Here is a 144179-nt window from a genome sequence, read left to right on the forward strand (position 1 = left end):
AATTATGACAAATATGGTAGATTTAGATGTACATCAGACCCCAACAAGTAACCGCAGTGTCTTTGGCTGTCTTGAGGAATGGAGTGGAGGTTTGTGGGAGCCCGTTTCGGCCCAGTTCCCCCTACACAGTTCGCATTCTCCGGGTGAACCCGTGTCCTGGGGCCAGTTGGGCGGCACAGTCTCATGTCTCAAGTCCTCACAGTTCACTGGGCCCTTTAAAGTGAGCACACCCACCAGGGGCCCTCAGGACTACAAAAACTACAAACACTGGGCTGTTCAGGCTCGTATCTGAGACACACAGATGCACACTTGCATGCACACATGCACACACACACACCAACTGTTAACAGCCCATTTATCTTTGATACAATGGAGAGACAATAGCAAAGACAAAGATATTATCTGTGTTGGTTGTTGCTCGCACGGGTCTGTAATTTTTTGACCCTGAAGGTTGCAGCCGGTTCTGGGAAATATTCATCTTTTTTTATGGGATTTCTTTTTTTCAGAGACGAGATACAGACCCCTGAGATGGTTATATGGGAGGGAAATGTCAGAGAGCAGATCAGTTTTCAGACATGGCACACTCCGGTGAACATACGCACAGAGATCAAAGCAACCCCTTTGCCTACCGCAGTGCATCCCCAACAGATCTGACAAAGTGCCCCCATTGTGTGACCCTGACCCATTACTGATAATGGATCGCCTCCAGAACCGCCCCCCTCGGAGGCCGAACTGGTCCTGAACACAGAGCTGCGGTCTGCGCTCCGACGATAACTGCGGCATGTTGATGAACACACATGATATGAGCTGTCAGCTCTCATGCAGTACGACAGCCTCAAACAGATTACCAGCAACGTGAAGGTTTCTCCCTCTCGTCAGCGTCTGTGTTCAAGAATGTGACTGTGAAACCTCCGTGTTATGTATTATGACTTCACAACACGACCCCGCGCCGTTCCAAGCGCTCTTTTTTTTGTGCCACAAGTATGTATTTATTGTAACACAGGAGTGTGTAGTGTGTTAACTTCAAAGAAAAAGAACAATTGTAAAGTTTTTTGGGGAGTTCCTATACCAGATGTTTGATATTTTTTGCTGAAGTAGCAGTGCACAGGATTTGGTTTCCATCAGAGCTATTTCTTTCACTCGCAAGAAAAACTCCACATATCTCTGACCGCTCACTGCTTTAACGTCTGCTTTATTTCATTTACTAACTCAGCCACGCTCTCTCAGAGCCGCAGACTATTCCACAGCTAGATGGAGTGTGACTGCATATGTGCCACTATGTTGTGTTCTAACCTAAGGTGGCCCTGAAGTGCAAATCAGAAAACACAACAGCAAAAGAGAAAACACAACGACAAATTACTAAACACAACAACAAAAAAGTTTAGTAATTTGTCGTTGTGTTCTCTCTTTTTGTGTTGTGTTTTCTCTTTTGCTGTTGTGTTTTCTGATTTGCCGTTGTGTTTTCTCTTTTTGTGTTTTCCCTTTTGCCGCCGTTTTCTCTTTTTGTGTAGTGTTTTCTCTTTTGTCGTTCTGTTTTCTCTTTTGCCGTTATGATTTCTCTTTTTGCTGTTGTGTTTCTCTTTTTTGTGTTGTGTTTTCTGATTTGCTGTTGTGATTTGCACCTCAGGGCCACCGTACCGTACCAGCACCTGGATAAGTCATGATGTTAGACAAGCTGATGTGACGCTGCTATCTCAGTTGTGTCTGTGTCTGTGTGTGTGTGTGGGTGTTGGTTGTGTACTGACTACAAATATGTGCACACACCCCTGCCATACACACACACACACACACACACACACACACACACACACACACACACACACACACACACACACACACACACACACACACACACACATGCTCCTCTGCTCTGCCATGTCCATAGCCTCAGGCGTGTTCTCAGTCCCTCTCTCTCTCTCTCACATAATTACTTTGGTGATCAAGGTTAGAGCAGTAGTAAAGCACACTAACCCTTTAACCCTCCATGAACTCTCCCATTAGTTCACCTTGGAAGCTGATGCACGGTGTCAAACGCTGTCGCCCACAACAAGCCCCTGAATTAGTCTGGGCATGAATCTCAGAGACAGGTCTAAAGGGCTGCGATGCCTCTGCGTGACTCAGACACCGGTCCAGAGACAGCAGGAGCGTGAGGGGGTCAAAAATGCAGCGTTATCAAACCGTTACCACCCAATGCCCCCACCTCCCCCCTTCCTCGGACCCCCTGCCTGGGCTTACAGAAACAGGACAAACTCCCACAATGCTCCCTGCCATTCTGCCAGGCCCCGAGGGCTCCTCCAGACAGCTCAGGAATTCGGGATAGGGATCCTACAAGGTCTACAGCTGGGAGGAGAATCTCTACCATCCTCTGCTTCGCCCCTTTTATTGTCTCGTACTGGCATCCCCAGCGCTCCCTGTCTGGCTCCGCCGCTCTCCCATGCAGCACTCAATGTTTTGATATTGTTGTTGTTGCTCAAGGGCAAGGGTCGTGCGGGTTGTGACATCCGAGTTTGACGGGAAATGAATTGCAAACAGTGGTCAAAATAAAGGTGAAAACTTAAACGAGGGTTGACTCTGACAGAAAAAACAGAGTGGATGAAGAGATCCTTTGTTTTTTAGCAAGCATAATAATACCAGCCTCCTAGTTATTAAAAATAATGCTTACACTGAATCCATGATTAGTTTCTCTGGTTTATGTGTGGTCTAACCACCATCTTAACGTCACTGTGTCCAAGAGGTTAAAATAGGACCACTGCCTGTCCAGAGCTTTAGTGGAATCTAAACTGATCAGTCCAGGGGGCTGCCATCTTTTCACACTCACGTCCACCATCGTTGAATGCAGTGCACAAACTATTTTCCAGGGGGCACTATTGAACTAAGAGAGAAACACACTTCACTTGAAATGCTTCAGCTGAACATGGAACATATGGAAGGTTAAATGCAAATAATCAAACCCTTATTGATAACTGGATCCTCAGGCAGGGATACTGTATAAACATTTAGACTGCATTAGCTGCTGAAATAAGTGTCAAAGTTCACTTGGTCGTGAGATAACTGTCACTGCTGTCATTTGACTGAAACCACTTTGGTGAGATAGGAAGCTAGATTTTTACATACAGCTCCCTCAGTCCGATGACCGGGTTCATTTCTGATGAGAAAAAAAACATAGGTATTCAGTGATGCAACTGTTCTGTCAAGCTTATGGAGATCATTTGTTTTTGACAAGCATGATAAAATCTCTAAGATGACTTTTTTGGAACAGTCAGTAAGTACTTTGACATTTTTACTCTTTGAAGTTTTATCAGGTTAAAAAGAAAAGGGCAGAGCTGGTGCTGAAGATTTTATTCTAAGATATTGTAAAATCGTAAAAAGCAGCAATAAAACAAAATGGCAACAATGGCCTCCAGCACCAAATGCTAATTTGAAGGCATTAGAGTTTGGCACGTGCAAGTAAATAAATAAAAGAAAATGGGTGGTGGAGAGAAAAAAAGAGAGAGAAGAGATTGTACAAATCAGTGTCACTGCTGCGTTTGAAAATCAGCCTGGCAACAGCTCGATGACAGAATGAAGCGGGTGTTCACAGCTGAGGCCATAGTGTTGCCGTCACATAGAGTTTAGGCTGGTTGATGGACAGATGAGATGGACCGGGCAGATATTGGGAGTGGGAGTAGGATATGACTGGGATGCAGATGAGGCTTGTCAGAGGAGAGGAGGGTGGGGTGAGGGGTTGGGGGTGTAGGGGGGGTGTGATGGGACAAGAGGGGGGGGTAGTTGAGGGCGGGTGCTGGGGTTCATATCCAGGGAGACTGGGCCAGCAGCAGTATGCAGGTGGTGGCTGGCTGGTGCTCCTCAGCTGGGCCCGCCGCCAGCTTGGCCCCTGGCTGCCCCGCTATTCAATTCAGCCCTTTGTGCTGCCCCGGGGAGGTCAGACAAATTCACGTCTCATCATACACTGAGATAGCAATGATACAGGGTAATGACTCAGCTGCAGTTTCAACGCTGTCGTCGTCTGTGCTGCAAAAAAATGTTCATCCAAACACCTTATCTCATGTAGCTCTGTCGGCTAAGACAGATTGTGTGTGGATGAAAGACATTTCCATCTCACTTATACGCACCTTTTTAGTATGTAGTGTTCAGTTTGATCATGAACAACATTGTTGTGAATTATAGCTGATCTATTTTTATTATAAAGACATGGTAAGTTTCAGCAGACAAGTGACAAAGGAAAACTAAACCATTCAAATCAAGTCATTGTAGTTCTGCTTTATGTTCCATTCAACTCACTAAATGATATGTTCATATGAAAGCGATAAAATATTAACTCAGTACTATAGTGCTGCCACATGCCAAACTGAAACTACTTAATTAGTGGATTTTCAATTTCAGTCATGCGTGCATACTAATCTGACAGTAAAATGAGATTTCTTTTACATCTGAATTAAACGATGACTTCTTAATCTCCAATAAACTTGTAGTGCAGTGGTTGTGCACACTCACAGGATTTTACGTCTTTTGGACAGAGCAGTGCGTCAGTGGCCTGGGTGGTGGCCCTATGTACTTAGACCCAGTCAGACTAGTGGACAGGCTCTAATGAGAAGCAGGAGCAGTGAGGTGGGAGTGGGACCGGCTCTAGGGAAGGGTCACATGGGGTTAACTATCAAAGATGAGTGCAAACCTATCCCTGTGGAAAAGACGCCGAAGAAAACATCACCCTGCACATGCTAAGCTCCCCAAACTGGGAGTTCCTCTGCTTAATTAATCCAAGACACAAGAGCCCCCCCCCCCTCCAAACGAACATTTTTGCCTCTCCACAGTGGAGTGAATGTTAACACACGTTAATGTCATGGTCATTTAGCTGGTAGACATTTTCCTCTTTTTGCTATGCTGTTATTTTTGATTAACTTTGATAATGTGAGATTGGAAACAGACTGTTTTAAAGCTTTAAAGCTATTTCATTATTAGCTGATCATAAGCTGATCACTGTCTGTTTGTCAAGTGTAATTCATGGGTTTTACAAAGAAAAGAACAACAACAACAAGAACCACATTACACCAGAAGAACTGAAACATATTTGTGTATTTAGATGTTTACCAAAGATATCTGGAAGAAAGTCTAAAGTATACATGGTTAACCACAGAAAAAAAAAGAAAAGAAAATATGAAAGTAAATTTATTATTGGAGTTGGAAGGATTTGTGTGGGTGCACTGAGAAACACCCAGCAAATTTCGAAACCACATTGTGATAGACAGCTGAAACCCAAAAGGAAAATGAAGACAGATGTGCAAGTCTAGAATTAAGCATGTCAGAAACAGTGGCAGCAGTGGGCTGTCTAGACAGCTAATTTTTATGATGAAAAACTGTCTACTGTACATTAATGCGACATTGTGATTAAAACCAAATTTATCCAAACTTGTCAAATCTCTACTGGAAAAAAAAGCAAAGCAACTCAGTATGTATATCAGAATGAAGCTGTGTACAGGATGTATGCCATTTTAACATTTTAAAATCAAGTAGGCTTTATTATAATGATGTAGTTGATAATTCTACTGTTCACTGTCAGACTCTGTCAACTTAACACAGACTGTTTCTCCACCAATCATCAAGCACATCTGAATTTGTTCATGTTGTAAATGATTTTTCAGATTTGTAACAAATCAATCAAAACAATTTTTTTTAATGCTGTCAACATGAGTGTGAGCCGAAAACACAACTTTCTATTTTCCATCGATAAGTGTGATAGCTTGAACTGCACTCACAGCTACAGGCTTAATTTGCAATTGATCCTATCTCCTCCCTTACTCGGCTCTTGCCGCAACCCTCACAATGAGAACCTTTCGTCACAGCAACACATTAGTTTCCCTCCACTTGTCCAGACAAGGATTTCACTGGTAATGGCTGTGTAATGGCCTACAGGTCCTTGGGCATGGGCTGTAAAGGCTATATTATTGAACAGTCACTCCTTGACTGACAATTTGTGTACATCTGGAGAAATTGCCAGGCAGCAGCTCAATCAGCCAAATTGAACACAAGACCGCCAAGAATGAGACTGATGAAAGAGAGAGTGAATGCCTGGCTAGAAGACGGGACATGTCAGAGGTGCAGGAATCAGGATCAGCTCAACATACAGGACTCTGTCAGCTCTCACTACCTGGAGCGCACTGAGGTTTCTGTTGCAGTCGCCTCGGAGCTAACAAAGCTCTCTGTTCAGACATGCAGAATGTTTTTCACACCTCGGTTCATATTCGGGAAATATCACAGGGCGGACGATAACAAGCTCATTTCAATAAGAATAATTTGTTAGGTGAGGACGATCATTGGTACGTCTGTATCTAATTCTCTCATGAAAATGAAGAGCTCTCCTCTCATGTAGCTCACTACAACACACTGTCTCATCCAGAAACCTGAATTGTTTCTACATATCTGTCTCAGATTAGTCTGTTATTTTAGACCAGGGCTCCTCCTGCTGAGATCATTTACTGTTGTAGATTGTTTTAGGCTGAAGTCGTGTTGAAATTCAAGCTCCCAGACATTACGTATTAATCCAGCCTGTGATGACATTTGCTGGAGGATCTTTGCCGTGAACACTAAAGATGGCTGGCACCTGTCTCTGCAGATACGGCACAACAGTGGCACCCCTGTGTATTTTGCATATTTATGTTTTAATTGTATTACAACCCGCATGGTCTATTAATGTTGCTCTGCTCCAATTGCTGGAGTGACACAAATATGCCATGTTCCCTGTCAGCCCTGGTGTGTATCTGTTTGCTGAGGCATGCAGGTGACAAGAAAGGAGCCACTTCAACAAAAAGATAAAAGAAAAAAAGAGAGAAAAAACTTGCCTGCATTTTGCATTATATAATCTATATTTTTCGGTATGAAATCTTAAGACATTGCATCACAGAACTTTGAACCTCACCTCAGACATCAAAGCAATGCACTGGGAATGGTTAATATTGACTTTGAGGATTAATGACTTTGTACCTCCCTTGAATGACATTGAAGTGGTTTATATCTTCTGCATCATCCAAGACAGTTTGAACACAAACTTTGGACCAAGAAGATGGATTCCAATGTTCCCAAGGCAAGTTGACATGAAATGTCAAGAAGAGACACGCACCTTCAAAGGGCAAGCCACAGGCAACGGTTTGTGGGTAGGTTTCTGTTGTGTGCGCTGGCAGCTCTGTCAGGGCTTGCTGCCTCCTCCAGAGCCTCCAGTTCCCAAACACCCGAAAAGAAAATCAGGCCATTCTGTCAATCCGAAGGTTGACACCTCTGCTGCTTCCAGGCTCAAAATCCTCTATTTGTCTCAGGGATTTATGAAATAATGAAACCTCTATATCATCATGTATAGGATTCATTCAAATTAAAGCCGTAGTTTTGACATTTGATAGAGAGCAATAAGGTGACATGATTGATGCAACACTCACATTTGTCCATGTGCAAGGCTACAGGAGGCAGCTGGTTAGATTTGCTTAAAGGTACATTGTGTAGCAATTACTCTAACTAATTGCGGTTGTATGTCACAAGCAACTCAATCGTATTTTTCATGCTGCATTCACCTGAAATTGGGCAGACGGCAGACGGACGACAGCCGCTGCACGTAACGGCATAAACAAGCCTCTATGTAAACAAGTGGTCCGTCAGCACGAGGAAAAACAATACACGTGACAATATGTTGTCATGGTGATGTGGTATTGTTTACCTGGCCCACGTTTTACCGGCTTTCTCTCCACTTCTGTGACTAAAATGACATCTGGTTTGTTAGCGACGGCAGTCTGCCCGACTGCAGGTGAATGCAGCATCAGTGTAACGCTCCATTCCTCCTCACTGCGTTACCGCGGTGACTTTTCACAGACGCCACCTCGACCTGAGCCGACAGCTCCGGTGTCTCCGCTGAGTTTCCGTGGTTACCGAGCTTACCCGCTCGATGTATGATATGAACGGCAAATTCAGAGCTTACCGGAACACTTCAGTTTGTTGGTAGGGGTGATTACTGATTAATGAAAAACATACTTTTGAACGAAATAATCGATTTTCGTAAATAGATAACAGGAGAAGTTACACAATGTCCCACAAAAACAGTGGAAACAGGGACGTTGCCCGGCCACGTCTGAAGTAACTAATTCTGCCCAGCAGAAGCTGAAGTCTCTGCTGGTGGTCAAATTACATGGTAATAACAAAATATTTAGGATGTTTCTGCTTCCGACCATGACACAGTGAGACGTGTGAGCTCCCCTGTCCTTGTCCTCTTCACTTCAGGTTTTGTATGGATTAAACAAAGGTGATATATGGCATTAATAAGTGAGCCTTAGATCTACTGGGAGTTCTTTTTAATCACTGGAAAGAGCCTCCGCTGCGTCCCCCCTCTTGCTAGTCTAAGCTTAACTAAGATAACCAGCTGCTGGTGGAAGCCGTGTGCTACCTTCTCATTTAACTTTCAGAAAACAAACAAGTGTTTATTTCAAAATGACAGACTGTTCCTTTAAAACAGAGTCATTAGGTTATACAGGGATCTTTGTAGCATATTAGCCATACATCACTGTGTGCTCTCAAAAAGAGGCTATTTTATACAGAAAGCCACAGTATATTGGCTATATCATGGATTTGCCAACATAAAGTATTTCATAACAGAGTTCTACTTATTCTATTTCAAGGCGCTGCTCAGTGGTTTGCGCTCAACGCCACGGAGCTGGTCACGTCTCACTTGTCAGCAGAGGAAGTCAACAGAGAGCTCTCTTTGAGGCGGGCAAGGTGAGTCCGATGACATGTATGAAGGCGGGGGCGAAGAACATGTGAACTCAGATGCTGCCGTATAGCGACCGGCCACAGCCAGCCAGCGGCCCCCGAGGTTGCCTGCAGCACACGGGCTTTGAGATTTCAGGAGCCTGTTCGAGATACACCGCCGTGAAGGTCTGACTGCACCAAGCAGGAGCCCTGAGAAACCTGAGCCTGATGCAGAGCCGCACATGCTGATGTGCTCAGCAGAGAGGAGTGCACCGGCTGGGGCGAGGCCAGGGCTGGGGCTGCTGGGATTAGGCCAGATATTACTCCTTTCAAAAAACACCACAGTACATGGCTGTGTTCTGCTCCGGTGGCTCCACTTAGCTGATGATGACGATGCCTGGCACAGTAATGTAGAACAAAAATCTATAGCTGATAGGACATGTTGCTTCACACTGTTTGCTTGAAGCATATTATTTGTCTGTTAAAACTATCAACATGTTTTCCTACCCACGGTAAGGCCTTAAAGGTCACGCTGTTTATTACACCCAACATTTCATCTCTAAATCCATCTTCATTAAACACGGAGGGAGGACAATGGCCTCCCTTGCACTCTCAACACTTAACCTCAGCAGGCACAACAATATTGTAAAAGTGCAAATCTCTCTTCAAAATGGCCCCACAGTTAATAATTAAGCCATGACATTTGGGAGAGACACCAAAAAATCCATATGGTGAAATTTACTAACCTTTTGAAAAGCTAGCAAGAGGAGACTGTTCATCTGTGGTTTATTTGGGCTGTTTTACCCCTCATAATAAAACTGTCAGAAACACACCAAAGGGCCATGCAGCGCCCGATGGACAATTGTCTGCTGTTAACTGGAGGAGAGCATGAGGCTAATCAATGCGCCGAGAGTCAAAGCTCTATTACAAGAATCCACGTCTCTAGGGGAAGAGGAGGAGGGGAGGCTGAGCCTGACGAATGATATTCATATGGAGCAATATGGATTATAATTGTCATGATGAACTGATAATCATGTTGGTTCTCACTACAATCAAAAGGTCACATCAGGGCAGAGTAGCACTGACCCCCGCCTTGTGAAAACACTGATTATCACGTTAGAGCGGCTCATACAGGAGGTCAGATGTGGCCCAGTGGTCATTAGATGATCTCGGTGCAATAGCCAGTGAGGCACTCACCACATACTGATTTACAGTTTTATATTGATCTTTGGAAATTACTTAAAAGTGGGTGTAATCTATATAAACAAACAAAAAGGGATGTAACAGACTTCTTTTAAAACTTTTCATAACACACATTCGGCTATATTTTCAGAGCAAATCTCAGTATTATAAATCGCTGATTGTCTGCAGAAAGCCCCTCATTGGAGTCATTAAGGGTATATAATAAACAGGGCATACATGACAGGAAGTGTGGCAGATACAGAATTCCTAACAGTTTGGTTAAGCTCTCACTGGCTGTTGACTTTCAGATTTACTGTCCACGCTCAACTCTGAGGCTACACTGCCAGTGATTTATCGGCCTCACAGGTGAGTTCTGTCGAAACATCCAGGGCTTAAATATACAGCTCAGGGCTCACCTTGTCCTGCGCTGTATCCTACATCCAGAGGGCTGATGTGTATGAGAGCTGCTGTGAACGGCATTTCTGCCCAAAGTCATGTGTGTCTGCCTCCTCTTCTCTTCAAGTTCACCCAGAGGAGAGAAAAAAAAGAGTTACTGTGAGTTCAAACTAACAAGCTCTCAAGATTGACACTGATAAATTTGAATTCTCTTTTTTTTTATTCAAACATGTTTTGGACAGAGGAGTAACACACGAAAAAAAGGAGATCTTTTTCTGACACAATTTGTAGATTGCATGAGTAACCTGACCTTCATTGCATTCTCTCTTCCAACTCTTGTGGTTAATATGATTGCTCCCTATCTGCCCTATAGTGACAGATTTAATTCTCTGCTCCAGTTTGACAAATACACATCCATGCAATACACTGAGGAACAACAGTTTGCTTGCTCGTGCTCTTTATTTGCCAAAAGGTAACCTAAGTCAAGAAATAATTATAAACACGTACCGTAGGTATCAGGTAGCTGTGCATGCTATGATCTGGAGAGCACATCAGTGATGATTACTACTAATCACTCATGATGAGTAAAATCTGATCGATCTATGATTTGACTCAGTCCTTATTATAGGAAGAATACGAAAATGACATGTCTTTGTGAGTATAAACTAGGCCCTATCCACTGCTAGAGCCAGAGGTAAAGGACAGAATGATGACTCTAATCTTCAGTATTATAATGCATAGCCTGGAGCGGATGCACTGATTATAAAAGCTAAATTCACTTTGTGGACAATTAGACTGTTTGTCTGAACTTTAATTTCTTTGAGGGCCTCATGGTACCTGATATTAGTTTGCTTAAAGTTCTGAACCAAGGACTGCCGTGCTGAAGCATGGCATTGAGGAACGAAGTGTTTGTTGGTCAGCGCACCACTTTAAGACTGCTTAAAAACTATTGGATGGAATTTGGTGCAGACTGTCATTGCTGCCAGATATACCCGAACTTTGAGTTTTTATCAAGATGAATGAAGTTGACGTGTGTGGTTTGGAGTGAAAAGTCTCAGCAGCTATGGGATGGATTGTTATAAAATTTGATACACGCATAGAAGTTCTTACCAAACATTGCAAAATCCTCATATAACTTTCCCATTATGCTATATTCATTAGCTTTGCTTTGTTAGCATGCTAGGTCGAACAGGATGGTGAAAACGATGAACGTATTAGCATGCTGGTGTCAGCATTTAGTTGAAAGCACTACTACTGTACACCTTTGTATGGAGGTGAGTAAAGAGAGTTGGCATGGCTGTAGATTGTTGGTGTCCATATGCTATTGCTTTTGTTGCTGTAAAATTGTTCAGTGTCACATTTTAGTAGCAGAGGGAGATAATGGATGCTGTTACAGTAGCTCAGTATAAAAGTATTCATCTCATGCTTTGGAACGGAAAAATGATGCTTTTTCCTGGCAAGATATTGAAAGACCACAAGTGGCATGTGTGGTATTTTTATTGATTGTGAGGCTAGTTTTTGGTGCGTTGTCATACCAGAAAATCCCATGACTGTGACACGAGTCAAGTGCCAGATGAAATTGCAAATTGCTAAATCCAAGGCGTCTGAGTGAGGAGAGAGAGCAGGACTTTGGATTCCAACATCAAGGGAGAGGCTCCTGGAGGTTAGGAGCGCTGGCTTGTGTTAGACCTTAAGGTCATCATTCCTTCAACTAATGCCCCTGGCATCACCTTCCTCCTTGACTTCAAACACTCTGGCTACATTCCTAGACCATGTACCAATAAGCACTAATAATGCAGAAAAATGAAAACCAAAACAGATGGGCTCCAATAGTGGTGGGAATTACTGAGCCCTATCCAGGGCTCTATCTGCACCCTTGGGCACTGAGAGGTGAATCCCACACCATCTTTTTCTCAGTGCAGCAACAAAGGTAAGAGGTGAAAAAACTGTTGTAGCAATATGTTTGCATGTCCCAGAAACGTCTGTGGAAAGTTTCAAAGGGTCATTTGTTTTTAGACATGCAAGGAATGAATGTAATGGATTGCACCTGAACCTTCCTTTGAATTTTGACTTTCCTGTATTTTTATTTATTACAAAGGTCCAAATGTCTGTGTTGCATCACTTGTGGTATTTCAGTAAAATAGTTCCCCACTGTGAGTCAGTAAAGTAACAGTAAACCACTGTTACTATATCTAATATATCTGGGCCAGTAGCATGCAAACAATGGCACATACAGTGGCAGCAGTGTTTTGTGCTGCTGACTGACACGATAAAGCAGTGCACCGCTGTGAGGGCATGCTTGCATGCTTGGATGTTTGGCTCTGACCCCTCTCTCTATGGTCAAAACCACAGCGTTGGATTATGCACAAGCCCTCAAGGCTCAAAGAATATGTGTCAGACACATGGTTAAAAGTCTCCTTTAACAATTAACCGCACGCCATGGAAAATGCCCAACGAAAACACCCAAAAGGCCCCCTCCCCCTCCCCCCCCCGCTCCTACTGGGGACACGGCGTGAACTCCTGTGAACTCTGTGAAATCATGAGAAGAAATCTAGACTGTACTGAACCCACAAACGAGTGTTTTTGATCCAGCGAGGCAACAATTAATTGGGCTTGGTGTGTTAAAAAAAAGAAAAGAAAATGTAATATTGCTCTGTTGTAAAAGTGATGTTGAGAAATGACATTGGGAATGACAATTACAAGTACAGTTAATTCAAAACAATTGCAGATTCAAAATAAAAGCGTTGCGTGGTTTGAATGAGTCACTGCCTGACCCGAGTCAGTGTGATGAGGTGATGGTGGGATAATGCAGCCTTGTTGCCTGCTCTTCAGCTACTGTCTTCAGTCATGCTGTGCTTTTATGGGGCAGCTGGTGAGAATCTTGTTTTAAATTAGCCCCAATAACAAATCAAGCTCCATATGTTTTTCACAGGTCGGGGGCAAGAGGAGCTAACAGTTAAAGAGAGAAAATGAATCACAAACCTCCAATTGTGTCTCAGGTGGAAAATTTCAGGATTTTGGTTATCTAATGAAAATATTGTCACTAGACTCATTTCCTATGTGGTGCCAGAACGGCAGAAGAGTAAATGTGTGAACAGTTTACTGAAGGCTGACTCTTAACTCTCCATGAGTTTGTGTATGTGTGCGTGTGTGTTTTCAGCTCAGGTTTCAGCGCGGCTGTTTTCATATCGAGGCCACGCTTACCTCAACCTCTGAGAGCCTTCTTTGGCCTATTCACGTCTGCGTGCCAGCGAACAAGCAGTGATATAGGTTATTCACTCATTGCCTTTTACTGTTTTGCAAATTGGGGGCTTGAACTGAAGAAAGTGTCGACAGGAAGTAAGAAAAAATACCGGAAGGGCACGAGGATGGAGAGCGTGGAGATATAAATGACCAATAAAATCCATCCTGAACAAACTGCTTTTTTAGTTTTAATGTGAATGGAGCAGAGCAGAAGCTTGATATTATGTCGAATGGCTACACAGATACACACTTTAATGAAATCAAAGAAACAGTTCAAAGTTTTGGAAAAAATTGATCCAACTTCCGTTACATGAAACTACTACTAGAGAGAGACAGCTGACTCTGTTTACTAACTGGTAGTCTCCTTTTAATATTTAGACACTGTAAGTCCAGCACTTTCCCCTTCCTTTTGTTTTAAAGGCTGGCTCCAGCTACATAGGAGTATCTTCAATCTTCTCATTTAATTCTCGGCAAGAGAGTGAATAATATTTCCAGAAAAGTGATGAAAGAGGACTGCTTTACTTACTTTACTATTGTAGTCTTATCAGAGATGAGTCATGCAACAGAGTTTGTCTTTTTTCTTGCCCTATGTTCAGCCTCTCCCGAATCCCTGCAAGGATAAGCAGCAGAGACAATGGATGGATGGAGAGCTGCTTTTTCCTTTTAGATTTAGAAGTTCCTTTGGCAAATATAGGCCTACTTTTTTTTTTAACAAGTGCTTGAGGATTCTTGAAGCAACTGTGGGCTGATAAATCAGTTGTTGCTGTTGTTGTTTTTTACCAGTTTTTTCTCTTTTGGTTTTAACTGTGCTTTAACCCGTGTTGCTCGATTTTTCCTGAGAAGACTATAATGGAAATAAACTTAAAATTGTGTTTTTACACATGACAATTTCATTGTATGTCAAACCTATAGGTCTTTACATTGTATTATAATAATGACAGTGTAGTTTTGCATAAATAATAATGATATTGCAGCAAAAAAATATAGTGCAGGAGAATTAATGCCTTAGGAAGGTTTATTATCACATTTCCTCTACAATGTCAGTCTTTAGTTCTCCTGTACACCTGAACACCTCTCTGTAAGCTCACCTGGCCTGCCCTGAAAAGGGAGAGGTTCGAACAAATTGTACTGTCTATCCCGGGCAAACACAAAGTGTGCGCAGCAACCTCATCCATGTTTACTGTAACTGGGAGCTTTGTTGCCTCTGTTGACTCAGTCTTTCACATCTTTCACACTTAACCACACATAAACCTGATGCAAACCTGTTCATTGTCCTGAGAAGACCTGCCTATAGAAAGACATTATTTCCTGTTTTCTATTCAACCTTAAGCTTTTTTTTTCTCTCCCCCTTTATTTACTTTTTTTTTTTTTTTTTTTTTTTTAAATCTCTCTTCGCAGGGAACCAGGAAAGGAACCAGAGTCAAAAACTACTTTTTCAGTCAATTGATTTTGATCAAGTTTTTGTTACACAAATCTCCTCCAATCAGATTCCACGCTAAAATGATGTCACTGTGGCGGCGCTTCTAGGATTATTCACCTTCCCGTATGACAAGTGAAGATAAATGGCAGTGTAACCTTGCCAACAAGTCCAACACCTGGCTGTCAGATTGAAGACCTGATATAGACAGATATGCAAGTACACCACACACTGCTCATATTCTTAACCTTCCCACATTTGGCAATTTCATTGAATTGCAGCCAGAATTATTAAACCCTGTCATGAGTTTGTCATTAGAAATCTATTGAGTCATAGTAACATGGCACATCATGAATTCTGATTTGCATACTCACGTTAGTACTACGCAGTGGTGGAAGCTTGCCAGGCCACATTGAGTAGCTGTCAGGGAGATGAAGGAGCACCCAGATGGTACTTTCAAAAAAACCGCCCGACAAGCCCTGAGGTTATAGGTGGGGCTGCGTTCGCTAGCTCGTGCAGTTGTACTGGTATGTCACCTGAACTTTTTTCCACGACCTCTCCCTCACCATATGCACATGTTTTCGTCTCAGCGTTCTCAGTCTCTTTCAGACAAGTCATACACTGGCACCGTGACAACTTAGCCTCTGTTTACTTCACCTGTTGAAATCAAACAGGCCATATATAGGTGAATCAGGATGTGCCCGACCACGCTAACCACGGCCTGTACTCTGGCTAGGCTAAATGCTAACAGGAGCGAGTGTGCCAACGCGCTCATGCGGACATTTCTAGAAAAATGAGGGACCATAGTGACTGAGATTGTGATGAAACCAGTTAAGAAGACTTCTAAAGCAGCTCATATGTGAAATGTCACCATGTGAATGATCACTGAATGGCATTTATTTAATGTTATCAGGAGAAAGACATTGTTTATTCATCAAACCAGTCAACTTTGGTCAATTAGCAACTTTAACATTTTGAGAATGCACATATGACAATGACAACAAAAGGTTTATGGTCTGTACGAAATAAATAGCAACATTGCTCATTTACAGCTTGGCTGAAGAAGAACGAACAAAAAAAAACAAAAGAAAAGAAACAAAAAAGAACAACAACAAAAAAACAAAGGGTTAATCTTCATATTAAAAGGCATACAGATGAGTTGTGATACTCATGAACTCACTAATTGCTCAACAAAAAATGCTCTCCTTTTTAAATAAAGCTTTTTCAGTTTTAATATGTACCTTCAAGAGCCTGTTATAGTTAAATAAATAGAATGCTTTCCATTTTTAACATGCACATCCAATTTGCCTGGGGAAAGTATTTACACTTCACTGATCCTACTTGTCCACCAAAATGCTCCACTTTTTTTTCTCCTCTAAACAATTCTTTCTCACCACAAACTCTCATACATACACAAATGTACAGCCACTCTTGCAGACATGCTGCACCTATTTACTATTAACACAATATCTAAACCTATTGAAAGTGATCAAAATGCTAACGGTGAACATGGAAATCCATGTAGTGTAAAGAAGAAACAGTCCAAACACCACATCTTAACCAGGGGGGAAACTTACAAAAAGTTTTAGTTTACAATTGATCATGCACTGTATAAATTCACTGTTATTTGGTTTTGAGGGTGTGTAATCAGTGGCTTCAATATCTACTTGTTTTTCTTTAAGTGAACAAAGAAAATAGGAATATCTCCTGTGACAGATAAGCAATCAGACCAAATAATCTCTAACAATTTTAAAGTCTTTTTTTCCCCCCCAGGAATCTTCACACTGTCCTACAACAAGTGGTTTTTACTATGTTTCATAAGCTTCCGCACATAACCAGGAGCTACGGCAAAGGGAGGGTGTGTTTCTTCTGTCACGTCCGTGTTAGTGTGGAAACTCCTGGCCATCACGTTTCAGGTTGAGATGGGCAGTTTATTCTGTGCTGATGTTCCTCGCTCCTCTCTCTTTCATGACGCAAAGTAAGAGTTCTGCATGGAGTAGAGGCGGTCGATGGGGTTCCCCACGCGGGCCTGCATGGAGTTGACTTCTGACGACGCCATGAAGCAGTCACTGAGGCTGGTTAAAGACGTGTCACTGTCTATGTCATGGAATGCAGAATCATTACCTGCGGAGAGACAATCATGGAGATAGCCGTCAAGATCGGGTGGCGGAGGCGTCATTTAAAAAAACATTACAACAGCGCAGCGCTCGACTCTGACTATGAAATCAGTGCAATCTCGTATTTGAGATTTATAGCAGCGCTGGGAAATTATAATTACTAATAGTCACTTTGAGAAATTGCTGTTGTGTGTCATCACAATTGTGAGAACTGTTTTGTTAGATATCATCAAAGCTCACTTTTTGCTGCCCTCGCTGGGACAATTGTGGTCTGTGAGGAAGCATGTAAACAAGGGGCATCCTCTGAAAAGATCTGGTTAATAGCAACTGTTTACGCCTTTCATAAAACCTCAACATGTTATTTCTCTAGAGGGAATAGTTAACTTTATTACACTCTGGATCTTAATGATAGTGTTGCACAAAATGGGGACAGTGTTTTGAGACATATCTTTTAATGCCTTGCCAATATTGTTCTTTTCCCCAAACCAAAGGCGAGTGATGAGACTGGGGATTTGGGTTCTTACTAGCGAGAAGAGCTAAATGGAGGCAAATTATAAGGAAGTTATGAACTTCAGGAAATGGTCCCTCTGGGGCTTGTTGAGGACATCACTCTGAAATGTGTTATTCCAGTTACATCCTGTGGACTAACACTTGATTGACTGATTTTTTCTCCCCCTGCGTGTTTGCATTTTAATTCTTCCCTGTATCACACAGAAATCTGAGACTTGTTATTTTCACATTCTGATTCATTAGCTCACACAACCCTCAATCATTGTTGGGATTGCACTTTATCTCAAGCTGTCCACATCAACCACATGTTTTAACCAACACTGGAAAAACATCATTAGTAACGGGGCAGGTCTGAAAACTGGAGGCGGAGAGTTAAAACCATATTAAACAGATCTGAAAATGAACTTCAGAACCCAATAGCTTATGAGAATGCTTGTGTTATCTCATGTGGGAGGAGAAGCTGCTCGTACGTCTCTGTGAGCGGCTTAAATCAGGAGGGCTGTGGCCCCAACACATGTCCCACACTGGGGAGCTATGAGGTTGATCAAGGGACAGGGCATGTGTGTGTTTCCAGAGCAGGAGTGGGTGTATTTTAGGGGGGGAGGGGCTGGAGGGGGGTATGAGCTACTGGATGCTCACCATATGGGTTCATGTGGTCCCCGGGCATCTGTGGGGGGGTGAGCCCCTGTTGGAAGGGGTCTGTGCTGTAGCCATTCTGATCCATGGCGACCAGCTGCTGCTGCGGCGGAGCCAGCGGTGTGAAGGAGTTCATCATCCCCTCCATCCGATTGGACATCACCTCTGCAAAAACCAAGAGAACCAAACGGGGAAAAAACCATTAGAGAAAAAAGTAATAAAGCAAAAAACCTCAGGATGAATCTGCAGAATGTAACTGCAGCCACACGCAGCGGGTACACACAGAGAGAGGGGGGGGGGGGGGCAGGGGGCTGAAACCACTGACGACCAGAGTGTGTTTTCTCCCTTTAACACCCGGGGATTTCACAAGCTCACCTGAATCTGAGTTACAGTTTTGCAGAACCAAAAGAAATGTGATAGTGATAAAAATAAATGCAGTCTGGTGCTTGTGAGATAGCTACAATAACCAGGATTGCTCGCCTGGTAGTATTTCCATGGAAACCCACAGTAGTCTTTCCCTGTGGCTTGTCCCACAATTCCCTGCACAAACACAGCTCTTGGCTAACCGACTGGGTGAGATGGACACAAAGCTCTTGTGGCTTCATCGCTGGAGCCACAAAATCAATGATGTCTGCCATTCATTTTGTTTGGCTGCCAAAGAGAATTCCCACCTTTCCTTTGATGTGAAATATTACTGTTCATACAATGACCCGTTTGTAATCTCTATACACAGCAGAGGAGGCTCATACTTTCTGATTCAGTGTTTACCATGGTATTGCAATCATGTTTACCAGACACCTTATGGACGCTTCCAACCAATTTGGTTTCGACATTTAAAACAATATAATGATATGAAGAAAAAAATTAAAGGGCCCCTGCACACATTAAAAACACATTTGAAAGTTCTCTGCTTTAACAAAAATATGTATATGTTGTGTGTTTTAGTTGCAAAAAATATCTGATTCGCTTGGTAAATCTTTTTAAAACGACATGTACTCATTCTACGTCATAGATAACTCCACAATCTATTAATATGCCTTCATATCATAATTCTCAAGGTTGCACATTGACAATGATTGGCTGATTTGTAGCTGTGATACCAGTATGTCCTGCTTGTACGTACAGTACATGAGCTTTGCTGAGCTTTTAGGTGAACACAGAACCAATTTGGTGTCAACATTTAAAACGATATCATACAATGATATGAAGAAAAAATTAAAGGGCCCCTGCACACATTAAAAACACATTTGAAAGTTCTCTGTTTTAACAAAAATATGTATCTGTTGTATGTTTTAGATGCAAAAAATATCTGATTTGCTTGGTAATTAAAAAAAAAAACGACATCTACTCATTCTACGTCATAGATAACTCCACAATCTATTAATATGCCTTCATATCACAATTCTTAAGGTTGCACATTTGACAATGATTGGCTGATTTGTAGCTGTGATACCAGTATATCCTGCCCGTATGTACATGTCTTCAGCTGAGCTTTTAGGCGAACACCGAGACCCCCCCCACCCCCCCTTCAGCAGATGAATGTGAAAACAGCCTCCTGGTGTCAAAGCCTACTCATACATCATTCTGTACAGTGAAACTTAAGACATCCAGGTGAGGGAGGAATAATCAAAACACATTTTTGAGAGGAGGCGGGGGGAGGGGGCTTTAAAAATTCAGGATAATGTAAATGAGAATTGTGCCAAACGCAGTAAATACGCAGCTAAACACCTCCCAGAGAAAGAGCTGTGAGACAATGAGCCTCCATTGTGTCTGCAGGGTATGTACGACATCGTACCTTGGCCAAGTCTCTGAGAGTTCTGTTGTTCTTGTTGTTGCTGCTGTCTTCTTGCCAACTTCTTCATCTGAAACGAAGGAGTCAAAGTTGTGAGGAACTCCCAAAACTAACATGCACTCTTTAATTTAAAAAGGATGCTCCTCGCTGTTCACCCTCGAATGAACTGTGTAAAATCTGTATCGGAGTGCACTTCGTTGTCAAGTATCAAAGGTTTTCAGGAGATAATGATCAGAAAAGGGGAGGGCACAGACATTTAATGCAAGACTGAGCTAGAGTTGCAACTCCTCGCTGTTTTTTTTTCTTTTTTCTCTTTTGCATTTGTGAAAGGAATGTAGTGATAAATTTAACACACATAGTTGTGGTGATTTATTAGCTGGACTCTTTAGATGGAATACGGCTGTTGTGCGTGGACACGAAATCTAACGTATCCCGCGTTTCGCTGCTCTCACCTTAGCTCTCTGGTTCTGAAACCACACCTGAACCACCCGCACACTCAGTCCCGTCTCGGCGGCCAGCGTCTCCCTCACCTGAACACACACACACAAACACAAAAAAAATCCAGCATTACACAACCAAACAAAAATAAAAACGCCCCTCACCACCCCAAACTGCTTTGTTCTCTTCTTATGAACGTATCTGCCACATTTCCCAACAGGCACATTGCCTCTTTGATTTTCAGTGAATGTTGAATGAATGCAGCGGTCTTTTTGGACGTCTTGGTTATTGCCTCTTCAAAGCTTTGGACCGTGTGCAGCGGCTGTTTTTAGGGCCAGGGCTATGGAGGCAGTCCTCCTATCTCAGTATGACATTTGGTGCAGGCGGACTGCGTTACAACAGCCTGCCTCGGTTAACACAGAACAGAATGCTCCTCGCCACTTCAAAGCTCCGCTCTGAGGTGGGGGAGATTTTTTTAATTTGAGAATTTTATTTGTGAAACTACTGTAGGGCTCGTGGTCGGCATCTAAAACCTCCATGTGTTCCTTACTCCAAATGCAGACCAGAGAATGTTGACCAAAGAATTTGCTACATTTTCTTCACTTTGTCACACATGGTTATTGGAGCTTTGACTTACCTTTCTGCAGGGTTTGGAGGAGACCTCAAAGGAGGCCTTGAAGGCGCGTCTCTGCTGAGTGGTCAGGATGGTTCGTGGCCTTTTGGGCCTCCTGGGATCCTTCGAATCATCCCCCTTCCCCTGGCCTCCGATGCCTTTCTCTGGCTTGATGTCCAACTCCTCATCGTCACTTTTCTCTGCAGAGAGAAAGAGAGAGAGAGAGTCATTTCTCTGTATCATCGGCACAAGCTTGAACTGACTACACCCTTTTAGTCAGTGACAGTCTGCTGATAAATATATTTTCGCTCTTCCCCATTCCAGGAGATTCACACACCACAAGTGCATAATCAAAGGAGACACATGTGTTTTTGATACTTTGTTATCAATTTATTACAAAAGGAAAGGGCCACATGTACGATTAGACTTACAGAAGTCTACGGCTCTTGCTTGGAGAGCACAATGAAATATGCACATTTGTCACTGAACTGGACACTGCGTCACTTGTAATTTATTGCTCTCAGCTTTGTCTGATTTACACTAAATCAATCTCTGATAAGAATACTCCATCAAGTACAACACGGAAAAGCCAACATCAGTACATATGAGAAATGCATCTCCCATGACACAGCACCTTAAAATAATGACAAAATATATATGGATTGCTAGATTTTTACTAGCAGCAGCGGCAGCAGCAGCAGCAGCAGCAGCAGCAGCAGCAGCAGCAGCAGCAGCAGCAGCAGGATATTACAGTTTTGGGTAGTAATATTGGTGCAATGTTTATGCTTCTAGCCTACAATGTGGCATTAAAACAAAATATTAACTTTGTTTTATTAGATTTCTGAGATATGTTTGTAGGTTTATTTCTTAGATTAAAATCAGCTAGCTGTTTGCGGTTATCACAAACAATAACTACACTCAATACTCTCTCAGAGCTATTCATTTCATTTAGAGGAATTCTCTGATTTTTTGTTCATAAATGATCAATGATAAATGAGCGGAAATATTTTTGTATTGAAAAACACATGAAAACAATGTGTAATAGCAGTCAAATACAAACAAATTACAGTAATGGCACATAAGTGAATTATAATTTGCCATTCCTTTATAGTTTTAATTGTTGTCCCTAAAGACACTGGCTAGAAAAAAGTGTCAGATGAAATATAGTGAACTATGCCACTTAATTCAATAAGAACAGTGGTTAAATTCATGCGTTTCACAATGGCTTGCCACAACAGCCTCAAAGCTGTTAGCATAACATAAACAATAAATGAATGAATGAAAAAACATCATTTATCACTTGATGTGAGGATGTCAAGTGTTTTCCAGATCAGAAGCAGCAGTGCTGTTAACGAACACTAATGATTTAGGGGGTCTGGTGGCTGCAGGCAGAGACACACACACACACATGATGACTCAGTGTCTTGTGTCATCTGGTTCTGATATGTATCTACATTTCTCCGGCGAAAAACCTACATTTCAGCTGCCACATGCCGAGGTTAACCTCTGTTCATGTCGACATTTTCTCCATCTTGAAATTTTGGAGAGCCGCACAAAAAGACATGCCTCGCGCGATACACTGGGACACACAACTGAATGAGGGAGACGCAGAGCAAATATTCCCACAAGTTGACAAAAGTTGACACAGGCACAGATGTATTTGACAAATTCCCCGCTTTTGTGCATGTCTAAATGTGAGCCAGATGGTAGTGAACAGTGAGGCTTGGCGAGATGCCTCATTGTGTGAGGAGGCTATAGGCGAGGAACACTAGAGCTGATAAGAGTGGAGGCGCAGGCTTTCTGTAGAAAGGCCCCAAATCCCTCTGTCACTCACCATGATACAGTGATTTAATTCTTTCCAGAACCAGATCCTGCCCACGCATGGAGAGCCATTAATACAGGGTGGCTTGGCTTCGTCCTGTTTCCACTTCCTACTGTATCATAAACCTCCGCTCACTGCTTGAATTAGAATGCTGCAAACTCAGCCATCGAAAAAGCTGCAGATGGAGCCGAGTTTGAACATTTTACTGCCTGAGCTGCATTGCAGGATCTCTGAATAAATCTCTAGCAACTCTTCTAAGGACACGTTATTGCTGCTTGTTTCTTTTAATATTGATAACATAGTGCTACAACCAGCGAGAGTCACTTTAGATCCATCGTGGCGGATGTCTATATTGGCTGCTACCGTGATGGAGCGCAGCCTACAGAATACAACACCCCGGTGCCATACGATGATAGCACCACCGTGCTGTTCGCGCTCCGGTGTGAGAGGGTGCGAGAGGGGCTCACCTGAGTCTGAGTCATCGGGGCTGACCGAGCTGAGTAAGTCCTTCTCCCTCTCGTAGTCGATCTTGCACAGCAGCTGACCCTCCTTCAGGACAAACTCGTCGCCCTTCCTCAGCTGGCGGTCGCACACGCAGCAGCAGAAGCAGTTTAGGTGGTAGACGCACTCCAGGGCGCGCATCACGAACTCTGTGGGGGCGATTTTCTCCAGGCAGCCGCTGCACTTGGTTGCAAACAACCTGCAAAATGAAGAAAGGTGGGAACAGTTAGTTTAAAGGAACACTGTGCAACACATCATTCATGTTAACCCTCCCGTTGTCCCCCTGGGTCAAGGAAGGAAGGAAGGAAGGAAAGATATAAGGAGGGAGGGAACAGATTGGGTCAATCGGTTCAAATTAATTGGGTCAAAAAGGAAGGAAGGAAGGAAGGAAGGCAGGGGAATAGGATTGTGGAAAGATGGAAGGGAAAAAGGAAGGAAAGAAAGATGGAGGGAGGGAGAGAACAGATTCGTTCAAGGAAGGAAGAAGGGAAAGAAGGGAGGAAAGAAGGAAGGGAAAGGGGAAGGAAAGAAAGATGGAGGGATAGGGAACAGATCAGGTCAATTGGATCAAAAGAGGAAGGAAGGAGAAGTTAGGACGAAGGAAGGAAAGAAGGAAGGATGGATGAAGGGAACAGATTGGGTCAATTTGACCCAAAAGGAGGGTTAAAACAGAAAATGTGTGCAGGGTTTTTTACTGATGAGGTCTTACTTGGTCTGGTTTGACCAGAAGCTTGTGGTTGCCAACGCTAATAAAAATATGTTTTAGCATTTTTATTACTCTAATTGCCACTTGTGGTGACAGTTGTCCCGCAAAAAGCTACATATCATATTTCTAAAATGAGACTATAAAAACGTTTTTTCTCCGGAGTTTCAGAGTTTTTTCTTACAGGGCAAAGTTAAACAGTGTCACTTTCAAGTGCTTTTCTCTTGGCGAGGTGTGTGGCTTCGTTTTGCCACGTCGCCTCACTTCAGCTGACCATCAGGGGTTTTTTGACTGAGAGTCAAGTTGGCTGGCTGATCCTGTGGGCAGCCAAGAGGTGACTCCTTTGGCAGCAGCTCATCTGTTAAAATGTCTAGGGTGGGCCCCCGTCCCATGTCATTCCCAGTGAGCTCAGTCATGGGCACCGAAACCCTCTCACAAACGTGAAAAAAAAAGAGAGAGGGCCGGATCACGTGGTGGTGTGGTGACCACTGAACTCCGCTGATCTCAATCAAGCAACCTTTCTGGCAATTTGCACATTTCTTTCATATCCACGGCCGTTCTATATGCATCAGATATCATATCTCAGACCATGATTCATTGGCTGCCCTCCGGTCTGTTCATATCTCATCTTACTGTCTAATATCATGCCTCCATGGTGCAACACTGCCTCTATCACCATTTCCTAGACAACACCTCCATCTTCCTTTATATCCTTTCAGGAAGATGTTTGCATTGTTTTATTGGCGACTGAGAGGCATTTAATTCATCCACTGTTGTTCAGAAGGAGCCACATTAAATAGAGCAAGAAGGCGAAGTGAGTGTGGTTGTTCTTGTCCAGCCGTAAAGCTGGATTTATTAGTGGCCTCTTTGTTTGCCCTGGTCTGGAAGACAGCTGGCAGCCGCCTATCTATTTGTGGTGAACATCTATTTCATTGTGCGAGGCGGGGAGGCAGCGTGAGGAGCAGTTGACATCATCTGCTGGTTCGGGACAGGGATGAACGATAGTGATGAATATAATGTGTAAATATGAGAGGAGGGAAACCAAAGGATGGTTTTGTTATGGTAATGCTGTTATAGGTGCTGATTGAGTAGTGATAGGGCTCGTGTCTCTCTCTGTGTGTGTTTGCGCGCATGAGTCTGTTTCACGCATGTAAGTGGATGCGTGTGAGCAGCTGTATGCGTGCTGGAAACAAGATAGTGTGGGTTTTTTTTGTTGCAGCGCAGCTTTCTAAAATAATTACTGTGATATTGCTCATCGGAGCAGCATCAAAGAAGGCTAAATTTTATGCTATCTTAATTACCTCACTAACAATTAATAGGTTATTTTACTAATTTCATTCATTATAATAAAAAAATCAGGACCTGTATCTGGATCTGAACACGGCAGCTCCAGCATCTTATTTCCAGTTTAACCATCATGAAGCAGCAAAACAACAGAGCTATCAGAACTAGCACTCTGAGGGTTCATAAAATCCTTTAATCTTTCATTTATTACAATAAGTTAAGAAGATTATTATTCAACTATGGAAAAACCTCCAGGATAATCCCTTCTAAAAGAAATTTTGGCATGTATCTCAAACAAGCAGGGCTCTCCTTTAAGTGACCTGCCAACCTGGATCTATCTTCTAAACAAACCTCCAAGTTTGGTCACTGAAAAATAAAAGACAAGAGCAACACTTTAAATTAAAGAAAAAAAAGAATTGAAAAAAGGAAATCTCACACTGATTCAAGTCTGCAGAGATAAACTGAATATTCAGGGACTTGTTTCTAGTTTTTAGAGGGATTAGCATGTTACATGCTGGGATCAGGGAAAGGAGGTGATGAATCTGTCAAGACAAGTTCCCAGCTCTAACTCTAATGTTTAGCTAATGATTGCCGGCTTAAGCTAAGAAAGAGAGCAAAAGAAATTGAGGAAATTACTTGTTAGCACGGTTTTGATACGTCCAGGACTCTGCATTCACCTACGACCGCTCTCTCAAATCTTCTCATCTAGATGAAAACATTCTCATTCAGCCCTCTTTCCTTTCTTCTTTCTCCTGGCCGAGTCTAATCTTGTAAGCCATTATTTTTCTATTTCCCCTCTCTGTCACTTTGCATTATTTTTGCTGCTGTAATTCCTATTCGTCCCTTCTGGAATCTTCCTGTCCTGCTTTGTCCTCAGGTCTAATCCGGACTTTCTGCCTGTTTTCAGTCCCCGGTCCCCATTCTCAGCGGGGTTCAGATGGAATAGCCATGCATGACGCCCCTTCTATGGCAACCACACCTCCACAGGAAGGCAACGGCGACTTTTCGGATGGGCAGAGAAGGCCTTTGAGAAGCTGGCAGCAGAAGTAAATCCCTCTCTAAGGAACAAGGAGAATTAGCAGGGAGCAGTGGACTAGGGATTTAACCCTACCCCTCTCCTTTGAAAGGCACAGTCAGTCCCACTCCTGCGGCTAGCCACAATCAAACAGAGGAGGAGTGGGGAGGTGGCAGTGGGGAGAGGAGAACACAAACTCCCTGAATGACACAAGCAGTGGATTGTGGAGGAGCCTAATCCCACTTTAATACCTTTCCAAGTTCAGCTGCTAAAGAATGCTCTTTAAAACAACACCACTGTGTGAGCAGTGAAGGTTGACCAGGGGGAGGCACGCCATTCAACCTCCCCAACATTACCTGATTAGTGGTTTGAGGACCGGGCCAGCGGGCCAGCATGCCAACGGGAGACAGAGGAGAGGATGTAAATGATGATTTTATATATAGAAAAAAACACGGCCGGACTGGGGGTTCTGCTGATAACATTAGCCGGAAAGGAGATTTCACAGCTTTCTGTCAAGCTCTGCTGGGATATTAAAGATATAAAAGAAGTTGTAGGTGCAACCGGAATCAGACTTAAAGTGATTTGGGTGATCATTTACCACTTTCAGCCTCTACTTGATCCCAGTGACCCATCACACTTAAGACCTGTATCCACCTTTAAAATCCACTTTCTGGGCGTTCAAGCTGCTTCGGTAACATGACTCCCGGTGTCGCGGAGGCAGCACCTTTGAGCCGGTCTGTTTAGAAAAGACACCACAAAGAGGACCACCAGCATGACCAGCCCCAGAGCGTCCCATAGCCCTCGCTCTCCCTCCTCCCACACCTGAGCGCACAGATCAAGCGATGAGACCCCTCCTGTGTGGATCAATGGCCGCATCCCAAACAAGAGAGAACTGTCAATATTTACCCAGGCCTCCCTAGAACTGGACTCATAAATGAAAAAAAAAAGAGTCCATCTCAGCACATACACCTCCCTCCCACAGGATTCATTACGTCCCTCTTTTTAATCCTGTGTCCACATACCTGTAATCCCTTGTCTGTCCTTTCTTGTGTTATCTATGGTCGTCTCTGCCTCCCCGAGACAGATTATCACACTGCTGAGGCTTGTAACACTACGAGCTGTGTTTTTAGCAAATGCAAGACAAAAAAGAAAAGAGCACCACGAAGAGGACAAAAGCCAACAGGGACCGACAGTTATTTGTCTGATGAACACTTCAGCCGGGCCAAGTGCAGCTGAGAGACTTCGCCCTCTTTGCTGCTCTTCTTCTCTCTCTCCCAACCCCCCCCCCCCCCCCCCCCCACCCCTCCACAGCCTCTTCCCAGGCACTTTGCAGAACTGCACTCTCCCTTTGAACAGATTATAGCCAACTTAAAGTGTGACAACATCTTAAGCTCTCACCACATGTTGCCAATGATTTCCCTTCTACAGACATTACATTTAATGCTTCTGCAGCAGTGATAAGCATCAGGAGGACTGGGTGGGATAAAAGAAGCCCGAAGAATAAGAGAGAGAGAGAGAGAAGGGGTGGGGAGGGGGTTGGGGGCGAAGGGGCACGGAGCTGCTTATGGCTCTTGATAATCATGCTACATTTAGCAACACGTGCAACAGTCTCACCTACTCCCCTTTTGCTATTGAACAACGCTTGGAGAAATACCATAACAATTTAGGGAAGAATAGCCGGGGCTATTATGTCACCGCATCCCTTCAAAGACAAGAAGGGATGAGGATTATCCAGGCAGCAGCTGTAAGCTATTACTTTGAAGATAGGCCCTCGTGTTTGGGCAGGAAACGTGTGGCCATGCCAATCATAGCTGAGGTGAGAGATGAGGCCTGGGAGGCAGGTCAGAGGAGGGCCTCCGCTCCGGACAGGATGAAGGCCATGTGGAGCCATCGGTCAGCGGCGCACGCTCTGAGTTTCCTTTTCTTTTCTTTTTTTTTCTTTTTCACTGGCTCCATCTCGGATACGGCTACATCTGGGATCAAACAGGAATTTGGAAGGTTTCTTTGTGATCGGATGCACGTGTTAAACAAACTGTTTGACATTCTGGCAAATAAACCGTCTCGCTGAGAGTTATATGAGAAGATCAATACCACTTCCACATATGTCAGCTAATGCTGCTTAGCTTAGGAACCACATCTCTCTCATTTGTCTCTGGTAAATATTAATATTTTAAACAGGCGCTTGACATTTTTTTTTTTCTACCCTTGTTTTTAATGTTACCTTATGTGTAATAATGTTATGTTATTTTTATTTTTGAGTGCCAACATAATTTCGTTGTAGCAATACAATGACAAATAGCTAAACATCCTATGTCCTATAGCTGGTTATCTTAGGTTATCAAGATAAAAAAAAAAGAAAAAAGAAAACAGATATGTTAAAAACTTCTATCCAATAGCTCCACTTTTTTCACATTTGTGTAGTAAACACAAGAGCAGCTGGTTAGCTTAGCTTCACATAAAGACTGATGATGTGTAGACAGCTAGCCTGGCTCTGTCCTAGCAGCAGCAGCATTAAAACTACCTGCTAAACCAGAAATAGTCTGGCACAATAGTCTGGCTCAATTTGAAACCACAAGTTGTCATTTTTATAGCTTGATTTTTGTACACATAAAAACAAACATGCTGTAACATGTACGTTTTACAGAAGCTGACTGGCTGCTGAATGAGGTTTATCTTGGCCTAATATAATTTTATCATCTAACTCATGGTATAAAATCACAGTTCCTTAAGCGACAGAAAATCCTTCTCCACATATAGCTCAAAGAGCCGTTTTCAACAAAAAGCCTGCATGCATTTAATGAACGGCTCATTTCTTGTCCAAATTTTCAGGTGGAATCTTGTTCTGTTTGTTGTCTGGAATGACAACAAACAGATCTGTCTCACACCAGAGGCACCAGAGGTCTCCTAACTGTTGGGCGCTCTCCTGAGACACGCCTCAGTATGTGAAAATTGGTTCTTACCAACAGTATCAAGAGATTCAGTCAAAGAGGAAAACATTTGATGCCCAGATGTTTTGGATGAACGACGGCAAACCTTTTCAACTTTGTCTCAACATCGGGGAAAATTACTTTGCTATGCACGGTCCTGTTGTCCTCTTCATGCAGCAGACACTACATGTTGACCACAATGGCCTAAAAATAGCAATCTGGATTCAGCCCAGTGTGAGCGTTTGATTGCTTGCAGAGGGGCTGATGAGGAAAGTAGACCCCAAAAGAAAGTTGTGCTTTTAACACGGGAGATTTGCATATTTAAATAACTCCAGCTAAGGCACATCCTCGTCTATCATTCCTCTGTGAGGAGGTTAAAACAAACTTTCAAGCCTGCCTGAATAGTAAAGTGCACAAAAAAGTAGTAGTGATAATACTGTCTTCATAAATGATCTCCGTAGCTGACCTTGTTTCATAGTATCAGCATTTCTCTTTGGAGCATAGATTCATGGAGAGTAATGAAGCCAAATAAAAAGTGCCATCCTTCCGCTCCCAAGGGCCAGCTCCAGTCAGCTCTAAAAGCTGCTTAATCACCATCTCGTGCTTACTACATTAGCATAATAATGGCCTTTAAATTGAGGCTCTTTGTTTTTTAATTAAACTCCCAGCAGGTAAAAGTAAAACACATTAACGGGAGATGTGTACACCGCTAATGGCCCAAAGGTGCCTTCTTCATCACACAGCTCTGGCCACAGGGTTCTGCGTGTTCCCCGCACTCGAGTGCAGCACCGGCTGCCTGCGAGCTCACAGGGGAGGGAGGAGACGAGCTGATTGCACTTGGCACGGTGAAGATAATAGCCAAGACGTTTTCGTATACGCGTTTAGTGCATGTGCACCTGCATCTCAGAGGGAGCACACTTAGTAATAGCTGCTGAACAGAGCTATAGTGAATCTATAAAAAGATGCCGGTTACAGTTAGTCTGCGGGCCGAGCGTCTCCGGGATCATCTATCCCACACGTCCGCTATTGTGAAAATAAATACGGCCACTTCATTTCTACGGCAGCATGAGCTCCTATGTGCTGGAATGTGCAGCTCCTCTGACCAGTCCCCGGCCAGACACACATCCCAGTCATTTTTGTACATAACGCTGTAGTACTGCACAGCTGCACAAAGAAATCCAAACCCCTAAGTCGTTATTCAAATGATCTCATTCCAGGGGTTGTGTGTTTCACAGATTACTTGACACTGGAAATACGGTTCAGAAGGAATGCGGTGTTTATGTGTATTCTGAGTCTAAAACATGCAAATATATACACACACACACACAAATATATATATATATATACACCGTAAAGCAAATGTTTCTGATGGTCAGCACTGTACTGATATGAGAAATAACACATAATGCTAAATACAATCAATACTGCATGATCATACAAAGCTCTAAAAAACAACAGCGGTATGCTGAGAATTATCTTGCAGCATCAAGCGCCCCAATGCTTCTCCTTTGCATGTATCTGCTAATGAGTCACTGGGGAAACAGCATGGAAATAATCCCCCCCGCCCTCCCTCAGCCACACAGGTAGAACAAAGCTCATGGAGTGAAAAGGACAGTGTATTGGGCAGCAGAGGAGGCTAAGTACACATCTAAATACAAGAGTAAGCAGGCAGGCACACATGATGCTGTTTGGACAGCTGGTGTTCCTGAGTATGTAAAATGAGTGCAACATCACATTTAGACTCAGTTTTTAGAGCTCAGAACAAATAGTGGTTGCATTCACTGTGCAATAACACCAGTGAGGAAATTATGATTGTAAAGATGTGTGTTTTAAAAAAAAAAAAAAATTATTTTGGCTTTTTTCCTGCATTTTTTTTTTTTTTTACCTGTTCTTAAAGCCGAGTTGATCCTTGAACAAATAAATTAGGAGGTTGTGAATTACAAGGCTGCTATAAAGTGCTTAGCTCGGCCTTTCGTTTCTCCAGTAAGCTGTTTGCGAGGCCCATCACCGCTGGAGATGTGACATGTTTACAACACGCTCCCTGTAAAAGCAAAGAACCAAAGCCTGGGATAGCTCCCATTAAAAATCTCATGCACCCATTTAATATATTTTAATAATAATTCTATGGGTGTCTGTTTGTCCAACCCTTCCAAGTTAATCTGTGTGAGGTGGAGCAGAGCCCACTATTAAGGGGCTTGGCCCGCTCGACGAGCCACCACAAGTGATTGCCGCTTCTGAAAGAGCTGGGAGAGCAAAAAGAGTGATGGCTACAATAAGTGTAATGGCTATCACATGTTATACAGCCATGGCTGGCTATAACTGCCCACAGATACACAGGTTTATTCTGTGTTTTTATTTTCAGGTTTTTTTTTTCCAAAGGGTTGACTCAAGAGTTCACTACAAATCAGCGCACATGTGTCACTTCTGGAGAAATAAAAACAGCTACGATCGAATCACAATGAGTGGGATTAAAATAAAAAGACTAGATTAAATCGTGACGTGGAAAAATGCGCAAAGCTTTGACCGGCGCTCAGATACTTTACTTTCTTTATTGTAAGAAAATAAATGGACTCATCTTACAGATCCAGCGCTGGAATGGTTAAAAAACAACATTTGGATTGGAGGGCTTTATAATTACTATTGACCCAGAGGTTCTGGGTCTAAGAAATAAAACAAACAGTAATATGAGGTGTTCTAAAGCACAAGTCTGCAAATATGCAAAGACAGGGTCTGGTGGAGAGCATCACGCTTTGGCTTCTTTTCTCCGCTCCTAATCTGTGGGCCTACACAATATTAAGACGGCTTTGGAGCCACTTGTGACCCAGCTGTGCACTAATGAAAAATTCCACAGCTCTGTGCAGAGGCCAATGGAGCTTGACCCCTTTCCACCCTGAACCAAGCAATGTCCATCTTGAGGAGTTTACCAGGCCTGAAAGATACTGGATTAATAGGCAGAAAAAGAGAAAGAGAGACAATCTGGGAAAGACGGAAAAAAAAGGCACTTGTGTGTTTCCCCCCCTTTCTGCCCGTCCTCCAATCTTCAGTATATTGGTGAGAAGTAAAGTGTTTGCCCAGGTTTTAATGGACAGAGATGATCTGGAGGATCATTGTGATGGAGACAGGTTGCATGAGGGGTGAGGTGGGGTGGGGGTGGGGTGGGGGGGCTCTGTTTACTTACCAGAGATTCAGTCTAAGCCCAAAATTAGTTTGGAGGGAGAGAATGTGAGACAACCAGGAATTAGACGTTGTTCACATGATCCGGATTCATGTGTTTGTGATCCTGCTGCCATTGATTCTCTCTGCGCGTCTTCACCAAGACTAAAGTCAGCAGCTATAGGAGCTGGTATCAAAGGAGGAGGACGGTGAAGAGTCTGCACACTGGATGATGAGGATATACAGTTTGCAATTATAGAGTAATGTACACCATGTTCACTACCCTGATATGTCAATAAGCAAGGGTAGTTTTTATTAGGATGTATATGTTTAGGTCTGGCCTGTCTTTCATTATCATTATATACTTTTTTTTTTGGCATTTATTTATCCAAACCTCCCAGATCAGCCACCCACTTATCTCCTGTAGTTCAGCCACACGGATATACAGATACATAGCCACGCAGATAACATCCAGGAAAATAGACAAGGAGTGGAATGAAAATGGGGCGGAGAAAAGTTTTTAAAAATGACTGTATGAATGTATGTATGAATGTGCTCTATTTCCGTTTTCATCACAAATAAACTTCACAATATTCTTCCTGATTTCTTCAACATTTTTTTTTTTTTTTTTTTTTAGAAAATACCAAAACATTGAAAATATAGCACGGCCGAAAATCTGAGGATAGTAGCATCTGAAAGACTGCAGCAGGAGGATACGTCATATACATTTCGCCCTGTGCAACCTTAACTATCAACTTAAATCCTTTATCAGAACAAAACGATAATAGGCTATTGCATCTCTCTAGGATGGCAACGTATCTAAATCATTGATGCTCTCCAATTGCCAGACACTTTAAAGATGGCTCCACCTATATTATCCTTGAGGGAATAGATTACGGATCTAAATAAGGGCGGAAGGGGAAGGGGGTTAGAGAAAATGAAAAAAGGAAAGCAAATGAAAAATAAACATTGTTATTGAAAGACAGGATGCTTTAAGACCCGGGGGCCAGGGATTAACATTCAGATTAGCATTCAAATAATATATTTGAATTTCTGATCAGCAATCCTCTTCAAAGAGCTAAATCCCAAGATTAGCAGGTGTTATGCTAAAAAGCTGTGTTTTTTTGTCGGGAACGTAGCTACACTAGCCAAACAAATATGTCTTTGAGTGTGAAGGGCTGGCATGGATGTATGGCTGTAACCATGGCGACTGGCTGGTAGTTAGGAGCCTTGGAGAGGGGTGCAGTGTTGGAATGTGTCAAACAGACAGAGGGGCGCACATACACCGCAGAGCAAACCAAAAACCTGCTGTTTCACTAAAGACCATCAGCTACATTATTGAGACCACCTACAAATTCCAGGGGGCTGAGGGTCGACAGGGAGAAGGAAAGTCATTTTGAATCGTCATTATTATTATTTTTTAATACACTCTCTCCCAATTGGTTTGATTTAAGAGTGTCTGGCTGAGAGAGTCAAACATAAAAGTGATGAATTTATATTAGAAGAATAAAAAAGTGATCTGCAGCCCCACTGAAGATTCACACTGTGTTCACCAAAATGCCAAATGCTCCATTTTACCCACCACAGGTCTCCCTTTAGTTACCTTGGACACAATGAAATAAGATTGAAATATTTTGTAATATACAACTCTGCCAGGACACGGAGCAGTGTTGGAAGCAGTCATCCAGTCACACACTTCTCTGCAGTCATATCTATTTCTATTTTACATTCAATCTTGGCGCTTGGGGTGTTTTGTTCAGTTCCTGCATAAAAGCACTTTCCGTTTTTATATTCGCACATATTCACAGACGCAGGGCCAATAATTGTTTGTTTGACGTACATTATAAAACCGCATATTGACCCTTAATACTGTCTACAAACAGGGAGTGGTGGAACTACATTTATTTCTTTAAGTCATTTCCATTTGACACCACTTTTGCACCTGTTTTATCCCACTACAACTTTAGTTCATCTTTATTTGATCAGATTTGAAACATTTTTTTCATTATCTGAACTACTCAACAGCATATTATTTAAGTAATTAAACATTTGATATTTTAGTTAAAATATTTATACATTTTCAAATGGCAGTTTCTTTGCAGGAGATTTTTTTTTTCTTCCAAGTATTACCACTCACTTCAGTAATGGTTGTAAATACCAGTTTATAAAAGTTCTAATTTGAAATGATAGTGATATATATATATATATATATATATATATATATATATATATATATATATATATATATATATATATATATATATATAGGGGCTGATATAGATATATATACTATATAGATATATATACTATATAGTATATGGTTCTGTCGGTCGGTCCTATATCTAAAATATGTAGAACAAAATTTATGTTTCACTCTTTAGTTTTTAAAAAACACCTGCGGCACCAAACAGTTCTGTGGACGATTTCATCATTGTTATCTATGATGTACATTCCACACCAGGTACAAATAACTCAAAAAGAACAATAAATGAATTGTCTGGACTTGCTGCAACCTGTGTTGTGTACGTGCATGTTTGTGTCTTTAATCTTGAAAGGGAAATTCTCTCTCCATTGTAGCAGCTAAAGTTACTGTGAAACTATTTTGTTCATGTCTAAGTCTAAGTATTCAAGCATGCATTTTGCCCCAGGAGGTCTGGCAGAGGAGTTTGTCTGATGCCTTCTCTGCTCCTTTTCTCTGCGTTTCCCACACACACACACACACACATACACAAACACACACTGAGCATTTCTCTGTCATGTGTTTGGCGGAGTGTAAAATCTCATCTCTCCAGCTGGAAGAGAACAGGTTCGACAAAATTCCCTTTTCTCCACGTGGAGCCTTAAAGGCAGAATGGAATGGTGAAGCATGGCACGGCACGTCTGGTCTCTCCACACACACACCAACCGACGGTGTATCTGCATGGCCCCGCGGCGCCTACCTGGAGACAGCTCGCTGGTGGTGCCGCAGCCCTTCAGTGACTGCATTATGACCCTTAGAAGAGCACTGACATGGTTTGTTTTCCCTTTGCTTTGAGCTCAGGACTCAATAAATTGACACTGCATTGTAATGGAGTGCAGGGAGATACAGGTGCCTCCACTCCGACCACTCCGACATGCGAGGCCTGCTCAGACGGCCTCATATGTATTCTCCAGGGAGCGTGATGCGGCAGCAGCTGTAGTTATGCATATTTGGCTGTGAACAAGGCCGATGGCACCGGTGCCCCTGCCACTCATTGTACACATGACTGGGCCGATATGGATCCTTATTTGTCTTCAGCTGCAATGACAATGTCTGCCGCCACGGTGACACCCGTGGTCAGCCCTCTCAGCGAGCAAAAAAGGTTTGTATTCACCCACCAATTTTACACTCTCTTTAGGGCCAGGAGAGTCTTTGTGTGGCGGGGAGCAGCCCCATTCTCTCTGGATGTCTGAAAAAAGCAGCTGTTTCTATAATGCTGTGGCAGCACTTTATGCTGCAGAATGATAAATGAAGGGGAAGAGGCAGAGCTGAGGTGCAGCTGAAACACAGCACACACGCAGAAACAATGGCAGAGGAGGGTCCATGCACTACATGGATATGCTCTCTACGCCTCTCTCTTTCAGCTCTGCTGCCCTACAACGGAAGAAAGGGGGAACTCCTCAGACTGCAGTTCTGAGAAAAATGAGTATTTTTCTTGTCCAGTCAACTGTATTGAAAATGTATTCTGAAAATTGGTCAAATCCTTGCTTTTGCGAGTAGTAGTCCAGCTGTGTCAAAATATTTAATTCAAACTTAACATTTTACCCTTATTTCAGAGTTACCTCTGTCTGTTTGTGCATTGAGGCAAAATATAAGCTGGCCATACAGCGGAAGAAAGGGGAAACTCCCATTGGTTCTAAAATGGTGGTAGCCTGTTGTACAGTAGTGTTGAGCATTCTAGACACAGATAGAAAAGGGTAACTCATGTTACGGTGTTCTCGCGTTGTTGAGTAGTTCTATCCACCTTTTTCCGAACGTCAAAAACGTAGCCTGTTTTGCCGGTTTTGCTCTTCTGGTGGAATTTTATGTTTATGTTTCCATGGTTTCGGTAGTCGCGGATGGTAAATGCATGGATTTTTTTTTTTTTTTCAGTGAAAATCTGTAAAACGCATGGATCATCACACCGGCTTTTAACAATGGATATCACACAAATTGACATCCGTGTTAAAAGCCAGCGTTAATAGATCCATGTGTTTACCGCAACTATGACACTATTCCACCGGAAATGCAAAACCGGCTTCTGGTTTTGACCATATATAGATGACGTTCAGAAACTTGTGGATACACAGACAGAATAAGGTAACTCTAGTCACTGTGTTCTCTTGTTGTTTCACCGCAGTTTTTGGGAGTTACTGTGAAAACCACCCACAAATATATCCCAAATAAGATAACGTTGAGTCAAGATATTTATCCACATGATGTAGCAGACCTTTAAAGCAGAAGTAAGCGATCCAGTCGTTTTGGCTAACATTTTGTCAGCCGATTTCTCCTCGGCTTACAGCAGAGCAGAGTGACTGACAGACCCGTGTTTCAGACCAAACACTTTATGTAAGTGATTGCCGTCGGAAGATATAACTATTTAAGACTTATATTAACATAAATATTCCGCTTACTTCTGCTTTAATGTCCCCAAAATGACAACATCTAATTTTTGACAAAAAATGAGTTACCCCCTTCTTGCATTGTAGGGCAGTCTGCCTCCCTGTTGCTTACATACACACACACACACACACACACACACATACATAGACTCTCTCTGTGCAGGTTAGCCTCCTGCAGCTCAGCCATAGCCAGAGGTGATGTGAGCGTGTTGCAGCAGGAGGGGCTAACAGACCGACACGTCCCACCAGTCCCGCTGCAGACCCAGGGGGACTGAGAGGCTGCTGTGTCCCCGTCCCACCGGGACCTGTCGCTCCTCTGTCCTCGGGGCAGTCATCTTCCTTTCCACCACCGACCTAATGACAGAGCCCCGAGGCCTCATCACTCCACCCCCCACCAACCTCCAACCCCCCCCTCCTCTCCTCCCAGCTCCACGCTTTCTCTCTCCCTGTTGTCCTACCCAGGTGCCTGTCAGAGGGGTGTCAGCTCCGCGACTGGTGTAGCTGTCCACATAAAGGCCCCCCCTCGCCCCCTCCTCCCTCCTCCCCCCTCCCCATGGCCCCGGGCTCAGTCTTTCATTTTGAAGTGGCGCAGTCCAGCTCTGCACCAGCCTGGGCCCTCGGCCTGCAGCCTGCTCCATTGTTGTGCCTCAGAGAAAGACTATTATTTCAACTCAATTTACTGTGAGTAAACACTGAGTGATAAGGCCCCCTGTCCTATTCCTCACACACACACAGACACACACACACACACAAACACACGCTCCTCTGATCTCTCCCTCCCTGACCGTGGGCTGTAATATACACTGCCAACAAATCACTGCTCTCAGCCCATTGCTATCACTGGCTTTAGAATGGAGCTTACTAATTCACTTTCCAACACAGATCAGAGGACAGGCCTCATGTGTTTCAGAATATGGCTCCAACACCGAGTGGCATTTAAGGGGCTTGTGGCCCTACGGTGGACTGTTATAAATTTAAAGCAACAGCACTGGAACATCTTTACCACGCTACACGCATGCTAAAACTGCAAATGATCAGATATACATATGCAAAGATCTAAACTGTGAAACACTGCTGCGACACTTTATTAAAACAGAGCATTTTAATCAGTTTCGGCATCAGTAATATCAAAGACGAGTCATATGATGAATGTGCTCGTCGCCTCGGATAGATCAGCTGGAGCTGGGAATAATCAGGATGGTAGCTTTTTTGTGTTTCCCAGACAATGGGCGCTGCTGCAGAGTGACTCACGGTGTCAGGAAGCAGAGCCAGCGTGGCCAAGTGTATAGTTAGAGTACATGACCGAGGTGGAACTTTTCACAGACAAATGTGATGCGTTTCAGCCTGCAGAGCCTCACAAACAAAAGCCGTTCGCTTCTGTTTTTCATTGTTTCACCGCAGAAAAACCCCGCCATCCCTCTTCCGCGTGAGGAACTGTACTATGTCTTAATTACGCAGAATTATCAGCCGGCTTTAAATAGCAGTCGTTTGCACTGTCTCCGCCTTATGTGGCTAATATAATTATTCGGGAGCCTACTTTATCTTAGGCAGAAAGAGGCTGACACAGTAGCACAAACTAATGTGATAAAAGCTTAGCATATCACGGCTTGATTCGAGGATTTTAAAGGTAAGTGTTTATGACAAGGTAATAATGCCTCATGCAAACGGCTGGCCTGTAAATTGGTTAGTTAGGGCATGATGGATGAGGGGGAGCCTAACCTTATTTCCAATAGAGCCTCTTGATTTCTAGAGCTGAGGATAATGAATTTGATTTAATTAGACCATCCCTCATCTAATTAAGAGTGGGAGAAATCTGACCCTGTGTGTAGTCTTAAAACAGACAGCACTTTGAACCATATGGACATATCTAAACAATCACTGCAAATGAAGTGTTTTGGAAGAGAAGAGGGAAGAAAAAAAAAGTTGTCACATTGGCCACAGTCGCTCATTATCGAACCCATCCTTCATGAAATAAGTAACAAAAATGGTGATCAATTAAAAAAAAAAGATTATTGTGTGGAATAAAAACAAACTATCAGCCCATTATGAATGGAGTTGAGAAAATGGGACTAGGGATTAGGTAACAGCCGTAAAGGTCCAATTAAAGTAGTGATTCATCATCAGATTATTAATGAAGCTTGTGAGGGTCCTCTGTAGTATTGGTAATGGGCTGCTTGGTCTATCCCCCCCCCCCCCCCCCAAACCCTCTGGGTAGACCTTCTCCTTACACTGCCAAGGTAATCTCTTTAAAGGCCAAGGAGACCCGGCCCTCCAGCTCCCCAAAGGCATCCTTTACGTTGCTCCCACCACCACCTGCTATACTCGGCGCTTCACCTCACAGGCTTGACAACTCTCATTATGACTCCAACTTTTCTAGGCTTCACCTTAGAGAGAGAGAAGAGAGAGAAAAAAAACAACTCCCTCAACTTGATCATTCTGACAGCCCAGGGTGTTGTATTTGTCATCCTGCGACTAACTGGACGTGCTCGCGAGGTGCCGGGGATCTGAGGAGAAATGATGTAAAGTTGGTCCAGTCCGGAGACGGATCTTTGAAGCCGCTTCTCCGACGATGAGGACGAGGAGGAGCGTGGGTGTGGGTCAGATCGGCCATTATAACTGCATATTATGCTAGAAAGCCCTCACAATACTTATCATTGACAGTCCATCTCCCAATGCCCCTGGTAAGCTCACAATACACATCCCCATAGATGCTTAGGTAGCCAACACACCACAGATCCAATTACCTGTAATACACACTTCAGTTTATCTCACTCCCAGTCATTATCTAAATTGCCGACATATTATTAGGATACCTGCTTGAGAAGTGTGTGTGTTTCTCTTTGTCTCCTAATAGGGCCCGAAGGGAGTGTTGTTTTGTATGTAACCCTCTGTAGGCTGTAAAGGAATGGGCTTTAGAACCATTTTCCAAAACAGAGGCATGCGGGGAAGCACAGAACACTTCACCATTATGCACCAAACACAAACGCATCTGTCATGACACGGTGAGTGGTAGAATCAGGAGATTAATTATGTGATTGTAGAGAGAGAGAGAAGAGCCCGGGCCCTCAGTCAGATCGCTCCCTCATTACATTACCCCCCCCCCCCCCCCCCCCCCCGGCCTCCAGAGGAAGCCAATTGACTTCAGAGGCTCATGGCTCCTCCACAGAAGATCTAGTCTGATTGAGAAGTGTGACAACTATTAACAGTTGAATCCTCTCGGCCCCAGCGGTGGAGTTACTCTTGTGTGACTCAGGCAGGTCACAATTAAAGCGCCAAGCTTAACGGTTTCATGGTGATTTGGGAGTCACTTTCACACTCCTGCATCCCGGCGAATGAAGAAGATGTGTAAATGTAAATGTTGGCTTTTTAATTGACACTTGTCTCCTGAATCCTCTTTCGTCGTAGTCGCTCGGCAGTTATACGGCTCCCTCCCTCCACTCGGAAATCTGGTTCCCCAGTGAAATCTGGAGTCAGGAGTGAACTCAGAGAAAGCAAATTCCTGAAAAACCATGGATAATCATGGAGCATTTTATTTGAAATGAAACTGCTTTTAAAAGCACTTGAGTACATTGCTTTTGACCGCCAAAATTCCTCTTAAGATCATAGATATTAGGAAAAAAAATAATACTTTAAGAGGGAACCTCAAACTGTAGCTGAATGTCTTGCCATTGCATCTACAGTACAGTTTGTGGAAGGGCTCTCCTTCTATCTTTGCTTCAACAGTCACTATGTTTTGTTTGATGTTGGCACTTATTTAATGAGCAGACTGTCACACGAGCCCCACAAAAGGGAGAACTGAACTGGAGGCCAATCACACCTCAGATCATTCAAATCATGTCCATGCAAGTGAGACGTATACTCTTGACACTGGCCGCTCCTCCGAGGGCCGTATACTATGCAATTGCTGAATAGCCGCGGCTGAAAATGTCTCATCCATAGGGACGCTCACAAGCAATAACACGCCATATGAGAGACAGACAGCTAGATTGAATAGAGAGACAGCTAGACAGGCAGAGATCAAGTCCAATCCCGCTCCCATCATCTGGCTGTACATTCGCAGGTCAGGCTTAGCTAATCTAATTCCTTGGGCTTTCCCACAAAAAAGCCAAGTGCCACTCAGGAGAAGTGCCAGAAAGAGAGAGTAGAGAGGGGTTAGGGAGTGGAGTGGATGTGGAGAGGGCTGCTGGTGCTGCTGCTGGTGGAGGAGGAGGAGGAGGAGGAGGAGGTGGTGGGCTTGAATAATTATGAATCAGGGAGCTTAACCTTCTGGGGAGTTAATTTGAAGAGCACTGGGGACAGGGGAGTGGGACTCTTTATTTCCCTGGGGTGCCCCTAATGCCATTGTGAGGGAATGGAGAGATCAGGACACGCAGCAATATCGTGTCTGTTAGCCACCATATGACGAGCTGACCCCGGAGCCGCCGCACAATCACACCTGCCGTCATCAGGGCTAATTTGTTAAACATATCAATAGCGCTCTGCTGGTCCTTTCTCTGCCACGCCGGACCATTGATTCAGCCGCCGCCGCGCTGACTGACAACACCCGACCCCCTTGACTTTGCACCCCCCATCCCCCCACCCCCTCACTCTGCCGACAGACACATCAAATCACTTACAATTTACGAGCTGTACGTGTTTTTTTTTTGTTTTTCAAAGAAATGTACAAGAAAGAAGCTGATATGATGATGATTAAAGAGCAAATAAATCAATCAGTTTAATAACTGTTGGCAGCAATTATCTGTCAATCTGCACTTTTATTACACCTACTAAAAAGACTGTTTACACACATAACAGTGTTTTGCCTCCACCAGCCAGCCCACATGCACACACACACACACACACACACACACACACACACACACATAAAGGACGAGGGAAGACAAAGAGGGGATAGAGACACAAACCGAGGGTTAGATAAATCACAGCATGCAAAGAAATGATACTTTGCAGCCCTTGGCTCTGCGAGGGCCGCAAGCTGGAATTCTTTTATTTGGAGCGAGCGGGGCCCCTGTCCCGGGCTCTCACTATAGGAGACTCTCCTGTCATGTTTGCAACCATGGAGGTTTGAGAGACTGGCTGGCTAGCTGCTGGCTGGCTGGCTGGCAGAAAGAGCCTGTTGTGTGGCTGTGGCAGCGGCGGCGGCGGCGGCGGCAGCAGCAGCAGCAGCAGCAGCCTATGGCAGCACAGACCTCCACATCTGGATCCAGTTTGCTGGGAGCACATTCAGACAGGCCCCGACTCTGCCAAGGGGGAATCTCAGCCCTTTGATTCCTTCTCCCATGGTCTGCTCTAATTGTCATCCCTCATTACTTTAGTCAAAGGTGGAGGGATGAATCATAAACTATTACGGAGAAATGACATTTCCTGCTCCGAGAGAAATCCTCCTCAGCTCTCGCTCCCCCACTCATCTCCGCTGATAAGGACAATGAATTTTATACACGGCCGGACTGCAAACATCTCTCATCTCTTTCTCATGTAATCAAGGTTTAACTGAGAGGGTCTGTGTTCTCCTGAAACCACAGATGATGCAATAGACGAAAGGGGGCGAGAGCTGCAGCTGATTTGATGACAGTCCTCACTTAGAGCGGGGATCTCTGCTGTCAGGAACGTCTTTGCAAAACAATAAGTCCATGCTGAAACCGGGGCTTTACCAGTAGCAATTGAAGGAATTACCGCAAATAGGAGCAACATGTTTTTTTTTTTTGTATAACTAGAGAAAAAGGAGTTATACAGGGAGTTTCCTAAAGAGCTTTTTCTGTGGGACTCATCAGATACAGTTCAAGTCTGAAATAAGAGTCTCATAATTAATTGCTTATCGAGACAGAATTATAGTGGGGTTTAATGAGCACGCAGCATCTTCAGAGGCTTTTTAAACACGTTCTCGTTGTAAATAAATCTGATTTGCATAACGAGACAGCAACGCGTTGCATCTCCAGACCTGAAACTGGACAAACAGTTGTTGTGTCCAACCCTGTCAATCAAAACTGCCACAACCCATTAATCATCGCACCTCATGCGCCAATTATAAAAATTCCTACAGTTTATTTGTACAACATTTGGACAAACATCAAAAGCACATCAAAAGATTGCGTCAAACGACTGAAGAGTAGTCAAGACAAGATTAATTATCGTAAAAAAATACTCTTTTAAAAGATCTCTCTTAAAGATAGCAGTTAACCAGCAGAACAAAGCAGCATTAATGTGTCATAACAAATATATAATAGAGTAATTTGTGGTTGCTCTCCTCACAACAACAGTCGAGTCTAGTTGATAATCAGGCCAGTAATGACAGCTATGTGTCTGTGCACAGCGCGTGGCCCCCAAGTGAGAACAGGTTTCGTTCTTCTTAAGTAGAACGTAGAGGCGGGGCCGCCTTACCTACACTGCCTTTGATATATTCCTTGTTTGTTTTGGAAACTCAGTGATGTGAGAATATGTCCCGTCCCGTTTTAGTGCGTCTGAGTTGTGCGATGTGCCCTGTTCATTACCCCCTGAAAGTGGAATGTAGCCTCCGCTGTGCTCTCTGACACATGACAGCGTCTGTCTGTCATTCAGTCATTGGACGGTAGGGAGGTGAGGTGTCGACAGATCGCTCAATCCTTTTTTAAAGGGGATACTTTTATTCCCCTCTGAAACAGAGAGGAAGTAGTGTTGCGGAATAAAGCGCTTCCCTCAGTCAAAGCTTCTCTCATCCAGGATCAAGTTTCAGCATCGTGTACTACTCACTGTACATTTGCAGGAATACTGAATGGTTCAGAGAGATGTGTATCAGCCCCTTCTCTCTTACGCTGCTTTGTATCTTCTTTTTTATAGCGGTCATCATTCACTCACCACCAGCTAGATGAGCCATTTTTCCAACTGAATGCTAAAGCCTACCATCAGATTATGCAGTCTCTGATTACAGCACTAATTGTGCACGTCCACTTAAGAAGTTGACAGCATGGCGAATGAGGAGGCTTGCAGGCCTCTGCGGCACGACACTCATCCATCACGGCCTAACCGATTGCATCCCTCTGAAGGCTCAACACGCTAACACCATTAGCTCTACTGCTGGGCATCTAACTAGCACATCACTCACGCGGCTACATGCTAACAGCATTACGGCTAATGCTGCCCCCTCTAACTAACACATCCGTCATAGGGCTGGAAATCCTACGGCTCTCTCCGGGAACACAGGGAACCGCACTGTCTCTCGCAGACAATCACCCGCATTATTTTGCCTCTGTTACTTTGGTTGCTCTGCCGCTAATACCCTCATTTGTCTCCGAAGATGCCGAATGCCACTGAAAGAACGTTGTTTTGATTCCGTTTGGCTCTGCCCACCACAACAGATCTTGGGTGTATGGTTGAATATGCATGCCTCTGTGAAGGGAGCCATTCAAATCGGATTATGATTTCATATTTCACAAAGACAGTACACCACTAGGATGATTTTTAATTAGAACCAGAATCAGTAAAAAGAATGGGGCATAGAGACAATAAAATGAGGAATGCATTCATCCATGGGATGATTCTCTAGCTTTATTTAAGATCTGTGCCAATGTGCTAACAGCATTAATGAAGTTATAAAGAATTATGAGGGGAAATCAAATTTGCCTCGCCACTTGAGCGCCACTAAAATGCCAAACAATAAACTACCAGATTGCAAATTAGATCAGTAAAAATATCAAACACATTGCGGTGCAGGAAAATCCATAATTGCATTTAGTGCCTGGCCTCTCCTGGGGGAAGAGACACTAAAGATCATCAGCAGGCTACACGGGAGCCGCTATTGACAGAGCGGTAAAAATCGACAGGCTAACTAAATAAACACTCCAGGCTCCATTAAATATTCAACGACTGAGATTTGACAGTCTAGCGTGCCTGCCTCTCCCCATCCCCTCCATTGGCTTCTCTCTGCAGCACATCTTCTCCCTGTCTTCCCTCCTCCTGTACCCTCCTCCTCCTCCTCTCTCCCTCCTCCTCTCCCCTGTGACTCCTGACAGCAATAAATGATGCAGTGCCTGAGGGCGCTGCTCCAGTGGGAGACCTGGGAGGATAGAGCAGGAGAGCAAAAGAAATAAAGGGAGAGACAGCCTATGACCAATGGCCATTAACCAAGGACTGAGACAGGGCCCTATGACATCCACTGACACCCCACCCCCTCAACACACTCTCATTCTCTTCAGGCAGACTCACACGTGCACAAACACTGTTACAAACCTGAAACGCCACAGCCTCCGCTCACAATTTTCTTGTTTATGTTCTAATACCACAAAGACAGCTGAGCCCAAAAAGCTCTGTGTATATATACGACGAGTGTAGAAAGCTGGTTTTCCGCTCTCATCCTGCCAACTTAATCACAATCAAACAGTTTATCCAGTGTGTTTGGAATAAAAGCGGTACTACCTACTAGAAGGAGGTGAAAAACCCCTCCACTCCACTCACATGCCATGTAAAGCTCCTGCAGCCCCCTGACAAGATCATATGCATTCATCTGCCGTGGCGAGCCGAGCAAGGTTATGCAAATGAGAGATGACAGTGTTATTGTGTGAGGAATATCAATGGAGTAATTACTGTTCCATGTCGGGCTATTGGCCCTCCGCTGCTGCGCCCAGCCAGCGCGCTTCATTTCTCAGCAGCCGTCTCAGGGGAGAGATGAGCGGCGTGCTCTGGAGAGCAGAGCTAATAATGGCAGCTCGGATACAGGCAAGGCTTAGACGAGCCCCGGGGTCCTGAGCTGCAGACTGCTAAACGTTGCAGGGGTCTCAGGAGAGCCCCCCAGCAAAGATGAAATGATTAAAAAACCACCCAACCTGACTGACAAGCTGACCAGCCACCTATAACTCTTCGTGCGGTGGGTCAAAATCACCGGGGCTCGCTTCAATCATAACAGCAGGCGACCTTTTCGGACATTAGCCGTCTGCCTGACAATGATTCTTATAGTCGAGATCGAGCAAAAGACGCAGAAAAAAGGGCAATACTGGCAGATGAGACGACACATACCGAGACAAACCACCCACAAGTTTAAAATGAATCTCATGAACTGACAGGATTTGTTAAGTTATCAAAAAATACAAATGCAAAGATAGAAATAGATAAATACAAAATAATCCTGTAAGTACTTTGCTGCTCTGACACAGTTTGCAATCAAAATGATCTGCTCTGAATTCTTTTTTAGTGTCTTGGCAGGCGTCCAATGAGCAAACTCCTTTGGCATGTAAACTGTCATCAAATTTAAAGCTCAAATTTGTTGGGGTGTTTAACAAAGCGTTCTCCTTAACGCGCAAAAGTGGCAGCTGCATGTAATGTGTCAACTTTATCATCTTTTACACGTGAGGGATTGTCTAATAAATAAAAATGCTGAGCGGCCACAAGTTCACTCGGTGGAGAGAAGGCAGGGCAAAGAGAAACTTCAAAGAGTCAAAGGCTGGTACAGAGCCTGGAGCTGTGAATTAACATACCAAGCAGGGAGGAATGTTTCTCCCACACACCTTAGTGAGGCAGCAACCTAATCTGGAAAAAAAAAGAGTCCAATTCTGCGATTGTGTATTTGTCCATAACTCCGACAAATAAATCATAGTTACGATACATGACCACTGAATTTTATCTGCATTCGTGGCAGCTAAGATACTAAATGTTCAGATATCACATTCTATAAAGTAAACTGATACAATATTTAGGGACTGTGTGAAAATTATTAGGGAGACAGCGGGGTTGTGGTATGCATTATTTGACTTTTTGCTAAAGGGAGAATTTTCTGACTCTTTTTCGGTAGAGGAGCAGAGGGCTTTTTATTTTTTTCATCATTGCATATTTATATTTTATTTCAATGTTCCCTCGCAGATTAATTATAAGAAAAAGAATTAAACGACAATAATGAAAATTATTATCCCATTAACATACTAAGGTTATTACATGGAGAGTATTCCAGGTTTTTTTTTCTAAGCCAAGGGGAGGATCCAGATAAAATATTAATAACACCTACAAGAGTACTTTCTTAAAGAAGTGAAATGTTTGAAGGAAATGTTCAAAGCCCCCCCCCCCCGCCCACACACACTCTACACCACTAATTTGATAAAATGTTCCTCAAAGCTTTAGAGCAACAATGTACAAAGTACAGATCTTTTTTTTTTACCAAACCAGATAGAAATCACACAACTTTAAACACAACTATCTGCGTCTTGTAATATCTGTGTCATGATCTGGGGCGTTGAGCTCACAAGACAGGGGCCGGATGAAAAAGGAGCTTCATGCGTTGCACTTGTACCTTCACACCATTCATTTCCAGGTCAGGTGCACCTCTCACACCGTTCAGACACCTCATACATCTTGCAGGCAAGCACCAGCTTATCTCCATACTTATCTCCCAAGTAATAATTCCCACTTAAAGCTGTAGCCTCAAGCAAATGACCGGACAGGACGGGAATGGCAGGCCCGGGCGGTGTGGGAGTGGGAGTGGTGTGTACCGCCTAGATTTGAACGTGAACTCAGGAGAAAACACAACAAAACAAATAAATCATTTAACTTCCCTTAAGTCAAAAAAACTGGAATTGATTTATACTTTCTGCCCATGGAGAAATCTGGCGCTGAACTGCGGGTTGGGGCGGAGGGAATTTATGGGCATTTGTGAACATACCCAGGTAAAGCAGTCAACTCAATCAGCCCATTCCCGGCCGACGAGCACCAGAGAGCCCAGGCTGAGCCGTATACACAAGACTCTTGACTATGACGCTAACATACTTTTCCTCGAAAGACAGACAGAGGGGCTGCTGTGCAACCCCCAAACAGAAATTCTGTGAGAATGAAAGAGTCAAACACGATTTTCATCCGATCCGCGTCTTATTTCAGCCCTGGATCAGAAAGAAAATAAAACACAAGCAATATAAAGTGCCAAAAAAAAAAAGACCTAGAGTATATTTTTGGTGTGGAATATGAAATGCTCCTCTCCCTTCCTCACTGCTGTTGTTCTTTTGACTTAACAGGCCTGTCTTTTGGGGCTTGGTGGCTGTTTCTCACAGCAACAAAGAACAGAGACCTCTCTACCTCTCCCTGACATGGTTTCTTCATGTCATAAATACAATTGTATGACTAACTGGCTGCTTTTGTTTATCATTCCTGTTTCTTTGCTTAATGCCCTTTCAACAGAGCTTTGATCCTGCTAACCTTATGGATCCTCACCATAAACACTTACCTTCTCAAGACGTTTTTATCACCCCGAGGCTCGATGCCAGGCATCTGCACGGAAGTGAAGCAACAGATAAAGTTGCCAGGTACCAGCGGGAGGACAACAGACTCGCCGAGTGAAATGTTTTAAAGCTCCTGCATCGACCTCTGGTTCTGGTTCTGGTTCTGGTCTGCTGTGGGCTGTATAGATTTGGCATGAAGACATCATGCGTGTCTTTTTTTATCTATTCTGCTGTTTTAACATGTGACCGTCTCAGTATAGTTAATAAAATAACCACGAACCCTCATGTTTTGGATTGCAACACACAACACTGATGTCATCACTTCACCACGTGAACATCACGTTATTCCAGTCCAGACCGGGTGAAGCAAAACTGATGCCGATATCTTACCAAAAAAAAAAAAATCTAAATTCATGCTACTTTTGGTAAAATACTGACTGACGACTCAAGATTCAAGATTAGCCTTTAAACACAAACCCTGCAAGCCTGTGTCTTCATACGAACACACAAACCACCCGCAAACACTCAGTCGCTGCCAGTGATGTCTCTGTGAGCAGGAGACCACAGGAATTGTTTATCACTGCAGATCAGAGTGACTAATCAGAAGCAGGCTGTTTCTTCTTGAACCTGAGGTCGAGATGTTTCCTCATCCACACCGAGACACGAACGTGCTGCAGCATGATCTACGCCTCTCCTCCTCCTCCCGAGCACCTCACCAATCCAGACCTCAGCTCCAAAACCAAAAAGGACAATCTGTGATGTTCTGCGATCGAGAGCGAGACGACAAACAAAAAATCCCTGCTGAGGGGGTAGCAGAACGCGGGGAACCGTGTCTTACTCAAGACAAATGTTCCCTTTCGTTCTGGTTTATTTATCCCACCCTTAATCTTAATAATTAGCAGATAATGCATATTCTTTCCACTCTCCTCTCTCAGCCATGAGTTCATACTTAAGTGTATCAAAGTCACAAACAAATAATTATGGTAAGTAAAACTAAGGATAACCAGAAAGAAGGAACTTAATGTGATTGCTGGGCAAACTAAGAGTTTCCATTGGGATTTGCCAAAGTACCATTAAATGTTATGGGAACATCAAGGCCCAGAGAGCATGTTGGTCAGCACAGTGGGAGTATGACATCTTACACTGTGCAGGGCCTCATTCTGGACCATGCAGACAGCTTCAAAAGAACTTAATCGTCAGGGAAAACAGTCTGTAGGCCGAAAACCACACGGCAAAAGCACCACTCGCAACGAGATAAATGTTTCACTGACTCACCCTTGGGGAGAGCGTAACGCTTCAGGTATTACAGTTAGTTACGCAACATTTCTTTGATATAAACAACAACAGGCTGATCATAATATCCAGACAGACGAGGCAAAATGTTGTTAGCAGAGAGAAACAGGCGGACTCCTACAGAAATAATGATGCAGAGCCAAAGCACTGTGATAGAAGTGATGGAGCTCTGTTGCCCATGAGGGATGTTTCAAAGCCACTCGAATGCTTGTCAGTGCAGTTTATTACTTCCTTGAAATATCTGTAAAAGAGGAGCCATTGAGCAAAAGAAAACTGTTTAAGAGCTGAGGGTGTAAATCTCTTTTAATGCTGCTGATCCCTGTGTTAGTGCCGCTTCCAGAAACCGCTCGCTGTTTCTCCTTCCCTATGGTTCCCTCATTACGCATCGTCTAGGAGAAATGGCTACCTTTTCACTTCGCCTTCTCAAATATTGCAAACTATAAGCGGTTTTTCGAAGTTATAACTGCAGGGGCTGCGTCTGCCAAGAGTCTGTCGCTTGTACTTAGTTTTCCTCCCCCCTCCTTTATTCCTGTGGCTGTTGATTAAGAGAGACCAGGTCACAGAGCCAAGGCAGTGACATACGGAGGCATGCTGTCGGAGTGTAAACCTGACAGAGATATTTGTGATAAGGAACCTGGCAGTGGAATCAGATGGCTACTATATGATTGATGCTCCGGGTCAACATTGCTGATTGTTGCTCATGTTGGTGAAGAAATGAATGTTTTTCTTTTTCCTGTGTGTATTTTCTTCCAGAAAGGATAGATTCTGACATGAGTCCTGAAGCCATCCGTCTCTCCCCCAGGTTAGGTTAGTTCCTGGTGGGATGTTTTTGTGCGGAGAGGCCACCTCTCTTTCTTATCTTCCTGTCATCTCTGTGGGACGGCAGGGCACGACTCCTTCTCTGGCTCCAGAACCACAGGCTTCCCCTGGACACCAAACCGCCGCTCCGCACTCGATGTGCTCTCTGAGAGGCTGCTTGTTTAGGGTGTGTCAGAGCTTATTAGTGCCAGAATGTGTGAAAAAAAAAAATAGAGCTGGGTGAAATTGTATTTGTAAAAAAATACTGTATGTTTTTTATGGTTTGCCTCAGTCGTCTGAAGTGCCAGCAGCGCTGGGTTTACCGCACGAGGCAGAGTAGGCTGACAGAAAATTAGGACGATTACAAGGAAATGCATGAAGGTTAATTTGCTTTCTTTGTGATCGACAGTTTATCTAACACTATCTGAATTTTCTTATTTGGTAAACCACATCCATTTGGAGGAGGAGAAAATGAATGACACTAAACTAAATTCAAACAACCATTCTTCTGCCATTATTTATGGGAGGAAGTTGGTACATAAATATCATATTTCTGCCTTGTAAATCAGGGCTTTCAAGCCTTTTTTGTCTGACACTCACACACAGCTGTGGCAAATGTTCTCACGTACCCCACTGCCACTCACGTACTAAACGTGCTCATTTAGATTATTTGACACTGGATGTTATTTGACTGTAAAAAAAAGTTCATTTATCAGTCTTTTCTTGTTAAGTTTTTTTTTCATACAGTTAAACTATTCCTGTTTTTGAGTCTGTGGCTGTAAAATCTGTAAAAAAGATAGATCGTTTTCATTATCTACCGTGATGATTTCAGTCCTTTATCCAATTTATCTGGTTTAAACTATATCCTTTACTTAGCTTTATGTTTCTGCTGCTTTTCTTTCAGTTTCTATCAATGTGCTTTTAGTACAGTAGGCTACTTTCAACTTTCTATCCAGAACTGGCTGGATTTTTGGGCATTCTGAGTAGCAGACCTTTCCTGGTGTTGTGGGTACATTTTGTCAAATAAATTTCTATTTTTAAACAAATGACTTGATCTACCTAAAAAGGCCCTCAGACAACCTTAGGGAGTGATTCTTGAACTAGTGCCCCCTACAGGTGGCAGACATATGTCACAGATAAACTGTTAACAATCTCTGCTAAGAAAGACTTTAATCATGTAACACTTCATGTGAACAACATGATGACATTGAGGGAGAGATCATGGATTGGGTTGTAATGAGTAGCAGGCATTGAGGTGAAAGGGCGTCTGTTGCCAAGGTGACAGTAATAAACATGTGGTTAAGCTAATAGAACAATTGATATCATGGTTATATTGAACTTTGTTAAAGTTGACATCGGTCCCCTGTGTTAAAGTCCAACATTATGTTGTCCCTCCTTCCAACTGCAACCTCGTCCCTGCACGGACATTTGTGTTTTAATAGCGCCTGCCAGTAGAGGGCTTTTTTTACATGAACAAAAATAAATGTTGTGATGTCTCACATGACCACCAGTGGTCGCCTTGCAATAAAATGTAACGATTCCCCTCAAAGCTGCTTATGCAAAAAAAAAAACATGGCTCTCTCATCTTTCCGTGTGCTGCCCTTGGCTGGGAATCACTGCCCTACAGCGCCATGACAACACCCTTACTGTAACATTGTCTCCAACCAGTAATGACGATTCTTAGACAAAGGCCTGGTGATCATTAAAATGCATGCAAACACAAGTCAAACTAATTGATGTGCGATTACGCCATTTGTAAAGGAGAAAAGCAGACAGCGAAAATTAGTCATGCCTATGTTAAAGTTGTGGTGAGGCTAAAACCTATAATAACATCATGAATGGCAGCGTGTGTTGATAGTCCCTCACATAGACATACTTGTGGGCAATAAGAAAAACATACACAGCACACTGAGGCGCTGAACCTGCATGCAGCTAGGAGAATGTTAATAAGGATTATGGTTAATGTACTTATAACATTCATTGCGAAGGCCAAGCGTGTTTTTGCCACCGTCTTTGAAGGGGCCGACGCTTCTGCCAAGCAACACTAACGTTCATGTTGACGTTGCGGAGGGAAAAAGTTCCTCTGTGTCAAATCGAACTAAAAGAAAAGTGCAGCTTAAATAAGTCGGAACTCTCCGGAGGAGCGCATAGAAATTCCTCCTCTGTCAGACAGAACAAGGCTGTAAGTGCTGTAATAATTTTTCTAACATGTAAGCCATAAAGAGATGCTATTGCCAGAGAGCATGCTGTGACCCGGGCGACCTTGCGCCTGCTGCCTGGCTTCTGGTTAGTGTAAGCAGCATCCAGCTGAAAGCTACCAGAGGCCTTCATGTGTATATGTGATGTTTCCAAGGAGAGATGGACCAATTAATCTGATTATAGTCGCAAATCCTCCAACATGTGTAGGCCTGTCCGCGGACATGTGCACTGCAGATGTGTGTCCATGTGTAAGCATGTATGTACCTGTGTGTATCAGATAATGTGATCCATAGACAGAGCGAAGACACGGCTTGGTGAACATGCACAAAATCAGAATCTTGGCAGAAAATATATGACCCATAAGGTTTATAAAATATCTTGAGTGACATTTTGCGAACATTTATCAATGTGAAAAATGGGAATGGAGTTTTCCTGGAAAAAAAAAAAAAAGGTTGCAAGGGAGTTGAAACTGTATGCAAATACATGCTGTGAGTGAGTAGTCGTTCCTTTGGAAGTCAAAAAGCGACAGTTAAAAGTACCTGAAATGAAATACTGGGTGAAATAGTAAACCATCTGTCAAAGCTTTCGCGGTCTGTTTAAAAACACAACACCCGAGCACTTAAGGGTTTTAAACAGCCCTGTTTCATTGGCATGGCTATGAATATGGCTATTCGGATGGTGATCCTTTCATTTCCAAAGGCAGAGATCCGAGTCAGTCACAGTTTGTGTGTTTGTGCCACTGACGTGCAGCCTCCTCCACCGAGGGGCGGGAGGATGTGGAACGAGGAGCTGACAGACAGGGCCTGATACTGCACTTCCACCACAGGCCAATCCCCAGCTAACCCCTGTGCTGACAGCCAGGATGTAGCACTCATCCACAGGCCACAGCCCCGGCTCTGAGGCCCAGGGAAAGGAGAGTCAGGAGAGCAGGGAGCGGGCCGCTCGGCTGATGATAGAGAGGGGGGGGGGTGGTGGGTGAGTTTGGGTGGGGGTGGGGGGGGTTGGTGGCTGGTGGTTTGGGTGGCACGCACCACTTTCTGCCTCCAGAGCAGCACGACCAAGAGGAGAATCCACAGACTGGTGTCGCCTGCCAACAGCATGTCCAATGCTTGGCCTAGTGACAGACCCACTACACGCACGCACGCACAAGTGGGCACGCTACACACACACACACACATACAGCTACACACATTCACAAAGGAATGTGAAAAAAACCTGAATAAATGCAAAGTAAAGCTGGAACCTATAAGATGCCATGAGATAAACACACTGTATTAAGAAACTGCAAAAACACAGACACGAAGACACGTTCACACCACAAACACTCAGAGTGGCATTTTTCCTGAGCCCAGATTTTATGGTTACTTTACAGATTAAAGTTGAAGAGTGGAACTCTCCAACATAGACATAACAGATGACGGCCTGGTTGTATTGTCTCTGGCAGAGTGATGTTCCTGACAGTACAGCTCATGTGAAACATTCATCCAGAAAATTGTGCAGACTATATAGAACTAACATTTTGGGAAGTTTAACCTCTCAAGCCAGATGTAATTGATAACATGACCTCATCAAAACTTCACTTCTCTGATATTTGTTGTGAGACAGAGTCTTAGAAGAACCCCCAAAGTCCACGCGGGTCAATAAATAACGCGGTCCTCGGCGTCGGTGCTGTGCAGAAGCAGAGGCGAGTGATGAGGGTTGAAGAGGCCAGCGGTGACCCCGGCAACACGCTGCGACGGGGCTCCGCTCAGAGCCAGAGCTGTCTCTCCAGCTGGGATCACAACACAGAGTTGGAAGCTCTGGTTTCAGCGCGCAACTCCGGCCCCGGGGCTGGGATGGCGCTCCCCCTGCGAGTGCCGGGCCTGCAGGGCTAACGTTAAGGCAGACACTCACCCAGGGGGGTCAAGTCAACCCACCCACTTCTCAGGAGGAGGCAGCGACATGCATAGAGGCCAAAGACTGATTGAGGCTGCCTCAAGACCACAGCTTTGCTTTTTTAACTGCTGAGTTTGGGTTTTGCATTAAGCCTCAGCCTACTACAGCTATTTCTGTTCAATGGGGTTTCCACTGAGCTGGCACCAGAGGCAGATTCTGTGCATAAATAATGTGCTATGAGGCCATGAGGTTGGATCAAACAATACTATAGGCTAGAGGGGGGAATTTAGATGAATAGCGCAAACAACTCAGCTTTCACCTGAAGCAACACATTTTTCTTATCAAGGCAACAAAATAGAAATCTCCACCCAGAGAGCACTATACCAAATCACATTTGCACAAAAAACACTTTGAAAAATCTTTATGTTTTATCCCCCTATCCATCCCTTTCATAGACACCAGATCATTTTGCAGCGTTCAGGAGTCGCGGAATTTCCCAAGAAGACGTATTGTAGCAGCTTTCTGGGAAATATTAATATCCAGCCTGCAGAGGAAAGGTAAAGGGAGAGGAGAAGGGGATCAGAGAGAGGGGGGGTGGGGGGTGTACAGCAGGGGGGTGGGGTACAGACGATCAGTATCATGGCATGGTACCTGATGATAAAATGCCTCTTCTATTGCAACTCTTCCCAACCCCCTGTGCACAGTTTGCTCCGCTGTTTGCCACCTTTTAATGCAGAGCATAGCGTCCGTCTCCTAAGTGACACCGGCGGAGGTGGTGCTGGTGTTGGTGGGCGTCTGGAATTGGTTGTGGGTGGGTGGGTGGGTGGGTGGGGGTCAAGGGGGGGACTGAGAGTCCAGGATGGGCAGTCATCTTCTCTGCACACACTCCCCTGTCATCGCGGCTGCACTTCAGACTCTCCACATCTGCCTTGCCTTACACCGCTCAGCCCTGCTCTTACCAAGCCCCCCATCCCCTCTCTGCCTCCCTCCCTCCCTCCCTCCCTCCCACGTCTCCACTCCCCCATCAGGATCATCCAAATATTTCCCCTCGCTGCTTTTTGAAGCTTCCATGGGTCACGGGACCTCATGCACAAATCATGCTGGCTTGCCGTGGGGGGGCCGGTCAGAGAGGACGGCGGTGAGTCAGACCTGTAGAAACCCAATCTGCACTGTTTTCATACGGGGGTTCGTTTCCCTGCCAAGACAGCCATCACCAATCAGCGGCCGGTTCTAAACAGCGAGTTTAGGGGAGATGCCGGTCCTGGCAGCCCATCGCAGCCATATTCCCTCAGCCACACCAGAGGGGAAGAGATGGAGAGTAAATTCAAAGAGCCTGACAGCCTGCAGTGGTTTAACATGGGGGTTAGCCCCAAATACATAGCTCTGGGTTTATGTTGATGGATGGATAACCAAATCCATCTCTTTGTTTGCAATAAAACATAGATGTTAGTTTTTACACGGTGACACCACACTTGCCGTTGGAGCTGAATTATGATCTACCGAGGAAGAGACCTGACAAATGCAAAAAAAAAAAAAAACTGGAACTTGTATTCTTGAGATGCAAGGAGAGGGAAAAAAACACAAACTCAAATACACAGGGATAATAAAAGGATCAAGGCGGCTCTACAGTGTGTGGGCACAGGAGGTTTCAGTACCTAATGCAGAATTTTCATAACAGAGAATATTGGACAGGCCCCTCAGACCGGGCTGGTAAACAGGACAGACAGAGACAGAGAGGGATGAGTCAGTGTGTGGAGTGGAGTGGAGTGGACCCTCCCCTCCCCACCTGCAGAGCACAACAGCTCAGGGTGAGAGGAGAAGCCGGGCAGGAATCTGCAAGTGCTGGTTAAAGTAATCACATTGGTCTCACTGCATCTGATCTGCAGTCTAACAGACTTCCAAACAGTTGAATGAGTAAATAAAGTGCCCCAGGGGACTCCCGCTGGAGATGGATTACCACGAGGGTGCACACACAAAAGGAGCTGAAACCCCACAACCCGATGTGAGCCGCAGACAAAAGGCCCTGGTGCTGGACCTCGACCAGGGAACCGGCAAACTTTATTAATCTCATCCTAGACTGAACCTCCCGCTATTGCAGTCCATGAACTCATAGATGGGGACGCATGCTCTGCTGTGACTGTCACACAGGTACACACACTGGAAAAATCACAGTGCATGCGTCACTGTGTTTGTGTCTCCATCTCAACACTGCGTGCATTAGCAGACGATCGTATGCATGGCGCGTTTTACGAATGCGCGGCATGCATTTGTGCAAACATCTGAGCAATACTGTACTGTAGAAGCACAAAATGTGTGTGAGTGTGTGTGTGTGTGCCTACGCCAGTGTGTGTCTATGCGCCCGCTGGAGTGCATAGACCACATAAGATGAGTCTCATGCTCACTTGGCTGTGGAGGCCGGGTCTGGAGGGGGACTAAGGGCCGTGGCATTCTGCAGCCCCATCCCACCCCGGCCCCATTCTTCCCTCTTTCTGGGCCTGACACAAATAAAAGGATTAGGAGCCCCCGTTTCCGTCAGACCCTCCATTCAAGACAAAGCTCTGACCAGCTTAGTGTCACACTTAATGATAAAAGTGCAAATCTCTGTCAGTCACTTTGGGCAGGAATACCGGTATTTGGGGGCTAATCTCATTTGATGAAGATTAAAAGGAGTAAAAAAAAAAAAAAAAGACAAAGAAATGTGTTTTGCGGTATCTGTACAAAATGTATACGGCTGATGGTCACGTTTTGACGAGCAGCAGCTATAGAAGGAGGAGCTGAAATGCATCTTTAACCCTCAGATCCTGTTAAAATGACTAACGTCCTCCTGTTAGGGACATTCTTTGTACCCTGTTTTCAAACACACACCATGATAAAGTAAAAGTAGGAATTACAATTATTATTTTTTTGTTGCTTAGGGTTAGGGGTCTTATAATTAATGACGTGTAATTTCATCGATATTTTTTTTATAATTTAACCCTTTCATGGCCTGTTTTAGTGAGGGACCGCTAATATCCGTCATAAAAAATGTTGAAAAACTGCAATAAAATCAAAATTTTCAAAAATAATTTTATTTCCTCCAACTATTATGAGAACAGTCATATGTCTGCCTTTGAACTGGGCCAACACTGATTTGTTTGCTTATAGTTTGCTGGAGCATTTTTTTCATTTTATATGGTCATGTACCGTAGGCTACAGTTTTTTGTGACATGTCGGCTAAAAGGCATGGTCACGTGACTTTCTGTGCAAAAACATGACATCATAATACACATATGGCTAGAGGAGAGTTAAAAGACCATCATACTTAAAAAATAAAAAAAAATTCTGGGACAAAATAACCCCCAGGTGAAAACGTGTGTTTTTTTTTGCGATTTTCAATGGATCTCTAGGAACTCTACATTTTTTGTCCCCATCAGGAGATGGGGTCCCAACGTGATAAACAGAGAATTATAAGGTGCAGACAGGAAATCTTTTAGGAGCATGATGTACCTTGCAAAAGCCACCTCTCTGCAACCTATGAACATTATAGCATGATCACAGCCAAAATGACAGCCAAATTAAAAATCAGATGGCCCATAAAATGTGCCAACAGGATCTGAGGGTTAAAACAAAGAGGGTGAATGTGAGGCTGTGGAAATAGTGTAGATTAGAGACAAAGAAAGAAAGGGGGAGAGAGAGAGAGAGAGGAAGCAAGTGTATATTATACACACACACACACACACACACACACACATACACACACACACACACATGCGCCCACACCCTCACCAAAACCTTGGGTGTATTTAGACAAACACACTGCTCTACCCATTCCCATGTAGAGCTAGAATGTGTGACGTGAGTGTGAGAGTAAGCCTTGGGCACACAACAGTCTGAATGCAGCACTTGCCACTATGATGCCAGTCCTCTCTAGTGTATCTGTGAAAAAGCCTACGTGTTGGAAAAACATTCCAGAGTGGGATCACATATACACAGTTGGGGCCAGCAGCGATACTGCGAGCCAGCAGCAGAGGCCATGTCTCAATTTCTCATGCACGTTTGACCAGGCTGCTTGAAGAAACAAGTGTGGGCCATTTCCAAGCTACAGAGGCAGAAGGAGACAAAACACACTGACTCTGGGCGAGAATTAGAAATATACTGCAAATGTGCAGAAATAAATGAGCGCATGTTACACTTTCAGCGACACGTTGTTAATGCTGTTTGAAATGAATCGTTTCAGAGCAACAGAGGAAAAGAAAAAATCCAGGGACTGAAAATGTTCACTCCCCTGATTTAAACATGTAATCTCGCAAATTGAAGTTGAAAACATTTGCTGAGTGTTTGTATTCCTCTGCTGGCTACTTGAAGAAGCCGATTGCAGTATTTCATAGATTTAGCCAAAATCTAATTTGTAAATTGCATTTAATGGTTTGTGGTCGCCTTCCTTTTTGTTATGAAGAGTTGTCATGCTGTGAAAATAAACCTGAAGGCCCGAGGACTTGGAGCCAGTAATGAAAATCACTGCGTTGCAGAGCCGTGGGCTTTCTCTCTACCGTCACTGATTAGCATTCCCGATTGACTGACATGTCCCACTGGCTGCCTAACAGCCGGCTTTAGGAGATGAGGTTAAATTGTGGCTACCAACAAATTGCATGCTTGAGTTCCTCTGCACCCCTCCGCTATCATCCAGTGTAATGTGAGCACACCAGGCAGATCCCTCTGCAGATCCTTCTCCTCCTCCTGCACTACAGCTCCCCCATACAAAGCCACAGAGACCTCTTTCCACATCCCCAGCCACCAGTCTGCCTTCTAAAGTGGTGATGGGCATTACGGTGGCTGAGCCTCTGTGGCTTCCCATAGTGTCCTGCAAAGTGCTTTGTGCTCCACACACACACACACACACACACACACACACACACACACACATAGACATACACACACCCCAAACCTGACCCCTAACCCTTTTAATAAAACACAGAGCGGAAATGCCTTTACAAAAATAAACCTTCATGAAAATCACCTGATTTCATAACGTTACCACTACACGTTCTCTTTAGATTTACTCACAGCGTCGCAGCAACACCGGTGTGAATACAAACAGCCGACTACTGAAGCTTTTATGGATGTAACGTTGTAAAATTTATAACTGCACTATTCACATATACAAGAGGACATGTAAAACGATATGTTTGAATCAAATATTTATCACTCGGTGAGCTATTTGTGGGAACCGGAGGAGGAGGAGGAAAAAAAAAAAAAACAGACACCCAAGATGTTGCAGCTAGTGATGCAAACAAATAGCACTGCAACAGGTATTTCTAATGGGTCTAAATGTATTTGAGGAGGGGGGCAGGGGGCAGGGGGCAGGGGGGGGGGGATTGAACAGTTAGCAAACCATGAGATGACAGATGATGCATCCTAGTATGCTGCTGGGACAGGCCGAGCCATGTTGACATAAAACCCAATACTTCCTTACTGAGGAACGGGGCCAGCTTCAGCTAGCGCCTTGCCGAGCACTAAAAATCCCAGCAAGCTGAAGCAACATTATCTGGCTTAGCGTTTCTAACATTAGATTTGTCTCTCTGTAGAGGTATTCTTTTATTTACCCAAAGAGCAGTGGCTAAAGACACATTTTTATCCTTTTTAGGGAGAATCAAAAAAACAAAAACAAATGAACGCACAAAAAAAAAAAAGGAAGAAGAAAGTCGCTGAAAGTTAGAAAGTTTTCCACAAAGGAACAACGTACAGTACACCCACACGTCAGCCTACAGAGCTGCTGCTGAAACGCCGAGCAGGACCGAGGACAGTGTTTAATTAACTGCAAAACTACGTGGCTGGGTTGACAACACCAAGTACATCCCAGTTTTTTTTTTTTTTTCCCCTTTTCCTTTTCTTCTCTTTGTTTTTGCGCGTATGAGCGTTCACAAAGTGCCAGGCCATGCGGGAGTGTCCTAGAGTGAGTAAAACACACATACACACACAGACATACGCGCGTGTGCACACAACACACTCTGTGAGCTAACACAGAAACCCAGCCGTCAGCACCTATCCCACACACACACACACACACACACACTGCTGCAGCGTCCCAAACACAGCTAATTAAAAAACAACAATTTCACAGGAGGGCACTCCAAACAGTTCTAAAAAGCAGCTCTCAGCACACCGGGGGATCGTCCAGCGTACACGAGGAGGTGAGACAGGTTCTGCTTTTTATGGCCCCCCCATCACTGCTCTGTTTTTCTACTGCTCACACCGCCGTGACCTGAATCTCATTTTGCTTATGGCACGTGAATTTGAAAATTTGGAAAAAAATCTGCATGCTGGTGTGTTTGGATAAGTTACAAATGAAACATTCTAAAATAACATTTTGCTGAACAGTAAAACTTTATAGGGCATGGAGAGAAAAAGAAAAAAAATCCACTGTGGATGGAAGTTTTATTTTTATGCATCAGCAGGACCCAAAAGCAGGCAGCATGGTGTATAATATAGTTAGTTAATGTTATGTTTTGTAGATGGAGCCCATGGCAGTTTCTAACAAGGCAGTCCATTACAGGGGTGTTGTCCAACACTTGAGTGGAGTGATAGGCCTTATTACATGGCTGCTTTCAAAGCATCTGCTTGGTTAGAGGAAAGGTCCCTCTGGGGAAAAGATCTCCCACTTTCTAATGATGTATAATTGACCTCCAAACACCAGGGCACAACAAACTCTCTCGGGGTGGTGTAATTCCACTCTACCTTTTACATACCACCCGTCTCGTTCAAGCTTGTTCCTCCTCTACGGCTACGGCTCCCGTCCAACTGACAGCTCTGCCTGTTTGGCTTCAATTCTTATCAGACTTGCTCTGAAAATATTGTCGAAGGAAAAAAAAAAAAAAAAAAAAAAAAAGAAGCTTCGTCACTTTTCTGTATTTCTCCTCTTCTAAAATATATTTTTATTTGATTCTCCGCTCTGACAAATTTATCATTTAGGACATGTCTGAGATTTTTTTTTAGCTGTCAAAAAATATTCCTCCCTCACAAAAAAAAAACATATTTCATATCAAAACGTATGATAAACACACGTCAGCTGCATGACATAAAAAAAAAGAGGCAAACGTGGGATAAAAACGTATACAATCCAATCTTGTTACTATATAATTGCACTGTATGGACCAAGATGTGTTGAACCGTGTGGGAGTTTTAATAACACAGTACACAATTGTTTTCCCCTGTCTGCACTTAAACCTGTTCCAAAGGTGTGAAAAAAGACTGCTTGCCAATTCCTTGATTTATTATAGCTAGTGAGAGCTGATTACGGGGCATGAATCAGTTGCTGTAGGAATGTAATTAGGCACATAGACCTCTGTAAGGCTGAGGGCTCTCTTCACAGCCCTAAGCAGTTTGTGGGCTGACAAATGCATCTTAAATGGGTGTCATAAAAGTCAAAAAGGTGCCAATTACATCTTTAAGTATCCCATCAATGCAATTGGAATAAACAACAAAGAAAAGGTGAATACTTGTGTCTGTGTTGATGGAGGGAGTCTCCGGCTAGCTTTTAACCTGGGAGGTTTTTAAAAAAAAAAAACAGTGGCAGAAGGAGGGTGAAGAATTAAAAGATGTGATGGATAATAGTGTGTGAGAGCAGCAGGTTGTTGTGTTTGGCTGGAGTGAACGGACTTGCCACACAAGCTCACAGCATTCACCAATTTAGCAGAGAGGAGAGGGAAATGGTTGGATTCCAAATATGGCTCTTCAAAAGCAAGTGAGAAACAAAATGCCAGGAAAAGAGTATGATCTGGAAGGCAAAGCAGATCCTGTCTGTCTCTGTGTGTTTATCTCTGTCTGCTCGTCTCAAATTTATAAAAAAAAAAAAAAAGAAAGAAAGAAAGAGAGAGAGAAAACTACAAATGGACAGTGCTAAGTGAGGCATGAGAAGGAGATCCCTTCTCTCCCTGCCCGGACTGTCTCAGCTTCCAGCCACCTCTGAGCCGTGACGCCGTGACTCTGGTATCCCCTAGTTACTGCTATGAATTTTCCATTGTTATCAGCCGACTACGCTGCTGTCACAAAGCTGGATGAATGGCACGCATGGCAATAGATGTAACTCTTTGTGGCTTGCAAGGTATCTAGCAGAGAGCCATAATGTCCCGGTAATCGAAGTAGAATTGTTAAAAAGGCCGGACACAAAAAGCTGAAAATTTACTGACAAGCATGAAAAGCGCTCATGCGATGAGAAACACAGGGCACCCCAGGGTCCTGCAGGCCAAACAGCAACCCTCAGCATTCTAACACTTCTCTTCCTTATAGCCTCAACATTTGCTTCACTATATCTGCCATCTCTGCTGCTTTTATGTGATAATTTACTAATTCAATTTACTAATTTTTCTCACCCCATGGAAAAATGGCTGCCATGCCAAAAAAGATTTTCATGGGAAAACTGAACCACTGACACTGGATTTATTTATTTATAATTCTTGTCATATCCTGTCTTATTTAGAATATTTTAATTCACTATAATAAACAAACATTAGTGTGCATAATTCACATTCATCTATAAATTATAAATGTATTAGTTCAGTGGTAGTCAAATTAATAGATGTGTTGCTTATTTATTTAGTGTGTTGCTGTGAATTTAACAAAGCAATGATTCACAAAAAAAAAAAAAAAAAAAACATTATTTACAATCTGTAAATAATCCCATTAATCTGCTGTTGTCATCACTGCAACTTTTTTTACTCAGAATAAGGTCTAAAAAAAATCAGGATGTTTGCAGTAAATTGTGAATGCATTTAAAACTCAGCGTGTGTGTTTGCATTTATTCGTGTGTGTGTGTGTGTGTGTGTGTGTGTGTGTGTGTGGTGTGTAAATCACGCGCGCAAATTGCTGAACTTTAAATGATTTTTCCTTTCTAAATACACGTCAGCAGCGTTGAAGCCTGCAGGTAGACAGGAGTCCTATGGAGTGAAAAGCGCCGATTGTTTTCCATTAAAGCGTTAAATAGATGCCATGACTCATGTATTAAAACACATCATATCCAATAAAATAAAACGGCCTGAAAATAAAATGAATTAAAATATAATAAAAAAATCCTTCAAATAATACATTTTCAAAAAGCCAAAAATACTATAAAACAGTGAGAATCAAATAAAGCAAACAAATAAAATGTGACGTTAAAGGTAAAAAAATATATAGGCGGGTGATTTACAGGATGTGTGAATATTTTCTGATCGGGAAAAATGAATCTAACTCCGCTGTGGGCTCAGAGTTGATGAGGAAAATGATGTTTTACATGTTTTGGAATGAATGTGATGCTACAGCAGGGCGAGGGTTGGAGTGGGGGGGCACAGAGACACAGCCGGGACACAGAAGGACACAGAGGGACACAGGGCGGAATAAAAAAGCGACAGTGCAGCCTGTACATTCTCGGGCCTGTGTGGGATCACATTTTTCTTTTGTTAGACCCGCTCTCTCCTTCCGCAGAGACAAAGGTGAAAATATCGAGGGCCACTGTGACAATAATAAAAGCCGAGCAGATGACACGAGCGTTATGAGCGCTGGAGCACGCGCCCTGCAGCCAGTGTGAGCGTCTTTGACATTCACTTATTCAAATTCACTGTGTTTTTTTTTTAACCCAAAGAGAAAAATGACAGCTGATTCCTGTTCCTGTTGCTCTGTTCATTGATTTGAATAGATTTGCAGGAAACGTCAGGTCAGCATTAAACTACGGCTCAATGAGCAACAACGTCAGGTTCGTTTATATCATATCTCCAAGCTGGTGTGAATTGTTGTTTTTTTCTGCTTGATTAAATTTTGTAAAAAAAAATAATAATAATAAAAAAGAAGACATCACACTAGCTGAAAGGCTGTGAAGGAGCCAACACGAGGCCTTGAGGCCAGACACAGCCACCACACCATCACACCATCACATCACGTCTCAGTTTTTGTTTTGTTTTGTTTTGTATAAGGGGGTTGGGGTGAGGGTGAGGGGGGGGATCACCACACACCAACCAAAGCAATGCGAAGAAATGCAAAAAAAGAAAAAGAAAAAGAAAAAAAAGGAGAAAGCAGGAGATTCCCTCCCAGAGAGATGAGCTTACTGTTGGTAGTCGTGTTTGCAGTAAAGTTTCCTTTCTCTGAAGTAACAGCTGGTGGTGAGAGGCTGTTGACACACGGTGCACTGCAAACACTCCTCGTGCCATGAGGAGTCGTTGACTCTCATCAAGAAGCGGTCGGAGATGGGTCGCTGGCATCCTTCACACACCGAGGGATGATGACATTCAGACCCTGCAGAAGAAAAAAAAAACGGAGGAAGGAGTTTGAGGCCCGTCAGGAAACTAAGAGAAGGCCTGAATCATGGACTGAACGGTGTGTGGTTTAAAAACATACACAGCGCCATGACAGAAATCAATGAGGCGTTTAGTGTTTAATCACATTATTAATAATAATTTAAAAAAAAAAAAAACAAGTTTGTTAATGCATGGATTTGATATTTGCTCTCATCCTGCCTTTACATGTCTGGGGCCGTGCAGGATGCGTCTGCTGCTCTGTGCCGTGAAAATAAAAAAAAATGTAATCTATGCTCTTTTATTCATTTACACGCATGATGTGACATTTTGTCAGTTTTGCATGGCAGGATTTAAAAAAAGAAACACAACAGGAAACCAAGCAGCAGCAGTGCCCATGCATGCAAAAATAATGGCATCCAGTGTAGTGTTTGACCTGTGCTCACACACACACAGCAGACTGATTTACACATGTTTGTGCAGTAAATAAGAGAAGGAGACTCACCGAGCATGACTCCCAGCGTGGCCTGTCCCGATCGAAGGGGGTGATCTTCTATTTTTATGCCGTCCAGCATGATGCAAGCCTCGGACTGTTCTCCCGCGGAGAGGCGCTCCAGTGACACCAGACCTGTTGCAATATCCATAAGAATACGGTCAGACTGGACAAGAAAAATCCTCGGCACACAAAGCGGTCTGAGGGCGACCTGTTGAAACCGTCTGAGCTCCGTGTCACACACACATACAAGGCTGCAGAAGAGCCTTACTCAACTATAAGCTGGAATGCAAAAAAAAAAAGAAGAAAAAAAAAAGTCGACTCTGATGCTCTCGCACTTGGGAAGTAGGTAAAGGGCAGTCTGCGCGGAGCCACCGGTGTGTCTGGACACAGGAAAAGCAAAGAATCAAAAAGGTGGAGAGCTGTCTGGAGCAGTCAGTCAGTCACCTGTTAGGATCAGAGCAGCGAGGAACGCGTTATCTTCTTCGTCCTCGAGCCGGTGGCAGACAGGCAGGCAGGCAGGGGGAAGCTGCAGGGAAACGTCTTCACGGAATAACACTCGGCTAAGAGGAAGGAAGGGGAAGGAAGGAGGGAGGGAGGGGGGCAAAAAAAATGGAAAGAAAAAAGTTGACAGCAAATCCAAAGATAGGGGTTTGTTATGTGTGTGTAGATGTCCCGGCAGTAACTCTTTGGAAGTAACAGAGACGGTTGGTTGGTTGTTGCTCCTGTCGCTGCAAAAAGTCTGAGATCGAGATTGAGGCGAGTGGATCCTCCCACTCCTGCTGCATGCATGGCTAGGCTTTTTTTCATTTCCCCATTCACCGCCATTGGGATGCTATTGGAGCAGAGTACAGTCCAATAACAACACACATGGAGTCAACCGAGAAGAGGAGACTACAAAAAGAAATATGATATTTAACAGAGGCCTGGCCTGACACATAATAATAACAACAACAATAATAATAATAACAACAAGTAGGCTATAATAATAATAATACAAAAAATAATAATAGGCTATTACATTTAGGCTTATGCCTTTTATATCATACGCTTTCTGGTAAAATACAAAACGCTTTCTGGTGCATTCTGTGGTGATTGTTTGGCTCTATATATTAAAGCTGAGGAAATAAATGAGTTTAAAAAAAACCTTGTATGGGCTATTCATCATGAAATGTTGTATGTCCCTCAGTAAGATGAAATTCAGATATCTGTGTGTGTCCTCTGGAGCATCACATGCTTTCCTCCCTGCTCTTTTGTGTATTGTTTCTGCTGGAAGCTGCTGATGCACCTGGCGATCAGTGGTGATAACAGCGCTCTGTCCAGCACCGAGGTGGCCACCATCACCAGCCCAGTCTGTCCAGCTCACTGATAAATAGCTCTGATAATAATAATAATAATAATAATAATAATAATAATAATAATAATAATAATAATAATAATAATAATAATAATAATATAGTAGTAGTAGTAGGAGGAGGATAATAGTCTTGGCCCGTGTTTATTTCACAGACAGCAGCTGTAGATTAGCTCTTATTATCGGCGGATCAGCAGCTGATCAGTTAATTCTTTGATCTGTGGAATGAGCCTTCGTGCAGGATAAAATAATTCCAGACTGACAACTTAAAAAAAAAAAGAAGCCTTACAAAGACACGTGATTTAAAAGCATAAACACACAGTCGACGGGCAAGTTAATAAAACTCAGGGATGATCGGATCCTGTCTTTGTCAAGATGTGATCAAGACGTTTGGAAAGGTGCGGAGGAATATTGTGCACTGAGGCCGCGGCCTGTGTGAAATAACAGGGCTGCTAATGGGATTGTGCGCTGCTTCCCGTGTCACGCTGCATGAGAGGCTGATTGTTATCAAAAGTCTTTAAAAAAAAAGAAAAAAAAAAAAGCTATAGGGCTCCAGCCCCAGACAAGACTAAATAAGACGACTGGACACATGCAGCACGACTGTTGGAAGGAAACGTGAGGCAGAGGTGTTTCATGTTGAGTTCAGCTCACGCCAACCTTTATATGGAGCATGTGTGAATTTGAACCAAAACAGAAAATAATGCAACATGTAGCTAAATAAAGATAAAACACATGCCTATACCAGATCCAACACAGAGAGATGGCTGACTGCAAGCCAGGGTTTGATTTAATAATAATAGCCTATAATATTAATAATAATAATAACAAGAAAAATAATAGCCTAATAGTAATAATAAAAATTGATTAGTAGCCTACCTACTATAATTAAAAAGGTAGAAAAATAAAAAACAAACATTTCTCATAAATGCTATCGAAAAATAGTTTATATAGGGCGTAAATTGTGAATAATGTAGCATGTGTGCTTGCAGCTACCTTCAGTCCTGAGCGGCCGCTGCGCTGCGTGTTGTTTTTGATGTCCTTTGTGAAGCATCAAGGCGATGACCTGTAGCCCAGTTTGGAAAACAGAGAGCAGATTGTTGGCGTTGCCCTCTGCCGGTCAGAGAGAGAACAGCAGCAGTTATCTGGAGGAGGATACTTCACTTACACTCACTTAAAAAAAAAAAAAAAATTCTTTTACATTCATATCACCATCAGACTTTTTAAAACTCTACAGACACACTATGTGAATATTTTAATAATTGTGTCTTTCCTTGGACACTTGCTCTGTTGATATGAGTCCATACCTGTCAGTCATGAAGTCATCCAGCATCGACTTAGCTTTTTCTTTTTTCTTTTTCTTGTCTCTGCAGCGCCTCTATCAGCATGAGGTCAATTACCTCCGCCTCACACTAATATTGAATTATCTCAGCACTAAGCAGCATTATGAGCTGAGCAACTATCAATACAATATGATCAATACATGGTCAAAAACATATAAAGCCTATCCACCATCTCCCCCCCTCCCTCCCTCCCTCCCCCGCTCATTCAGCAGTTATTGGCCAGGTCACTTGTGTGAATGAGGACATCAAACATTCATTCAATAAATCAATCCGCCAACTTTTAGCCCGCGGTGTTTTTAATGAGCCTCCACATGACAAGCACCCCCCCTCCACCCCTCCCTCCCTCCTCCTCCTCGCCCTGCACGAGGCAGGAGAGACGTTGCAGCAGGTGTGCAGCACAGAAAGCAAAGCTCCCCACTCCTTGTAATGTTAAACAATTGACTTTAAAGTCAGCAGAACTGTTGCATCCATCGGAAAGGTAAGAGACTATAATGCGCCGTTATACAGCAGCAGCAGCAGCAGCAGCAGCACACATTCCTGCAGGGCGGATCACTGTGAGTCTGCTGTGATTTCGATTAGAGTTTTCACAGTGAGTGTAGTGACTATTTAAGAAAGAAAAAGAAAAAATAATAATAATGATGTGAAATAGAAAAAGACGAAAAAATGTTTCAGAAAAAGGTAATTTTTAAACTTCACTGACGGGGCAGAGGCAGAGGTGAAACAGCCACAATCTGTGCACAGTGTGGGGGAACTAAGTTCAGAGCAAAAATGCGTTAAGAAAATGAAGATTTCTGCTGCCAGTGATCCTTGTTTTAATTATAGCAACGCGTCTATTTAAATAAATGCGTCATTAGGGAATAATGTCAAGCTCGAAAAATAATAATAGCTAAAAAAAAAAAAAAGTTTCAGAGAAATAAACACAACTTAGGCCTGTTCTAAATGAATACAATAAATACATCAAATAGGTTAATGACTTCAATGAAGCCAAATCTCACTGAAACGAAGAAGCGTCTTCATCATCAAAACATGTTGAAGATTTTTATGTTTTAATTACAGTTGCGTCACGCGGTGTATTAATCCACATTCATTTTCCATCCCAGAGAAGAACTCTCTGCTGAGGCCACAAGCAGCGCACCGCAAATTAAATAAATAAATAAAAAGAACAGAAAACGTAAAATCACAGCGTATCAAATTGAACAACGTGGACTGTGATGATCACTGTGACAGAGGCTAATTGTTTTGTTTTTTTTTCTTGTAGATGTTTTTTTCTTTTAAATATCGGCAGGAGCGTGTGAAATGTGAGCATTTTCAACTGTGCCTCAAACAGAGCGCAGCGATAAGTATTTTAAAAATAAAAGACCTTAGTGAAAATGAGGAGAACACTTCACATCCTCAAAGGAGAAGCTCAGCAAACCAAACACATAATGGCTCCCTAAATAACAGGGCCAGAGGACTTTGATAGTTAACTCACTTTGATCTTTTAATGAGTGTTTCTAAGCTCTCCATGATGCTTTTTTTTTTTGTTAAAAGCTCGAATGAACAAAAAAAAAAAGCATCCAGGCACCCTTCATTTGTTTGCTGGCAAGTTGCACTGGAGCATCTCACAAACAGAGAGGTGACTGGAGCAGAGAATCATTTCACTTTCAAAGAAATAGAGACAAATTTGTGGGTTGATATTGTTATTTTTGTGTGTGTGTGTGTAGCCCGCACGCGGCTCTCTCCTCCGTGGACGTTTGTGTGAAGTGACGCGCGTGTCTGTGGAGGGGGTCTCCAGGTCTCCAGGTTTCCAGGGGGGGCAGAGCTCCCGTGTCGCCGCTGACAGTCGCGGATCAGCAGCAGTGAAGCTTATTGAAGGTTTGGACCTTGGACGTTTGCGATGAATCAACTGTAATCGAATCTGTCTTTGCAGACTCTTAATGTTTCCCACTATTTTCACCCTAAGCTGCTTTACCTTAAAAGGAATGAATATTGTTAAGAGCGTGATTTCACACAGCAAGTGCACTGCTGTAGAAAACAAATCGACTCTGAGATTGCCTATAGGGCCCCACAGGCCTCTGGGCCCCTGAATACTCGTTTAGACTTCAACTTTTTATTTGTCACAAAAAGGGTCCATCTGATATTGTATTACTTTTTCTCCCTTGAAAATTCTTCCAAGCATTATTTACATGGTATAATGTTATTTGAGTTTATTTAAATTCACAGATACGCACAAAATAAACAGTGGAGATATTTACGTCACATCCCCCCTCTCTTCCCACTCACTCGCATATTTCTGCTTTTATTCGGCCTGAACCACATGGTCCCTCTTACCTTACTGAGACAGCCAAAAAATATGATACTGCAGGATAATCCCAACTCCCCGAGGATTAAGCCCAAGTATAATACAGCACTGTCAACCCACGGCTAGATTTGTTTATGGTATGATTTATTGGATTCAGCTTTTTTTTTTTTTTTTTTTCCTCACTGACAAATTTATTGAGTTCTTGACAGATGGCCTGACAGAGCTCTGTGTGACAGCGAGCTGACATACAAGTTTGAAATGTGAGACTGAAAACTGTTTACCTACATTTGCAGGCTCAAGTTTGTTAACACATGGAGCTGTAATTTAATACACATAAGAGCTAATAATATAGTCCTACTTCCAAGTGTGGTGATAATAAACCTCACTAATGCAAATACAATACAAATACAATTATACCTGTAGTGCCACTACTGAAATAATCAGTCATTTATGACAGAACAATCATTTAAAGTTGAAAACCATAATGAAGCAATTGCTCAAATGATAGATAGATAGACAGACAATATAAAACAATCTTAAAATAATTTAATGATGCAAAAGTAGCCTAAATATTGATTGTTTCATTGCTGAAACAGGAAACTAAATAATGAACACATATTAATCTCAAAAGTTCTATGTCCTGTTAAACTGTTTACATCCATTTAAGCTGATGTTTTAATTCGCATAAAATTCCTCCCAAAATTTGGGACTTTAATCATCTACAAGGATAAAATCCAACAAAGCCCATTCAATGAAAACTAAACTGACAAAAGTAAAACACATTTTTGTGAAATGTGTTCCAATTTCTGGCCATTTTGACAGAAATCGCCGACACAGATCTTCATTCTAAAGTTCATCATCCCTTCCTGTGAAAGGACCAGCTCATCTAATGACAGTGATCCATGATGCAGTCAGATTTATGCATCTGCTCCCCTGACTCCAGCACACACTAACTCCACAGCTGTATACAGCCCATGATGCTGATACGACCCCAAACCCGTAAAGCACTCCATCTGAATTACAACAGCGCCCCCTGCTGGACAAAACCAGGCAGTACAACGCAGTCTGCTACACCACATCACAACTTCTATTAGCTCTGTCTGAAGAACACATACTCAATACTGTAAAATCAGATTGATAAAATAGAATTATGTGCTGTACATTAACTAAATATAGAGTAATATATTCTTTTAGAGATCACATGCTGCATACAACAATATTATTCATGTCAGACTTTCATCAAAGTAAACTGGATTTGTTTTGAGTACTTTGAATCAAATTCAAGTTAACTTCTTCAAATCTCTTAAACCTTCAGTTAATTAGCTTTTTTATTTTATTTTGATAAACACATGTCATATCAATTAGGGCCTAATTTAAATACTAGTAAGACATTGATACAGGTGCTTTTGTCTGTTATAGTTAAATCATCCTGTTTAATTCTACTCTACAGCTAATAGAAAAAATAGAATTTGTACTATTCATATGTAAACACTGTTCACAAAATTTTAAAAATGTGTCACCCTCTAGGTTAAAAAAACATTTATTATTGGTTAAAATATATATACTGTATACCAGTATATATTTAAAGTATTTCTAAAGAAAAAAAAAAGTCAACTCCTTTAGGAATAAAAGGAGTTTTTCCTCCAAACTATTGAGAGCAATTTTCTGACAGTGGGAGAAGCTGTTACTTTACCACAGGGTGAAATATTATATTACTTGAATGTGTGTGTTCTTCATTGTAGCATTTTCATTTTGACTTGCATTCATCTCAATTCTCTCAATTTAATATGTTTTGTTATACTATATTTCCTGCATGTGTTGAACTTCCTTTTTTGTTCTTGAATAATGATAATAAATAACAGTAGAATACTAAAGTTTATTACGACCGCAGCATGAGATGTATAGGAAAATGTGTTATTGTGTTTGTGTGTTCTTTTTCTTTTGAAAAATTTGTAGATGGAACGTTTATTTTTAATTCACCTTCAGCCTCACTTTGTACCACTAAGTAAAAGTAAATTACATGTTTAAAATTGGTAAAGCAGCAATGACAACCACCTTCAGAGAATTACATGCTGTAAAATTGAAGTAAATTCAAATTATTATTGAATATAGGAATGCAAACCATATGTTTTTCATTCATTCTTGTACAAATTATAAAATATAACTTGAAAATATCATTGTTATTTTAATGTTGTATTATTGTACAGCCAGCTTGTTTAAGATTTTTATTCTTTGTACATATGAGAAACATAACATGTGTTTCATCTTTTTTTAATAATGTACTATTGAATAAGATTATTTTTATGGTCAAATCAGAAAAACTAAAATGTGTATTGAACGAGGTCTCCACTGCATAGTGTCATACAGATGTAATGACAATAAAAAAAACAAAAATATTTCAAATGATTTGTGAAAGCCAGATGATTAGTTTTCTTTCTCCAAAGAATTATCTTCAAAACATTTTAAAAAGCTGTTCAAAGTTGGATCAAAGATGGTAACACATGATATATTATGAAACCCAGCAATAATAAATGCTTTTATTCTGTGATGTGGGAATCTCCCGTTCCGTTCTGTTTTACTTCACACAGGCCGTGGACAAACAAGTCTTCAAGTGAGCCTAAGCTGTTCAGACACATGAGGAACAACTTACTGTGTGGTGATTTTAAACTAAATTAAACCATAGTCTCTAAAGGTCTCCACGAGACACACACCCACATGTATATGTGGCTTTGTCGAACTGATGACCGCCTTAAGAATCTTAAATCTTCCTCCAACGAGGACCATTCAATCTTCCGCACGGAGGTGCTGAGTGGAGAAGTTACACAAACAAAACAAGGCTCTGTCCTTTGAGAAGAGGCTTTCACAAACTTTGAAAAACCTTTGGCCCGTGTGCACAGAACTGATATTAGAGCGTCACGTCACAGTGGGATACAGGTCATTTGTTGTTACATGACCGTTTCCATCATTAGCAAAAGTGTCACAGCTCAGGCAGAGATTTGCAGCACCTTTCATCAGATGATCATGTTATTCAGTGGATTTGTCTCCGCAAAAATAATGTTTCCTCTGACGAAAAAAAAAAAAAAGTCAGAGCTGCGGGAGACCAGGAGCATGATTTTAGGATGTGTGCCATTAACAACAAGCGTAGGCCTTCGCTACCCGCTCCTCATGTGGAATGTATAAATTCTGTGTCTGCTGAATAAATTGCATGTGCTCGCAAGACTTTGTGGCTGAAGTATTGAAAGATAGTCTAAATACTTCTACATAGATACTGGCTGTGATACAGAGCTGGAATTGAATGGCTTTGTTTTCATGGCAAACAAACATCTGGACAATCGGTTGAACCTGGTACCGGGGGTTAACAGTCGTTGCATGTGCTGCACAAACAATAACAGAGTTTTTAAAAGAAACAAAAAGGAGAAATTAATCAGTGCAATAAAAATAAAAAATAAAAAAAGACAAAAATCTGGCTTCCGGGGCTGGCGGCAATAAAACAATCCTTCTAATCAACCATCTGTATATGTGTGATTTTTTTCTCTCTGCCTCAATCAAAGACGCTGAACGTGTTTCGTGTGCACTGACTGTGAGTGTATGTGCACATGTACGAGTGTGTCATTAATAGGCCGCACTTCAGAGAAAAAGGTAGAAATCCACCAGATGTTTTGCAGCTGGGTGGATCTGGTAGTGAAGATCTAGACAGCATCTGTCACAGGCGAACATTTCTAATCTGTCCTGAACATTAGGCAGAGAGCACTAAAAACCCATCACCGGCTGCATGTGCTGCTCAGTTCACAATGTGCTCACCGCAGGCTCTGCAGTTTGGCCCCGAGAAAGTTCAAAATTAAATGAGAACGAAAAACGAAAAGCAATATTCATCAAGCTGAGCAATACGGACGCAACTTTAACTCCGCTATTCCTCAATAGTGTCTTCTAAACTCCTTTTTCTTTGAGCAGAGCACGGCTGATAAACATTTAGGAAGCAAAACAAAGGCTAACCGGCTAACTGAAGTTATTAGGGCAGAGAGCCTGAGGCTAAAGACCGAGGCTTTGAACTAGAGGTCCAGCAGAGCTTAGTGAGGTCAAGATCTGTCAAGCAGCATGAAGGACTAACATCACAATGAACAACTTCAGTTGTGCGTTTAGGAGAATGAAACGGCCCTGTGCATAAGATAAAGTATACACTGCAGTTTATACTTTAGCTTCATAAAATCAATCTTCAAGTATCAACGTGAAGTATAAAGACTCTTGTTCAAAGGATTTTTCTGAAAACAAACTGATGGATCAATCACTGAAACCTACTTTCTATATTTTCACAAAAGCTGCTGCTTCCAAAAGATACTTCCTGGAAATCTACAAAACTAACTTCCTACTGTGGCTACGCTGCTCCGTGCTGCAGTCGACTAGTCTGTTTACATTCTAAACAGCTTTAGCCGGGGTGTGCTTTATGTAACTGTGGGAATCACTCCAGGCTGACCTTGATGGTTTTGAGATATTTTCCTTTCCTGGGTTCATGTGCCTAGTTACCAGTTGGTCAACCTTGTGCCCTGTGAACTGACCCTGTCCTCCCTCTGAGGTTTGAAAGGAAAAGAAAACCAATCCTCCGGGGAGCGCTCCGACTAACAAGAAAACTGCTGGCCCGAATCTCTAAGAAGTGCTGTGTTTTCCCACTGGACCACTTTCAGCTTAATAAACATCTTAACTAGCCAGAGGTCCCCCGGGAGCTGCTGGGAAATCCTCTGGGCAGCCAGAGCTCAGGAGCTGGCCCTTTATTGCATCCAGGTGGCTGTTAAAAAATGCTGGCCGGCCATAAATGTCCAATAAAATGCAAGTGGCACCTTCAGGGGTGGACAGGGTCAGTGCACCTGTCTGTGGACGAAAGCTCCAGTCTCTCCCCTCTGTCCATTCAGTTTGATGTGGCACTCCTACGTTGTGCTACCAACATGTCCATAAGGATTATTGAACAGGCCATCTGTGGGCACAGGCCCAGGGGCCCAGGGGCCCAGGGGCCCAGCACTCAGGCAGCCCTCGGCCAAAAAAAAAGAAAAAAAAAGAAAGACACATACCTCTGCCCTACAAAGGCAAAGTCCAGTATCTGCATTTTTTTTTTGACCAATCAAAAGTGTGGCATATTCTCTTCAATCTGGTAGAATTTGATATTGGTACTGCTAAAATTTCCAGAGTTATTGGGCGTTTTATTTTGCTGTCCATCCAAAAAAGCACTGTGAAACCAAGGCAAAGTGCAGTATCTGCAAAGAGTACTGTACTCCCTACATTCTAGAATTTACTCTATAATTCCATTGGAGTAAAACCAAGGCAAAGTGCCGTATCTGTAGCTAATACCAAGCCAGAGTGCAGTATCTGCACCAAAACCAAGACAAAAGTGCAGTATCTGCCATACAACGGCCAAAATTGGTCAGAAAGACAAACTACAAAATACAAAATACATTTATCTAATCAATTATAGACTTGGTAGTTATTCATAATTTGATGCTTAAACCTGACAATGAAAAACACAAAAAGCTGCTTTTCTCAGTTTGGCATGTTTACAGATACTGCACTTTGCCTTTGTAGGGCAGAACTGCAAAGAGACGACTAACAAGATACACAAATCTACCGCAGAGACTCAATATGACCACAAAAGACCTACAAAGAGATGCAAAACAAGAGACAAAAAAGTCTGTAGTCAGATTTAGTCATCAGGTCTTGCTCCCACAAAAGAGAGGTGGGTGTCCACAGAACCACCGCCTAAAACACACAGAAAGGTCAGAGTCCATGTTCTGTTTATCATGACATCCTCCACATACGGATCAAACCCCACCACCCTGCTGTAGCAATGCACGACTACCTGGTAAATTAATGGGGGATGCTCGTTGAAATTCTACCCAATCGCTTCCCGTTGTTTACGACTGCTTCACACGTATGTGAACAGTGGCAGCAGCCTCCCTTCATCTGTCCAGTCTGGTCGCTGTCCAAAGGGAGAGTTAATTGTCCCGCAGGTTGTGCAGAGACCAGGATGGTGTATTGGGCCTTTGATCTGACTTGAAAGGAGTTAATTGATTTCTGTGTTACAGGCAGTGTTGGAGGGAAGAAAAAAAAAAAAAGAAGAAAGATGCTTGCTGGTCATTTCACAACATGTGCAGAAATATCTGAGAGGGGGGAAAGAGAAAGGGAGAGAGAGTGGGGGTGGAAGAGAGGGAGAGAGAGAGAGAGAAGGAGGGGATGAAGAGAGAGATCACCTCACACCCGACTCCATCCCTGCTCAATTACAATAATTTGACTCACATGGGCTGGCCGCTGTGGCTGAGAGAGGGGAGGAGAGCCGCTGTGTGGAGGAGGGAGGGGGCGATCCCTGCTCTGGGAGATCACTCATCCTACCTCTAGCTGAGGTACGGAAAGACAGATTTGATGTGCAGCTCCCCTCGGATTGCAGCCCGGGGGCTTGTTAAGGTGGCGGTACTGAGGAGACCACACGTCTAACCTCTTGCTTTAAGTCTCAGTGGGGCACTCCAACTTTTGATGACGTCAACATGGAATGAGGAGACGAGAGGCTGTTGGAGGTAAGCTGCAAATGGCAGAGAGAGTGTTTCACTGCCTACAATATGAGTCTTAGAAAAATAGCACTTACTTATTCATTCAATTTTTCTTACAACTTTTTGCCCCCTTTAAAACCCTCCTGTTGTCCTCCTGGGTCAAGGAAGGAAGGACGAAAGGAAGGAAAGACGGAAGGAAGGAAGGAAGGAAGGAAGGAAGGAAGGAAGGAAGGAAGGAAGGAAGGAAGGAAGGAAGGAAGGAAGGAAGGAAGGAAGGAAGGAAGGAAGGAAGGACAAAGGGAAAGATTGGAGGAAAGAAGGTAGGGAAAAAGGAAGGTAAGATAGAAGGAGGTAAGGAACAGATTGGGCCAATTGGGTCAAAAAGGAAGGAAGAAAGGAAGGGAAAAAGGATTGTGGAAAGAAGGAAGGTAAAAGGAAGGAAAGAAAGAAGGAGGGAGGGAACAGATCAGGTCAATTGGATCAAAAGAGGAAGGAAGAAGAAGTAAGGACAAAGGGAAGGAAGGAAGGAAGGAAGGAAGGAAGGAAGGAAGGAAGGAAGGAAGGAAGGAAGGAAGGAAGGAAGGAAGGAAGGAAGGAAAGAGGGAAGGAAGGAAAAAAGGATTGTGGAAAGAAGGAAGGATGGAGGAAGGGAACAGATTGGGTCAACAGGTCATGGAAGTATGAACCTATCCCAGCATGCACTAGCCTGGTGGAATCACAGCAGGAATCACCACAACAACATCTCTACTATTTGTTATGAAATGACAAATCCAGTGGGTAGTAAATGTAGCTTTACGTGTTGTGTTCATGTGATTTGCTGCATCACCTGCCTGAGAGTCTGTTGGCCATGGGTCCAGCTCTGGTCTGGAGCTGCTTTGACAGGCCTCCTGCCTTCACTCCTTCACCTCTCTGTGTCTCTGGTCACCCCAGCTCAGGGGGAAACAGGGCTGTCAGAGGGAGAGTGGCAGGCTAAGCCCGTCTTAACACAGCACCTCAAACCACCTCATAAATACAGGCTTCCTTTTCCAATTTCCAAGCGGCCCATCCACCTCTGTCTACATGCTTACACACTGCTCCATGTCATGGGCCGGGGTGTGAGTTTAAAAATGACCATGGGACATCTGGCAGACTCGCAGAGGGTGGGGCTTTGATGTGCTGCTCTGCAGTTCAGCTCAACTGCAGCAGAGCCAAATCCAAAATCCGAGAAACGCAGCGGCTGTGACCGAGGAGCCTATAACGTGGGCCTGGTCAGTTAGAGATAGGAGAGTTTAAGAGATGCCTCAAAACAGATTCACCATATGTGAAAAGCTTAGAGACAACAGCCCGCAGCTACTCCACCCTCATTTAAACTACTGCAGATCAAAAAAAAGTTGTATCCATTTTAATTTTAAAACGTGGTCTTTGGAAATCATCATTTTCCATATCATAAAGTGGAGTGAAAGGAAAACTGAAACCATGTGAGGCAGCTTTTTGATGGGTGATGCTGGGCAGGGCTCATGAGGGAGTTGTGGTTCTGAGAGCGAGATTGCTCTGTGCCCATCTGGAGAGTTTGGCTACGCTCGCCGCTTCACTCGCCATCAACACAAAACTCCACACTAATGATTGGTTTCACTCTAAACACTTACATCTGACCTGCAGACCTGAAGTCAGACTTCAACCTGCCGTCCAGCTATGATAACAGCAATGCAATGAACTCCTGCTAACAGGGAACATACAACCCTGTGTGGGTGAGATTTGTACTAATTTGTAGGGATAAGACTGCTGATAGTGTGTATTTCTGCAATTGCAAACACATTGAAGGCCTAGACCAACAAAGTACCAAAAATAGTCCACATCTTAATACGTTTCAGCTCCCTAACTTCTCTGCAGCACTCAGACCCAATCACATTTGCGCCTAGCGAAGAAATATATGAACCAGCCAGGAATAGACACTTATAATTTTCTAAAAAGAATGAATAAATTCTTTTTTTTTGCTAACATTACTCAAACATCAGTAAACAGTACATTTGCAGAGGACTATTTTCAGCCTTGGTGCTTTAGTGAATATCCACAGCAGCAGGAGTTCTATGTGGGGCCAATTCAAAATAAACTATTTCATCGTAATGAAGGAGCATGTCACTCAGTTTAACAGGCCTTTTGCTTTTTAACAATCATTTCTGGAGTCTATATTTAACTTTAATTAAATGGTCAGTGCTTGTTAGTAAGATCTCCACTGTTGGTTTGGTCTTTTCATTGAGAGGTAAAGGGTATCATCAAATATCTGAAAGCATAATGAGGAAACTTTATCTAAAATAAAAACTTTATAAAATAAATAATAACACAAATACTTAGATACGATTGTTTCAAAGTTCTTACATAAGTCAAAAAAAAGTAATGATGGAAAATGGAAAATTATCAGAGCTGCACCTTTTTCTGCGACAAACTATATACTGTTCTGGATACATATGGCTGTGTATATGCACTTAAAGCACAAGAGGGAGGAGGGCTGTTGGAGCCTGTCACTGTGCTCTAGGGCATCACTGACATGAGTGTCACCTTCATGAAGGAGCATGAAAGCTGTTCCCTCTGCAGAGGATTCCTCAGACCGTCGCTCTGATTTCCGCAGCAGAACAGAGGAGTTAACGCAAATGCTGGTAGAGACTTGTCATCTGCTGTACGCTTCATTAAACACCTGTGAATACCAAAAGCTATTAGGAATTTTGGTCAGGAAGAAAAAAAAAACAAAGTACCTGCACTGCTAGAACAATGCATAAATTCACAAACTTAGCAGGAGAGTCTAATTAACAAGAGGGACATTAATCCATTAATGAGTTTCTAATACTAATTACACCTGTTAAAAGTGTGCAAATGGATCCTGACAATTTAATTAGTTGCAAATGACATGTGAGCAGGAGTGAGAAGACGTGATGTTTAGGTATGAAAGTGTAAATTCTGCTTCTGTGTGTGGCAGCGAAGTGGCAGCCAGGTGTTGTTATTTTGTTCAAGAGAGAGAAGAATACGCTTGTGTTGTTTTCGATAATCACAAAATTAGGGCTGAGGAACATCACACCACATGAAACTAAACAACATATTGCTGGAGCTGAAACTTACTGATGTTGTTCTACTCTCAGAGATCTGACTCAGTAAAGGAGCCGAGGCTGACGTGGGTGGGCATCTGGGGGTAAAAAGGCAGCCGTGTCTCAAAGCTCTGCTCGCTCTTGCTGCACGCTGCTCATGATAAACTCTGTGATGGAAAGGGAGCATCAGAGCGGCCTGTCTGTGTGCGTGATGGGGCTGCTCCTCTGTTCCTGTTGTCCTCTGGTTGTGACTCACTGCCAGCACAGCCCTGCTACTCTGATGAGTAAAATGTGAGTCACAGCTAACATACTTTTATCATTTAATCTGTTTGTTTTCAGCATTGTATCCATTTGTCCAGGTTAGACAGGAGACACCACACAAATTAAGAAAAGTCACTTTCTAGATATATAAGTTAAAGCATTTTTTAAAATTGAATGTCAAACTTGAATATTATCAAAATATATTCCAAGACCTAAATCATTTACATAAAATTTGAATAAAAATACATTTCAGTCTAAAATTACATATATACATCTGCCCTATATCCCAGATCTTTTTCATTTAAGTGATCCCTTTTATCCATTGGTACTTTTCCGGTCCATGTGGCTCTGTCAGCTTCAGGCGGCTGGAAGTCAAGTTACACAGCAATGCTTCGCTCTGTGCTGAAGTTGTATTGAAACTGTAGGAAGAAGAACAAGAAGAACAATGAGAAGAGGAGCAGTGACAATTCAAGTTGTATTGCTGAAGCAGAATAAAAACAGCAAAAGTGCACCAAACTGTTTTAATGAAATGATTCATCCCAAGTCACTAGGAAGCATACACTCTTTAGCTTAAGAAATGGTGAAGTAAAGTAAAATCCAGATTCACACATTTAGTGCCATTATCTACCTCATGTAACAGATTGATAGCAGTTGAGCCATAGATTTTGAACTTATTGGTTTAATTTTGTTTGCCCTTTTGGAGGCCAGGAGCATAAAATGAGCCCTGCAGCATTGAGCTTAGGTGGTCATCCAGGCGGAATATGAAGAAACACTGCCCTCCTCTGGGAGATCAAGGATATGACAAACAGTCTTGACTTATGAGGCATTCAAAGACAGGAAAGTGCAAAACTGACAGTATAAATTATTCATTTAACTTCTCTCTGTAAGTGTCTTTAGAAAACACCAGCTTCTGCTACCACTCCCCCCCTCCCCCCCCAGACATTTAGAGGTTGTTTGTTAGTTCAAATATAAGAAATAGAAGTCACATCATTTAAGGTCAAATGTATCATGGCCTACAAGAAAAGTGACATGGATCTAAAATCAATTATCAATTCAATCAGTTATTTCAGTTTCAGCCCAGTCATTTTTAGGTCCACAGGAATCTCTTAACTCTCTTGAGGTAACATAAAAATGTTGTGATTAACGGCATCCCACACAGTGATGTATAGGGACAAGTTACAACTGGAGGAAATGGAGCGTTGGAGTGGTATTTAAGTAAATCTGTTGAAGTGAAGATGGTGAAAAAGTTTGATCAAGTGTCCTCTAAAACATTAGCAATTACAAAGAGTGCTACAACTCAATCCAAGATGGATATTTTAGTCAAAATGATTAAGAAAGGATCATTAAAATCGAGAATTACCATTAAGGTAATTAAATATACAAACACCAATTTCTGATTAGTTGATGGTCAAACTTTAAAAAAAGAAAAAGAAAAGAAAGAAAGGCCCTTATTTATATTGTGGGTGTAGAGTAGTTCCACTGGTTGAAGAATTAAGTTTTGGGAGATGAAGTTCTGCTCAATTCACCAAGTTCCACAGTTGTACTACTGCAACACAGCACTAGGTGATGCTGTATGATCACTGATATAAGTTTCCAATTCCAAATCTCCAGCGGAAGCCACGGAGCCACAATGGCTGAAACCCGGTTCTCTCCATCAAAAATACCACCTTCCCCGATTTTCATCTACTTGAGGGGAAAGCAGCAAGTTACCCAAAACCTGTCACATATCACAAGCCCGTTAGTTGTGAAGAAATCCAGCACCCCCCCCACCACCTCCCACCTCCCCCCCCACAACACACTAAAATTCAGACTCAACATCTGGCACAGTAAATAAATAATCCTAGTGTGTACGTGTATATGTGTGCGTGCGCGCGCCGGTGTGTGTGTGTGTGGATGATGGATGGGGGAATGGGGTGTTATCAGGGAGAGCATGTATCAATGTCTGCCAGTTTTACACACAGGCTGACAGGACAGTGACACACTGGAACATGGGCGGCAGTCACCCAGACGAGCCCAGCTTCATTTCCTGTCCCTGCTCCACTGCCAAAAATATGTGACATGTTGTCTTCATTAATTCCACCTCTATTTGGAGCTCTCCCTCTAACACCTCTCACATACCCCTCTACACCACTGTCCCTCCATACGTTCACAGGGAAACACATACATACCTACACACCCCTGTGCAAGCATATGCAGGCGCAGATACACACACACACACACACACACACACACACACACACACACACACACACAAACACAAACTACCAACAAATACTGAAAACCAATCATACATAGGTGCTAATGAAAATCTTGTCATGTGTGCATACAGTCTTCTTTCCACCCTAGCATACTCCCTCTGCAAATCATTAGCCAGCCGCCAACAACATTTTTCAGCAGAGCAAACTACATAAAGATGTCACTTTAAATCGCTTACTAATTAACACTTAAAAAGGCACAAATTAGATATGCGTGGCTAAAAGCAATTATAATATCCGCAAGTTTTGCGAGTCATTTGGGAAATGAAAAGAATGCCTAATTGCTGGAACCAACATCATCCGAGACATGGCTTAAGTGATGCCTGTTAGGAAATGGTCTTATCTACAACTGTGGCTGTGATTACAACAGTTTTCCTCAATTACATGTGCATATGTATAACTGTGAGAAGTACAGCACTCTTATGAATCTATATATTTCAATGGATTTAGATAGGAAGCAATTAGATCCTGTGCTGAAAGCGCCACTACTTTCTGAAGGGGGCCAACACAGTGAAGCATGGACAGTGACCTCTTCTGGACAACAGAGGGACAAATTCACCCATCAGCATTTAGAAAACTGGGAAATAAAAGACTTTCATACTAGAAAACAAACAAAAAAAACAGCCTTTTTCTCAACCTCAATATATTGACTTGTTTGGTTTATGAGCCACTTCAGCAGACACTCTGAGACAGAAAACATAATGGACGTTAAATTTATAGTGTAACGCTGACAGAGAAAAAACAAGCACAACTAGACAAAGAAAGGAAAACATTAAGTGCTACAGATGTGTTTGCAAGAACATTACCAACTGGATTTCCAGCCCTTGTTCTGCAGATATCAACGCGGGATAATAATAAGAGGAGAGAAGTAAAAATAACACAATGGTGAGGGATGTTTCCACTTGGAAACTAATTATCAAGCTAAGCTGTGACTTCATCCTCATCAGCCTGGCCCCACCATTAATCTTGTGCTGTCGTCCACTTCACTAAATCCTGTGTGTTACACTATCTCACATTTACTTCATCAGCTCCAGCGCGGCTGTAATTAATGATTTCTCATGCCCTTCCCTTCCCTTCCCCAGCTCAGCTCACCATGTGTCCTCCTGCTAATCACACTCTCTGAGAAGAAAGGAAGGAGGAGAGGGAGAGGAGTGGAGAGGAGAGGAGAGGAGAGAAGAGCAGAGGAAGGAGGAGGAAAGACAAGAGCATATAGAATGAGCAGCCAGCCTGTCTCCACCCTGGACACACATACAGACACGTACACACCATTAATACCTGCGCTGACAATGAGCTTCATTCAGATGACCATATGACAAGATGGCGACTGTGTGATTTGGATCGTATGTGACAGAAGACAGAGGCAGAGTGCAGAACAGACACCCAGTTTGATGAGGGAGTGTTTGCTCTGTAACACATCTCAAACCCAACAGCACCTGTTCTTTTACAGTGGTCTGTCACTTCCTGGCAGTTCTGATACCAAGATACCGTGCTAATGAGAGAGAAGGGGGGTTGTCACTCTCTTTAAAGCGCACACACACAGACACACACACACACACAGATACACACACAGACTTTTTTTTTTTCTTTTTGCTCTCAAACAAACACATGGGCCCTAAAGAAGAAGCTTCACATAGATGATTTTCTTCCGACTAATGCCCGCAGGCTGCAGTGTTTCATGGTCTCTATATTTTTCTCTACAGAAGATGAAGCTGATTGGAAACTTAAAAAAGAAAAATGAAGAAAAAAAGAAAAGAAACTTAAACGTGCAGGATCTGACCAGAAAAGCTTCTCAACATCTCGGGCACTGTGTGAGATGCTAGATTGAGCTGTTTGAGGGAAGAATGAGGGGATAAAAGTCAAGTGTTTTGGAACAGGAGACGAAGCTTTTAAGAGAGAATGGCTGCCTAGCCTGGCCATGCTTTTATTCAATTGGGGCTTAGTGGAGCCAACAGGGCCTCGCTGTCTCAGACACTTAATTACAACCCCAAGACCGTTTGCTTTGCATTCTGGGCCAGCAGCGTCAGCGGCAGCCGAGCGTTGCAGCCTCTACTCACTTCCTCCTCGATCTCTGCCAGGGATTTGATCGTAATGCCCATTAAATTGACTTGCTGCATCTGAAATCAAAAGCAGGGAGAGGAGGAGGGAAAAGAAGAAGGAGAAAAAAAACACACACAAGAAACATGGCGGTTAGGCTCATGGCTAAGTAAGCATGCTTAAAATCTTTAATCCTCTCCCTCTCTGTGTCAATACAAACGGGGCTATAGTGACAACCGCCGCCAGCCAGCCAAATGGACTACATTGAGCCAGCTCTGCCTGACTGCACGCATTCATCACTCAGTCTGGGGGAAAGGAAAAGGGAAGGAAAGGGAAAGAGGAAAGGAAAGGGAAAGGGAAAAAGAAAGGAATGGGAAAGGGGAAAGTAAGCAAGAGGAAAAGCAAAGCAAAGGAAAGGGAAGGATGTTGCAAGACAAGGAACTATCATTCAGACTATTCATACAATAATAAATAAGTACTTTTGCATGTTGTCACTTGTTTGTCATAGATTTTTTACCTGTTTGGGTTTGTCAAAAAACTTGTCAGAGACCACAAAGGGCACATCATCCAGAGCTGCAAAAACAAGAAAAACAAAGTTTATGGTTGACTTTTAAACAAAAAAAAATGTATTACCCCCTATTTGTGATCCTGAGTATTTCCACAAGAGTAAATGTAGGATTATAGAACAGTAAAGCTATCAGCATCCCCAGTCACCCCCCTCCCCCCCCAGACACCTCCCCTCCTTGCGTCTATGGAGAGAAGATGAAAGCCTTTTTTATTCTCCACTGTATTTGAGCACCTCCACTCTCTCCTCCAACCCAGCCCTTTTCCAACCCTCTTCCAGTTTAATTACTCTTGATTATTCCCGATTCCGTCTTGTCTGAGAGATGTTCACCTCCGAAACAAAGACACACTCACACTAGGCACAGAAAAGTGGAAAGAAGAGAGACAAAACATTCACCAGATATCAAATTTGCATGAAAATAAGCCACACTGTTCAGCCGGCAAAAAGTGGATTGAAATGAGGACTTGCCAAGAGCGTGGTGGTATAATTAGCATTTGACCAAACAAACGAGCTTCAACAGAGCTATAATTAAGCAGGCCTGTAATTAAGTGTATGCCCTTTATCATAATGATCGTGGTTAAAATGGTGTGATGGCTGCCAGTTGATTATTAATGGTGTAACCCCGTACTGCTTGCATCCTGCACTGGAATCAAGGTGTCATGACTGTCAGGCTAGAGAGCAGCCCTTTGTTTATAAAATACATTAGGGCCCAAATTAACACAGGGTGACAAGGGACACAAAGCCTCTCGTTACCAGACTGAAGGGAACACTGCAGCTGCTCAGCTTCATTATAAAACTCCCAAATCTGGAGGCGCAAAACTTCTGCTGCCGTTGGCTTCAACAGGAGCCCCAAATATCAGGAGGCCAAGCTTCCAACTGGTGTTCTTTTACCCACAGTCAATCAGGCCGCTGGCACAGGAAAAGGAACTCATAAATGTAAGCCGAAGCTGTTCATGAGTCATCGTTTTGGAGCCGACACTCCTTTTGGTCTTTCCTGTTCACAGCAATATTTAAAAAAGTACGAAATTCTAAAATATCCCTCACTCTGACACTTATGTGACTTTGCTTTCCTCTCTTGGATATTACACACATCTACGGTTTGGCACTTTCCACACAAGTGTAGTACAATGTGATCTTTGTAATCAAAGCATGACCCTCACCCTCATGTCTACAGTAGAGCTCACTTAGGTTTCTTGGCTTCCACTCATCTCCCACAGTAAGAAATGTATAGTGAGAACAAGGGTCCTTAGTGGTCCACTTTGCCTTGAACTTAACGCTAACATCCTTACAATAACAGTCCTATGACAACGTTGACAGGTTGATGTTTGTTTATCATGCTCAGTTTGCCATTTTAGCATTTGCTAATCGCTGCTAAACGCATTACAGCTAAGGCAGAGGGGAAACAAGGGATCACCAAAGTTCTAACAGTTCAGTGCCTGTTATGTTCTGTAGGAATCAATCAGACGGTTGAGATATTTCACTCGAAACCACAAATGTCAACGTCAACGTGCCGCTTGAGGAAAGGTCAGGTCATCACCAAAGTCATTAGGATTCATCATCTGGGAACCATGAATGTCTGTACCACAGTTTATGCTAATCCATCTAATAGTTATAGAGATATTTCAGTCTGGGTCCGTGGTGGACCAAGGACTGGATGGGCCTGAAGACTGACTTTGTTTAAACAGAGTTGCGAGGAGTGAAAGATTCAGCCACAGCTCTTGTTTCCTCTCAGCCTAAAGCTGCTGTGTGACACCAACCTCGGCGTATAGCAGCTTTGGATGTGTGGCTATTTGGAGCAGCGAGGAAGCCACGGTGATCGGCTGAGCACGATGGCTTGTTTAAGCTCATAAAAGCGAGTGAATAAACCAGCGCTATACTGTGTCGCTGGGAGCACCAACTAACAGAATGGGTCGGCAGGAAGAATACATTTTAATCTAACAGCCCGGCTACGGAGAAGCTGAGATTGTAGCTGCTGATGGATCTGCGTGGCATGGACAGATGAATGCGCAGAGTTGAAGGCCAGAGAGTTTCTTTATTGCTCAAGGATTACATTTAAAACCAGATCTCACTTTGTATTCCTCCACCATCTATACTAGAGAAGCTATCTTACACCCAGACAAATGGAGAGGCGCGGGAGATGACTTGGTGGTAAGGAATGAACGCTGTACCACGGGAGAAATCTGAAGGTGCAAAGGGCAAAAATAATGTAAATCCAATCTTCTGACCGGGAATCCCACTTTGAAGCATGTTCCAGCCTCTCAAATGGCCAGGCTACAGTCCATTAACTCATGAGTGCACTGCAGTGTGGGGAATTGGGTAGTAACTTGGCATTGGGAGTGTATATGAGAGCAGTCAATATGAAAACATCTGGCAGGAATTTGGTACGATGACTACGCTGATAATGATGATGATGATGATGGCGGCGGTGGCGGCGACGGTGGTGATGATGATGCTGGCGGTGAGTACAGAGGTGGCGTTAAGTAAGGAGGACCCTGTGGCTTGAGTGATTGTAGTGTAAAGAACGGAGTCAGCACAGGCCCCGTGTGGATCATTGCCTTATTAATGGCTCCGTCAGGTGCGATGAGCAATGGCTGCATTGTCATCTCCAGCCCCTGGGCACAGATGAATGGCTGTTTCAGGGCGGGAAGGGCTCCCTCGTACGCTGGGCTGAGCACTAATCCCTCACTCTTCCATTGTTGGATGCACTGTCACCCAGGACTTCAGCCGCGCCATACATTGCATTTCCAGGGCTCCAACAGACATGGCCATGCACACAGGCGTCTGATACACACACACACACAAGTACACACGCACACATAAACCACAACGAGTTGTGCTCCGACACTGACTGATGGAAAAATATGCGTGGGTGATCGAGCATACCCCATATTACCTGAACCACAACTCAAGAGTAACACTTTAGGAATGTTGATGAACTTTTATTTTACACTTCACTAATTCAGCAGCATTGCATTGATCTCTGTCTAGTATGATTACTTGGGTGAATCTGTCTCACACCTGAATTAAGTGAGAAAGTCACAGCTAGGGCAATAATCTCTGAGCGCGAGCGAGCATCTATTACGACGTTTTAACTCCCGATTGAGCCGGCTTCTATTGTTTAGTGCCATAAAATAATGAGAAATAATAGGCAAAGCTGCTCAGGAATTGGTCGGAGCTTTTCCTGAAACTTGCTATGTTTCATATTCCAAACAACTGGGGTGTTGACTTTTCTCCATGTGTACCCCCCCAAGCTTAGACATTGCAATACCTTTCCTGTCGGTTGTGACTCTCAATTTGAGGTGGATTCTTTATGCAGACCATGGAGATGCTATTCTAGTTGCAGACCCCCGCTCTCTGTCACCTCTGCAGATAATGGTGAGTCGATGAACAGAGAGCTGGAGGAGGACCCCCTATGCCCACTCACAGCCCTTAGCCCCACTCTGACATGAGAAATAGTGCCCAGGCCTGACAGCATCTCGGAGACATATTGTAGTTTATTTTGTCGTCCGGGCATGCCATCTGTGCCATTCCAATAGAGGGTGTGTGTTCAGGCTGCTGCAAGAGAGAGGGCGCGAGGCTCTGGGTCCCTCAGTAGCTCTGCAGCCACGGCAGGTCATTAGTCAAATTGCCTAATGAGAGAGAATACAAATGGCCCCCTACCCTGACAGGAGGAATTTTGGAGGTGTCAGAGCTCCTGACCCGTGCTATGAGAACAGATGATAGCGAGTTGCTATTTTCAGATTCTTTTAATGACTATGGCTCTATGAAACCCATTCTTTTTCTTTTATCTTTTTCCCGCTTTTTCAAACCCTCTAGACAGACGAGAGAGAGAGAAAAAAAAAAGGAAAAAAAAAACTTTTCAATATATTAAAAATCTCTCTTGCAAAAGTGAAAGCGTAACTTTTGAATTATTTAAATGTTTACTGGGGAGTCAATTAACATTCCAAAATGCGAATAACATTTATACTAAAATAGATCATGTGCTGAAATGATGCTGAGTGTTTCTGATAATCTATTTTTATTTTTTCCTGCCGGCTGTTTGCAACTTGTTTTCCACGTCTCGCTGTAGTGCGCGCAAGCTTCAGCTGCAATTCTCCTGACAGCAACTCAGTTATTTTATACTAAAATATTAATTATTCTTCAGCCAAATGTTTAAAATGTAAACAAATTTAAGTGATTCTTAATGGTAAGAGTAGTATCCAAGTCATGCAGTGCACGCATGTGATTCTAGTTCCATACAGGCTGGGCTAAGACTTATGGAAAGAAAGTGTGGAGGTAAAAGAGGAGAGAAGAAGGGAGTGAAAAGAAGCGCAATCATTTCACATAAGCTTGCTGTTTGCCCTCGATGAAAATTATTTTACAAAACACTTATTTTACCATTTTATCAGGAAAATGTATCTTGTAATCATAGGAGAGGTTTATTCTATAGTGCGTAAGAATAATAAGTAGTAAATGTATTAAATACATTAAATATTTTACTTTAATAAGCAATAGCTATCCTGCATAAACTTTAGTCAGACTTTATCTATACAAGTACCTGTTACAAAGTGCTGAACATTTATTTTAATGGCAAAATTTATAAAAACTAAAAAAAAGTGGAATATTTAAAGATACTGATATTCAACGTCTTCTTTTTTTTTGTTTGTGGAGAGATGAAAAACAGCAAGCTTATGTACAATGACCCACTTACTTTTCCATCTGTGACAAGCAGTCCTTGAAATCTGGTTGTGGGTAGGGAGCCAGGCGGCAGTCCCAGTCGGGCACTGGTCCATCAGTCTTCCAGAAAGTGGGCAGAGCCAGCAACACCTACAGTGAGTTGGCCACAAACACCTCTGCATAACACCAAATACTCTGAGGAGGTGTGTACATGTGTGATAACAAAAATGCATATATATGCAAGTTAGATCATATTGAGGCTATATGTAGAATAGGCAATTTAATGTAATCTACTAAAATTGTTAAGTCATTTGATGTACATATAAATCCTTTTTTATAGTTGGTTTTTTTTTGAAGCACGCAATTTATGAGAAATACTGCGAGAGCCCTTTCTGCTGGCTGACTATTGAGCGCTCTCATGAAATTAAATGGACAATCAGACTTTAATCAGCAGCACAGTGTCTTTTAAGACATTGCCATGGCACTGGCATTGATCCCCAGCTGTGGCTGCTGGTAAATGTGCAGCAGAATGTGTGTATAAATGGGGTACGCCTCTCTGGACAAGTGTAAAAGCTGGCAGAGGGCTGACAGTAAATTGCATGTGCCGGATGGGACACAGCAGAAGGCACAATTACACAAATCCCCTCTTAATTAGCGGTTCTGTGGGCAAACTAACCCGTAATGATGCAAGGGATGTGGCGAGCCCCAGAAATCCTAACAAGAAACACTCACCAGCATGGGAGACTGGGTCATATGGCCCCGGTTCCCCTGAAGTAGGGACTGACGTGTGATCTGTTTTGATCAGTGCAGCTGCAGGAGATGATTCCCATGTTGCCCCTGCTCCCCACAACCCCTAGCCCTCGCTGAGCTACTTGCCCTCTGGACTGTGGGTAAAGCAGCAGGCCCTGTGTGGTTGTGGGTGGCATTATTAAGTTCTCCATGCTCACAGTACCAGGCAATGTAAAGTGGCATCTCACACGGTGAGTAATGAACTGTGCCAGAGCGGAAGCAGGAGGGATGACAGCCAAAGAGGCCTCCTTGGCAGCCACTAACCTGGGCATCCACCAATTTATCATCCCCTAGAACCAATCCACCAATGCTGCACTGCCATTTGTCATTAATTATGCTAATAAGGACACCATTACTCTCCTGATGAAACAGGCAACTGTTATTAGTATAATGCACTTACAATTTCATACGTGTGCATTTGCTTATTAGTTCTACTGTGTGAGGATGAGTGTACTTTAAAAAGAGAGATTTCCTATTGCTTAAATAAAACTGTTCAACAGTGTAGCTGTACCCGCTACACCCACAGTGGAGTACTTTTCTGTACACACTAATTGACTATTATGAAATGACAAAGCAACAACTTCACATTCACGCGCTGCTCCTTGCACCCTAACATAAAAATGGCCACAACTACGTTAAGACGCTGATGGGTTTGAACTTTTTCACAGCAGACTTTATGGCTCTAAGCAAACCAGTCTGAGAAGAACTATTTAATATAGCTTCTGGGAGCCCCAGATGCCCTTTTCCAGAACGACTTCATTCCCAGAATCTCATTGTGCTTTCTAAATCACACCACAGTATGTATTAGAAGATCATTAATTACAAACTTAACAAGTCAGCAGAGCCATTAAAAGATCTTTAAGGCATATTTGACCATAAATCTCCTTAAACTATATTTAATGACTGGATTTTTGTGAAATATTTTTTATCAAGTTCTAATTAGATGTGTGATAACAAACCCTGCTGTACATGGGGCAAATGAGGGAGCCGTGACAGGCCCATCCATTGAGGCTGTCCACGTCTGGACACTGAAACTAATGGAGCACTGCTTCTATCTCAGGGATGGATAGAAAGCAATGAGGGATGAGACTCCCGAGTCCAGTCTGGCCTGCAAATGCAAAGCCTTGTAAAGTCTCTTATTTGACTGTAATAAAAGGTCCAAAAATGCCTGAGGGCCTCAAGGCTCCAGTCAAAAATTCCATTAGGATTTATACAGGATTAATTCCCAAATACTTAATGGCACCATCACACTAGGATCGATCATGTTTTGCTATACCAAACCTGTGAAGTCAAATAGAATTTCTGACAGGATGAAATCCAGCAGGATTTTCTAGGGAAGGAGTTTTACCTGTTACAACCAATAAGAGCTTTGTGACTGGGGAGATATACAGAGACTACCGGTATACAGAAAGACTTTACCTCTACAAAGCTCACTATGAATAGATGTGCTTCAGACATGTATCCATTGAGATCAGCAACTCCAAAGCTAAGGAGATTTGAAAAATGTTGTTTTTCGGAAAATCTACACTCATAATTTCAGGAATCAAAAAATAAAAACGATAGAAAATATAAGGTATTCTTACTCTATTACCCCTAAACTTGTGTTTAAGTATTTCACTTTATGATACAGATGGTCATTTTCTGTCACTTGTTATTTTTCCACAGTTTCCTCTAACTATAACTATTTCTTCTCAGCGTGCTGGTGTGATTTCTTTAAATTCCCTTCTGCAGTATTCACCCCAAAACACTGAAAGTATATGCTTCTATGTCAATATGGAAAATACACACAAACAGCCAAAACGTAAACCTGAATTCAAGCTCATTTAATCACTCAATAGGCTATCAAATTATACAACCTAATGCAGCCCACCTTTATATCATTAGTTGCATTAGTTGCTGGTGGTATAGTAAACAGTTTTAAATGCACATGTGTGGGTGCGTGTGTGTGCATTAGGTGTAAATACTATTCTTCTGTTGAACCTCTCTCTCGCTCTCTGTTTTGCCTTTTGCTGACCAGGGGAATTAAGAAGCAAAACGTGGGTTTTAAGAGCGTTCCTTTCATGTCTTGATGTAAGCTTTGGCATTACTTCAGACATTAAGATCGGTTTCATAGAAATCCCATTCCATCCAAACTAAAAGCTCGGCAGTAAATCTGCCCATACCTCCCCCATAACACTTCCATAAATGATTCATTCAGCTCAGTTTAGCTGATGCAAAACAGAATGTTAGTGAGTTGTGGATGGAGCCCGAGCTGCGAGTGCAGGACCAACCCTGCTGCTTAGTAATTTCATCAATCTCTGGAAGAGAAAGAGAGGAGAAAAGAGAAAGAAGAGAACAGCGTACACTAATAATAACTTTTGTGTCACTATCCAGAGGTCGTGTTTTTTAATCCCTCAGCCTAAAGAATTGTGTTATTCTAAAATATAACCCCAGCGGTGCAGAAGCAGTTGAGATCCATCACGGTTTGAGATAAGAGCCGGCTGATCTCCTCCCTCTGTACAGCCTCGCCCAGAACTACACAGGGAGATAAGATGGAACTTTTGTTTGAAACCTGATGAGAACCCTCTTAATGAAAGTGCTGCGCCAAAAATAATCTTTTTTCTCCATGTTAGTCAATCAAGAAATGGTGTAGTTGGGGGAAAAAGAGGAGAAAGAAAGTAATTTTGCATAATCAGTGAGCACCATCTGGAACAATTAACCAAATTCCACAGAACTCAGAGGATCAGTCATATTGGCTTATTAAAGATCCAGAATTATACAAGTAATAAATCCTTGGAAAAACGAAGCGTACCCCTGCCTGTCATGACTATTTTAACTTCAAATACAGTGGAATACTTGATAAGGCTGAAAAGAGGAGATTAATATATGCAAATTATGTCGAGCATTTAAAAGCCCCCCAACAACTGTCTCGTTTTTTTTTTTTCCTTTTTTTTCTGTCTCTTATTACAGGGCTTTATGTTTTATTCATACACCAACTCACCTGTCATTTCATAAGCTATAATATTATGAGGGTATTATTAAACAGCATAAAGTGGAGCTTTAATTGGAAAGCTCCATTGCATTTTCCAATTATTTGCAGCAAATTAAAAGCAGATGCACATAGTTTAATAAGAATTCTAATATTGTTTCCTGAAAATCAAAAATCACTGTCATCCTGCCAAGATATTTTGCAAACCCAAGTTAATTTTGAGGCTCTTATTTTTTTCCTCCTCCTCCTCTGAAGGATGAACTGTCTGGTGTCTGTTAATTGAAGTTCCTCTAATGGATAGGGAAATAATTGCTCTCCATATTACGTTAGATCAGGGCCAATGTCAGGATTTATTTTTGATTAATGCGATAGATATGTAAATGTATTACCTTTTATTACGTTTACCTTTTTATCAGGTGGATGTCTGCTGAATACTATATGTTGCTCTGTAGGTAATGAGGAGAGACGGCACTGCAACAGACTCAACGTCACATAGGTTTATCTTCCAGACTTTTTTTTCCCCAGCACTGTTACATTTATTTTTTTATCAAACATATGCTTTTTTAGACACATTTCATGAATGCAACTTTAATTACCTTTAGAATACCCTGCTTTCCTGTCAGTGTGTGAATAATACACCTAATTGGCAAAGGGACTTTGCATGGATCAAAGCAACGCTGGTAAAGAAAAGCAAAAGGTTGGAGCAGCTATGAAAACTTGATAACTTTTCAAATGAGCTTGAACTGTCAAGTCAGAGAGGGCTGCAAAATAAATGTGAATTAGTTTTTAATATTCTGGTAATAAATGTCAAAGCGCCTGCACATCACATCTGTACATGATGTGACTGCAGATGACAGATTTCCCAGACATGTTACCTCTCCTCCCCTCGACTCGCTCTCTTTTTTGTGTTGGGGTTTTTGTTTTGTTGGGAAGTGACGGAGGGTTTAATCAAGAAAGCAGGCAATTCATCAATCCTAAAGAAGGCGCCTGTACAACCCTGACAGAGCGCACATGGTTTTAGACCAACTCGAACCTGGCCAGCTGTCAGCCCACACACACACACCCAGGCACCCACACACACACACACACATGCACACACACACACACACACACACACACCAGAGCTACCACCACGCTAACAATTAACACAAATAGGCTGTCGGCTACGACCTCACACTTGGTCTGCAGGCTATCACATTGTTAATGAAGGGAAGTTGCGTTCTCTCACATTCGCAGTGTGATGCTGGAAGGCTGACGAGTACACAGTCTCAAGCAATAAAGCGAGAAACGTCTCAGGCTAACTGCATTATCCTCCTCTCTTTACAATCTCACCGTCTCATGAAGGGACACATAAAGGTAGAAGAAGAAAGAGGGGGGTGGGGGGGGGGGTGGGGGGTGTGCACCTGCAAAGGACAGCTTTCTGGGGATAAATGATGACTGCTGGCAGCGCTCTGTACAGTATGTGCATGTTCTTCCCTGTCACTCAAAGCCTGTCCCAATGGAGGAATCGCACACCAAATGCCACAAACCATTCAGCTGTGTGTTAATGTCTGCTCCTTCAGGGCCACACTTTGCACACTTGTCTTGACTAACTTATAATATGACTGTCAGACCAACACAGTGATGTATTAATCTTTTTTTTTGTCAATTATGAACAGTTTTTGTCTCTTTTTTGACATTTGGCAGTGTTAAATGTGGATTAAGAGACTTAAACATTCTAATTTAATTCATGTATATAAACCTTCCATATGAATCTGTACATTTTAACACTAAGACTTGTATTAAAGAGGCTGGCTGTAATATGGCCATAGCCTGGGTGTGCCTCTGCTGGAGCAGCAGGAGGAATCCTCACCACATGGTGTCTCTCTCCAGCTGGATAAAAACCTGCCTGCCTCATTCACCTCGTGCGGATCACACGCTCTTTAAGGCTGGAGCGTCTCAGCCGGCACTGACTCTGTGGCTCTGAGGCTGTCATTTGCTAAGCTCTGCATCCAGACGAATTAGCCTTTCTGCTGTTTTAGTCATGGGGCATTCTACTGTTAGTGGAGTCTCTCCTTGAGAAAGAGAAGGGAATTCATCCAGTGCATGCTCGTTTACAAATGTAAGTATGGCATGTGATGGATCATCTTTGACAGCTGTTAAATGTTCTCTTGAGTGTAATGCAGAGCTCTTCTGGGAAGTCACGTTCGCTCAGATAAGCAAAGCTCTGTACAGTGTCCATCAGTGAGGAGATCTAGACACAGAGCGTTTGTAGATCAAGTTCCAGAGAGGCTTCTTTTATGCTCAGGTAGAGAGGAATCTATTTGTAGAGAAGCATTCACCAATCAGCTGTAACATTAAAACAGGTGACTGGGTTCAATGTTGTGCTTGATCTTTATATTTCATTTTTTGAAAAAAATATTAAATTAAAACTCCAAAATAAGTTGCAAATCAAATTCACAATGAACTCTTTAATAAACACCAATCAACAGTTACCAGTTTTAATGTTATGGCTGATCGTCACAAGCACACCTTTTCTTCAAAATCAAAGCCTCTCTTTAAAATAAGATCTAATGCAGCTTGTGTGAACTATTCAATTCCTCTGATTGTCTGTAGTGTCTGTCATAAGTGGAGCTGATGTGCATACACAGTGTGACACCTCTTACCTGACATGGTGTAGATCCCACTGCTCTGCTGCTCATACTCCGGCCTGCTCGTGGTCCTCCTGCTGCCAGGAAACAAGTAACATGTTCAGTCACCGGATCAATACTATACTTTATTGACAATCATGTTAAAAAAATATCCAAAATGCAAATGTAGACTTTGTATTTGACAAGAACACTTGTGATCCAAGACACCATGCCTCAGATTTACATTTTAAAAACACAATACAGGAGAAGTTATTTTGCATTGAAGCATTGGGAAGGCTTTGTAATCTGTCTACAGGCAAAACACAGCAGTGAAATAACAGGCTGAATGTGAAGAGGAGAAATATGGTAAAAGTTAAACCATGCCTCAGCTGCCCAGGGGCTCGGGTAGACCTTTAACGGTAGGTTTGGAGCAGGATCTTGTTAATTCTGGAGGAACTGAGAGATTCCATTATTCAAGGGAAATCTTTTTTTTTTTTTTTTGCACCGTTTCATGGCCTTGTATTACAGAAAACAGCACAGAATGCACTTTGTGGGCAGTTGAAGTTAACAAACCATATAAGATTGAAATCCTCATCAATCAAGCTATCATGAATTACACCCTGTGACTCACCCCTACGGATCGATAAATCCACAGCAAGCAGGAAAAAAAAAATCACAGCTTCAAGAGAGAGCTGCATAACATGACATGCTCTGATGGGAATGGTCTGGGATGGCATTATAAAACAAATGATCTTATAATGATAATGCAAAGCAGTTGGCAATGTCATTAAAAAGTGAATTGCTATGATTGGAAGACACACAGGCGTACTGTTAGAGTTTGTTGTTATGGAGGATGAACAAGGTGGACAAGTGGGAGAGAGGAGGCAGGGAAACATGATAACAAAGACAGGACTAATCCTGGAAGTGAGCAGGTGTGAAGTTACAAATAATGAAGTGTGCATCATGTTCTGTATTTGGTCTGTTTATGAATAACATGATCAATCTTCTTGCAGGGGGGTGTAAAATCCAAATTTTTTTTAAATTTAAGACAGATCATATATTCAGAGGGGGCTGCATGTGAGTTGTGGCTTCCAAAGCCTTATCTCTTTGGATGAGATAAATAAATGCAATAATTTCCATCAAGAGCAATAAAACAAGACTTCTGACAGGCTGTGGTATTTATGAGCTGAAGCCTGCAACTCAGATTTATTTGCAATGAAAGGGTCGACTTTTCCCCTCCTCATTTACATCAGCATTTGGCCATGTTAAATCCAGGCCAATGGTGAATTTTTAAAAGGTTGGCATCAATCTTGCGGGGAACGATTGCCATATTCAACGCAGACTTCTTTTACCTTGCAAAGGTTGATTCCACTGCTGAGGAAGAAAGGTACACATCTTTCAAAGCACGGAGACATCCTGCGGACTGATAACGTGGGGGGGAAAATGGTTTAAATGTCTTTTTAGGGGCGCCGGTGTTTGTGTTGTTAAATTTGTAGTGTGAAGAAACAAAGAGAACGAGCAGGAAAAATATTCATCTATTTATGTATTTAAAGGGTGAATGTGGTGCTTTAAAATCCTAAACGCTCTGTGTGAAACCTGGGAAAATGTGCTCGAGAAACGCTTTTCTATTGGCAACCTCCAGGGTCGTTTCTCCCATCTGTCTCAAACACAAACTGTCTCAATCCAAACTGGTGATTTCTAAATACAATTTTAGGTGCAGTGGAGAGGGTAACATATGGCAAATCAATTAGACAACTAATTCTTAAAACAAAAACATAGCAAGTGCATTTGCTAATCAACAGCAGTGTTGGGGCTCATATTATGTTGGCCACTGGAGTTTTGACAACAATTAATCCTCATTCCAGGCAAGGAGAGCCATATTGACACATATTCCTAATTTGAATATTCAATTACAGTGTAGTTCCTCATCAAATTATAGTAAATCTGGGAACACGGCCTGAAAGATTTACGTAATTACAACGCAGATCAAGAGTCTTATGTTCCCTTGAAATCTGCCACAGTTAAAATCATATTAGTGCCGTAAAGCGAACCACGACACTAAGGATTACTTGACAACATGAATTACAGTTCAACAGATTTTTTTTTTGTGTGGCGTTCTTTATGTTGTTCCACGTGGAATAAGGAAAAGAGTTGTCTGCACAGAAAAGGGAGAAGGAGAAGAGAAAGTGGGAGAGACAGTGGGGACAGACAAGTGGTAGTCAGTGGAGAGGTAAGATGAGGATGAGAGTAATATCAGTGAAGAGCCAGAGCTGCGATACAGAGAGCTGGAAGCGCTTGTTTTGACACACATCCAGCCTTCCCCTTGACAACATCTCCACACCTTCCTCTATGTGCCGACAGTGCTGCTTTGTGGGAGCTGCTTTCTCACCCATCATTATCCTCCTTTAAGTTTGGTGTCAGGTGTTGAAAAGAGGATCTCTCTGAATTTGGTGGCAAATCACCGAACAGTCTGAGCCCATCAGATCTTGGCTGATCATTCGATCATTCCTGGCATCCCTCTGCTTGATCTCCACTACTTTTTGCAACTTTTCTGAGCACAACAAAGTAATGAGTGAGATTGAGCTGGGAATGATTGTTCTTCAAGCCTTCAGATGGGGAAGATCTGTCAGGCGACACACTGACAGTCACAGTGTCTCTTTCTCTCGCGAGTCGTGTGCAGTGGGAAGTCTTGGTTAACCAGCGTGCAATGAAAGCTGATACAATACTCCTGCAGAGCTGCAGCAATGTGTGGTGTGTCACAGGTAGAAGACAGAGCAATCCAGAGCGTATTGATATGCATGCCAATTCTGACACTGATGACTCTCTAGACTTCACGTGTTATAGAAAAAGCCCTCGCTACCAAGGAGAGGAGAAAAAAAAAAAGGAAGATACTTGGCCTTGACATTTTTATCGCTGTACAGTTTGATTTAAAAAGTGTCCATGTGTACAATAGCCTATTATTCTAAGAGAAATGTCACAAACCTTGATTCTGAGTGAAGCGAAAGAAATTGCAATATTAGGACAAGGCTAATTTATGCTAGCAGTCACTGTAGAGGTCAGATATCAGCCTCAGCAATGACAGTTTTATCAGGAGAACAAATGGCAGCGTTGGCCAGGAGAAGGAAGGAGGGGATACTTTACTGGACACATTAAAAGGCTGACCGGATGGTGCAGGTTTTTCACATTATAAAGTCAGGGAGTGGCTGATACGGTCTGTCTTGACAGATAACAAGCCAAAGTGGTTGACATCAGGCTGCAGCTATGAATCAAAACAGAACACTGTCGCTGGTTGAAGCGCCTCAGACAAACTTGATAAAGAGACATTAAACGCACATGGTTCATATGCATTTGCATGGCAGACCGCTCAACAGGGCCCTACACGTACTGTTTTAATGGCCCAGTGCAGTGCAGCAGCCCGGGCCAATAAGACAGAAGTATAATATTTCAGTTTTAGACTTAGTGTTTATCCTTGATTTTACACCATTAATTCCTACGATTCACTGTTCAGGGTTTCTGCAGGCAAGTTAAGTTTCAGACTTTTAAACACCACACCGAATGCAAATCAGTTAACCTGATTCACGATTATACCAACCACAGCACAAACATGTGACGGAAAAAACATGGAGGGATGATACGACCTAGAATTCTTAATCATTATTATCATTAGCACAGGATATAACAATGCATCCTCCATTATATAATTAGATTAATTAGAGAGGCCCGGACTTGGATTAGTTGCAGAAAATGGATGGATGGATTAAAAAAAATGATCAAGCTGTTAATCAATGCTTCGAGTGAGAGAAAATCAGCTATTTTGATATTCAGTTAAGCACCTCAATTACGTTTGGAGCAAAAAATGCCAGAGAATGTCTGGTTTTAGTTACTAAAACGTGAGGATTCGGCATTTTTCCTTCTTATATGCCACTAAATCAAATATCTTGAGATTTACACTGTTGAACAGACAAAAGACACATTGTAAAAACAGCTTTCATCATTTCATTACAGTAATTGATTAATTAAGATTATTCAAAAAGGCATCATTATTTTAAATTCATTTAAGATTTTTGTTAGCTCAACTTCTGCCAGTCAAACATAATGAGCCTCTACATCTGCAGTTACTGTAGCCTTGCTGCAGGTTTAATGTGCTGACTGAAGCTCCAACCCTCAGAAGATGATGGAACAGCCTCCTACGTGCACTGTTGCAACAATAACAAATTTAGTTTGTAAGTGTGCAACATCTGCTGATAGTCCACAATTGGATAGAAAAACATTTCACAGCTAACGTTTCAGCTGGCACGAGAAAGAATTCATGACTTTTGTAAATTAAGTTTCAAACTCTGAAATATGTTCTCAGGCCTGGTTTTGACGAAACAGAATTCAAAGCTTTTTTAAACTTTGCAAGACCTGCAGACATCCTGCTTATAGCTGAAAAGACAATAAAAAAACAATTCAAATACAACACCTTAGCCTCGATTCAATAAGTATGTGCATCCCATAATGATGCAACACCCTGCAGTAAGTGGTGTACCGCTGCTCTGCGCCGCTGAAAAAAAAGAGGGGGAAAAAAAAAAACCTGATTTGCAGTTTACGTTTGTACACAACTCTAACAAGCTCTCACTGCCTGAGGCAACGTAACATTTGAGAGGGATCACTGAAGCTTTCAAAATTATAAGGGTCATTAAAAATTTACACATTATTGACTGTATTTAAAACATCTTTTCCACTGACTGTAAAGAGCACTTAAATTTAAGAGGTGCTATTCTCCAAAGGCCATAAAGTTGTTATAGATAGCCCGAAGGAGGCATGGAGGAGAGAATTTTCTCTGAATATGAATAAAGTATAGTGGGTGATACTGCACAGACAGTTACACTGTAGTACTGTACTTACTTAAGCAATCAGGGGGCTTGAGGAGCTGTTTATAAATGACTGTGTCAAACCATCTAATCTGTGACTGTGAAATAACTACAGAAATATTTATAGCTGTATGTATGGCTGTCTAAAGTGCATGTAACTACACAGAAAGGATGCCAGATAAACAGTCAAAAGAACTGCCACTGTCTAAATTGCCCACAGTCCCGTCCTTATGTGTCAGTGCATTATGGATGGAAATACTCTAAAAGGAAGACTCTTTGACTGTGGAATGAATTTTAATGTTAATACAAAAACAGCAGCCTGTGATCTCAGCAGGCATCAGGAGGGGGTGTGAGTCGCTTCGAGGTGCAATTTATTCCAGCCTCTGAGCCTCACCAACTTGAAAGTGGGCTTCAAAAGAACTGAGGATTACCGGTAAGAGTTCCGAAGGCACACACATGGGCCTGAGCTCTCGCCATCACTTCAATACATCAAAGATTATTGACCATTGACTTCCAAAAATATGGATGATTCACAAAACTCTACGCAGTTTGAACTTGGGTTTTTGAATTCACGGCTGTCCACTTTACTGTTCTCATCCCACTGCGTGACCATGCGAACAAAAGCCCTGTTTTGAATGTGCCTGCTGGCATCCACCGCTCTGGCCTGTTGTGGCTTTTAAGTGGCTTTTACTCAGCCCAGCACAGGATGGCAAAGCATAGCAATTCAAGTTGGCAAAGCCGTCAGCGCCCCGTGCCAAGCTCCCCTTTCCTCAGCACCGCCACACCGAAGGAGTCTCAATTGTTTATTTACAATTTGCTGTGGAAATCCCCAAGTTCTCCATTGCAATAAATAATTGAGCTGTTTGATCTGGACACAGTACAAAGGGTTGCTTCGTTCTCTGTGAGGCCTGAGGCAGAGGAAGCTTGAGCAGCATGAGCAGAGGAGGCGACACACACACACACACACACTCACACAGACACACACTCCGGCATGGCGGAGATCTTGGAGCTCTCCTCCCTTCCTCTGCAGCTGTCGCTCCCTCTCCGGGCTACATCTCCTCCTCTTTGTCTGCACAGAACAACACTCCTGTCAACACAGTCAGAGGAGAGACCTGCCTCTGCCTCCTGGGACAAACCACAAATAGCAGGAGTTTAGCCCTCATTGAACTCATGTTCTTGTTCAGGGGATCCTGTCTAGTTAGCCTGTCTCTCCGGTTCACCCTCGCTACCTCGTTGTCCAGCCACAACCTTTACGGCAGATTGCCCGGGAGTGATCAATTGCTTGTGTCTTCATTGTCGTACATATGGTACGGAAGCGCAGCAGCAACGGCTCAAGAGTACGCTGAGCGTGAAATAAAAAGGAAAAGGAAGACAGAAAGCTGAACTTCAAGAGGCGCTGCTGAATATTGTAATATGACATTACCTTGTTGTGCTGGGTGGGGCGTCAGCGCTGGCTGTGATGGATGTTTCCTGGGGAGGCTGACGCTGAGGAACATCTCCCGTTCGATACCATATTCCCATATTGTTAATCTCACTGTGTAAAGATGAAAAAGAGACACACACACACACACACACACACACACACACACACACACACACACACACACACACACACACACACACACAGAGTTAGTTATGATGCATGCAAATTTCACTGATTTATATGTGCAAATTAAAAAGTTTTATCTTTGATGGGTACAGTGACTGATAGAAGATACAAAACGTCATGAATGCAGTCATTTCCGGTGCCACACAGCTCACCCTAGGCAGGTGTAGTTAACAAGATGGTACTTGGACTTCGCCACGATCTGGATGTCATACACCGCCGTCTCAGCAGCTGCACGAGGGCTGATTTTCACACAGAGCCTCCTCTTCCTCATGGCAGTTTCCTCTGATGAGTCAGGTACACATGAGGGTGTCAGACAGGGATACGTGGTCGCATATTCAGTCCCGTCTTCTCTCGAGTTTCAAGCTAAAAAAAAAAAGAATCTATGGACATTTTGAAACCTCTAGGAGAAATATATATCCATAAATCCCACTTATACTTTGCTATTTAGTCTTCACCAGCCACAGAATAAGAGATGAGCCAATATCAGTTTCTGGGTGACTTGCTATGCTCAAAGGGAAATAACTGGACAGCAGAAAGCCACAAAATCCACATGCATTATTATCATTTTTATCATTTTAGTAGGTAAAATGACAGAAGCAAGTGAATCCTCCATCAGCTTTAGTGCACAACAGGGATTTAAAGTGGAGATTCTGGATAGCAACTCATACATAATGCCACATGTATACATTAAACATGGATTCGCATGAAGTAATAAAACATTAAATTACACCATACCCAAACAAAACATAATCTCTTTTCTTCATTCTGGCAAAAAGAAATAAATAAATAAAAAAGCACTGCCATGCTTCCCTATATTGCATCTGTGCCCCGCTCATTTATTTCCCCAGCAACACTAGAAAGTGCAGTGTAAATGCAATGATAATAAAAATAATAAACAAGCTGTCCTCACTCCCCACACCAAAATATTATTACATTTCTAAGGCATGGATAGTGAGGGGGAAATACATAGCACTCAAAAAGCACTAAAGCATTGGGGAATGCATTTCATTAATATTAGATAACCCCCATCCACTCGTCCTCTCCCCAAATAAATACATAAATAAATAAGCCCCTCATAAAGAAAAGCACAGCTCCAGCTGAGATAAACAATGACTCATGATTCTCTTCTCTTGTACCTCCAGGGCAAAATGTTTATTTTATTCCCACAGTCTGCCATAAATTAAGCTAACCTGCACCCATAAAACATTCACTATCTCAAGCAAAGCTGCCCCTGAGGACCTCTGCGTAAGCTGGTCGGAGAGTGAAAAAAAACAACAAGAGGAGGGGAGTGAGCCTGTGTTTGGTATTGACTGTTTACTTACTTGTGTCCATTGTTTCTTGCACAGGTGTGAAGCCCTCTGGCAACGTGTCCTTAATGTCAGTCAGCTTCATGTCCACAACAACGTCCGGTCCCTGGAAGACAGAGTACATGCAGGAAATGTAATGGCATCTATGCAAATTCAACTTTTTTAAAAAAAGGACAGAGATCAAGAAAAAGAAAAAGGTTAGACATTTTTTGGAGGCGCTGAGAAAAGAAAATGTAGAGATAATAGAGTCAATGATTTACTAAAAGCTTGGGAACTCTCTAAAGAGAAGGGTTGACAAAATAGCTGAAGTAATTACTCTCTAATAGCCTTTTTTTTTGCAATGAGAGAATGCATCTGTGAACTTGTAATCATTCTCAACCTTTTGGCGAGAAGCTGTGGGATGATGGGAGACAGAGCAGGCAGTCTGATCAACAGAATAGGACTGGTTAAAAACAATCAGGGACTGTGTAGTTGACATTTTCAAGCATGACTCTTCCCTGCCTCCCATTACATTTTCATTTTTTGCCATAATAAATTGCAATAATACACAGCGGCACTAGAGAGTGGGGCGAGCCAGGCGTGACTTGATGCGTCCGAAAAGGCTGGATTCCACTGCTACTGTTGCCCGACAGTCATTACCATTAGAGACATTTTTTATTCATAGTTTTTATACTGACTTAAGGAGAAATATGGATGAATGTTATTACTATGCATGGAACCTTTTTTAGTGTTTCCCCTTTTACTGGAGAGATTTTTTCCATCAGGGCCTGACAAAAGGGGCTATCTACCTCCAACCTAGAGTATGATAAATCACAAACTATTTATTTCCCCCCACATAATTCAGGGGCTAATTTTACAGAATCTGTTTTTGTCATAGACAATTACAGTGGGAGCTCCATTGACTGGCAGACAAAATAGCCTTTGTTGATGGCTCTGTCATGTTTTATTTGTGTCAAAGTCTTTAAAACAATGTGGACACACATTTTAAGATAATATACAGGAACTAGGGGGAGGCTATTTGTATGCTATATACTAAACTGAGGAGCAGATTGAGCTCAGGCACAAGGCAGCCGCTGCCAAGTTGCTCAGCTTTTAGAGGACATATTGTACCAAAAAAAAAAAAAAAATCTCGATTAAGTCCTAAAATTGAGCTGATGCAAAAATAATAACAAAGATGCAGGTTTTGTTTACAATGGTGTCTGGATTATCTACCTGCAACCCAGGGAAACAAATTAATGGACAGCCAATACCCAGCTGCATGAGCTGAAGTTAGACAGGCTGATAATACAGGAGATGTTTGGAGGTGTATTTATGGACAGAGAGCCACTGTCAGGCGTGCAACAGCACCTCAGCTGCAGATGAGTCCAAAAATGACCCAACAGGCTCATGGAAAACATTCAAAGATCATTATAGACACATACATAGTATATATATTTATATATATGTGTGTGTGTGTGTGTGTGTGTGTGTGTGTGTGTGTGTAAAGCATGTGTGTAAAGCTCTCTCTCTCTTTCTCTCTCTCTCTATATACAGTATATACACATACACACACACACACACACACACATATAGTGCTTTGTATGGAGTAATGCCTTATATAAAAGAAGCAGTGTTATTATATTCACAGTAATATGTACATCAGCTTTCAAGAATCACTGCTTTTCTCTACAGGGACACTGTTGATTGAATAAATTGGAATAGTTAAAATACAGCTCATTGTTATTTCATGAATAAACATAAATAATATCCTCAGGAGGGCCTACAACATGAAAAATATCTCACAGAGGTATTATTCATCTGGAATATGCATGCAAATCCATTATATGTAAAAGTTCAAAACTGCACTGCCAACGATGGCCTTTTTAAATGGGACTTTCACTGATCAAAGTGCAAAGTGCATAAAGATATTCTGGCAGCAGCAAACTGAGATAATAACCACTGGCAGACAAGAAAAGTGCTGCGGGTGATGTGTTGGTGCAGAATGCATAGGGAAACTGAGAAGTTTACATTCCACTTACAGTTTTTCTGGTGAAACAGAGGTAGCGAGTGACCTTGGATTTGAATAAGCCGTCCTTCCACAGGTCGGCGTCACAGCCATCTGTTGTTTGTGCAACCTACATGGAAAAAAACAGAGAGAGAAAAAAAAACAAGGAGTGAAAAAAAACATGCAGGAGGTGGGATAAAGTTAATGTATGTATGCCACAAGCGTGTTGCTTTTGCCTCTTCCCTTGCATACTAGCCTTAATTAACGCTTGCCTACACTAGCGCTCCATCTCATTAGTGCTCTGCGTGGGTAAAGGAGTCTTAGCCTCCAAAAAGGTGGCTAAAAATATCATCCCTTGGGACCAGGCTGATTAAAGATGCCCTGACAAGGATCTGCTCTAATAAGGAAACCAAACTTCACTGTGCTTCTGTGGGAAAGCAAGGATTATATTCGGGGTAAATGCACAATGTATCTTTAACAGAAATAAAAATGCTGTTTATCCCAAGACACAGGTAAACTCAAAATACTGGACATGTACTTTAAATACTAAAAGCTAATCTAAATACATCTATATCCAGACACCTCAGCAGCTTGTCCTTGTACAATAAGCTCATTCATAGTTGTAAATGATCAGTGGAGTCAGTAAAAAAAATAGACTGCATCATATTGACAGCATGTGGGCACCACAAGTCAAGCTCAAGGTCCTAAACTACATTGCTATGTAAATGCAGATGTGGAGGGCAGAACGATGAGGCAAAATGTAACCTGCAGACTGCATCACCGGGACTCCTCCATCGTTCCAGCAAATATGCTTGGCTGAAACGTCATGTTCCATTGGCTATCATGTGAGAATCACCTAAATAACTGCCAGAGTTGTTTTCTAAAGGGATCCTTTACGAAGAAGAGTCAATCTAATGAGGTTCATTCAAATGAAGAAGTCATAGATCTCTGCACCCACCCACACACATTACCCCCTTGACAATAATGATGAATGACCCCCAGCGACTGGGTGGGGGGAAACATGGCATGGGGAGATTCATGCAAAACCACCACTGACTAGATGGGATGAGAATGGGAGACTATAGCGTGGGGGAACAGAGATAGATAGTGGGATGAGAGAGAGAGAAAGAGCACAAGATGAGCAGAGAGAGAGGGATTGCGGGGCGTCTCCAACAGCAGTTCCATGAAAGGTCCCAGAAGGAGCCTATACATCACCAGCCTCCCTCTTCTTTACAAGACAACCCGTCTTGGCCACTTTTTCCAGGTCAGTAGCCAGCGCATCCTGTCAGCGTAAACAAAGGGCTCGCTTTGTGAAACCCAAAGTCAAGTTGAGGAGTAACGAGGGCACGGTCCTCCTAGGAGGCACCTCAGGCATCATCCTGCCACAGCCGCCGGCAGCAAGGATGCTACGCAGCTTGAATGCGAAACGCCAACTGCTGAGCCACGGCAGGAGAGGCATGTGTAAAGTTGCGGTGGCTCTTCTCTAACACTTTCTGTCTGGCTCCATCATTAGAGGCTTCAATGAGGAGAAAGCCATATGTCTAATAAGAGACGTCGTGGCTATGATATTGAAATATGGCTGCATTATTTGATGTAAAATGCAGTGACAGATTCAACTGCCACTTCCTAAAATCTCACTCATACAGTGATCTGAAAGCCCACCTATGAAGGAAGTCTTTAGGGGGTGCTGAATATTCCTATGAAGCATCTCTGGAGACCGACATCACCAGCAAGTTGCTGTGAAGCACTGAGAAGCGCAGCTGTGAATACAAAGATATAAAAGGCATACAATCAAAAATCTCTAGAGAGTGAAACCAGATGGAAAAGACACAAGATAGGTACAAGGGGGAAAAAGCAGTTCTTTTAAAGAAGAACAGAAAAACTGAAAAGAAAAAAACATGTTTTGGATCCTGTCTCTCAACTTAAAATAGGTAAATGGACCTCTGACAATATATTGAAGGACTACAGCTGCAGTTACTTTGAAAAGTTCTTACAGTTTAAGTTATAGTTGGGCATTTCCTAAAATGTGGATATGGCCTTAGATACAAAGAATTTAATGAAAATTTGACAGATCTCCCAAATGCAGTAAAACAAGTAAAGGTTTGACATGATGGGATTTAGCACATTATTACTGCACGTTATTTATAGTAGAAATGCCATGATCACAGTTACCAATCATCTTTGAGTGAAAATGTGTGATCCATATCCAATACGGATCATTTTTTGGAATGTGTTACAACATCAGTCCTACACACACAGTTAAAGTTCCACATGTATTTTGTTTTGGTGGCCTGTCTTACACCAAGGTGGGAGGTTTGAATGGACAACAAAGCATCCAGTGCTTCTGTCAGCCACAGACACCACAGGCAGCCGGTTTTAAGGTGATCAGTGACTAGAGGCGTTAGGCTAATTCCTATCTACCAATCACACACTTTTAATGGAAATCTGACAATAGTTATCAGCATCCACAGAAATCAGTCATCCTAATAGTGTAAAAGCACAATACCTGCCTATACATTCAGATCAATGCACTCCTAGTTTGAAGAAGCAAACAGGAGCACTGGGACAGAAGCTGAGCAATGTGCTGCTATGGATGAGAGGTTCACAAAAACATGTTTAAGACACTTAGAAACAAGCCCATGAAAAAAAAAAAGTTGAAGTGTACATTTATTAGCAGTATTTTCTAATCTTGTCACCCAACCACACATCAAATAACCTGAACTAAAAGTAAGACTAACATTAGGAGAGGGAGCAATTAGCTTAGCTAAAGAGGGGAAGCAGGGGGAACAGCTAGTTTTATTTACACATTATCTTCATTTAATCCATAGGAAAAAAATAAGAATATGGTTTGAGTGGGACTTTCATGTTGTAATTTGTAATTTGTGTACAGATGAAACGATTAAGATACTACAGTACATGTGTATTTTTGAGTTTTTATAGGCTAGGTTCTTTCTCTGTATGATAAGCAGCCTCTGGCCCCTTGCTCACAGATTCAGCACTCAGGTATGAAAATGGTTTCCATCTTCTCCTGGCAAGAAAATGAATAGGCTCACCAAAAATGTCGACCTACGCCTTAAAAGTGCTGGCACTTCCTCAAGCGACTATTGGGCATAAATCCTAATCAATGCTAGTACTGTATGCACGAGATGTAATAAACTTACATCTCATCAATGAGTTTATGAGCATAACATGTCAAACACTGAGGCAAAATACACATACGTATATATCCCCTTTGCAACCTGTGCACAGAGTGCGGATATGCATGAGTCTTCTCATGGTGTTTGATGTTGGGTGGCTGCTGGTGCTTCAGCAAAGCTCCTGATCCCGGTGGAACAGTGTTTGATCTGGGCCTGTGCTCTCTTGTGTTGGAACAACCTGCTCAAGTTCAGAGATGTGAGCGCACCGTATCAGAGAGCAAAAGAGTTAATCAACCCTTTGATCAGCCGTATAAAAAGTATGGTAAGTATGGTACGCAGTCAGTATTAAGGAGGAATTTGAAAAGAAGTCTGGTATGAAAGGAAAAACAAATCAATACAGTGTAATATCCTGAGACTTCCCCTTTCTCACTACTGCATTAGTATCACTGATACGAGTGTTGATATTTTTGTTTGTATTTCAAGTCTGCAGATGAAAGACCACAGCGGTGCTCAGAAGATGCGGTTGAAGATGGGACAAATGCTTCTGAAATAGTGCTTCAGAGTATGAAAAGCCTTGAATTCTATCTTGTAGGGGGACTCGCACTTGACTTTTTATTCATAGGTAAACCACTGATATTTTATCACCTTGAACCATTTGTTGTTGTTTTTTTTATTTCTTTTTACAAAGGGAGCTGGCATAGATTGAATTATATTACTGGAAATGATACTATTAAATAGACGGTTTGAGCTGTCTGTATGCAACTCTATTCTCATGTTTAACCTAAAAAAATATATATCAGTTTTTCCTAACAATCATGGCCATAGCTCAGTTATAAAATTCTCCAGCACTGCAGAGTGTCTCTCCTGCTGGGAAGACACTGGAGCAGCCAACAGAAACAAGTCCAGTGCTGTGCTGTCCTCTGTTTTCATCGCCCGTCACTACTTCCATTATAGTTTTTGTGGTTTGGTCAATTTAAGGCAAGGCTCCATGTATAAAGTTTACAGTCTGCTCTCCACTGTTGCCTCTGCATCGCTCGCTTTATGAGGCAGATTAAATAAGTGCAGTAAGTGCTCAAAACGTGGGCTGACTCACAGGCCTCTCAACTAATTCATCAGCTAATTCATTTGTAGGGAAGAACAAAAGCTTACATGACAGCCTATTTGTTTTTGTTTTGTGGAAGTATGGATTTATGATCCAAATGATCATGATCCAAAAAGATAAACAACCTGTTGTTTTTGGTAACGTGAGTTCCTTGCACTTAAATGCCGTAATAGTTTCCTATGTTTTTAATATGTCTACAGTTTCATAGTTTTCCTGAGTGATGTAAGTCCACACTATTTTGAGTGCTACTGGTTCACAAAAAAACACTTAGAATTTATTGCGCATATATACTATAGGAGTAAATCAGTGCCACGTTCAGCTTTTGGCCCCTCAGAACATGCACAAGTATTTGCATGTCAGCTGAAATGTATTGGCGCACTGGAGCAGCAGAGGAGGAAGTCTGATGGGGTTTCTCTCTGTTTGTCACTACTGTGTGGTGTGTACACAGTTCCCCTGCCAGTGGCTCCATTCTGATGCCAACCCACCATCATCTGCCAGAGATTACAACAAGCTGGGTGTGCAGGGTGGAGCAGGAAGAGATAAAAAACTGGGAGGGAGGAAGGAGGGTTTGGGAGTGTAGGGTGAAAGCAAGAAGAAGTCTGAATAGGAAAAGAGAAGAGAGAGGAGGAGAGATCTGCCCTTGAGCTTGTTTTGTGCATTGTTAAACTTACAGTAGGCACTCTTCATTTTTGAATCATTCCAGCTCTTTCGCAACCAGGGGAGGTTCATATAAAAACCAGCCCATCCTGTGTGCTGCATTACATCCTGACACATTCCTATTCATGGTGTAGTTGTTGTCGCACTTGTGTATACGTTGAACGCCTGGTGGGCATCAACCAAACATCATTAAACTTTTGCCTCTGGTGTGTCTGTAATACTGGTGGCAACCGATAACAATGTCAGGAAGGGAATCCTCCTAATCATCAAAGTAAACTTAATGAATAAGTCATCTAACAGCTCCAACAAAAACACCTTGGAAAGCTGCCAACATCCTGGCTGCGCGTTGTTTCATACAATCACTTTACAGCAATTACATGTACAACCAACATCAGGGAGCACAGACAAAACCTCTAATTGCACTTGTAACTTTTAAAGAAGATAGAAATATAACTTCTTAGCTTAATTCAAGCGCATTAAACCAACCAATATCCTCAGAACATGAAGTCCTCAATGTTTAAAATGACCACTCACAACATAGTAGTCATCAGGAGCCTTGCTGAGTGAAGCAACAACTCCAACTGCAGAGATGGGGTGTGCAGGCAGCTGGATGCTCGCCTCAGACATGTTGGAGATCTGTCTGGAAAGCAGAGGAGTCTCATCATGCATTTGTTTTCAACAGTATTGAACACACCTGTTCAATAGAAGAAAAGGCTTTGAATAAATACACACAAAATGCAGATAGCTAAACAAAATGGGAATTGCATCCTTCTGGGTCAATACATGGAGAACGGACAAGGTTTTTCTTGGCTAAAATGACCGCATTATTGACTTCTTGATGAGGCTTATTAGAATCTACAAGAAAAAGTGGCCGCCTAATCCAGAATCAAATGACAAGTGAGACCAGTGACGAAACAGCATTTGGAGACCACCCAATGACTTCGCCAAATCACAAATTAGGCAGAGTGATCACATATTTTCAAGGAAGTCCTAATCAATTGCTATCTATTCCTGTCTAAGGGAATTTTTGCCTAATGGGTATGCAAGCCTTTTACAGGGTAAGTGGCTTTGCAAAGGTTCCCTTATGCAATTTTATTAGATTAGGTTTAAAGCATACTTGTACTAACTGACAAAGTTGCTGCATTCAATCTTGATGTTTACGAAATCTATTGCAATTAAGCTGATCAAATTAGGGGATTTACTCCAGAAACAGCTGTCTCTTTAACAAATGTTAGATCGCTGTACTTATTCAAATGAAACAGGATAGCAAATTAGCTAATAGGATGAAGGATCTCTTTGTAACATTAATTTGTTCAAAATGAGCTTTGTTTTCCAGCACAACATGAAGGCTTAGACTCATCCAGGCAGACCACAGAAAAATCCATCCCAACTTACTTCTGTCTTGCATGAAAAACACCACTGTGTACTCACAGACGGTATTCAAACGTTCATAGTGTCTGTGATATCCTGCTCTAGGCTAACGATTGGAGCACACTGTCTGTCTGCCAACATAAATAGCCTAGTAGCAGTAGACATTTTAACCTAAATTGAATGTTAGTGACATGTTGCAGTATTTGTTGAGCAACTCTGTTATCTTGCATTTCCTATGATATTTAATGTAGGATTTGTTGTAGCCTATTACTAAATGCAAATAAATTAAATGCAATAAAACTCATGTAAGTTAGTGAGTGAGGAGCAGTTTCCCAGTCTGCTAGCCAACATGTACTGTAGCCATATAATACACATAACTAAATTCATATCCATATGCTGAAACACTAAGCACCAGGCAACTGATTTAGAGCTAAACAGCAACTGTTGTGGTCATAAAACTGACAAATACCTAAAAACAAATGTGATTCCCACTGTATATCTGACAGTCTGTTGTCTTTATTCTAATATTTTTTACTGGCAATTACTCATAGGTCCCAACAGCTCCTGTAGACCTTGAAGATAAATCGATGCCAAGTTAGTTTTTTAGCTTAGTTTGGTTTTAATTGTGGACAAACTTTGTTGTAAACTCCTTTACTGTTAGTGCCCGTGTCGTTACGGCTGCTCCACAGACGTAAACACAAGGCTCATGGTGACGTCACTGGAGCTAACGTTAGAAAAAGCTAATGTAGCACCTGTAAGCTAATTACTGCTCCTAGCCTACAACACTGACGGACTGTCTGCGCCGTTAGACACGGAAAGTGAAGCTGAAGTCTTGGACATGTTGTTTTTTTTTGTTTTGTTTTGTTCGTTTGTTGTTACCTGTTTTTCAATGTGTCGTCCTGCAGAGGCTGGCTGCCACCTTATGGACTCTGGACTTCACCCCGCCAAACTGAGCAGGTAACACTTCCGGGTATTATGATGGGTAATGATTAGCCAAACTAGACGGCAAGGCAAGGTAAGGCATCTTTATTTATACATTTCAAGGCAACTCAATGTGCTTTACATAAAGACAAAACATTTATTAAAAAAAAAAAGAACAACATAAAACAGCATAAAAGCAAAAACACAGAGAAAAGAAGAATAAAAAAAGTAAAAGAAAAGAAAATAGATAACGTTTAAAGTTCTTAAAAAGAGCTCAGCCTAGCACATGAAAAGAGAAATGTTTTTAACCTGGATTTAAAAGTGCTTACGGTTGGGGCTGATTTCAGTTCTGCTGGTAGTTTGTTCCAGTTGTGTGCAGTAGCTACAGCTAAATTCACCTGCCTGCATAAAGACACAAGAAGAAAAAAAGGAAAAGAAAACAGTAAAGAAAAGAAAAGACACATTTATTCAGTTTATTTGGGCTATAAATGAAAGAAGTTCCCATAACTGCTTTTTTTTTTTTTTTTAATTATGTGTATCGTTTGTTTCCCTTTGGGGGCCTGATTTGAATTTATCTAAGGGACCACTCTGCATTGAAATTTACTCATTGTGTTTGCTTTTTACAATTTCATTGTTTATGCTTACAGCTATCATGAGTTGTTGATAAACAGTCCTTTTCATACTGAGTCAATGAGTGCAGCACAGATTTTTAATTCAACAAATGAGGACATCATATGAAGGCACAGATGAGTGGTAAACATGCCAATTTACTTTGTCAGAGTGAATAGTGTAGGCTACACAGAGAATAAAGGCCTGGACCCACAATGCCACAGTGACTGGTGGGAGCATTTCTTTGCAATAACTTTTGAAAGCCAATTTGGCTATGGTAACTAAATTAAGGTTGTGCTTCACTAAATGACGATCATTACATGGATGTATCTACAGGTCACGCCTTCTGACAGCTGGTTGTCTCTCTAATCATCACATGTCATTACTGTAATCAGATAAAAGTAAGATAAAGAGCAATGTATTAGCTTAGCTGTAACATTAGGATGTAGCCTACATCTCTCAGAGTACAAAACTTGAAAGCCACTTTGTAGACTGTCCAAAACACCAGCGGGCGACAGATGCTTTCCCATCACAAAGTTTATTATTTCTACCACCATCATACCAATCAAATAACTTATTTCACTGCACAGCTATTATCCTAATTTATTCAAATCAAAGACGTGTTGCTTTGCATGGTGACATGGTGGCGTACAGGGTGTCTTCACTGGGACAGCATAAAAAGAAATGTATTTATTGTCTTAGATGATGTGATCAGGTTTCTTCCTCTTTTTTACAATTTATAATGTTAATATAATCAGACATTCAGATGAAAACTGACACCTCATGCAACCAGCAGCTTTCACCTCATTACTGTTAATGTTAACTGACAAGGCAGTAGCCCCTCTTCAAAACTACTTAACCAATAGGCCTTCATGGAACAAGGTGTTAGCTGGCTGCTGGATTATAATAAAACTGGGCCAGCAACAAAACAAAGACTAAAACCTCAAATGCACAAAGTACCAGTTCTCATATTTGGGAAACTTCAACCATGTTTTGGGCTATTTGCCTTAAAATGGACCTAAATGATTAGGTCCTTTATTAAAATAATTGCCAATGTAGTTTCTCTTGATCGACAGCTTTAATGATGGTGCTTCACCTGTATTGTAGTCATTTACTGTAAGTCAGCATTGCATTTTTTAATATGGTTGACAGCTACTACCTTAGCCTGCTATGCTCTTCAGCCTATACTTAAAGCAGAAGTAAGTGGTCCGGTCGTTTTCGCTAATGCTGCGTTCCAGGCAGGCTTTTGAAATCGTAAATTACAGCTTCAAGTCACAACTTACGACTTTGTAGCGTTCCAGGCAACCCACTCGTGTTTTTCCGACCTGTTTTACCGGTGAAAGTCACTATAACGGCCACTCGTAACTTCCGACCGGTGAACTCGTACCAGATCGAACTGGTACGACTTCACGGTCGGAAAAATACGAGTTTCCTTGAACGCACCATAACAGTCCTCGTCCCTACGTCACCACATTCACGGCGTCCCTTGGCTGCACACACAGCCCTGCATGCTGTTCTCTCTCCTCATTGGATAAAAACTATAGGATACGATAAATGTTTTCTCCTCGGCTCAGAGCAGAGCAGAGTGACTGACAGACCCGTGTTTCAGACCAAACACTCAATGTAAGTGATTGCTGTCAGAAGATATAACTATTTAAGACTTATATTAACACAAATATATCACTTACTTCTGCTTTAATTATTGCAGCATATAGTGGATGCCTATTGATGTCAATATCAATTACAAAATTACAGCAAAGTAATTTCCATGGTAAAAGAAGCTTTCATTTTGCAATAGTCTTACTTCACCATCTTCTCCAACACCCTCCTCCCCTCCCCCCATCACCACTACCACCCACCTCAATCCCACCAACACATGCTATCACTTCAAGGTGCTGACAAGCCTCTGAAACAGGCATGCTCATTTCGTGTAGACTTTGTTGATAAGATAAAATCTCAGGTGTCAGCGGGGGGAAAAAAAGAAAGAAACATAACACATGCTCCAGCTGAGAAGAGCTACACCTGCTAAAGTAATGGTCTAATTATGGAATAGGTGACGAAACACTCGTTGAGAGTCTGGAGATATCAGCAACACATGCTAACTGTGAAAGCCATCAGCTATTACAGTGTTTTAATGTGCGGCGCATCACACGCTGAGGTCTGTGGGGTAAGATGAATGATGGCTGTGGCAGATTTCTGTGGGGGAGCAGCCAGTGTAGGATGCATAGCATTACAGCTGGCATTCTGAAAAGGTTCATTAAAACTGTGATTTCTTTGTTCACGCTTTGTTTCACGTATTCTTTATGACACATCTCAGTTCAAGTCAACCCCATAAACACCGGATCATCAATGTGCAAAATATCCTACACATATTTTGCTAAGTCTTAACAATGTTGTAGTCTTGAGTGGTAATCAGTGGATGACAGAAGAGCCCCTGAACCAAAATTATACCTCTGTGAATGACTTTGCACCCAAATGATAAAAAACAGCAAAGGTTTTCTTTTCATGTGTAAAGGTCATTCACTGTGTTTTGTAATTTGCTGACACCAGTCTAGGGACCGAAGATGGAGATTTCTGTGTTGCCACCCTGAGAGTAATAATATCCCTATCTCAACTTGGGAAATCTACTGCGCCCCAATGTCCCCGTCACCCGCATGAACCCATTATGGTCTGTGTAGAAATCTGCAGGTCTCATTTCGTATATGACCCCCCACCCGCACCCCCCCTCACCCACCACAATACACACACACACAAACACACCCTCCCCACTCTCCTTTTCTGTCTACACATAAAAAAAATCCCCGTGTCTCCTGAATAGCTTATAATAACTAGCTTTAAGAAGCCTACCCTTAGTGGCCCCATAGGACACAGCCTTGCTAGGCTCTAATATCATGCTTTTTTTTCTAATTAAAGGTCAGTTTGGTATTGTCTCATTGTTGCCTTGGCTGAAAAATCTCTTGAAACATGATGGCTTCGCCAAATGTGCTTTAATTCCCCATTTATGCCATCTGTGTTCTTGGCTTAAGTACTGAATTACAAGTTGAAAGTTGAAGATGTCTGAGTCATTTTGTAATTCTTCACATTTGTAGTTTAAAATTAATCAAAAAAAATAAAAGAAAGTAAAAGAACAAGATGAAGAATAAGAAAAGGAGACAGCTTTCTTACAATAACAGGGAGTTTTTATTTGACTTACATGGGGCTTTACATACCATGCTCTCAGAGATGGTCAGTCTGGCTTAAGCACTGTCTCTGGTAGTATTTTACAGTCATCCCTACCAGCTTACACTTCATTGCTCAACTTATCATCAAACACACAACCAGACACTCACATCACCCACCACACACACACACACATACATGCATACACACATATACTTTCCTCCGTCTGGTGGGGAGTCTGGACTGCTCCGACTGACTGCGCCTCACTGCCCTTGTGCAGTGGTGTGCCAGTTGTGCCTTCCCCCATCGCTGTGAATGCCACCATCTGGTGTGCCACGTGGACATCATAATCTCCCCTTAATTACATTAGCAGTGCAATCAGTTACTGCATTACAAGGCCGGGCGAAGAGCTTTTAAATCTTGGAGGAAATCATAAATAATTGCACTAAGTACCCAGCGCCAGATGTGCGTGCCAACTTGGCTGGCATGAGATAAATAGTAACCTCAACAACGGTGTTCAGTATCGACTCTGCAAACATTTTTTGGGCAGTATGATCCCCTTGTCCTTTGCTCTGGTCCCTGTGCCCGTCCCTTTCCCTTTGGATTCTCTCACTTTGTGTGTTATAGCACACAGAGAGGTTGGCTTCCATTGGCCGCACGGCAGTCAGCTACTTGTTGCTGAAGTATTTCTCTGCTGCATTTCTGACTGATGGCATTCAGGAAACAGGTTGTAACAAGGTCTTTCAGAGCGTCACCCTTCAGTCCATTACTATACCCTTCAGTCATTCTTCAGTTATGTAATTAGATATTTCTCAGGTATCTCATGTAGGAAATTGAAATTCTTTATGGATTCTGAATAGTTGGGTTGAGTGTATGAGTGGGTGTGCAGGGTAACAAGACATTACACATTATGAGACACTACCATGTCTTTCTCCTCGGAGGGGATGTTGCGTTGTGTTGCATGGTACTTTTCACTCATCTTCCTGTCATGTCCTCAGTTCCCAGGGCTGCTCATACTGACACACATCTCACTCAGCGCACTGCCAGCACAGTAGCACTGCACTTCCTTATGCCCACCGGCTGGATAGGACTGCCATCCAGTGTCATTACACCAGTGGTCACCAAACTCCAAAATTATGAGCAGGAGGTATAATAGAGCCTTTTCACTGCAGACAGTTTGACTTGTCATATTAGGGGAAGCACAGATGCTACTAATAACATTAATGACGCGATTGAAAAAGCAGACACAATACAGGGGCCGTGGACCTGGCAAAACTACATGGGATGCAGCACTTTGTAATTGTATTATTTACACCTGACATGACCAAATATCTCCAAAAGACAAAATGTGCAGCTATAAGTTGATAACTGGTGTTAAAGAGAGGTGGGGTAAAAAAAAGTAAAAAAAAAAAAAAAGTTGTATTCACAATGATATTTATGGAACACATAAAAATATTATTAACGAATACTAATATGAAGCTTGAAGTCCTCTCTGAAAGGGCAGGACAAGGTTTTACTGCTGCACCACTCATGTTTTTTGGGAGCCCTGCCAGGAGTCTCCAGATACTCCAGTATATTCAGAATAGTGCTGCTATTATCCTAATGACAGTGTAGAAACATCATCATATTACCTACAATCCTTCACAAACTTCACAGGCCACCGCTCTCCTTTGGGAGAGAGTTTAAAATTCTTCCCCTGAACTACTGATGTATCTCTGGTCAGCTGATGCAGAGGACTTAATGTGCGATATATACCTGGGAGATTTTGTCTTTTCGTTGAACCATAAAATAAATGAGCAAAAGATGGACTTAATGAAATGAATGATGGCTGAATTCCATTTAGCTGCTCTGGTGTCAGTGTCCTGGTGTTGGGTGTGCTGGCTCATTATCACATTGTCATGGCTGGGATACTTGAGTGGAAACAGAGCCATTGCTGGAGGTATTATTATAGCACCTTTGCTACTAATAGCAGTAGCACATATGCTAGGTCAAAGTGACCAACTTTTGTACCAATTATTTAACATAATAAAGTTTGATGCCCACGCAAGACTGGGAAGTGCTTCATCTTAGATGTGACAGATGGAAAAAAGTGCAGAAAAAATATGGAAGCAGATCCATGACCCCTCTACAGTATTTACTCCAATGAAAAACAACACTGAGATCCTTATGGAGAGTTCTTTGTTTGTTTCTATTCTATTCTATTGCACATAAACATGCAATGATGTGCAATGCAGTAGTCCTTTCAACTGAACTCTGAGCTGGTCAAATAGAGGAGAAACGGCCCCACTGTGTCACTAGTCCAGAGTTACAGAAACACCAACAGTGCAGTTTTCCCTCAGAGTGTAAATAAGATATAAAGTCATAAAAAAGCCCCCCTGACAATCTATCTCCTGAATGGAGATATTGATATTAACATGTACGATGCCCATTTCAATTTGATCACAATCTGGCCTTCAAAGTGCAATTTAAATGAGTGGGTGTCTTTTCAACTTAACAACAAGAGGATAAAAACACAGCAAAGTGAAGAAAGGGAATTACAGATATTGACTAAATACGTCTTATCATTTATCATAATTTCTCCATCCACTTTGTCACGGCTTCAGCATTTAAGGAAGATAGATGATACAAGATGTTGTTCTCTCTTTCATACTTTCCGTGCTCTGGGAAGTGTGTCCAATATGGACTTACTATACCTCTTTGCAATTCAGCTTGCATGCGTTTGTCACTATCCAGACACACTGTGCATTTCTTGCATGTTTTTCCCCATGCTGTGCTGTGGGACATCTGGCATTTGGACCTCTAACCCGTATGATAAAGGATGCATTTCATGAGCCACAATATATCTTGGTAATAATAAATATTTAGAGGGCAGTATGTCAAATTACTACACGGGTGTTTTAGTCGACTAAGCGGTTGATATGTGTTTTTCAGGGACTTTTTGAAGGCACCACAATGTCAGTGTGGTGTCATTAAGAAGCAAAGGCTTTGAAAGGTATGGCATTTTGCTGCTCCGCGTCCCAGTGGGCTTTATGCTGAGGTGGTCGGCTCGGCAAGGGCGACCATTAATATTTGAGAGGGAATATTCCCATGGTGAGGTGACTGGTTGGAGAAGGTCCTGCTCCAGCGCAGACACCTACAACATGAAAGTTCAAAAAAAAAAAAAGTGCTGACTTCCTTGTGAGCTGGGCTCGTGTATAGCAGCCATCTGCTCCCCTGCTAACTAATGCAAAAATATCCACTGTGACCAAATCTCCAGGAGGGACATGAAACCACCGTCCAATGTTTCTTACAAGTAGGAGCCTCCTGAATCTGAGATGAATCAGATCACATCAAAAAAAAAAAAAAGAAGAAGCGTGGGACACAATGAGTTATTCGTTTCATAAGATGTAGTGATAGGCCTTAGCTATCACAACACTTCCTTTTTATTTCTCATTCTCAACGCAGTGATCGTCACATCTATTACGCGTGCAGGATTTTGTCACTCAACTCTCTCATGTATTTGAATGTGTTGTTTGCCCGGTGTGGTGATTTAAGGGGAACATTTTATCAGAGCTAGCCAAGCAAGCCTGGTCCACCGGGGAGCCAGGCATTTTATAAGGGTATAAATAATCAATGACACTGCATCTGTAATGGCCTGTAATGCAGTTTGTTAACTCCCCCACTGCACCCCGCCCCCACCGGGAGAGGCGCGTTTGTTGCTCAAACAATAGAAACGCATTGCTACGGCTAATTGACAAAAGCAGAGGAATCTCTCCGTGGCTGTCTGTCTTGCTTGGTTTCTCTCTCTGCCCATGACACCTCTTATATCATGCAGCTGTAGTATCTTTTGGACTTGTTTCAATCACCTTAAGCTGTGTGAGTGCTTATTATGTGCCATATATCCCCGCTGTCACAGTAGACGTAACATACAGTGGACAAGCACAAAGTAAAGGTAATAAAATCGTACTAAAATAAAAAATTTGCATGAATTACATTCTGATTGTGCTCTCTCCATTATTCTGATCGCTCTTTCAGCTGTGGCTTTTTATAAGACTCAAGCTCAAATGAACTTTTATTGACCAACTAAATGCCAAAACCACAAGGGACTTACGTATCCAAAAAAGTTCACTTTTGTGACTTGAAACACCGTAAAACCAAAAATAAAAGAATAAAACATTTAAATAATTGAGTTTGGTGAAGTTCCTAATATGTGCACTATAATATTTGTCAATTCTGCTCATGTAAGACGTGTTTCAAAGATGTACACACCAAGCCATCACTTGTGTCTCATATTTCATACATTTCCAGAGACGAGAAAAAAAATAAATAATAAAAACGCCAAGGATACCCACCACCTCCCACACGCGCGCGCATACCCACAGCGGAACATGATACATATTTTGAGTTTCACCCCTCCCCCCCATCTCACCCATGAGCCTCAGATTTCCATTATTATTAATATCTGCCTGTTTAATTTCCAGCTCTGTCATAATGTGTCGGCCTAAACTACAAGAGACAATCCCTTATTGATTACTTTCCCAGCAGCCCCGGCGCATGCCCCAGCTGATCATGCCTCTCATGCACAGACATCTCATGCATTTCAGATAATAAGCTGCTGCTCTGGAGTTGAAACAAATTGGATGTGCAGTCAGTCACTGTCCAAGTGAATCATGTTGCAGTCTGTCAGTGGACTAGGCTTGGATTATCATCTTACCCAAGCGCGTCAAAAAAGGAAAGAAAAAATGCCATGAGCACCTGCCATGATGGCAGGGTGGTATGTGTGAGCATGACTCCCACGTCGTTGCACGAGTCGTACATTGGCGCTATCGATCCCCTCATGTGCTTTAACATCTCACACACCATATTCACAAAGTGATGCAGGAACATGAGAGGAGATCTCACTGAAGAGTTTTGCCTTCTACAAAAAAATATCATCAAACTATGATAAAAGAAAGACACAATGTGACTCTCAGATAAAAGGATCACATTTGACATCTGTATCATTTGTGTTTTCAGTCTTCGTCAAATGCCACTGACACAGACCGAGAGAGATAGAAATCAATTTTTGAGTGATTAAAATGAAATGGAATTGCTCTTTTTCTTTATTTTGACATAGCTCGAAGCTTCAAAGAAAACCGTGATTTCCTTCAGCTTTTCCTGGTAGGTGTTTGCTTGAGGGCGTTGAGAGCAAAAGTAGCGGCTTTTAGCGTCGCAGCTGATGATAGCATCTAGAAAGGTTCCCATGGGAGGAATATGACAAGATATTATGAATGAAACAAGTCATTAGTCGGTGAGGAGTTAAGACCTCATTAGGGTCAAACTTTTGTTTACATGACAATTTAATACAAAACTGGAAAATCTTCACTGTTTATGCACCGTAACTCCTGAGTGGTAACAGCTATCTCTATAGCATGACAGCACTTGTGAAGTTACAACAGCAGATGCTAGAAACACCATGCTCCCTGTACATGTTCTACGCTACATGGGCAAGACACAGACAGTGCCAAACAAACAGACAAAAAACAAAACAAAAATATATATATATATAGCCTACTGTATATTTCCAAAAGCAAACAATGCAGCCATTGTATTTACTTGCTTTGGATTCTGTAACTGGAAGAAAATAAAGCATCCTGTCACCCTGGACCTGGCTCCATTGCAAATTCAGTGCACTTTGACGTTAAAAAAATCAAAAGGGGAAGTTTTTTGGAGTTGCATGGGAAGACATGATTAATAATACATCAGGATTATAGAGCACAGACTGTGCTGCACTGACTTTAATAAGTCCATAGAGGGAAAACAAACCCTGACTATGAAAACAACCACACTATGCTGCCTGAAAAACATCTGCATTTAAACACCAATAAATCTGCATTTTCTCCCCTTAGTGTGAAGTATTAGTTAGAGGTTGATGATTAAACTACACCTATATGTAAATGATAGCCATCATGTGCGCTTACTTGTCTCAGATTTTTCACAAACTGTACAAAATAATGGTTTTATTCGGGAAGTACACCTGAGCTGCTGTGGTTTGCTGCAAAACCCTGAGAAGTAGAATAATTGGCACCCTAGTGTAAGACTCCCTCTGTTTGGTGCCAGCTGTTTAAAATATGGATGATATTGTTTTCATTGCTGGGCTTTTATTGAGTTCTACTTGGGCCGTGCAGTATAATCCTCTGACTCTGACCTTTTCTGGCATGTGGAAAAAGTAAATAAACAAGGCACTGATGTATTCCCTCCTTTACCAGAGGAGCTGAGCAGCAGCTTTCCAGTTGATCATATTCAGGTGTCTGGATTCAGAGAGCTGTCTGTGGCTGTAGCTGCCTAAGCAAGAGTGGCGAGATGCCTTTTTTCCTGTGGAACAGGCAGAGAATAATGGATGATGGGAAGGAAGAGAAAAATTTATTGACAACCGTGATCGTTGTGTAGCATCTGCTCTCTATTGGCAGATCTCCCCCTGCTAGCAAAACCGGAGGCTGCTGACCGTGAGATGTTTTAGTGTGAGCATTCTTTAAAAATGTAGCTCCTTGGAGGTCACAATAAAAAACAGAAAAAGCAGAGTTGTAAGACAAGTGTAATTTTAAAAAACACACCTTTGATACATTGAAGTGAGTTATGGTTATACATTTGTGAAGTGTAAAAAAGACATGTAGAAGAAGAAGAAGAACAAAACAAGATGTTGTCAGAGATGAGCCCATTTTTGGCACAAGTTGTCTGAGGCAGTAAATTCTCCTTCTGACTCAGATATGATGAACTCTGCACATGGGCTATTCAGCACGTGGATATCACACAAATCCCGGTCTCATTGCATTATTCCACTCATGGCCATCCATTGTTAACTCTTGCATAAATACATAGATAAGAAAATGATTAAATTTAAGTCAAGTCTTTCTCGTTATACACTGTCGCCTTAAATCATGCATAAATGTGATAATTACCCACACTAGGCCAAAAGGGCCCATCACTGCCACTTTAAATCCAATAAACGCCACGACCTGATCACTATAATTGACCATCTATCAGGGTCACTGAGGAGTCCAATGTTGTTAACCACCGCTTATAATTCCTCTTGATCATTGCTAATTACAGAAAGTGGGAGAAACCAATATTCCAGATACCCAGAGAGCAGCTGCCAGCCATTTCAGGGAGGTGGGACAGAACGCTTTAATATCAGTTAGTTTGAAGAATCACATGCAGCGTGATCTAAGCTTACAACTTCAAAGGCCCTGAAAACATTTCTTAATCACCCTCTTAATGTTGTTTAATAGCTGAGTTTGAGCAAAGTTTGAACAGTTTGGGTTATTGCACAGGCGAAATTTCTGTTTTATGTAGTTTTTTTCTTCTGTTTTTGCTCTTCTCACTGAGTTTGAGAGGCGGGCAGGGCTCAGTGATGTCACCATAAGCACCACTGTCCAACACATCCAAACAAATCAAACCCACAAGGACATTCACTGAGTTGAGTAATAATTGATTGAATAATTTGCTCACCTCAGTCAGAGCAGTCTGCGTGAAATATATTTGAATTTGATTGAATTTACTTAGGTTTTCTGTGTCAAATTAGAGAATTGGAGCAACAGATTTGTTATATTGTAACATAGTTAACTTGGTGTTATACATACATGCATATTAAACGAGAAAAGCTTTTGTATTACTCAGGGGAGCCTGGCCGTCTGGTCATGAATTCCATTTAGCCCTGTTACACTGAGGTGCACTTAGCAGGGAATTTTTACACACACGTCACATATGAAGTTGACCTCTGACGACATTTTGAATAAGCCTAAATATGCATACTATAAAGGCGTAGTGCTACTTTTTTACAGTAACTCCTAAAATTTTCAAAATTGCATTGCCACTGCCAGTGTTGGCACCCCATTTCATCTTCCAGACTACTATTCTTACTGTAGTGTTCACTGGGGCAACAAGTCATTGGGAAAATGTACAATTTATTGAAATTTTATGGAAAGACCCTTACCCCCTTTCACCACTGCACAATTACGTAAAAGCCATCTAGCCCTTGAGTAACCCTTTTTATAGTAATTCATTTACGACTCTGGTCACAGAGGGGATGCCTCTCCCGCCACAAACACCCTAAAACATGTGTGGATGGCATGAGGATGAAATCCACAACGCACTGAAGGGCACAGCTTTCATCAAGACATTTTATTTTTCTTCATAAGCACATCATAAAATATTTCATTCCTTGCTTTTACAATCGACTTGTTTCATTACAAAGTTGTACATGTTATTTCCACGACTGGGAGTGACAGAGCCAAGGCTCAGTTTTGGGGGATTTCTACAAATGCTTGATCGAGAACATGCCGTTCAGATGACTTGTTGAGAAACGCGAGGTGGACAAACTGAAAAGAAGCAGAAAATGATGCTACAGACAGGAGTAAGGAGTAAAAGGAACGAGAGACAAAAAGATTGAGTGAGTAGTGGAGAGCTTGCTGTAGTCTCTCCTGAGATGAGTATGATGATTGCACCCACATTCCACCGCAAAGCTAAAACCCTTGGAGGCTTTTGGAATGTGAAAACCTACTTCTTCTCTCTTTATAGTACAACACTTAGGCAGCGGAGCCCTTTTTTTTTCACCCTGAACATTGCTCACATCGCTGTTCCCTGAAGCTTGAAAGCACAACATTTCTCAGCCAGCAACTCCCACTGGGACTAAAGCCCAGAGATGGAAATGCAAAGGATATGTTTTATTGGACAGTTGCAGACAAATAAATCTAAATATGTATTTTGGTCATGTTTGTTTGCCGACTGTATCCTGAGGGAGTTGAAATGATTATATGACATAAATAACAGTGCAGTAGCATGAGATTAGGTCACATGTTTACATACATGGACCTAAGGTCAGAGAGGAAAATAATTCAAACACTATTTCTCTTCCTTTGAAGCGAACATTGTTTTGGTAGCGTGCATGCACGGCGCTAGGAGCCATGCTTCCCAGTGTGTACAGACTATTAATGAGAGATGGACCCATACAGGCAGGTCAAATATACATACTTAAGTGGATAAAAGTCATAGCTGTGTTGAAGCCTGCCAGAGATGCACAAATCAACCTGTCCAGTGCAGGGGATGACGAGGGGGAGACGGTGGGTCACCCTGAATGAAATGGTTTAGGCGCACCGATCTGCGTGAAGGAAAGTCAATGGAAGGTGTCAATGAGAGGGCAGGCAGCGAGTCTTGCAATCACATGTCCTTTGATGGACACATGGCCCAATCTGGAATGGGGAGGATGGTCCTGTGTGAGATGTCAGCATAGTGTACCCCATAGCCTCAAATAAAGTTGCCTCATAGGAGAGAGTGCAGCGAACTGCAGATAAAGACTGTGGGCTGCATGCACATCTTTTACCATGTACTTTTATAGATTAATTTAAATTGTGTTGGTTGGTTTGTTTTTAAATCTTACTTTACTTGGTATTTTTTGAAACTGTATGGTTAGAAGTATTAAAATACATGGTTGCCCAAGTTTGATTTTTTTTGTTTTGTTTCATTTTCTCATGAAATGTTAGTTAGTTAGTCTTTATTGTCTCCCTTGGGAGAAATTTGTCTTGGACAGACCAGAGACTGATTGTGATGATTGTGACAATGTGATTTATTCTTGATAGATAAAGTGTATATCTTCTCAAAACTTTATTGATCAATCTCTTCCAAACGTATCACAGTAAAACATTTTTTAACCACAATTAACCTTTATAATAGGAATAAAAACATGTCTGAAAAGAAAATTCTCCCAACTTTATGGGCAACCGTGTAGCCTACTTTGGGGACCCACTGTGCAAAAAATATACCCTGCGTGGTGACTTTGCTCCTACTTGCTTTTAGATTACTACTCTTTCACCACAACCAGCATCAGTGCTAATTAGTGGTGACATAACCATTCTGACTGATGATCAACTTCCTACCACGTTTTGATGACATTGTTGGAAATCTCAGCCTGCATACAGACACATCTACTGAATATCTATGCTCACCTAACATCTTATTTTGAAAAGGGAAGTTATGAGTATTATATTTTTGAAATATGCTAATGTAACATTATTCACGGCCTTAAAAATATCCTATAATGTGTTATAACACATTTGGCTTACATTGTAATATATACTCAATAGTGTAAACTATCTGCTAAATACCATCTCCCAATTTCACTTCATTATTTTATCAGATAAAATACTAATATTTGCCAAATATTTCCGCTCTCCTGCTTCCCAAGACTCCACTTCAATAACAAAGAAGAAAAACTCATGCGCTCTAACTTCCCAATCCCGCTCTGTCTTTGAAGGTAGAGCAAACTTGGGAAATAAAAGTGGCGGCCTATGGCAAACTGCACTTCAGAGAATTCAGCCCCTTTTTCTTCCTGCCACATGTGACAAGTGAGCCATGCAGCTTTGCAGAATTATATATCTGTGTGTCTAATTATTTCTTTTCAAGTCCATACAATAGAAGACTGCATGCTTTTCTCTTGCTGGGGCGAGGACAGCAGGAGGAGTGCCCTCCAAAATATTCCCTCTCATGCCTCTGACATGCACATCTGTCTGCACGTCAGCGTAGCAACTTTCTAGACGTCTTTGGTTTTAATGAAAGAGATCTGGGAGCTACAAATGCAGTCGGTGCTGTGATGACACATTTCAGTTTCTATTGTGCAAATAGAATCTCTCAGACTTTCTTTTAATCTTTATTCTTCACTGCTTCAGTCCAAACTGCAGTGAAGATGTCAGACAATTGCCCTTCAAAGCAAAGCATACCACACAGACTCTAATATTGTAATAAGGGTGTGTTACATGGAAATACTTGTGCAGAATCATGGACATTATTGTTGCAGCAACAATGCTGAAATTATGTGCATTATATACATTCTGTCTGATATTTCACTCAAGCTAAATTTTTAAATCTGGACTGTCTTTTGTGTTATTGAAGTGGACCATTTCCACAGTATTTCTCTCTGTGCGAGACGGCTGTGAGGAAATGCTCCTGCTGCAGTGCGGTCACAAGGGGGTAGCATTGACACAGTTGTTTAAGCCCTTTAGCAGGCAGCCCAGCAGCAGGACAAACTGCCTTTGATGTAATTGAGGTCTTAGACCTCTTAGAAAAGCATATATTGGTTTGTATGTGGAAATGTTCAAGGAACAATGGATTTCCATAAGTGGATGTAAAATCGTATTTGGAGCATCTTCAGCATGCTAACCACTCTCTAAACAATAAGAAAAAGGACTCCTTCAGCATGGGACGGGTAATTCCAAGGCACTTACAGCCTGGAAATGTAATGGAATGTAGCATTAGGATTAAATGTGTGACTAAAAGATACAGACTTGACCAGTTTTGGGCTCTTTCCCCGGTGATTCATTCAAATAAATTTGTAGATATTCTCAGCTCTATCCAGCAGAGCTATACATCCTAATAGAAGTCAGCGGGCAGAATAAAAGCACATCTTCCAGAGGAATGATTAAAAGTAAAATTTTGGGGGTTTGTTTGTTTTGTTTTATGTCATTGTTAAGTTTTTTTTTGAATTTTTTTTGACAAGTAAATTATGACCTCCAACCTGTAGAAATGTATCTGTTAATTATCAATCATTCCACGGGCAAGTACTCCCCTAACTAACATCCATCTTATCATCCAAAGTAATGCTTAAGAGTATGAGTCTGGCAGGGGCTCATAAATAAAGGTTACCTATTTACATATTCAGTTTATCATGAATATTGCATACTCTGTACATGAAAATTCAAATGCAGTGTTTATGAAATATGATCATGCAGCAAATGTGAGAAGACACAGAGCACAGCCCATTCATACACAGAGGGGATTTAGAGCAACCCTCTGTGATTAATAAAGAATGAAATAGACATGAGACGTACCGAAATTAACTCCTGACTTTTAGTCTGAGTCTCACTGTGTGAGCTTCCTTTTTCCTTTTCCTTTTCCTTTTCAGTTTTTCTTTTAATCAAAGCTAAGACAAAATTGATATTTGACAGTCTTTACATGTTATAGATAAATTAATGTCCCATTATGTCAGTGACATATTCAAACCCTCACCTATCTGTAACTGACCCACCCAATAATTCAGCAGAAAGTAATGACAGCGATAAAACAGCTATGCTTTACTGACCTGTCTCTCACTGGTCATCCTCTCTGCCTGCTGTGATTTAACATGGACACTAGAATACCTAAAACAGATATCATGCATTTTTTGAGGTCAGAGTCTCTGAATATCCAGGACAATGCTTTGATATTATTTCAAGTAAACACATTTAAAGCATTTTAGTGTAATATATTTTGTTTCCCACTCCAGCTATTTAGGGAAGTTCAGCTATGTACAGTATATGGTCATAAACATGTGTCTGAATGTAAAAGAGAAATGTCTTATAAAATTTCAACAACTTAATACATATACTATGCATACATCACACACACACTCATGTGAGCGCGAGTGTGAGAGAGAAAGAGACAAGCAGTTTGGTTTGTACTTAAAGGGACTGGGAGGAATAATGGTATAAAGAAGCAAACACTGTGCAGCAAGTGTCTCATCTCCCCTCATGAACTAGTTAACCTGAAAGAATACGATCTACAAATGTGTTTCAGCAAAAGCAAATTACCTGGGTTTTGTGGAGGGGAACTAATCTCTCCAAGCATGACACTGGACAGGAAAGGCCTCTTACTGTTATTATGATGTGTCGGCTTGTGTTAGATGGAGGGCCTTGATGGCCGCATCAGGAAGGAGCATCGAAGCCCCTCTACCATGACAGCGCTCTGATGGATGTACGGGTGGTGGAGGGGCAGGGAAGATGGAGGTTAGAAAGCTGGAGATGAGGAGAAGAAGGAGGGTGATATGAGGTGCAGCACGGGTTATATACAATAGTAAATACCTACAAATGCAGCACATTAGTAGTAGATGCAGAACCTGAGATAACATTAGCATGCATGTTAAAGCGTTCCATTGGACAGGCCATCTCTGCAACAAAATAAAGGTCCTGTGTGATGAATTTTCAAAGCCTATTTCATGTGACCTGTGATGATTTCTTCCCTGTATGAAACAGACTGATGATAACAGCCCATTTGAAAGTCATTTAGAAAATCAAAATGACTGTCAGTCAAAGATTGACACTTCCATATACACTTACAGGAAGTAGGTACACTTGTACAGTACAGTGCAAATCAATATATACACAAGCCTACATTTATAATGTTCAGTTTTTAGTGACATTGTCGGATAGGGACATATTTATTACCGAGGTCATAGTTAATGTTGTGCACTGGACTTTACTGGATCTAATCTTTGTACTTTCTATTTACATATGATTATGAACATCTTTGATTGTAATTCAGTTCAGTACAAGGCATCATAAAAGTATTGATTGCATTAGATTCTATAATAAATTGGTCAGTGTGTGTAGATTCTCGATATTAGCAGAAGTTAAAAGTAATATTGATGTACAACTTTTAGTTGAAATGAAGTGGTTTGGATAATTGTAACAAGTGTCTTCACCATCTTTGATTTCTTCTGGAAGTCATGTGTGAAATGACTGTAAATCACATATTCTTCTAACAGAGCAGCCGATACCTTTTAACATCAGCCCCTGAGCAGGTTAAAAGCAACTATTTTGAGCCAATGGATTTTAAAATGATCTATTTAAGTTTGTAAAAGTTAGTGTGAGATCTTCCTAACCAGCTTTGGGGAGTCATGGTTTTCACAGGACAAGTAATGTTCTGTGTCACAATAGTTGTGGCATTTCATTCCAAAGCAACTACACAACATGTAACTTGGCTACTGATTCCAAGTGAGCATCATTAGCCTGCTTATGTTTTCCTATCACATTCTGCAGTGGCTTTGTTAGACAAAGGCATTGTGGGAGAAGCTCTGTGGACAGGCACTTGTTGGTGTATCACAATGTTTTTTCTCACTTCATCTGAGAATGGCCACAGCGGGGGGTGTCTTACACATAGTACTCGCATTAAATTATTAATAGCACATTTTTTCCTCCATGTCAGCAGCTTGTAAGTTGATTTCTGGTTAAGAAATGCAGTTTTGGGCGGCAGATCTCCCAGTGAACCCCATAGTCCCTTGGTTCCTCCTCATGTTGCTCCTCAGGGCTCCCTGGAGACAGTGGGTCGGGGAAATTGTTATGGAGAGAGATAGTGCTCCTCCTTGGCCTGGTAAAGATTGGGGGTGCCGACGCACAGCGGGACAGGTGTTCTGAGCTGCACAGGGGAGTCTCACCAGGCTGCAGTGCCTGGCCTACATCCATCTCTGTACCTGGGGGAGATAAATGGAAAAATGTGACCCAAACAGTCCAACATCATAGCCATGGCAGGAATGTATTCTAACAATGGGGAGTGGGGAGGGTTCCCCATATCATCACTAAAAATGAGACACACACTGCAATTAATTCCAGCCCTAAATGAATGTCTACTGCTTGCAGCATACCTCTCTGTGGCAATAGAAGTAGATTAATTGTGCAGCATAGAGAAAATAGTCTTTTTGGGTGCCATGGTGCACTGATATAAAATGGGCTTCAATGCTTGGCTCATTTCTTGATCAACATTTTTTGTCATCTTGCAAACCCTACTTTTTTCAGCCTTTATTGTATAAAATGGTGCGATCTTTCGATTGCCCTTTGTCTTGGAAGAAAAATTAATTCTCATTTGCATTACCACGTCTAAATGTCAGCCACCGATATTTTGTTAGACATTAGTAAAGCTGGCAGCGAGAGGCGCTGGATAATTGCACTCAGCCTAGCAGAGGGATTTACATAATTTCAGATAGCAATTAAAGAATCCTTGGGAATTTTTTTTTTCCTGGTCTCTCTCTCCAGCTCACTTCTACAACAGTACAAAAGAAGCATTCGTTTACATTAAGCTCCATGCTCCTTGCTGTTCATTTGCATGAAATTAAAGGTTTTCATGATCTTGAACAGCAGGGTAACATTTAAAATGCTGTTTTAAAGGCCTCACCTTGGAATAATGAAACGGTTTTTTTTTTCTTTCCTTTTTTTAGAAGGCAGTGGGAGTTCATTGACTGCCTGTCCACAGCAAAACTTTCTCATTTCAATTCACACATACAATATAATATGATAGTGCTTTCAATTAATTAAAAAATATAACTTTTTCCCCTTCCAAGGTCTCTTTTCTCTTTGATCTGAGCATGCCCTCCATTGGCCCACCTCAACTCTCATTAAGGCCTTTAAATATGATCTGATGAAAGAATAATTGCTTTGAAATAACACCAATGCATCAGTCCAAAAATTTGCTACCATACATGAAATGACAACTGAGCATAGACTGAAATCCACTTCCTGCCTCTTTGCAAGGACAAACCGATGTGGAGACTTTAGCCAGGGCTGCAAAGATAAACCTCTCATGTACAGTATCTTTAATTAGGTCCCTGTGGGTCCCGCTGTTATCTGCCATGCTGATTAGAATGAACATTAACTTGCTTTAGCCCTGAGTTTGATAATACGCATCAGTGTGTTGTGACAAGAGTGCAAAATCCAATCAGATGTCTTTTTTCAGACAACATAGGCTACTCTACAATTTTTGAGCATATATATATGCATATGTATATATAAAGAGAGAGGAAGAGATAGAGAGAGGGAGAGAGCAGAAGGCGAAGCCACATTGCTTTAAATCCTTCATTCCTCATTGGCGCTGCCTGGTTGACACATTTGATATGGGTATGGATCATCAGGATTAGTTAAACCAAACCCATCTCTGGGGAGGTCTGTGGCTCAGCAGTCCAATGTGCATAATATTAGGCTACTGTGCTTAACAACAGTGTGAGATGCCAGCTATCACTTTTGTGTTTAATCATTATACCAACCAATAAAACAAAAATGCCGTCAGGATTAAAAAAAAAAAAAAAACAAACAATCCTGATGAATAGTAGAGCTTTGTTAAGACAATAAAGCTTTGTCACAGAGTTCAGAAATAAATACAAAGCCTCATCAGAACAATACCCTTCACACTTCTTCCTTGATTCCCCTTCCATCCTTAAAGGCATCACAGAACATTTTCACACTAGTCGTCCCACTGCTGTGAAATAAATTGTGACAGTAACTCAATATGAAGTGAAATAGCTGAGAAAGCCTTGAGTTCACTTGCGCTGACAGTGCTGTTTAATTCCATCTTGTGCCAGCCTGACATTTCTGCTGCCACTAAATATTAAACATGTGTACCCGTTTCATTTGCATCTGGTAATGAGGTGGGAGACAGCGCCCAACTGGTCAAGCCTCTCTCTCATGGTGTATGTGCTACCTCCAACACAGTCACATGGACAGGGGTAAACCAACAGAAATATTTAGAGGAAGGGGGCTGAGACAGAATGGGAAAAAAAGGGAGGAGGGGGATAGTGAAGGATGGAGCACCCTTGTGTGTGCATGTGTGCTCTCCAGAATTCAGAAACCAGTCTGAAATGACCTCAGCTCTCAAGCAGTGTCTGCTTTGGCTGACATTTCTCCCTGAATCTTTTAAGATGCATCCCTTGCTGCAAAATGCATTAGTGGAGAGAGGGGAAACAGAGGCACAAGAGGAGAGGGTTAAATGTGATTGCTCTAAATGTCATCACATCTTCATAATGCAATATATATTCATGATCTGGCAGTCCAGGAGGGCAGACATCACAGTTGTGTTCTGTAATTCAAATGTTTTATCCCAATTTTGATTCACCGTACAATTCTGGGCAGATGTCTCTCTTTTCTCTTTCAGCCATATATTTGGTTGGACTGGTGGAGTTTGAGGTGAATGCTGTATGTGGATGAATGTTAGCACTGGGGTACTCACAGAGAAACGAAGCTAGCTGTACTGCTAGACATAGCATCTCTGCTTTGCATCTGAAATAAGCAGGGGAAAATACCAAACTGGTGCTTGTATATTAACAGTTGTTCTCAGGATTAAATAATTTCCCCTTAAGCTTCAGAAAACAGTTTAGCATTTTTAGCTCACTGTTTTGGTTTTCCGGTCTGCTATGCCACATTTTTAAAAGCCTTGTTTTTGGCCACATCAAGCTATTGTTATTGGCAAAAAAAAAAAAAAAAAGCTGGTAAACTGAAAGTAGTACAGTCTAACTTGAAGCTAACATTACACAGATGCATAACGATCACCTAGTAAACAGTGGAGCATTTATTAGCTACAGAGAACTATTTCCCTCAGTGGTTTGTGTCAAACGTAAAAGGGAAGTGAATGCTGAACTTAGTCAGAAACATTTGATCATTTGCTAACAAGCTATTTGACCAAGTGTGACCATGACATGTGTAACTTGAGGTGTAAATAGCAATATCAATACTGCTGAAATACCCAAATTGTACATTTAACAATTTACCTGATAATATTTTGTGCAATGCAGAAGTCTATTGGATTCACTGATGTTTTAACATATCAGTATTTTTATGTAATCTACATGTAGCTGGTTGTTTCATTTAGAATTTTATTCTAAACTGTTGTTTTAATTTGTAAAATTTACATTTTATACCTCAGTATGTACCTATGAAATCCTTATCTTATGAAAACGAACAATAGCCTAATTCCACCTCCTCGTGAATATAGAAGAAGAATCATAAACACGATCACATTAGAATACTGTAAATAATGATCTAGTTTTGAACACACCATGAACAAAGCAAATCAAAAATACTTCAGCAGCATACTTCAGCTTCATCCCACTCCTGGTTTGTTCATCAATAGGCTAATAAGAGCTTGGATGTGATAACCTACTGATTCCGCATTGAGCTATTTTAATAGAAAATATTTTGAATTTTTTTTTTTTTTCTGATGTTCTTAAAAATGAAAGCACAATGCTCCCTGCCAGACTCTCATGACAGTGTACAGCCATAACCACTTTGAAAAGAAGTCAACACCAGTGTGGGGAAACTTTATACATTCATTTCACTTGTATGACTTCTCACGAGGAGATTTATCTTTTTTTTCCATCAGTGTAGAAAGAAGATGTACTTCTGTCATTGCCCTGTTCGGGATGCCGCTCTGCAACAGTTAAAGCTTAGAGGCACCCTGCCTTTCTATGAGGGCTTGTATTGCTTTCATAATATGTATCAGATATTCAGATATGTCACAAGAAATCAAGCCTTGATCAAAACCAAAGCTGACTGTCGACGAGAAACAGGGAAACATCAAAGAGCCTACAGTAGAAAGGCAGAGGTGGTTGAAGTTGTGTGTGTGTGTGTGTGTGTGTATAGTGTATGTGGTGAATGTTGGTGGTGGTGGTGGTGGCTTCCACTTCTTGTTAATTCTCCTCATAAGAGCTGTTAAGCACATTCAGCAGTCATCGAGAATTGTGTCCACTCTGGAGCCTCCGGTGGGACTGCGTGTCCTGAGGTTTACTGTTGCTAGCTTGTCATGTCCACGTCAACAGCACTTATCGCCTTCTGTCTGAGCGCTGAGACATTTCCCAGGCATTTAGCTGCCTGTTTGTCTTCTCTTGATTTCCCCTCCAAATCTGTCACATATAGTCTTCACCTGACACCTCACAGAGTGTTCCTCTCTCAAACACTGTCAAAACAGGGAGATCCAACAGGAAGAGATAGCAGCAGGGAACCACAGATTGCCAAATGTTATACTCTGATCAGACACTGCAAATAATGACCTGTGTAGGCAAAACGGTCTGGGATCGTTTACTTCATGAACACGCTGACTGCCATCCCAATGAGAAAAAATGAACAGTTTGTGTTCACAGTTTTGGTTTTTGCAGTTCATTTGGACTCTGAATGATCAAATGCTGCTTTATAAAGCGTGCACATTACTGTATGTCAATACCACAGAGTCCGGAGCTTTCACATCACTGAGACTTTCCCTGTGCTTTTATTTCTTGGAGTAGAAGCACTGGCATGAAAACAATGCACTTCACAGTGAAGGCCTGGCATAGACTCAAACACTTCTCTTTGGTGCATTTTTCTTTCCTTGCCTTTCTTCCCCGGTGAAAACCCTTCTATTATTTCAATAAGCTCTTGGTTTTAATACATTATTGATCTTAAGGTTGAACTATGGGCCATTGCATTACCAGGATTCCAAAGCCCATCATGGCATGACACTCAAGTACTTGTGAAAAATTATACCAATTATGAAATCAACCAACAACTACCTCAAAAAACAATCAATTGTCACATTGGAAAGCATTTTGTCCCACAATGCTATTGGCTTTGTGGTTAAACAGAAGGGGTGGGCGTTGGATGTTTAATGACTTCCAAATACTGACTTCTCTTTTTTTTTCCTGCACACTTATTCACTCTAAGGTGGATTTGCTCTAAAGCAAGCCTTCGATTATGTTTGATGCTCTGCGTTGAACGACCCTGTGCCAATAAGACAATAGCGTTTGCCATTGATTAGCCTTTATGAGCACCGAAGGCGAAGGCTCAACAGCACCATGTGCACTTAAAAGCCTACATTAAGGCTATGAATTATGATTAGTATACTGCATACCAGTGCATTAGGAAGGGACATATTCATTTTAATTCTGCAAATGCCACAAAGCTAGCTGGGAGGAGAAAGCCATTTCTAGAGCCGCTAAAGTGGGTGGGGGCCAGGGGCTGAGTGCTTGTGGGGTCAAGTGCAAGCCGTGTCTTTGACAGTGGCTGCCTGCCTGTGTTTCCATATCACAACGTTCAATCATGCAGTGCCCTCATGCAGAAACCTTTAACTCTATGCTCATAAATGCAGGGAAGCAAAGCTTACTGTGTGCTCCAGCACCAGCAACCTCTGTGTTTATATTTGTTGTGGTCAGTAGGAATTTTTCATTGTGTTCATTGTTTTTTTTTTCTTTGTTTTTTTTTTTTTATCTCTAAGGTGCACATTAAGAAAAATCAACCAACCAATGCCACCTACAGAGAACTAGTGGAGGTATGAAAAGCTGCAATTAAGGTCACCTTTATTGTTTCCAATTTAAATCATGGGTGTGACATCTAAATGACATTTTAATGAAATTTTTAGACAGGTTATTTTGAATAGTTTCCTAAAAGATGCAGAAGGTTGAGCAGCACTGAATTGCAAGTGTCTTTGGGGGGACGGGTGGCTTGACGGGCGTACAGAATCTCAGCCAAATAAATGAAGTGGAGATGGTAATACAGTGTGTTATAGAGGAGAGTGACAAGCCCGTTCCTCCCATGAAGCAGCTGAGCTGGCATTAAACAGACAAGACATCCCGTTCAGTCAGTTATCAGCCCAGGAATAATGAAGGAACAGGCCGGCAGACCAGGACGAGTCACCCTAGTCAGCCAAGTGGAGAATTTAATTTCGTGCAGGTTTCTCTGCAGCCAAGCATTTCCCCATCGGAGGTCCACTGGTGCTTGGGTGAGCATGGACAACTCAGTGCACCCGACTCCAAGTCTCCCCGGCACTGACAGAGATGTGTGGTGATGGATTTTAGAGCAGAGGGGGAAAGAAGTGGACTTAAGTTTGGCTAGGGCTGTTAAAGAGGAGAGAGAGCGATGACAAGCTAACTTCAGAGAAAAGTAAGAAAGCGATCACTCGTGCTTCTCATTTTCCAGAGTATGGGTGCATTATTAAATCAAAGACAGTGAAATGAGAAATGGGTCCTGTCTGACTCAAAGATATGTAGGAAGGAAATAATATTGTCTGTGCTTAATGTTACCCCTGCTCCACCAACTGCTACTCTACCTACCATGGCCACTTGGCCACTAGATTTAAATATTATGACTGATTTCTCATCGCTCTCCTGAAAAGTCAAACATTATGATACTTGAGGACATCATTTCTTCATTTTTAAATTTTGATATGTATATAAATATCTTCTTTTCCCAGAGCCTTAAAATGAACTTATGCACTGACAGAATTGTATTTTGGCTTTGTCTCTTTTTCTCAACATCATTATTCCCCCCAAGGTCTACATCTTGCACTGGCTTCTGTGGTCACATGATCCCATGTAGCTTCAAAAGCATAGCAGCTGAAAGTGGAAAATAAATAAATAATAAAGATGACAACTGATGCCCTGAGCCCCTGCCCGCCACCTTCAGATTTCCATGCCCTCTAGCCACAGCACTATAGTGTATAGTCTTGCGCATGTGTAAGGTCTACACATCACAATGGCCTTGCAGGCATGTAGAATATAATGGCGATCTCTGGACACAGATGGCATTTCTACTTGCCTGTCCAGTGAAAACCTGAATTTCTGATGCATTTACATTAAGTCAGTATTGCACTTGGTACTGGTAAAGAAGAAATGCAAGCCTATTTGTTCACCAAAGTACTACAATTTTATAGCGTATGTGCATTGTATTATTAACTCTGAGGCCAGTTGTGAAAGTATTGGTTGTATGGTTCCAGGCAGGAAACAGCTTTTTGAATGTGAAGCCTATTTATTATCTTTACAGACTGATGTGTCTAATCAACCTTTGTTAGAGCCTGGCAGCACTCGTTGCTTGGTTTAGTGCAACCACTTTGATGTGATGTTGGACAAAAAAGTGAAATATGACTTATTTGGCTGTTGGAAATAACCGTTTGGCAATTTAGACTGTACATGCTGTCTCCTGGCAATACTTGCATTGTAATCCATGAGGCAGCCATTGTGTGTATATAAAAACTGTTTGGCAAATGACTTTTAATAGAGTTGTGAGCCACGTAAACCTCCAAGCTGTGGCCCACAGTCGGGGGCGTCTGAGAGTCTGGTTTAGTCCAAGATAACCAAATAACCAAAGCTATCAAAAACAGCCTAATGCAAAATGTTTGCCTGGCTATATTAGGGACTTCGAAGCCACATGGCTGAGGGACCAAAAGCTCCAATTTCTTAAAGGGATAGTTAAACATTTTGGCAAATTCACCTATTGTTATAATCCCTGTAGTCATAGGAGTAGGTTCATTACCTTTAATTATCAGTGCATGTTGTTTTGAGATCTGCGGGGCAGAGACGTGAGCTGCTTAGCGAACACAATGGAGGTGACAGTACATTGTCCCCTGTCCCTCATCAAACCCATCAAATACACAATCCAACAACTTCAAAATGTATAATTATGTAACATTACAACACGTGAAGCAAATACTCAGAACTACTTACGCTTTTGAAATCACTCCGCCCAGCAGCCGTGTCTGGAATGTAGTTCCGGCTACACATTTGCCTCAAAAACAACTATCTCGTAATGTTACATTATTATTTCATAGCGTGGTGAATGTGCAGGTAACAACTTCTCCACAATAGCGTTTTGGAGTTGTTGGATGGTGTATTTGATGTGTTTTGAGGGACAGGGGACCAGTACAGTTCACATCCATTGTGTTAGCTGAGCAGCTCACATTTCTGCCCCACAGATCTCAATTCAACATGCACCGATAATTAATGGTAATGAATCATAATCTCTATGATTATAGGGATTATGGCAATAGGCTAATTTGCCAAAATGTTTAACCATCCCTTTAAAGGAAAATCTAGTAGACAGGGTAGCAGGATCCATCTGTGTTTTCTAAGCCAGGGGAAGGTTAGCTTAGCAAAAGCTAAATATATAAATAAATATAGCAAAAGGTCCAAAGAGGGAGAGAGTTATCCTAGCTAGCTTCATATGTAAAAACAAGTGTTGTTTTGTCAAAAGTTTGAACATTAAGATATTTATAATCATATGTGAAAAGTCCTGAATGGTACAGAGTATGCTGCAGTTTTGCAGTATATTGCATTTGATAAATGATATAAAGCTCTATCATAGTGTTTTCTCCCATGGTTTCCAATCAGGTGAAGAGCCATCTCACAGTAAACAGACCAATTAATTGTGTCTTTCATAAGGCAGAATTATTAACAGTGGCGCTATTACCCGCATAGTGATAAATACAAGCTCAGTTGCATATGTCTTAAATTATTAAATTATTCTTATGACAGACTCTTTTCAAGCTAAGTACTGGACACAGCCATTCAGTCCTCTCCAATTTATGGTCACCATCACAGTTTTTTCTTTCTTTCTTTTACTACTTCTTCAGTTAATAATTTTGGTTTGGTAGCTGTTAACGCCCCAAAAATGTAGCCTTGCCATTTACACAGAAGATAGTATAATAAGTATAATCAGCTTTAACTCACTCTCTAGTCTAGGCTTTCTGTACCCTTTAACTTACAATACCAGCCCAGCATGAATGGCTCTTGCATAGTAGATGCATTTGAAAGAAATCTGTTCCCAAGCATTGTGCCCAACATTCTCAATGAAATAACTCCTTAAATGCACTGGGGCTCTGGGACTGTTGCCAAATTTAAACAACTGTATGTGAAGTTTGTATGTCGATTTAGGCAACAGTGTAAATGAAGAGAAACTCATCTCCGAATCTTCCTTATGTCTTTGCAGTGGTGTAATAGGCTTCATTTCTGATGTTTGATCATGTGGGCTTACCATCTATCTGATGTCAGGGAAAATATCATCTCACACAACAGGAGAATGAATCCTTCATAAATGATCCCATAATCTGGGATCGTGCTTGGCTTTAGAAAAAGACCATGGCTAACATTATCACCTCCTTTATACATTCAATATTTCATCAGACTGTGTGGATAAGGGAACTGTTCTGGTAAATATTGATCCTATCAGAGAAAAAAAAAAATCAAAGGATTAAATAACTCACTCAGATCTGTTCTATTAGTAGTCGTTAAACTTCTTTTTTTATACTTGCAAAAGAATCTTTAAGGGCCTTCTGTGCTGTTAATCTGTTCAGTGCTGCTGCCAGGGCCAAGTCCCAGCCAAGCATTTATGAACAAACTTTCTTTACAGACTGTTATGTGCATCTTTACATTACCAGTCAGGTCCTACTGTATGTTTTTGTTGGTGTGGGTCTGGCTCACTCCACACCAACAGTGACCACTCATTTGGAAGCGAACCAAACGCCCGTGGCTGTAAAGACCTGCCCAGGGTCCAGGTTCTTAAAGCGGAAATAATTGCAGAGGTACACGCTCCATTAAAAGCAACTATTTAATACAATAATCATTCAATTAAAAATCCCTTGTAGCAGCTGCCACAGTTGATTTGGATCAAAGGAACATGTTATTTGTGGTATGAGGCAAACTGTTTAACCAAGGGCCACAATCCAGACTTTCTGCAGAGAGTCGTGTGTAATTATACCTGCAGACAGCATCATTTGAAAATTTGCTGCTAATGATTTTTGCTGCTTTGAATCTAGTGGTTACAATTAATGTTTTTTTTTTTTTTGCCACATAATGTTTTTATAACTGAATTTCAACACTGTATTGGGAGACTTATGCCATTACCTACAGGAGCAGAACAGTGAAGAACTGCAGTCGATGTTAAGATGTGAGACACGAGCAAGCTGCTGCTGGACATGGCTCATGGCTGGTGTCAGCATCTATCTGATACGTAGCACTGATTAACAACCACTACTTTAAATGTTTACTTTCCCTAATTGAAGCACAGTTACTCACACAATTTTAACAATTTGTTTGCAGTAGTGTTCTTTCTGAAAATGCACCTACAGTACATGTGCAATATTGCATTAATCTGCACAAGACACAATTAATAATGAATGAATAATGAATGACATCACTTATCTAACTGGTTCCATGGTCGTGAATGCCATGGAAACTGAAGATTTCCCAACCAAGAGCATTTGTATTTTTCATGTCTATGTTATAGCTAAGCATGCATAGGGACGTCTGGTGTGACAGGGCAGTGGTTGTAGATCCGGGAAAAACATTGCAGCAAGTCAAAGTGGCAACATGCATAATCTTGTTGGTAACTCCTAACTTACTTTGCTTGTGATCTCTAATGCAGGAGTGGGTACATGTCTAGTCGCCTCTATACGACACCGTCAGCTCCCTACTCTGCACAAATATGTCAGCAAACAAATAAAGTTGTGTTGTCAGTGGAACATTTGTCTTTAAATTCCTCCGTGATGTATGCCCCAGTATTATCTGTACATAATGCAGTGTTTTATTTGGGTTTTACAGAGTAAACTGTGGGAGAAGGATATGAATTATTCTCAACAGGGACATAAATACAAAAAAAAAAGAAGTTTGAGAAACAAAAACAATGTTGCACCCGTTTTGCAGTGACTAACCAAATGGCCTTTCCAATTGAAAACGTCAGACGCTATGCTGCTGGTTTACATGCAAGCCCATTCTTCATTACAGAGAGATGGCTTTGTGTTTTTATCTTGTTGGGTGCCTTTTGAGCAAAGGAGCACATTACATTGAGTCTTTGTTTTATTGTGTTCAGCAAATTAATAAATGGGAGGCACAGTGGGAAAAATAGATATGAAAATGTGTACTTTGCATTATTGAAAAGCCCATCCACTAAAGGTTACCAGCAGCTATTGTAGTACAATCTGTGAAATGTAATTAGAGTGTGTGTGAGAGAGCAGCACAGATAAAGCTGCCTGTGCCATTATGGACTCCCTCATAACATTTTGCTTCCCCCTGAAACTTATTCTCTCTGAACTAATTTTGCATGACATATTGCATTTCTGCTTCAGCTATCATGAGGCTACCTGTGAATTAAACTGGGTTTGCAATACAGCAAATTTCCAGATTACATTTTGGACATGCAGATATCTCATATTTGCTATGATTCATTAATTCAAACCAGACAAAACTCACAGCATTACCTGCAGTTTGTTGCTGAAGGGGCTTCGTGCATGTTGATATGCGAGTTATGAGGTGGAGAGAGGAAGGGGAAGATGTGCGGGGATGATTGATACAAAAACTGCTTCATAAGGGAATCCTCAAATCATGGAAAAAATGAAGAATTTCCATAGAACAGGGAATATTAAAGCTTATTTCATACTGATGCAAATATAAACATTTACAGGTATCCCTTAACATCTCATCTGATCAGGCGATATATATGAGTGCAAGGAAATACATCTTCTGTATGTTTCATTCTCTTTGTTATGACCACTGTTCCTAAGGTTTAGTGAAACCTTCAGTGTTTGTTGGAACGGTAGTAAAATAGATTTGCATGTTTTTTTCTCAGTGCAATCTTGTCTGTTGATATGAAAGAAAATTGAAACAGCATATATTTTGTAGAAAAAAATATTTGAATGAATGGATGAATAACTGCTACATTCATTAACGACAACAGAAGAGGGGGATTGCAGGCTGGGAGAACAAAGCACATTGTCACGCCAGGGACCAGCTGACATCCTCACCTCTAATTTTAGAAGTTTGTCATGTTAGTTGATAAAGAAAACATCCTTTCAATGGGCTACAAGTCACGATTGACTTTTTCAGTATTTTGAAAAGACCACTATTTGACCTCAACTGCAGCCAAGTGTTGTGATCACAGTGATTTTGTGGGAGATCGGGTGTGTAAACCTGAGGATGGAATCAGACTGTAGTCTGTACAGGCAGACAGTGTAGCAATATATTCCGTCAGTGAAAATTTAGCAGAAACATTCAATATCAACATTTTGTGATTGTTAATTAACAAGAATCATGTTGATCTGAAATATAAACTGGGTGACAAAATGTGTTTGTTGGAGGAGGTTCGTATAAAATTAACACTTTATAAACATAATCTCTGGGAAACAGGGTTTCCTTCTAAATTTACTTTCAAATACTAAATGTTTTTACAGTTTTTGATGGATGCCTTCAGCATCTTGTGTACAAATACATTGCACAAATATGAACGTGCTGATTTCTAGACCGTTTCATACAGAAGCTGAAGCTGCTGCAAAGTGTTATGTGGCTGATTATACTGTGACTCATGTATTGTATGTTATATAATTAAATAAATCAGGGTTTTTCTTTGTTATATGCAGTTTTTTGTGGGTATGCAGATTTGTAGGAGTGGAAAATTTTTTTTTTTAGAGTCAAAGTCAGAGTTATATGATTCAAAAATGATCTGTGTAATCTGACTGAGAATCTAGATGAGTTTCACAAACAAACAATATGTGGGCTTATTATATAAAGTACAGGTTGTGGGAGGTCGTCACCAATTTCTATCCCATAAAGACACCCCAGGAATTTCTTCTCCACGCTTCCTGTTCTTCGATAAGCCAGCTCTTCTTTTAATGATGCCTCTCCATGAAAAGAGTGATAATAGAAGCCAACCAGGCCAAAAGTTGAGCAAAAAGGAGAAATGATTAAGGAACCTTATTAAAAGCAACCTTGTAGATTCAGACGCGTGATGGAGAGCACATTATGAGGCCTGATCCTTTTCAAATGACACCACGGTTTCCCGAACACGCCGAAAAACCTGATTAGGGTGACAAGCACTGAGTGATACTGCAAACCTGTTAATAACATGAAAATTAGAAGGGGCTCATGCAAAGAAAGGAGATTAATTTAGCTGGAGTCCATCTTGCGCAAATTGCGAAGTTGTGAATATGTTTTCAGATAATGAGCCTTCCTACTTGTCAGCTCACTTGTCATTTTCTGTAATTAATGTTAAGGAAGACTCCTTCCTGATGGTTCATATTACTCATGTACCAGGAAAATTTCTCCCCAGAAATAATTTACATTTATTATCATCAGTCTGTTTGTGTGGTTTATTTCACAGTGGAGTAATTTATTGCAGCGCCATTTCGCTCGCCTTGATTAGTCACTCGTCAGACTGAGATGTAATTTTTTTCCTTCATATGTCTGCTCCATGGAAATTGAAAGTGTTTTTTGGCTCAGTGTGGTACCTCCTCAGCTCTACCTTTCACTTCCTTTTTTTTCTTTTCTGGTGTTTGTGTGTACTTGTGTGTGTGTTTACTGCTTCA

The 144179-nt window shown here is 42.0% G+C and overlaps 2 protein-coding genes across 5 annotated transcripts; both read right to left on the reverse strand.

Moving 5' to 3' along the window:
• Positions 1-15865: 15865 nt before the first annotated feature.
• On the reverse strand, positions 15866-67669 carry lmx1bb (LIM homeobox transcription factor 1, beta b; the record flags this gene model as incomplete). Of its 3 annotated transcripts, XM_083978267.1 has the most annotated exons (10): positions 15866-17083; positions 18226-18387; positions 20018-20084; positions 20467-20544; positions 21090-21265; positions 23355-23587; positions 64479-64665; positions 65170-65292; positions 65605-65720; positions 67505-67669. In XM_083978267.1, the coding sequence occupies 8 exons, from the start codon at positions 65237-65239 to the stop codon at positions 16926-16928; spliced, it is 1131 nt and encodes a 376-aa protein (XP_083834393.1). In that variant the 3' UTR covers positions 15866-16925. The 3 variants fall into 3 exon arrangements, with proteins under 3 accessions (XP_083834393.1, XP_083834394.1, XP_083834392.1); XM_083978268.1 differs by lacking the exon at positions 65605-65720 and having other exon boundaries at positions 67505-67577; XM_083978266.1 differs by lacking the exons at positions 65605-65720; positions 67505-67669 and having other exon boundaries at positions 65170-65308.
• A 31-nt stretch (positions 67670-67700) lies between these two features.
• On the reverse strand, positions 67701-112840 carry mvb12bb (multivesicular body subunit 12Bb). Of its 2 annotated transcripts, XM_083978269.1 has the most exons (12): positions 112752-112840; positions 111036-111141; positions 105640-105735; positions 103637-103727; positions 102467-102596; positions 102129-102239; positions 95889-95950; positions 84783-84838; positions 84286-84345; positions 79750-80395; positions 77486-79330; positions 67701-76691 (listed from the first exon to the last, which is right to left on the reverse strand). In XM_083978269.1, the coding sequence occupies exons 2-10, from the start codon at positions 111126-111128 to the stop codon at positions 80354-80356; spliced, it is 741 nt and encodes a 246-aa protein (XP_083834395.1). In that variant the 5' UTR covers positions 111129-111141; positions 112752-112840; the 3' UTR covers positions 67701-76691; positions 77486-79330; positions 79750-80353. The 2 variants fall into 2 exon arrangements, with proteins under 2 accessions (XP_083834395.1, XP_083834396.1); XM_083978270.1 differs by lacking the exon at positions 84286-84345.
• Positions 112841-144179: the final 31339 nt, after the last annotated feature.

The sequence above is a fragment of the Trachurus trachurus genome (genome assembly GCF_905171665.1).
Source record: "Trachurus trachurus genome assembly, chromosome: 9".
Classification (NCBI taxonomy): Eukaryota; Metazoa; Chordata; class Actinopteri; order Carangiformes; family Carangidae; genus Trachurus; species Trachurus trachurus.

Bases quoted from the DNA above. Each gene is read 5' to 3' on its own strand.
- mvb12bb (XM_083978269.1), bottom strand. From the start codon at position 111,128: ATGTCTGAGGCGAGCATCCAGCTGCCTGCACACCCCATCTCTGCAGTT. The intron at 102,240-102,466 runs GTGAGCTGTGTG...ATCTTTACACAG, and splicing joins GTTAACTACACCTGCCTAGG to TGAGATTAACAATATGGGAA. The intron at 84,346-84,782 runs GTAAAAAATCTA...TTTTGATTTCAG, and splicing joins TTTTTGACAAACCCAAACAG to ATGCAGCAAGTCAATTTAAT.